We start from the raw sequence: 144,179 nt of genomic DNA, 5'->3' as shown, positions 1-144,179 counted from the left end.
CAGTTTTTCAGTACTTTGCTGCATGCTTCTTCTGTCACTACAGATGCTTATGACTCTTAATGTATGGCTTTAAATAACATCGATATTAGAGATGTGCTGATATTAAACTACATGCTTCTGATAACTACATCTTTCAGGTAAAGAGCTGCTAATTACTTTAATAAAGTTTAGGTCACACACTCATAATTTGAATTAATTTATCTTCAACAAAATTGCTTATATTCAGTTTCTTTAATAATTTTTATAATTATAGAACTAGAAATCTCTAAGAACATTTACAAATTCAAAAATGATAAAACCTTGCTGAATGTTACTTCATCACAGGGAATTTGTGTGTGTATATCTATATTTGCATATGAAATTAAGAAATATACATGTTTGATAGGTTAGATGTAGATATTTTGTACTCCTCAGTATCTCATCAGTCACATGGTATGAACAAGTAGAAAAGCAATTTGCATTTGTGAAGGTAAACATTTATTGAGGCTATCATGAGAATCCAAATTTTCCAGTGATTTTTATGGCTTATGACCAAGATTGGTAAATGAGTAGGAAGGTAAAATAAATGAACAGGTAGGGCCTCCCTGGTGGTGCAAGGGGTTAAAACGCAACCTATGAAGCTGTCCACAGCCACTGCAGTATGAGTTCAATCCCCAGTCAGGGAGGAACCCACATGGCTCAGCAGACCTCTCCTGGCTTGCCTGCTGCTCCCCTCAGCAGTGTATTTCAGTCAATCTGCCTGTTCCCCACTTTGTCTCTGGTGAATCCTCTCACCCCCAACACTTCTGGCCTACACCCCAGTTCTTGTATGAATAAATAAATCTTTAAAAAAATAAATGAATGAACTGGCAAACATTTATGTAAATATATTAAGACACAGTCATACCCTAACACTATGAGAACCAAATATCTTTATTTCAATTTAAAAATTACAAGCTGGTTCTGCATCATAATACTAGACAAATGACACTTTAGCTAGCTTAACCTAACACAGTAGCAGAAAACTAGGTACTTAAAAAAATATGTGACATAAACTAGCTCTAGACACTTGAAATATAAAGATAGTGAGCATGATGTAAATGGATTCAAATATAACTATCCTTTCATGATACATTTCTGGCACTGTGCTAGGCATTATTATATAGGTAATTTCATTTAATCCCAACCTTATATCTCTTTTGCAATGCAGAAATAGTTATTTATTCCTTGCTTGTTAGTTTTCAATTATGTATGCCCCATCATAAGTGTTACCCTCACTAGAATAATTGATGCCAAAGTTATGTAAGTACAAGGCAAGTTTTAAGCATTTGATGGGTGCCTGAATTGGATAAATTTGTTTATTTAATTTTTTTTAATTGAGGTGACATTGGTTTACAACACTGTATCTGATTTAGAGGCACAGGATCACACCTAAATGCATGTCCTCACACCACATCTACAACCAAAGTACCCATAGTCCTCCATTACAGTCCATTCTGCCCCCCTCCCTCTTATGCTTTTCCCTTCCCTTTCTTTGAGCCTCAATTTCAGTCTGAAGTAGATGAACTTAAAATTCATCCAGCCCTGATATTCTATGTATTTATATACTGTTCTGATTTAGATCATGGAGCTAGGGTACAATACTATCAGGATAATAGGAATATGAGACAGGCACCATGTTCTGATGCTCATGGATAAGACATATCCATAGCAAACTGTCCAAAATGATTTGGAGCTGATTATGTGTATAGAATTGTTTGTCCTTCTTTGTCTATATAATAGTAAAATTGTCACCTGGTACATAAAACACAAGAAAGAATCACCTAGAAAGAACTCCCCCATTCCAATTTTTTAAGTAGTCAGCTTTATACTCTCACCTACAGGATGAGCAGAGGTTAGAACATTCTAATTCTATTTCTCTGTAGGACACCAAAGATAGAAGCAGTGTGCATTGAAATAGTCCTGTGACTAAGCCTAGCCTCACTGTTGCATGTTTCTAATTGCATGCACTTCAAGGTTTGGGTTTTTTTAGAAAGCTATTAAAAAGTGGGAAAGTAGGCCCTACAGTATGACTTAGAGTTTACTTTTCGAAAATTCGACAATTTGAGATTCATTAAAAACTCAAAAACCAAAAACTAAAGTTTAAAACCATAAAATCCTGTAACATGGAGTTTTTCTCCAGAATATTAACTGTAGCACACAAGATATAAATTAATGTGATATTGTACATAAAACTTGTAAAAATGTCAATTCTTTGTACATTAATTATTTGTATATCTGAACATATTACCATGAATATTGAAACACTAAATTCAATAGCTTCAGACTATTGTTCTTGAAACATGTAAGATAAGACCAAACTCAAATCTTCCAATAAATCTGGTTATTCCATTATTTAGTTTTCAATTGAGCCTGAATATCTCAGGTGAAAATAAGATGATTCATCTCTGTCAGTACTGATGTACATGTAGGTGGTTCCTTTATTATAATTTGTGAAATGCTTGCAAGATGTCTTGGTGAGGGATCTCACATGGAGAGAGATAATCAAGACACAAGATGGCAAAGGTCAGTTAAGTTGTGCAGTTTTGTGAAGTGAACAAGTACAATATGTTTTAAACAAACAAGGCAAATTGTTGGCCTATTCTAAGGCGAGGTGCTAGAGTACAGCATTTTAGTGCAAATTATTTGATATCTTAAAAGCTATTTCTTGTTATTTCTTTTCAGTCTAAAGTGACTGACAACACTTCTGAAATCACTTGTTTCCATTTGAGTGGCATTTCATTAAAAACTCCAAGCTAAGACTTCTCTTATTCTTTTATTAAGAATTGTAGCCCACATCAAAACTGTCTACAACCATGAGTTGTTTGTGCTTATGTCTTTACATTAACTACTTTTCGATTGTATTGAGAAAATCACTTTTATTTTTCAATTACTTATTGGATTCTGAAAGAAACAGTTGTCAGAAATAAGTTTAACAGTGGCGAATGGCTGCTTCAATAGGTGTAAAATCAATTTGTAGTTTTTACTTAAGAAGGGATTTGCCAAACTACACACTGTTCCTTTAGTTACTGATTTTGGGTAGCAACGGTACACCTAATTCCAAAGAGGAAATATTGTTTTTTTAAAAATCAAGATAATGTTCTTCATACCATGAAGTCAAACATATCATGAGATACATTGCCATTTTTCAGGAAACATTTTTTTCCACCAAACTTACTTCATTATATGTCCTAATTTTCTCAGCAAAATGATATGATCGTCTCTTCATTATTTAAGCCATTTAAGAATCAAAGTTCACAGTGGAGAGCCAACGGTCAAACTTATTTAGTGTTAAGATAGAGAAATCACAAAGACTGCGGTGAAAACAAAAGGATGCAAGCAGATGTCATGCTAAAATAAAGTTTTTAGGGGGAGCCCTGGTGGCCAGGGGTTAAGAAGCAGATCTCTCCTGTCTGCCGCTGCTCCCCTCAGCAGTGTATTTTAGTAGACCTGCCTGTTCTGCTCCCCACTCTGTCTCTGGTGAATCCTCTCCCCCTCCTCCCACTGCCCCACACCTCTGGCCTACACCCCAGTTCTTGTATGCATAAATAAATATATCTTTAAAAAATAATAATAATAAAATAAAGTTTTAATTGTAGCATTTTTACCTTTTGCATTCCCCTTGAGGTCAACTTCTGTATTTTAAAATCAAAGACTAAAATAACAAGCAAGAATAGTAGGTAGATGTGTTGTCTAATAGGGTTGTGTTGACACCAACCCCCCCCCTTTCGGGCAAAAAACCATTGTTAATTTGCAAATATTAAAATAAGGCCACATAAGGTATTTAGGTTTTTGCTTAAATAAATCAAACATTGCAATTAATTTGCCACGTGTAAGATTTTGATACAAGTAATAACTAGAGAAGTGTAGTGCTTGCAAATAGTCAGAAAATAATTTCAAATTTCCGAAGGCAAAGTATTAACGGCCTACATTTGCAAACAAAACTGTTGCGTTGAAGTGTAGCCAACTAGGCAAAAACAAATGGTTGTGGGGGAGACCCCATCAAGTGGATAAGTTATTTTGGGTCTACCTGAGGAGGAACAAAGATGAGAGAAGCCATTTAAGAGCAGTTCTGCTTTCTGCCTCTTTTGTTCTTGCCAGGGTGCCCATTTTTAAAGTATTCAAACAAAGAACCACAAACCGCCAGTCACACCATAATACCAGCTTGTGTTTACATTTTCAGCTCTCCGGATCGTGATCCTATTCAGTGCACACAGAGCGAGTGCTCGTGTACACGCGCCCGTCCGCCATCAGGAGGACTGAAACTGTAAACACAAGCTGGTATTTTGGTGCGATCACGCTAATATGGCGGTTTGTGAGGTCAAGGGGTGGAAGGTGAATTATGGATCCAGAATTTCCTTGCTTTTGTCAGTTTAAGTCAGGCTGCTTACGCAGTAGCTGCTTTTCAAACTCCAATAATTCAGCTATTTTAAAGAAATGAAGACCTACCTAAAATAATTAGAGGGACTACACTGGAGAATTATCTTCCCCAGAATGTAGTGGAAGCTCCATTCTTCAGAACCTTTAAAATTAGACCATGAAAGACATGTCAGAGTCTAGCTCAGAACATGGCCATGGGTTGGTCATGGCAAAAAGTGTTGGGTACAACAACCCAATGTCCCTGTAGGACTCCTCAACTCATAGGAAAACCGTTTAGGTGGCTTGTTTTACTATTAAAAGTCCATTTAACCAAGAAAATGGAAAAAAAATTATTTAATTGGTCAGAGTAGCCCTAAAAAGAAATAGACCTAGTTTGAGACATAACTCAGAATACTTTTATAGTTTGCTATTGAACAAAAATTCATTTTTACTATTTAATTACAGGCAAGTATAGCTCTTTTTTTTTTTTTTTTTTTTTTTTTTTTTTTTGTGGGACCCTCACGGGCGGCCAGGGAACGAATCGGCGCTGCAGAGGCAGTGGGCTCAACCACTGCGCCACCAGGGAAGGCCCAGACAAGTATATCTTTAACCAACATTGTGCTAGATGGGATCTTCGAGATGATGTGGATTTGAAGTGTGGATGAACTATCCTCATTATAAGAAATATTAGAAATGGTATCCCAGTTTATTTCAACAAGGACAAGAAAAAGGTCATTAGAAGCAGATATATTGGAGCTCTGTTCCTCCAGATCCTATCCACAGGATAGTTAACAAATAGATAAATTAGTTTTATTCTGTCATTTATTCCTCATACAGCTACAGGTAAGTACAATCCTTTTGTTCTGTTAATTCATTAAAAATGTTACCTTGGTCCTCCCTGGTGGACCAGGGGTTAAAGTCTCAGTGCTATCAAGCTATTGCCAGCCACTGTGGCTTGAGTTCCATCCTGAACCACGGAGCTACCAACATAGCACAGGTGACCTCTCCTGTATCACCCTCTGCTCCCGCCTGCAGTGTATTTCAGTAGATCCTCCTGTTCTGCTCCGCACTCTGTCTCTTGTGAATATCTCACACACATACACATACCTCCTCTACCCCCCACCTCTGGCTAGACCCCAGTCCTTATATGCCATAAATAAATAAAATAAATCTTTTTAAAAATTTAATCTTACTAGGGCCTCCCTTGGTGGCGCAGGTGGTTGAGCGCAGCGCTGTGAAGCTGTCCACAGCCCCTGCTGTGCCAGTTCGATACCAGCCGGCTGGCGAGGGACCCACATAGCATGGCAGACCTCTCCTGTTGTGTCTGCTGCTCACCTCAGCAGTGTATTTCGTCAGTCTGCCTGTTCTGTTCCCCGCTCTGTCTCTGGTGAATCCTCTCATCCTTCTGTGCCTGTACCCCTGTTCTTGTATAAATAAATAAATAAATCTTAAAAAAATTAATCTTAACTAAAACAAAGTTAGAAGGATAATTGTAGTTTCAGTAAATGAGATGCATTTATCTTGCTTTTAGCCCTATTGAGTAAAGGCTACATGAGAACTGTATACATTTCTAATAAAGTAATTAAAAATTTCCATTCCTGCTGACAACACAGACTTTCTTTCAATGTGTAGATTTGTGTGAAAAATACTCCTGAAGTTGATGTCAATTGTCAAAATGTGTACAGAACTAGAAATCAGTAGGAAAATTTATTTCATATCTGGTTATTTCCAGTTCATCAGACCTCGGTTTTAAACAATATCCAATGAAAGAAACTTTTAAACTAAAGGCTAACAGACCAATAATAAAATTTTATATTAATAATAAGAATTTAATCAATTAATTAACTTCCATTGTCCTGTGGAGAACAATTTCTATGGCAATACTGTGCTTTCTAGTAGTAAAATATTGAGGTAACCCTTTGGTCTATCATAATTTTAAACCTCTCTATAAGCATGGAATTACCAGACATCCATATGTTGAAATATGTGGATAGAGCCTTCTTCTCTTAGAAGCCACCTTTCATTATTAATACAGAGCAACCGACCACTTCTTCCCTTTCATGTACATGTGCATGTATGTACTAATATATATAATATACTTAAAGAATGAAGAAAATAATAAAGATGATTAAAAACAAACAAAAAATCACACTATTTATTGCTATATTTTCCTGCCGTAGGTTTTGGTCTGCCTCTTTCTCTCTTGGAATGCTTTAATAAAAAAAGTATGAAAGTTGCTTTATTTTCTACTTGTCTAGTTAAAAATTGTCCCATCTTTAAAAAATAGGTGACTATGAATTTGGGCGGAGTAGAAGGGGGTAACTATCATTATATTTTGTTAAATATTTTCAGCATATTGCTTTTTCATTAAAAAACAGCAGAAAGTTTTATGAAATGCTTACTTGGTTTGAGTTCTACTGATGTGATCATATGCTGTGGAGGTTAATGGGACAGGAGATGCCTAAATTATCTTTTTAATGGCCATATGTGAGAAGTCAGCTCAAAATTGACATTGAATGAGACAATCTTGGACCTCAATCATAAAAAAATTTTCCCCTTTCCAAAGAAGAACTCTGTTCAGACTGTTAGGCTTCAGAGAAAATAATGATAGCCATTCAGAGTTTTGAAATGTGCAGATTTTAGATAGCTATAATCTACATGAGAGCTTATATAGAGCAACTGATTTAAGCATTTGTAACATTTAAAAAATTTACAATCTACAGACACCAATTTCTCATTATATGTCAATAGTTTCTTTCCTTGTTCATTGTTTAAAATATTTCTTAAATGATAAATAGATAGGAACTAAAAATAATATTACAATGCAGCACCATACTGTACACCAGTATATGGAAAGTAGAGAATAGAATGACAAGAGGTAATTGATGTCTTTTGTAGTTTTTATGTTTGAATTACAGAGGCATGGAAAAGAGTCTCGGCAACAAATATCACATTAAAGGTAGGCAAATAAATAGGAAATAATATAGTCATAGCATAACACACATTAATAAATATTAATATCAGGTGGAGCTAAAGCAATGAAGATATATTGAAAGAAAAATGTTAACCCAGCCAGATATTATTCAATGTAAGACAATCATGGCATCTATCTACATATTCAAAAGAACTATTCTATCTTTAACCTTTGTTAGAAGTGATCAGCTGCATCTCCCCATAAGTTTAGTAAAAGGAACCAATTTTTCAGGTTCTCTGACAGTTTTAATACCATTTAAACAGATAGTATCTGCTGGGTGAAATAGAAAATTGTTATTTTGTCACTAAAAAAAGAGAGGGACATAATTTAATGAGACACTTTCTAGGTATACCTTTATTTATTCTCTTTTTTATTTTTGTAGCTTTATAATGACTGGGATGTATGAAGAGAGGAATGGCAAAAAAGAGGAATAATTTAAATATTTTACATATTTTAATACCTATTTATCAGGAGAAAGTTTCTCTATGTAAAAATACTTTTTAAAAAATCACAGTTTTATTTAACTGTTTAATTTTCAATATTGTTAAAATTAAAACAATAAAATTAAAAACAATAACCCATATATTAGAGTAAATCATGAAAGCTCTTAGCAGCACCTTAAAACACATAATTTTATCATCAATATACCTCCCTATCCCAGAAATAAGTAAGATTAAAAGTATGGTATCTATCATTTCAGAATACTTTCTTATGTATTTACATAATACACACTGTTATTTTTTTCAAACTCTCAACAGAACATCCTGAAGCTCTTTTCACTTATGTATACATAAACATCCTTCTTTAAAAAAGGCTGTGTAGTGTTTCAAAATACAGATGTACCTCAATATATTTAACTGTTGATGAACATTTGGGTTCTAGCGCATATTTTCTATTGAATACAATGTTGTAACCAGTAGCCTTGTATACCTATCTCTGTGGGATGTTTTCCCCAGGCTTTATAGGATAGGTTCCTCCCCCATCCCCAATGATCAACCACAAAGAATGAAAATGTCAACCAAACACTTTTAAACTGTTACTTTAAAAAAGCACAATGCTAGGTAGAAGTTCAAAGAGCCGAAGGGCCAGTTTTATTATTATTGTATTACATTGTCAGTTCACCCAACTGACAAATAAATGTTGCCTATTGCCATGCCTCAGGTGCTGTTCAGTGACAGGACAATATGTTACTAGGCAGAGTAAAATTATCCTTACCCTTAAGTTCATAGTTCTGATAGTAAATGCCTATGATACAACTTTTGTTTTACAAAAAAAGGAAATGAATGAATAAACTGCAAAATAATGCAAAATTAAATTGATTTTCAAATGGACAACTAATGCAGATATGTGTATACATTAGTGACTGTATGACCGCGAAAGCAAGGCTATCACTTTTGAGCACACTCTCCGGCAAATGGATGATTCTCTCTAGTTCCAGTACAAAGAAAAGTTTAAGGGATATTCCAAACTAACACTCTATTACAACCTATTAATTGTATAGGTAGATATCAGCGCTTCAATTACAGCCTATCAGTTATACAAGTATGAAGTTATCAAAAGTTGGGGTCCTCCCAGGTGGCGCAAGGGGTTAAGACGCAACCTACGAAGCTGTCCGCAGCCTCTGCAGCACAAGTTCAATCCGTGGCTGTCCAGAGAGCAACCCACATAGCACATCAGACCTCACCTGACTCGCCCGCTGCTCCCCTCAGCAGTATACTTTGGTCAATCTGCCATCTGCCTGTTCTGTTCCCCACTCTGTCTCTGCTGAATCTTCTCACCACCCCCCCACACCTCTGGCCTGTACCTCAGCTCTTGTATGCATAAATAAATAAATCTTTAAAAAAAAAGTTGAGGTGATACAATAAAAAATGTGGAAATGACTGAAGTCTCTCAAGCAGTGAAGGCCATTTAATGAATGAAGGTAAAGATAGATAAAGAAAAGTGAGAATATTTTTCAGAGCCACTGGCAGATGATTAAATAACAAAACCACTTCATTCTTGTTTTCTCCCCAAACACATTTCTTATGATTAGATCTAAATTAATTGATAGATCTTATATTTTTATATGTTATATTTTTCAAAAGTGCCATTTATTCTCTCTTTAAAAATTTTCATCTCATACACACACACACACACACACACACAGAAACAGTGTTTCATAAGATTGAATGCAAAGGATGTTTCAGCTCCCCCCAATTGCCCTTTTACTAAAAATTTCTTGGTTTCTGTACTATAGACCTCTTTTTAAATGCATCGAAAAGGCCCACTTTCAAAATTCAGTTTTCAGAATTAATAAAAAACATTTAAAATGATATTTTAGTTTCAAACTTGGGTTACTGGAGGACAACTTAAAATACATGGCATTAAAATTAATTCTCAAAGACCAAAAATACATCTAAAACCGGGCCTTCTTTGTGGCGCAGGGGATAAACTCTCAGTGCTATGAAGCTATCACCAGCCACTGTGGCATGAGTTTGATCCACAGCCAGGGAGATTCCCACATGGTGCAGTAGACCTCTCCTGTTTTACCCACTGCTCAGTGGTATTTCAGTAGATCCCCCTGTTCTGTTCCCTACTCTGTCTTTGGTGAATCCTCTCACCACCACACCACACCCCCCCCCCCCCCCGACTCTGGCCTACATCCCATTTCCTGTATGTATAAATAAATAAATAAAATCTTAAAAAATACATACAAAACCTTAAAGTTTTATGATATAATCAAGAATAAATAAGCATAGTTTGGGCAACATTTTATTTTATCCCTTTGAATAATATCCCAAAACGTATTTCTAGCACATGTATTTCTATTTCCTAAGAATAAAAAAAAGTAAATTAGATAACTGTGTTCTTTTGTTTCAAGTTCAAAACATACATAAATATCAAGTGTTGTTATGAAGAAAATACACAATGAATATTTGAGTTAATTTATCAGTGAATAATACAGACAGTCTTAGGTGCTAGGAAACTTATCTTGAGGTAAATTCATAGGCTCACAGTCTCAAAAGTGTTCATTGACCTGTCTCTGACCGTCAAATGACAATTTTAACCAGATTGGTAATTACCTATTCTTTTATTTATAAAATAGTATATTTTTCTTTCCAGGAATAGAAAATGTTAAATCCTTCTTGGTATTTATTTCTAGTGTTTAGTTGACCTGACAATCGATGCTTTCTTATAAAAGTCACATAAAACTGTCTGTTTTAATAACTTTTTTGTTTTTATTTAGACACAAGGGACGCCTGCTCAGCATCTCTTCTCTGAAAATAAATCTTATGATTGAATACTAATCAAGTCACACCTTAGCCTTTTAAAATGAAATAATGCCAATTCCCGTAGCTTTCTTCAAGAACCTAAATTAGTCCTCTAGCTATTTTTCTGTTCTTTTAACTTTCATCAGTTTCTCTACATCCTTTAAAAGGGTAACCCAAAACAGAAAGTAATTTTCAGACAAAAGAGTAATTAATATAGGATACAGAGGAAAAACTGTCCCTTGTTTATTTAAGATTATTTAGAAATTATTTTATTTTAGGAAAAAATGTTTATTTTCTCCCACATTGCTGACTATTTGTACTTTCTAGACAAACTTAAAAGTCTTTTTCTTCTTTTTCCTAGATACTCGTATCAACCCTATTGTATTGCTTGTGAACATAACATGTATTTGCATCTTTTGAATATCTTTTATACAACTTTGTTTTCAGAATACTAACCACATAATATCATTTGAAAATGTATGCAGTATAGTTTTGACTTTTTGTTTTTTTTAAAGATTTATTTATTTATGCATACTGAGCTGGGGTGCAGGACAGAGGTGCAGAAGGGGGGTTGGGGGTAGTGAGAGAATTTACCAGAGACAGAGTGGGGAGCAGAACAGTTCTTGTATGCCTACTGAAATACACTACTATGGGGAGCAGCGGGTGAGGCAGGAGAGGTCTGCTGCGCCATGTGGCTTACTTCCCTGGCCAGAGATTGAATGTGCTGCAGTGGCAGATAGCTTCATAGTGCTAGACTTAACCCCTTGACCACCAGGGAGGCCCTAGTTTTGACTTTTTGAAAAACAAAATCTTTATTATTATGCATCCCAAGAATAATCCCTCAACCCCTTCTTATAAGACCTTGAAAAACTTGCTCAATATTCTAAAAGTAGTATGACTGAGAAAATATTTTCAGCAATTATTAATGAGATGAATATATGCGACAAAGTCAAAAGTGTAATCATTCACCTGTGATAAAAAGCTAACAAGTAGTTAGAAGAATCCTGTAAAAGTCCCAGCTAACTGGACCTCCTTGGTGGTACAGAAGTTAATGTCTCAGTTCTATCAAGGTATCACAAGCCACTGCAGCATGAGTTCGATTCCCAGGCAGGGAGCAACCCACATGGTGCAGCAGACCTCTCCAGTCTCGTCCACTGCTCCCCTCAGCAGTGTATTTTCAGGAGATCTACCTGTTCCGCTCCCCATATTGTCTCTGATGAATCTTCTCACCACCTACAACTCTGGCCTGTGTCCCAGTTCTTGTATGCATAAAAAAATTCCTAGCTAACTGCCTTTCCACATATTAAAGTTATCTTGCAAAATTATAGTATACTTGTATATTATGAGAAAGCATATATATATATATATATATATATATAATTATTAGATGCCAGGCACAATGTATTTGATATTTATTATCTGTATCACTGAATTTTTATTATAATCATATTTGACAGTGAGAAACCCGAGACTTGAAAAGTATAATTAGCTCAGTGCAGATAGTATTAAAAGTTTCCCTTGTCTTCAAGTCTTTTATATACACTTTCCTTGTAAAGGTACTATATTTTCCTTCCCTGTTCACTTAGGTCTTGGCCATTTGATTTTCTCAGACTAATGGATTATGATTGGAAAAGAGAATGTGTTTAGCTGAGATTTAAGAAGTCAGATTTCCACCAGCCCTCTCGAACTCCTGCTGTTCAACATGACCTGTGTGTTGTTCTAGGGAGCTACTGTTTTCCAGTCCTGAAATAAAGAGGCCCATGGAACATCATAAACCTCACCTGGATTTTGGAGCAAAGTCCATTTGTGTCCCACAGAGCACTGCGGTGTCAGAGTTGATGAAACAATTCCTATGATAGAGGAATAAATGTTGGTATAAGCCATTGAGATTTGAGAGTATTTGTTACACTGCGCTATTGCAGCAAAACTTAATATTCTCACAAGTACAGATCACATTAATACAGCTAAATGAAACAGAAGATAAAATCTGGATCTAGATTACAATATATCTAAGAGTTTAGTGGAGATAATATGAATTGTTCAAAATGGTGGAAGAATATTAACTAATCATTTGGAAAAAAAATCAAGTCTCTAACTTATGTCTTTAAAAATGTCTAAATATGTTTAAAATATAAGGGTAAAATATGAACACATATAGTTAGGTATGACAAAGGATATTTTCTTATTAATCTTGTCCTAGAGAATATCTTTCAAAGAATGACACCAAGCATTAAGTACTTGTAACCTGCCATGCCCACTGCTCCCTTCAGCAGTGTACTTCGGTCCTTCTGCCTGTTCTGCTCCTTGCCTGGCTCTGGTGAGTTCTCTCACCCTCCCGCGCTTCTGACTGTACCCAGTGCTTGTATAAATAAATAAATCTTAAAAAAAAAAGAATTATGAAGATCCGTATTTATGGACATTAAGAAACAGCAATGATTATATATGAAAATAAAAAAGGAAGGCTACAACCCTCATGTGTAGTATGGTCTCATTTTATAAATACATGAAATATATGTGAATAGAATTAACTCTTAAAGAACAGGCAAAATAGTTTATTAATAGTTTTTCTGAAATTTAGGATTATAGCTGTCCTTCACATAAGAAAGTACTTTTTTCTATATGTGAATGCCTTTTACAATAGGAATATTACATATTTATATTCAGGAATAATAGCATTAAAACACTTTACTTTTCCAAAAGAAAAAAATATTAAAAATAGCAGTATCTTCCACTACAAATATGAAAAAAAAAAACTCTACGGGACTCAAAATAGGTTATATCTATTGTTTCTTCCTTGTCTAGGTTCTCATAAATTATTCATGGAAATCCTATCTATACTAATAATTATTTTTGTTCATTATTCCTTTGTATTTCTTTTCAGAAAATGACAGGTTTTATATTCTGCAGCATATTTTAGAATATGCCTCATAATTGCTATTTTCTTAAGCCATGTTTACATGATTCAAAAAATAATACATATAATAAATACAAATTTTACATTGAGTAAAATTAAAGTATTTCTGCATAAGCCAATAATTTGAGCCTAAACTTGAACTGACCAATTATTTTAAGATTATTTTTAAAGTTAAATTCATGAAAATAAAAAAAAAACAAGTTTCAATTATTTAAAGGAAAAACAACTAGAAAATAGCTTCCAATGAGACCATTAGTTTTATAAACAATAGCAGTTATGCAATATTTATTTATAATATTTTTTATCTCTGTATATCAATCCATAAATATAAAGTATACTTTACATATATTTACAAATGTATAAAATATAGAAATACAGAAACTACAGATCTTGTGTAGGGCCCAGTATGAAGAAAATCATAAAACTTTATTGAGGAGGGCATCCCTGGTGGCACAAGGGATTAAGTCTCAGCACTATGAAGCTGTCCGCAGCCACTGCAGCATGAAGTTCCATCCCCAGCCAGGGAAATGACCCTCATGGAGTGGCAGATCTCTCCTGTCTCAGCTGCTGCTCCCCTCAGCAGTGTATTTCAGTAGACCCACTTGTTCTGCTCCCCGCCCCATCTCTGGTGAATCTTTTCACATACCCCTCCCCTACCTCTGACCTAGACCCCAGTTCTTGCTTGCATAAATAAATAAATCCAAAAAAAATAATAATGCAGATTAATTCTTTTTTGAGAAAGTTAAATTTTTTTTTAAAGATTCATTCATTTATGCATACAAGAGCCGAGGAACAGGCCAGAGATGCAGGGGATGAGAGGACTCACCAGAGACAGAGTGGGGAACAGCACAGCCAGATCGACTGAAGTACACTGCTGAGGGGAGCAGCGGGCGAGACAGGAGAGGTCTGCTGTGCCATATGGGTTTCTCCCTGGCCAGCCGGGGATCGAACTTGTGCTGCAGAGGCTGCGGATTGCTTCATAGTGTGGTGCTTAACCCCTTGCGCCACCAGCGAGGCCCTGAAGATTAAATTTAAAGTAAGTATTCTTACATGGGAAAATGACAATATTATAATAATGTCCCAATTCATTTATAACTTTAATATAATTCTGTTGAGAATTTCAGTGAATTTAAAAATCCAAACTGCCTAAAACAGACTATATTTTAGTAGAAAGCAAAAGTTCCTCTTCCCTACAATATCTATTTCCACTCACCAAGGTAACAATTCTTAACAATTTTTTTGTTTAATCTTCTAGACATTTTGTATTATCTATAAAGTATATATTAACATATTAATGGGCATACATACACACTTCTGTGTTTTTTCCTGACTTTTTTTTAATTATAGGAGGGATATCATACATACTGTTCTACAAGTTGCTTTTTTCATTTAATATATCTTGGGCATTTTTCCATAGTAAAACATATGTTCTCCAATGAATTTTTAACTTAATAAAGCTAAACAATATTCTCAGAATTATATGAAAAATAAATGCATATATAAAAAATAAACATGTCAGACTGACAAAGAAAACTTTGAAAAATCTTCTAAAGACACACAATACCAGATGTAAGAATGTACAATTAAAATATTATAATAAAGGTGAAAGAATAGAGAAATTAGTGGAACAGAAATTAATTTTAGGAGTGAACCCTAGAATATAAAAGCTTCCAACTTGATTTTAAAGTCTTTTGAATTCAGTAGGAAAAAAGTATATTTATTCAATAAATATTCAGGGACACTTTTGCTTACCAGTTGGAAAAAATGTTAATTGAATTCTTTTTAATAGAACAGTCATGGGGGGGGTGGTTTATCATCTCACATGATGTTAATAAACTGCAAAGTGGTTAAAGCATTAAATGCATGAAATGAAAACAAAAAACAAAAGACAAATATAGGAGAAAACATAAGTGAGGATTTAATCTTTGTGAGGAATACATTCTAAATTTATAAGTAACAGGGCCTCCCTGGTGGCACAGGGGTTAAAGACAGCCGTTATCAAGCTATTGCCAGTCACTGCTACATGAGTTTGATTCCCAGGCTGGCCAGGGAGGTGACCCACATAGTGCAGCAGATCTCCCCTGCCTTGCCCACTGCTCCCCTCAGCAGTGTATTTCAGTACATCTGCCTGTTCTACTCCCCACTCTGTCTCTGGTGAATCATCTCACCCTCCCCCCACCTCTGGCCTGTACCCCATTCTTGTATGCATAAACAAATAAATAAATCTTTAAAAAATTAAAAAATAAATTTATAAGCAACAGTAGAAATTTTAATGAAAATATTTATTGATAATTTGAAGATGAAAAAGTTAATAAAATATAATATTAGGAGGCCTCCCTGGTGGTGCAAGCGGTTAAGTCTCAGCTCTAAGAAGCTATTGGCAGCCACTGCAGCATGAGTTCACATAAATAAATAAATAATTTAAAAAATATATATTAGTTTGGAAAAATACTTGTAAAATATATGGCATAGTATTTATTACTATGCTCACTATATAAAGAACTTTTGTAAGTAAAAAAATATCAATAGAAAATATGGATATCTATAGAAAATGCAAGCCAAAGAATATAAAAAACAAACATACAAAAATATTAAAAATTTCAAGTAACCAAAGTAACAAAAACTAAAAGAAAGTTTTTTTCAAACATGAAATAGAGACTATTAAAAACCTGATAGCATTTAGTTTTGGTGAAGACCTGGGTAAATGGAAGACTTTTATATACTTCCAGTTTTGAAGATACTTTGGTTTTAGGAATCAAAGCTTTAAAAATAAAGATTTATTTTATTTATTTATGCATACAAGAACTGGGGTCTAGGTCAGAGGTGTGGGGTTGGGGTGAGAGGATTCACCAGAGACAGTGGGGTGCAGAACAGGTGGTTCTACTGAAATACACTGCTAAGGAGAGCAGCAGGTGAGACAGGAGAGGTCTGCTGTGCCATGCAGGTTAGCTCCCTGGTTGGAGATGGAACTCGTGCTGCAGTGGCTGGTGATAGCTTAATAGCACTGAGACTTTAATCCCCCAGGCACCAGGGAGGCCCCAGGAATCAGAGCTTCTCTGATCTTGAAATAATCTCTGGAAATTTATCTGGAGGAAAAAATTATAGATATATGCAAATACTTTCTGCAGAGATGTTCATCATAGCATTATTTATATATTAGAAAATCAAATCACCCATATACAATGTTAGAGAACCTGTCAGTTAAACTACAGTGCACTATATAGTCATTCAAAAGAATTGTTAATATTTAATAACATGGGAAAATGCTTGTGATAGCAAGTGAAAAGTATAGGTCACAAATGAGTGAGGTCATGTATTCCAATTGTTTTTATACATGTTAATGGATATAACAATATATTGTAAGGATACACTTTAAAATATTAATAGCAGTTATCTCTGACTGGGTTATGGATGATTTTTATTTTATATTATTTCCATAGTTCCACAATACTTATTAGTTTTGTAATCAAGATGATTTTATAAAAATAAAGTACTATAAACAAATGTTTATGATGCAGCTACTGAAATTTGTTTTTACTCAAGTGGCTGTTTATTTTGCATTGTTTAGGCATAGCTCCATTTAAGTATTAAGGGGCTTTGCTGGAAAGTAAATCAAATAAATCATTAGAGTAAAATTATATACTGATTTTGGATGAACGGCAATTTTTTGTTAGAGAAAAAAGAAAAGAACAAAAATGTGATTTTATTTTTAAAATGAAACACATGACTATTATAATGAAGAGAATTCAATTAGCATTATATACCTGTAAGTAAAACTAAATGGCTATCCCCCAAATTACATTGTATAGTACAGCTTCATTACTTAATTAGCGGGAATACAAATAAGTTTAATTTTGTAAGTTAATACTCAGCAATAGATGATTTTTTAAATCAAAAATTTCTAAATATTTTCCCATATACTATTCCTAGGGAACAAATCACTATAAAATATGGCTAACAACTTTTAGGAAGTCTTCCTTTGTTCTTACTAGAAAATATTGATTTGGTGACAAACATAAGTACACATATATTGAAAATAATATTAATTCAACAAAACATTAAAGTGCAAATCAGCCTGTTAAACTACCCATTCTTGCTCATAGAGTCCTCTTTCATTTGCTACTTATAATAGTAAAATTCACTTTGATTAATATAAAACTTTTTTAAAAAAGATTTATTTATTTATGCAGATAGAACTGGGGTACAGGCCAAAGATGCGGGGGTGAGAGGATTCACCAGAGACAGTGGGGAGCAGAACTGGCAGAATGACTGAAGTGCACTGCTGAGGGGAGCAACAGGTGAGATAGGAGAGGTCTGCTGCCATGTGGGTCACTTCCTGGCAAGGGATCAAATTCGTGTTGCAGTGTCTGCAGATAGCTTCCTAGTGCTGCAACTTAATCCCTTAATCACCAGGGAGGCCCCCTGATTAATATAAAACTTTTTTAAAAGTCTCCCAAGTAGTAATGGCGTAAGATCTTTTAGGATTTGATTTTAGGTTATGACCAAGGTGCCAGGCAGGATGATACCAAAAAATAGCACAACAAGTAAACAGGAGGGGTAAATTCCAAGCACAGTCTGAATGAGAAGAGCAACTCCTTTTTCATATCCCAGACACCTTTTTAATACACAGATGCATTTTCCATGAAAAACCAGGTACTATTCCCAAAGGAGAAAACACTGCCCTCCAGTGGTCTTCCTTGGAGAAATGGGAAATTGTCTCAGGTACCATGATTGCAGCATTTACATAAAACATAGTGTCTCATTTCTGGCTGTATTTCTTAAACTGAAACCTACATCTACAACTGAACATAAGGACAAAATTTCCAAGTTATATAGATAGTTACTACAGCTAAAAAGAAATAGCTAGAAAGAATGATTATGGCTTTCTGACCCCAAAAGCTGACCATTTATTTAGCTGTCACAATTAGATTATGTTAGCCACCTATGGCCTCTCACTTTGCAGACAAGGAAGAGGAGATTTTATCACTATATTTCCCTTGTTGGCCAATTTTTTAGCTAAAAGACATTTAAAATTGTACAGCAGGCAGAACCCCAGGGGACTGAACAGTGTTCCAATATCCTTAAAGGCTTCCCATCACTTGAAAAACCAAATTCTTCCTCCTGTTTCTTATACTAACCAAAGTAGGCAAAAGCAATTTTAAAAAGTCTTTGTGTCTAGCATTGGAACTTTCTCATATTTCACACCATTATATAAATGTCACTCTAACCTATATGTATCACAAATGCTACGCTAAATTAGGGCCAAATTTGCAACCTAGTTTAACTGGGTTTCCTCTTTTTGCAAATGCAGTTTTTGTGTCTGCATTTAGCAATGCATACAAAACTGTCCCTGTAGCTAACTGCTTCGAATTGCTAAATTTGAGGATGGATGTGTAGACCGCCTGAGTCTTTATGCATGTGCCAAAGCAATCCTGTTTCTAGTCATTTAAAGACTTCCGAATCAAATGGACCTCAACAACACTGCTAAATTCTTGGACTACTTCATTGACTCTTTTGGATTTAGTAAAGGGAAAATGAAATTTTAAGAAGGGAGAGAGAGTTTTCTAACCTCCTCAAGCCTTTATTCTGCAGACACCAGGGTGGAAATCCTCATGTAATAAAGAGGATGGATTTTTGGGTACCATGTCCTAGGCACTTGTCTATTACTAAATATGGGCTTTAACTTGGCCTTATTTTCCTCATCAGTAAAAAAAAAAAGATAATGCTGGTCCCATAAGACAGTTATTACAATTGAATGAATTCATATATGTGAGTGTCTAGCACTGAGAAAAAAACCAAGAAGCTATATCATTATTCTGTCACCATCACTTCTTAAACTATAAAGCCAATAGCCAAGTAAATTTCTTGGAGGCATAAGTTTATAAAATATTATCCTTTGTCATCTTAAGTAAAGGCTCCTCATTCAGATTACTATTGACAAAGTGTCCTGAATTCTCCAGATAAATTTTTCAAAACAAATGCCCTGTGCTAAGATAAAATATTTTGATATCATATCGCTCAAATATTGCACCTTTACATATGAATCAAGTTTTTCTTCTGTCTCATTACCACAGAAAGTTGTATCTATTATATAGTCACCCATATTCACAAGGCACTTTAGAATTAAAAAAAGCAAACATAAACATTACAATTATTATGAGAGTCAAGGACACATTTGGGCATATAGTAGTGAATTACAGTTTCTGGCCTTGAGAGTATAGAGTTGCACAAACATACCTGTTCTGATTATTGGAAAATATACACTTGGAAAATGTACACTTCAGAAAAAAAAAATATTTCTTTATGAGATTAATGCACCTACCTTTCAGATGAAGTAAAGCCTACAAACAGGTTTTGATAAGACACATGGAAATGTTTCTCTTATCCCTGGCCTTGGTAATTAGTTTTTACTGGGCAACATAAACCACAGATCTTTTTACCACACCTTCCTCTCCTCCCTCTGTGTACTCCAGCAACATAAAACATACTTCTATCTGGATAAGTGGCTGAGTGTTGTCTTCATTGTCCATGACATCCCACCAGTCATGTCATTCAGATACTATGTATCATAAAACAAAAACCTTAGATAAGTCAAATAGTTCTTATAATGAAGACATGCCATTCAGGGTTTAAAAGGATATATTGAATTGAGAATACCACAATGACTTGAGAAAATGTTGAGATATACTTCCATCTAAAGATAGGATAAGTAAGTACAGCTAGATATTGAGGCAATAAAGTTTTGGTGTTAAACTGCAGTCTGTACTTAAACATTACCTAGGCATCAATAATGGCAAGAAAAAATGTTATAGCTAATCTAAATTAATCTCACAATTTGACAATTAAACATATGAATTTGTGACAAACATTCTGAATTTTAAAAAATGCATCATCTTTGTAACAGCACCAAAAATAATTGAAAGACAGAACACTTTTTCTGAGTATAATTATATTATTATAATTCTCTACCTTGACAGATGACAATTTTAGAAAACTCTAAATACGACTTCTAGTATATGCACTAAAATAAAATGTAACAGATAGACAACTCACCATAGTATAAGTAACACATTCAAATTTAGTAATTTATTTTCCAGGTGGAAACCAGGCTTCTTGGAAGATTTCAAACTATGCCAAATGGTCTGATTTTACCAGAGAGGTAGACACTAAAAGACTAAATTTACTCCTGTGCAATTTTTGTTAACTACACTTTACATGCAAATGTCTATACAACCATGTTAATGAAGTTATAGAGAAGGAAGGAAAGTTGGCATCCCCATTTTTCTGTTTTATTCAAAAGCAACTTTTCAATTGACTTGTTATACCATTTTAAACTACTTTTTACTTATTCACAAGAATATAGAAATGTCTAACAATTGAAGTTGGATCACAAGTTAGAAGAAATATCTTACTTAAGAATAAAATTTAGTTTGACAATTTTCCCCCATAACTTAGAATCTTCAGAACATACCATACTTCTATTGAAATCAGACAAAACAGTTCTGTTAATCATACATACTTAGAAAAGTTCAATCTAGTAACCAAGAGTTGGTTATTTAAAGGAAAGAATTTCTGTCTTTCCTATTAGGGTTCTGAAATTTTCTGCACCCTAGGTGGGAATGGATGATTAATTGTCAGTTGCAAAAAAGTTTTTTTTTTTTTCCGGAGAGATATAAACAAATATATTTAAATTATACATGGGTAAATTTCCTATTAAAAGCTTGGTATTCAAGCTTCAAAACCCATATTGACAATGAAAGTGTATGTGTGGTATTATTTCAACTGGAATCTTAATCATCTAAAACTTATCTTAGATTATAAAATAATTGTCCCTAAAGTATTAAAAAAAAAAAGGAGTGCTTTTACACTAAAGACACAGTTGATTTTCAATAAAACAGCAAGCAATAATGCCAGCAGTATAGGCGATAAAAGGAGAAAAAGGCAGAAATAATGGTTGCAACTCTGCATTTATGGTGCATGTTACAGCCAGGACTGATACAATCTCACCCCAAAACATCCAGGAAAATAAGGCAAAATAAAGCCTCTTTCACCCTCACACAGTGAAGGGAATCAGGATCCTGACCCAAATTTCAAACTCCTGGAACTTGGAAATATCTGTAAATCCCCCAACACCAAGGTTTCTGAAACTTGCCACATCCCAGAAATAGGCAGACTTCAGCCATGGATATATGACTATTAAGAATTCACAGATTATCTGAAACATTTGCTAATCACCCCACCCCCGTGCTAGAGGGAGAGAGAAAGGGAGCGGGAGAGGGAGACTCAAAGCATTGGGGAAAGCCTGCTGTGAAAATGCCAGGCCTTCTTGGGGCTTAGGTTGTCATCTGATCCCAGCCCCAACTACTGTAGGGCTGTAGCAGGGAAAACAGAACACTTGTGTGTGTGAGAACTGGGGTGGGCTGGGGGACCAGGATGTTAAGACTTTTAACAAATTCATATGATTTTTTTTCTTTAAACATTTGAAAGTGTTGTGTTTATACATGCTGGGCAACATAAACCACAAATCTTGCTGGATTTCTGCAAACTGCTGCGTGAAGCACACAAACGGCAGTCCTGTCAAGAGGAGGAAGAGACAGACAGAAATCAAGACAGAGACAGGCAGCACCCCCAGGACGTGAAGCTTGTTCCTACTGCAAGCTGTAGTGGAAGGAGATGATGACATCCAGAACAAAATGTCTTTTTCATGAGGATGCTAAAGCTCTTGCTTTGTGATCTCTGTTTATATAGAGGGATCACTGGGAAGGACTTAATTCCCCCTTTTCTGGAATCAAAAACACAATTTTTTAGTTATTTTTAAACTTCCTCCAGTAGAGTCCATTGTTGTGTTCCATTAAACAGACAAAACTCAGCAAGACAACAAAGGCTTGATCTGCAGGAGAGGAGGTAATAAAGAGCAAGTCCTCTCCAGAGGGTAATTAATCCTTAGTCACTCATTCTAGAAGTCCCAGTTACAGTTAAGGTTAATGTTCAGGTAGCTTCTTTCTATTTTCTTTAAAATTTTTTTAAACATTTTTTTTTTTTTTTGCAGAATGTTATACTATTAATTGCCAATTTGCATATGTGTGCAGCTGCTGTTTTGGCTCTGAACTCAATCCGATAAGCTTGCTGGAGGTATCACAGAGCACTTGGCAGCTTTCCTATTTGAAAAGAAAGCCTCTCCCCACTACAGAACAGCTGATCGTCTATCAGCGATAGACCCTGATGGCGTGAATTACAATTACACTACTTTTCACACTAAATCTGGGTGATAGCTACTTGGAAAGAAGTTTCATCATTTTTTACCACAAACTGGAAAAAGAATTACATGGTCATGCTGTGCTTTTAAAGGCAGTTTGGTTCACTTTTGTCTATTTAACACCTAATTCCAAGAAGTCCATAGGCATCCAGAGATCTGAATGGCGCGTAATGAATTCACTGTTTAGATTGAAGATTTTTAAAATCTACCTCAAATTACATTTATTAACAAGGCGACCAGGAAGTGTTAAAGTTGTTAGACGCTTCATTTATTAAATAATTTGTGGGTATTTTCAGTTGTCATATCTAGAGTCATGGGGTTTGCTTATTTTTTTTAATTAGCAATCCAAAACAATGCTACTGCAATTTAACAATTCATCACATAATCTTGGGCTCTTCAGTTCAGCTGTTAATGTTAGATAATTCAGATTGTTATTTTGATCTGTTTATAAATGATTTAGGTTGCATTGTGCAGAGAGGAGAATGCAGCAGCTGAGGCAGAAGAGGTTTCTCATCTTCCTTGCATTGCTCAGGAGAGCCGAGGGGCCTTCCAAAAAATGCATTTGGGAAGTTTAGTGCCTGGCTAGAGGAAGCAAGTGATGGGGGCAGGGGACACTAATAAAAACTTGATTTATCATTTACTTCAAGTCGTTATTAATTTTTTTTTTGTTAGTCGTGGAAAAATGAAGAAGGTGCTCCTCGATAGAATGCATTTTTTTTTTTTTTTTAAAGAATCCTACATCTCTCTCATAATCTGGGACTTTAGAAAGTACAAGAATCGACCAATACCAGAAAATGTAAGAGTCCCTTAAACATCTCTCTTTCCTTTCTCTCCCCTCAGGTCTCCTCCCCTCCCATCCTGACATTTAAATCCTCCTTTTTTTTTTTTTTTAAGAACAAGAGCAAGAGTTAAACCCACCTCATGCAGCAGAAGTGGAGCACACTCATCCTGACGTAGTTAACCTAAGAGAAAAATAGATTTTGTTTTCCATTTTTAGTCTCTAGCTTTATTAGATTTCTCACTCTCACAGATTATCCGAAGACTACCCATTGATTGATCGCCCGTAGAGCTGCATTTGGTGTAAAGAAAAAACTCACAGCTTTATTGGCTCCCAGGAGACAAAACAAACAGAACAAGATATTCATATTAATGCAAACAATGCAACAAATGAGGGGAAGAATCGCCCGGCTGAAGAGGGCTGAAGAGAGGCGGGGAGCGGAGCCGAGTGGCCCGGGGCCGGCAAAGGCCTGGGCACCTCGGCTTCCCGGCCTCGCCGACCCCGGGCGGCCGGAGCTGTCTGTCCCTCGCGCCGCCCGCTGGTCAGGGGCCCCGGGCCCGGGCTCCGGGTCTCCGGGCCTCGCGGGCTGCAGCGGGGCAGTAGGCCGGACAGGCCGCCACCGCGCCCGGAGGAGGCCTCCAGTCCAGGGAGAGGCCCGCTCCCTGTGGGAAGGGCCTGAGACGCGGCCTCAGCCCATCTTAGTGCCGGACCAGAGGGACCTAAGAACGCTCCTAGCGTTCTCCTAACGTTCTCCTAACCGCCGGTTCGGGTGTCTCAGTCTCCCTTTGCCGCAGGGTCAGAGGTGGGAGCCAAGAATTCCCAGCGCGCCGCCCAACCCACCTGAGTCAGCCTGGAAGGAGCCGAGAGAAAGACGTCGAGGCACTCAGTGGAGAGCAGAAAGCGATGTGATAAGCATTCTTAAGCGTTTAAAAGCTCACATTCTCGTTGAGGACACTATATAAACACACACTTAAACGCAACACAAAACACTGTATAATCACAAGCGAAGGGAGTGGTATGTACAGCAAATGCAGGGCATTTTAGAGGCACCAAGACTTTACCTGTGGAATGAAAGAAAGAAATTCGAGGCACAAAAAAAGGGATATTTGTTCCACACTTAATCACACCCTCCCCAAAGCTCCACAAATAGAAAAAAACTAGGGGAAAATCTATTTAGTAGAAATTGATTTCACATCTTTGCAGTCAATGACATATTAAAAAAAGGGTTGCCAAATATTGCAAAGGACATACTCATACTCTTTGTTGCTTATCTGAAATTCAATTCTAACTGGTTGGTTTGTATTTTTATTTACTAAATCTGGCAAGCCTCACTTAAAAATACTTAAAGAACCATAGAAGAAGAAAGGCTCATTCTCTGATGTGTATTAATCCGGATTTGGGGGATACTTTTAATGGGGCTTTGTCTTGGAAAGGAAAATGTGTTAGTTCCACAGAATACTTTTCAAAGAGGAATGTAGGGTGGAGAGGGAAGAAACGACTGAAGCAACTTGGTATTGTCCTTCTTCTTAAGGAGGAAGTGTCAATGTCAATTGTTAAGTAGGCAGTGGATTACACCTGCTTTCCCTAAGCTTGTCTCCTCCTATCAATAGAAGCTACCAGAGCATGTGTGGAAGTAGAATCTCAGGTACAAACATACCCCCATTTTCAGAGTTGTCTATTTTTTTCTAAACTCTCACTCTAGATCTACACTTCTCATTGGTATGTGGTTCATTTCAAAAGATACAAAGTTGAGATTTGAAAACTTTAAAGGTGGAAGAGCAGAGCAAAGTCTGTTTTGAAATTTATCAAGTATTTTAACTTACAAACACATCACACCCAGGCCATGCAGATTCTGAAAGAAAAGACTTTCAATACGCCCATGATAAAATCTCAGAAGAAATTAAACAAAACAGTGGGTCTTTGCATATTGGAGTGTGTGTGTGTGTGTGTGCATGTGTGCATGCATGTGTGTGTGTGTGTGCATGTTTGAGAAAGCTGCTTAACTGAGGAAGCCTGCTGCTTGCATTTCTTCCTGGTTCCTGGTTAGAGAGCTTTTTCAAGGAAGCTTTATCACCCTTACTAATACTTTGGATTCCCAGTGAGCCAGCAGTCCTTTCAAGCCAATTGCTTGAAGTTGTATGAATACACCCACACAGGATGCCCCTTTATCACTGGCGATTAGTGCTATTTAATAACTGCAAATGGAGAAACTATTTGTCTAATGAGAGCTGTTTTCAGAGTTGATTCACCAACACTCAGGGGAAGATAATATTATGTAGAGACCTCCTCCCGAGCCACAGGCCATCTCAACTTAAAGGCCAACTCTTAACCCAGATGAAGTTTTTGGTTAAGAGAACATTTTAGTTGCAGTTTAATAATTTCAGAAAATGCATAGGCACACTTTCAGATCATACTGGTTTACTATTTTTTTTTCCTTTTCTGTACAAACTAACTTTTGGTTTAGAATATGGACTATTAAAAAGTTAGCATGTGGGGCCTCCCTGGTGGTGCAATGGGTTAAATCTCAGCACTCTGAAGCTATAGGCAGCCACTGCAGCATGAGTTCGATCCCTGGCCAGGGAGCTAAGCCACAAGGCACAGCAGATCTCTCTTGCCTTGCCCTGCCTGCTGCTCCCCTCAGCAGTTTCAGTCAATCTGCCCATTCTGTCTCTGGTGAATCCTCTCACACACACACCCCCACACCTCTGGCCTACACCCTGACTCTTGTACACATAAATAAATAAAATAAATCTTTTTTTTTTAAAAAAAAGTTAACATTGTGGTTTGAGTGTTATGTTTTAGAGGCACAAATTCTATTTATTTTTTCTTCCTTAGTCTATGTTTTAAGCTACAAAAATACATTCTGGTACTTGCTGTTTCTCCCATGGGAGCAGCCTTGAGAAGTGCTCAACACTTAGTATGCTAAGGTGCTTTTTCCTCTGAGCAGAAATGTTAAGAGTGGTGAGAAATTGACAATCCCCAAATAATAAACCCCATTCCATATCAGGTAATGTCAGGCTCCCTACTGTCTCCATACTTTAACATAGTTTCTGTGTAAAAAAAAAAAAAAAAAAAACACACTTCTGGTATAATAATTTAGGCATCCTATGAAGTCAAGTACATAGCCAGTGAAAAGTATATCTTTTCTGAGTTGAGAGATTATTAAGGAAAAATAGTCTATTGAAAGGCAGGAGTTTGAGTTTAATTCTAGCTTTTTGAGTGTGTTTGAAGGACTCATTCATTTGGATAGTGTTTTGGGGGGCTTTTTTTTGTTCATACACACAAAAAGTTGGATTAGGTAATCTTTAAGATTTTACTATCTAAAATAATTATTCCTTCAATTAAATAAGAAATTAACCAATCTTTTATATACTGCATGACATTTTATAAATTTATTCACTATACAGCCCTAAACAATGGACATGTAGGCATGCTCAAGTTACCCAGGCATTCCAGATTCCAATGGGGATATTCAAATGAGGAAAACAGTTCAAAATCATGGGGGTGCAAATACTCCGGAGAAGTCTGAGTGACTTAAAGCTACAAAACCCTGTAAAGACATGACAAAGGGGATAACACATTTGAGAACTTCACTCCTTTTTGGGGATAGAGAACTCAGAAGAGGACAGCAATAAAGTGAAAGCTAGTTATTTAGTAAATATTTGTGGCATCATAATTCTGAATATTCTAAGTGCTTGCTGCATTTTTACATGTATGAATTGTTGTAGTGGTTCTAGAAACAACCTGAGAAACTTGCTTCCTTCTATCCTATCAGTGTGATATGGTGATGTGCCTTTTAATTTGAGACCCTTTTTGAACTGTAGGCTCCAACAAGCTTTTGCTAAACAGACTTCATTCACATTCTGAATCTGGTTTTTGTCTCACACATATTAAATTTTACAAAACAGAAAGAAACAATAGAGCTTATTAGGAAAAACTTGTTTTGAATAGTAAATTAAGCATAATGGAAATAGGCACATGTTTTAGCACAGTTTCCCCCCTTTTTTACCAATTGAACATTTACATCTTTTTCAAAGTGCTGTGATTTTCCCCTTAAGTCTTAAGCTGGCACCACACACTTTCAATAAATGAGACTAACATCACTTGTTCTACTGAGAGAAATCACTGTAATACTGTGGATTCGAAATGCACAGCCTTCCAAAAATGAGTTTTAAGTGGGCACCCCTAAACTATATCAATAGAATTATTGTAGCATTCTGAGAATCGGAAGAAGTACCTAATTTCAAATACAGTATAACTCAACTGTCAGTTTCAACTTGTTTCAAATTATGCCCTGTTCTCAGAGAATGGAAGTCTGTACATTCAGCTGTCCACCTGACTAGAGGGTTTGTTATTGAGAGATATGCCCCAGGTGGAGGCATCTCCAAAGCCAATATCTTTTCTTTATAACTGGTGTCAAATTGATGTATATATTAAAAAATCTTGGAAAATAATCTCAAAAAGGAAGTAACAGTCCAATGAGCCATATGTTCAGGGAACCTAATAGGTTTCCATTGGGACCAAATTTCACTTCACCTTTTTGTCCTTATGTGCAAATAAAAACTTATCTGTAAATACAATTAAAACAATGATGCAAATTTGGGAAGTCTATAGACTGAGAAGAAATTACACTAAATGACCAAGATGTTGGAAGGTAAAGGACTTGGTTATGTATTAGGAATACAAAACACAACATGGAATTGGACTAAATCTATCTGTTGGTTCATAGCTTTAGACACTTTGCTTCCACAGAATTGGTCAGTGAAGACTGATGAACAATTAATAAATTGCTTAATTTTGATGCTGATGGGGCATCTGAATCTTCGTTTACATTAATAAATGTAACATTCCCCCCCCCCCTTAGGTTGTTATTTTAACAAATTCAGAAGCCAGGGAATTTTCCAAATGCCAAATAATACTGAAACACTAAAAAGTCTGTATTGCAGCAGGGGCAGAGAAGCCTGCTTAGTGGTTTTCTAAAGATCGGAAATAAAAAAAGCTTAAGTATTTATGTACACACGAGTCTTCATCCTCTTAAGAATTCTCAATTTTAAAACGTATAAATATTCTGTATTATTTGAGTAGGTCTTAACAAGTTTATGTTCAGCTATTGTATTGGTATGCCTGGGCATATTCTAAATGGAAAAATGACTCACTCTGTGTGTTTGTGTAGTTTTTCAGTTGACCCTATAAATGATGATGATAAAAATGCCAAAATCTACTCAGCATTTTTATTTTATGGTTGTATACTTTTATCATGAAACATTACAGAAAAAGTTAAAGAGAATAATGAGACCCTTGTGTATATATGACAGCTTTATCAAATCTTCACATTTTAAAGGGATTTTTTAAAGTAACAATTGTATGTTGTAAAGTTAGGCGATGTTAAAGGTCAGCAGAAAAAAAAAAACATACTGCATGGATTATTTTTCAGCTGCTTTCTTTTTCCACTTATGACTGGGGAAAAGAAAGTTTTATTATGTTAATTGAGACACCTGGTTAGTTAAATAGCACAGAACACGTTAGAAGGAACTGCATGCTTATTCAGTCCAAATTCCTATTTGTTATTCTTTGGAGCTGTGTTCTGTTTAAACTACTTAGGCCATAAGGATGTCAATGGTTCAATGTTTTAAGTCTCTAAGTAAATGTAAATCTGCAATAGTAAAATATGGGAATAAAAGTGTGTTCTAAGCCAAAGCCTTAAACTCAACGATCAGCTTTTAAACTCAAAAAGTAGGAGAATTGCACCAAAAACCTCAGGTCCGGGGTCTGCCTCAACAGGTAGAGATAGGAAACCTTTTTTACCGGATTCTCGGGTTCGGGAATATTCTCCGTCCATGGGCAGCGAAGGCCCTTTGATTCTGACCAGCTCCTCTCAGGCTAGAGAGCCGAGCAGAGCCAAGGTGGGTGGGGGGACAGGGAGCAAAGCCGCCAGAAATTCCCCAGAGCCCCGCTCTCCTACTCCCTTCCCCTGACCGCTGAGTGTCCTCAGAAGAGGGTGGGGAGCTTTCTTACAGGTTTTCTGTACCCCAAACAGTCTGCCGGGGTATCTCTGAGAGTCCCGAAGGCCCGTTAATCTAGTTTAGGGTCAAGAGGTCAAGCTTTGGAAGCGCAACTAACACTAAGTCCCTTTAATTGTCTTCCTCTCGGTGCTTATTAAATCGTGAAGTTCTGGTTCGGGCCTAGTGGGGAGCAGCGCAGGCCGGGGGTGGGGGGCGGGTAAGGGGCCGACAGCGGGGACTCTGCTCGAGGCTGCCCTAGTCCGCCCGGGCGCTACTGCGCGCGGGGTCGGGCCCCTGGATCCCGTCGTGGGGGACTCCTTTGCCTTTCTCACCCCGACTGCTCCCCACCCTTGGCTCTCCCTGGTGCGCCCTGAATTCGCTCGGATTCCCACTCGCTGCCCAGTGGGCTCAAGTCATCACAAAGCCAACAGACGCGAAGTTCAGGCTCCCGGGCGTCGGAGACGCGGCCACGAGAACGCGGGCCCTGGCCGCGCGCCCCGAGCTGCGCCCCGCGAGTGGGCGCCCCGCGCGGGCCGGCCCCGAGCGCCCTGGCGCCAGGTAGCGTCGCCCGCCGCGCGGGTGCGGCGGGGCCCCCCGAGGGCGCTCGCGGGGGGCTGCTCCGGGCCGCCAGAACCTCGAGGGACGCGGTGCCGGTCGCTGGGTTACACTTGCCAGCGGCGGGGAGGACGCGCGGGAAAGCGAGGGATGAGGATGCGGGTGGCGGCGGCGGGTCCGCTGGAAAGGAGGGAGCGCCGCGGGCGGGAGGAGGGAGCGCGGAGGAGGGAGGCCGGGAGGAAGGAGGGAGCGCGGCAGGCAGGCGGAGGGAGGGCTGATTAGCATGCAGCAGCGCTCGCGCGCCCGGCTCCATTGTTTTAACACCTCCCCTCTCCTCCGCGCCAATCTGTCACCGTTCAGCAGGCGAACGCTGCTGCCTCAAATGCTGCTCTTCTCAAATGAGACGGATAATTAGTTGCCCCGCACGAATGCCGCACTCTTCTCACCCCTGATTGCTATCACCTTCTTGCTCCTGGCAGTTTTGACACCTCGTAATCAGCCTGCTGCTTTTCTCTTTTCTTCCCGACTTCTGCTTCCCTCCCCCTCCTTCCTTCCTGGTTTATTTATTTATTTATTATTATTATTATTTTAAATGCAATCCTGGTTCCTATTTGGACGAGGCCTGCGCCGCGTGAACCTTCCGCGTATACATGTGTGCATATAGATGCACACGGAAAGCGGGGTGCCTGTGCGTGAGCCGGAGGCGGGCTTGCAGTTTTGCGGGAAACACTCGCTTGCACGCGGAGAATTCTCTGCTCCTGAAGATATTTTGGGCAAGGGAGGAGTTGGGGAGAGGGACGGGAGGGGAGAGTTGGGGAGACCTCAATTAATGCTTTAAAGATCTCTTAGAAATTAACAAACTGGGGAGTCTCGGAATCTGCTGTCAGAAGCGTGTTTTCCCCTCTCCTCTAACAAGCACTGACAGTCTAATTACTGTAGCTATAAGCAGCTGTCGAGGCAGCAGCCCGGGAGAGAAGGCGCCACGGGCTGAGCGCACCCGGCCGGCCCCAGCGCCAGCGCCCGCCCAAACCCGCCCGGCTCCCGGGAGGACCGCGAGAAGGGCGAGGCCCTGCACCCCGGAGCCCCGCGCGCGGAAGGCGGGCCGGCGAGCCCGCGGACACGCTCGTCGTTTCGTATTTATGAAGTCTTTACCTTAAAGGTTAAAAGATGTGCAGAAAAAAGGAGGGGACTTTGGGGAGTGGGAAGAACATCTCCTGAGCTTCCAGCCACCCCTATCCTACCTCCTCGAGCTCTCCCTTCCCCCGTGTTGGTAAAATAACCACGCAACCCGGGGCTGAGGGGGCGGGGTGAGCCAGGCTGGAGTGTAAGAAAGCAGATGTCCCCGCTGGCAGCAGCCTCAGCCTCCGGGGAAAGCTGCATTGAGGGGGGGGGCCCTCCCGAGGACATTCACCTCCCACTTCTCAGGCATCCCGCTCACAACTGCCTCGCCTCGGCGGGGGTGGTTTTTTCAGACTCAGCGTTTCGCGTGTGCAGCTTTTTTACCTGGGAGCTGTTCTTACCCGGCCACGCTTAGCAGATGCCAAGACGCAGCCCCAGCACGACTCTGTAATAACAGACCGAGGGAGAGACCTGGCGAGTGCCCACTCCACCTTTCGAGCTGCAGCCACCACCACCACCTCTGCAGTGTGGGAGCGGGGCTTGTTCTCCAGGCTGCTTCCCCTGTGGCCCAACAGGGCTGTGATGCCTCCAAAGTTGCAGCTTCGAGTAGCACTGGAACCCAAAAGAAAACAAGAGTTCCTCACTCTTACTATAAGTGGTCGAGGTGGGAAAAGGGTGCATTGCAGAAGAGAGGTCAGCTATACACTTTGAGTCATTTTCTGGGCTATGATTTCCTTTGGCTGTCAGCGAGCTAGTAGATCTATCTCAACCATGGGAGAGGGACTCTTCCTCCACTGGAAGACAGCGAAAAAGAACCCCCTTTCAGAAGATAGGTACAGTGGTGTATTCTGACTGGTACATGCTGGGAAGTTTTTATTTTTAATGTTGTGTATGTGTGGGTGGGGAGGAGAGAGGGGAGGCTGGGTGGGTGGGAGGTGGGGGGGAGGGAAGAGACTTGGATAATTGTCTAGGCATTTCCATTCAGCCCCAGTGGCAATGAAAGAAAGATGTACATGCCTCAGAACCCTTCACAGTGAATGCCTAATAATCACTATGTCACCTTGGTGAGGAAGATGTCAATATGATGTGCTTGGCACCTTGAGAAGTTGAGGCACTGCTCTCATTCTTCCACAAGTTGAGGCTCTCCGCTGTGGCACAGGGACCTGCTCAAATTTCCCATGCTAAACCTTCTAGCTTTTAACAACACTTTCTTCAAAGAAGGCTTAAATGTCTGAGAGCTGCAAATCACTGTTTACTTCATAAAATAAAAGCCGTGCCTTGTTTTTTAAAAATCGGGGGAAAGAGAAACCTAAAAGGTAAGAATCATAGGGAAAAAAAAAGGAAAGGAAAGCCTTCTGAATTTGTTATCTTGTCTCTTAAGTGTCTTCAGGGGTCATCAATAAAGCTGCTTGCTAACAACAAATATCTCAAACAAGAATGTGAACATTATAACAATAAATATGGATAGCTTTTAATAGGGTTTTAGATTTACCCCCAATAAATGCAAACATATTTCTTTAGCAAGTTTAGTTTGAAAAATAATTTTAAAATTCGAAGTGATGCAATGGTTGTAATGAAATATTACCAGATCTGGTATTACCTTTGTTATCAAAGAAAACATGAATTTTATCAACTTCCCCCAAATATGATTTCCTTTATTTTTACTCAGGAACATAGAACACATTAATGATCACAACAGATAATTCTTTTAATATCTAAGTCATTTCATCATGTAGCTATACACATAGTAAAAATTAAAACCATTTTTATTACTAAAAAGCAATCTAAAGTGTTTAAATGATTCTACCAGTGATTTTATCACTGGGCAACAATTATTTTAGGTTTGGTATATACTTATGTTGTCTGCTATTCTCTATTATACATTTATTCAAAGAGAATATCACCTAGAGCATAAATAATCAAAAATTTTAAATGAATACAAATGAACAATCCCTATAAACTTTTGACATCAAGAAATTCAATAGCTCTAACTAGAAATCCAAGTATTAAACTTAGACATTTGAAACAAAGTATGGTTACGCAAGTCTGCAAGTCACTTTTTAATTTTGATTTAAGGTAAACACTGTAAACATGAATACAATGAAATAGTTTTGAACAAAATGACCTTTTAAGAGATAATAAAAAAGTTACAATGTAAGTTTAGAAAAAAAATTCAAACAGCTGTGACTGGATTTTTCAATAAAGGATCCTGAAATAAGTTTGCAATCATTTGTATTCCATACATAAAATCATCACACAGTTTCATGTCTGTTTTCAAATGTATTTTAAGTTTCTCCATTAAAATGTGAATTAAGGTGCCTGAGGAAATCCCCCCTGGATGTAATGGATGGTGGGAAAACTGCTTGACAGAATTCACATACTCGAGGTATATGCAGTTCTGAGTCTGTGCCATTTAGTACCGGTAAGTCACTGTCTTGATTAGGAAAGGGCTTCCAAAGGGGCTGCAGAAAACAAAACAAAAACATCTTCTGTTATTTGTATTTCTCAACTTGCACTGGACACCAAATTGAAAAATTGTGAATGAATTATATGCATATATGTGAAATTCCCTAATATGAAAGCAAATTACCCTTTTACAGAGTTATCATGAGGACATGATGTTATCTGTTTCATAAAGGGAACACTAAACTTTAAAAAGCCCTTAAAATACACATGCATATACTTTCTCTTCGCATATTTAAAAATCTTTCAGCTTTAACATCAGAAAATTTTAGTATCCCAACATTCCATAATTTTGGAACGCTATTAAATTTAGGGGCAACACTTAATAACTGAGACTTTAAAAACTACATTCTATTTTTTCCATTTTATAAGAGAAAACTTAAGTCATAAGGACTTTATTAATACATAGCAGACTAGACACGATGTTTCTGAATGCATTTTAATAGAGAATAAATTTCACCACTATTTATAAGCAAATACACAATGAATAAATCATATAGGAATAAGTGTTTTCATTTTTAAAGTTTTTTTCTTTTAAAGTACTAAAATTTTATTGATCAGAGTTTTTTGTTTTTGTTTTCAATCTCAATTACTTAAATTAGCCATTCAAAAGACTAACACTGGATGCATTCTTTTGACTTATTTTGCTCCTGGAATAAGTGCATGTTTTGGCCTTCTTTACTCTTTCTGAAGCTGAATAAAGTAAAACCTGTCAGTGGTTGCCCAATTAAAGAATTATGGAAAAATTATAATTCAAAAGAATTACCCCCATTATAAACAGTCTAAGTAGCATTTATATACCCTCAAACAACTTTATTTTAAAGAAAACATCCAGAAGGGCAAGAAAAAGCATTTAGTTCAATAGTAGGTGCTCAATAAATGTTGACTGGAATATCTTATTTTCCTGATATTATTTTTTACATTTGCTTTTTTATCTTGACACAGATAAGTAGCTATTTCTGTACTCAGGAATATCTACTCCCCAAAATCAAAGGAGACCTTTTGCATTCCTATTACTAATATGTTTTTAAAGTAACAGCCTAGTCTAACACCTGATACAATATTAGTTTTCATTTCCTTAATTTCTTTTATTTTAGTTAAGCAATCATTTACATAAATAGCATATTACTAATCGAAGTATTTGGGTTTCACAACATCACTGTCTTCTTATAAATAATTTACTGGGCAGCTGTGTAGTTGGTGTAAATATACAAAGTCTGTCTAGGTACTAAGATATAGTCAAATATCAGTGCACAAAGATATTAACTGACTCAATTTCTTCTGGAATGAGTAACAATTTTATCATAAAAATAGTAATATTTAAAAGACATTGAAATCTGAGGTTTCATGATAAAGCAGGAATACTTGTTAATATATAAGCAAAAATCTTAAATGACTTAAATTTTACTTCTTGCAGTTTAAACAAAAAGTACATTTGATTAATATGTAACACTCTAATGGGATATAAATAAATAAAATATTACTATATTCAAGATAATTCTTATTAAGATCTACAGCATCTATAGATTCTATTGGAGGCAATTTAGTTTCTAAACTTGGTGAGGCAATCGTCTGCTAATTTATGTTCAATGTCCGTATTTGTTCTTCTCTATTAGTATTCAGATTTGATCTCTTCATTGAATTCACTTGGGACCCCATCACTGACTCAGCAAAAATAAGAGGAAGAGAAAATCACAAAGAACAAAATTACACAGATATGTTTTAGACTTTTTTATGATAGTTGAATGTATAAAAAAAGTATTAACTAGCAATGCTTAATATAAACTAAAAATTTTAAATAACAAAAATTTAATTTCCTTGTTTTTATCAACTCAAGAATTTTATATTTATACCAGCTTTATTAATACAAATAAAACTGCAAAAGGTTTTTAAGAACCGATTTTAAGAAAAATTCTTTCAATGCTAAACTGTAACATAGTCTTCAAAACAAACTAATTTCTTTGCTTTTTCTGCCAAAATATCAATTATCTAACCTTATGCCCCATGTCTTGTGACAGCTCAACACCAATTCTCCTGCATTTTTTAAGCTGAATACTTTTCCATCAAGTTGTAATCACATACCAGCTGTTTCCCTTGCTGTAGCAAGGGAAAGCAAATGCACAATGCAGGGTGCCATCTACTGAAACATGAATGCACAGACTAACTAGTAAAAGAACAAGCAAGAAATATAATGGAGAAAAAAGTAACAAGCATTAGAACTGATGTACTTCACAGCTCCACAGGACTTCTACTTGCAATAAATGAAATTGTTTAATTTGTTTCATTTAGTGGTAACTATATCACAGACTATGATGTGAAATAAGGTACAATGTGAACATAACTGAGTTTATAATTAAAGCTTTTTGTCAGAGAAGCCTAGTTTTCCCTACTACTAAAACATACCACAGCTTGACTACTGTTTCCTTTGTATGCTGATTTATAACTCTGTAACTTATAAGAGTACTTATAAAATCATAGGGTATTCATCAACTTGTTCAGTTTTTTTTAAGTAAATTAAATTTCTCAAGGCAAAGAGAATCAAACAAATGTTTGCAAGTTATATAGACAAGAACATCAATCTGTATTTTCACACACTTCTGTTTACTTTAGCAATTATATATTTTTCATTTGCCTTCAGGCATTAAATTTTTTTTTTTAAACTAAGAGTTCTTTGATAGAACTTGTATAAAGAAGAGGGTAGGAGCGGATTGGGGGACTCCAAGTTAGTCTGTGAGATTTAGAAACATTAGTGTATTTGATTAAAAATATACATATGCAGAAACTATTCAAAAATACATTGATATATATTTAATGCACATTAGAAACCAAAACTAAAACCTACAGATCTATATGCACTCTGTAACAAAGAATGTAATAGAAGTATTCATTCAAAGACAATTCACTTATTGTGATAAACAGGCATATACAATGCAATTATTTACTTGGGGAAAATCATGCATTCTCATAAATGTAAGTATAATATACATAATATTTAACACAAATTTAATTAAAAATGTTATTGTTTAATATAATGAAATTTAATGATGACTCCTTTGACAATTCTGATGCTGAATAAAAAAGCTTTGAAAAAGGGACTAAGAAAGTGACACACAACAGATATGAATAAGGTACCATAAATTTTAAAATGTATTATAAATTTTAAGGTACTTATATATAATAGAGCTTTATCATATCATCTTTTATAATTTCATGTTATTTATTAGAGGACCTGAATTTCTCACTGAAAGCCTAAACTTTGGCTGGTCATTAGTTTAGAAAGGATGTTCAATTACCTAAAAGAGATGCATATCTATGCATGTATGGCAAAATGTGTGCTCACACATATTTGTTAATGCAAACCAGTTACCTGCTGTGGTCCTCGGATAGCTTTTCCTGGGGAATCAAGTGAAGGAAAAGGTACACCAGACGGGTCCTGAAGTGGGTATGTATTTATATATAACGCATTATGGTCTCCAGGTGGCAAACACGCAGCTCTATCCAGAGTTGTCCCAATACAAGCGTTTACAAGATTTGAAGGTTTTGCTTTGTTAGCTGTTTTAAGGTTTTGTATCGCTGAAGCTATGGGGTCAATTCCCTGAATATCAAATAAAGTTTCTGCTGTTTTAACAAAGTTTGCTGGGTTGTCTCTGAGTTCCATATTAAATTTATCCTGGCACATTGCCTCGGATGTAGCAGGAACAAGAACATTGGGTCTTTCTGAAGTGCTATGTAAGAAAGTAGAGTCACTGTCCATAGGTGGGAACTTGACATTGAATTTAGAAAGTGATTCGAAAGAAGTATCTTCTTCATCTCGGCCCAGTCCTCTTGGTGTGACAGATGTGATACATGGTGCACCTCTATTTATATCATCTTTAGTCTGAGGCTTAAACAGTGCTTCTTGTTTATCTGTTTTATCTGTACACTGTATAGGCACAGAACACTGTGTTTCTGCAGGGAAAGGAACATAAAAGGAAAGCAGTCACATTCCAATCATTCTTAAAAATCTTAATGTTGAATCAGCTTTGGTTTTTATAGCAACTTAAGACAATGAGGACTTTTTTACTTTAGTTACCAGCTTATGCAGAAATATTAGCAGTCTCCTGTGGGTGAATTGGTATGTAGCTTATTAGTCTCAATTTAACTACTTTGTCTTCTCCTATGCCTTTTTCTGTACGCTTTGCATCTTGTTCACAGTTACACTGTTTTACACTTAAAAAAACATTTGCTCGTAGTGTATACATTTAAACATTTTGTCAGTAATGGAAGCTGCAACTGTGAGCTTGCTTAGACAAATAAGTTGTTAGGGGAAAATCCTTACTAGACATATATACATTATACAGGTTAAGAATCTGTATGAATTACACCATTTATTCCCTCCAATATCACTGTATGATAATGTATATCACCAATCAAATTAGCTTTTTCCCATTCTCAATAGTCCATGTGAGGAAATGATGGTGGTAGGGGTTAGGGAGCAAGAAGACAGAGGCAAAAAAAAAGGATGAATTTTTGAAATTCATGTTCAGGAAACTGCATGTGAATGTATGATTTTCTCATCATGTATATGTATATATACATTTATACAAATAAATAAATAAATGAAAAGCCTTTGTAGAAAATGGTTAGCTGTCAGGGTCTTTGTAGCTCATTTTATCTAGAAGTCATTTATGCACCAAATTCAGCTCTCCACAAATAGGCAAAAACTAGAAAATGAGTATACAGAGCTTCTGATGAATCTAAAGTGCAGCCACAGAGTCAGTAGATACAAGATTTTTGCTCTTATTCTCATTTTAAATTTATTCTAAGGAGCCCAATGATGTTTCCCTAATGTATAGCTGGTTAGAGCAGCAAATGTAAACGTATGGTAAAGGCAGGTATTGACATAAAACAAAACAAAACAAAACTGAAAGCATGAGAGCAGATAAAAATAAAAAAAAATTCAGATATAAGAACTCAAAAAGCACTACAGTCTAATGTAGGGTCAACAAAGGCGACATTTCTCAATGCAAAAAATCTCAAAACAGGCCTCCCTGGTGGCACAAGGGTTTAAGAGCAACCTATGAAGCTATCTGCAGCCACTACAGCACAAGTTTGATCCCCGGCCAGGGAGGGGAGCTACCCACAGGGCGCAGCAGACCTCTCCTGACTCGCCCGCTTCTCCCCTCAGCAGTGTATTTCAGTACATCTGCCTGTTCTGTTCCCCACTCTGTCTCTGGTGAATCCTCTCACCCTCCACACCTCTGGCCTGTACCCCAGTTCTTATACACATAAATAAATAAATCTTCTAAAAAACCCCAAATCAATGATCAAAGCACTACTTGCCTTGATGCTGTGACATTAGAGCAAGCTAAATTATGAGCCACAATGTCACCTCAAGGAGGTTTGAAGATTGAAGGTTGGTAATGTTGTATTTTTGATAAATGAAAAATTATAACACCTTTCCATCTTTTGTCACAGCACTTTCCAACACAAGGTATTTTTCTTTTTGGATATAATTATAGTACAATACAACCAATTTCTTTGTTCCACCATTTTCTATACCTACTGCCTCATTTTAGCATTATCATCTTCTTTTACTGGATTATTACAACAGCCTTTGAACTATTTCTTTGCCAATAAATTTATCTCATAACCAATGCATTCTCTACACCATTCTTCCTTCTCCATGCCCCGAACTTTTCTAAAATACATATCTGGTCATGTTACCTTCCTAATAAAAACTTTCATGGCTCTTGAAGGCTCTCAGTCCTCAGAAAAGTCATGTAAAACTGTTCATGATTGGTCACTGGTCACCTCTCCAAGCTGTCATCTTTCACACCTGCTTCACATTCTTGACTCCAGCTATAATGAAATTCGTAGAGTTCTCCAAAATAGCCATGCTTTCTTGTCTTTAGGTCTTTGCACACATGTTGTGCAGACTGCTACAAGTGTCCCCATGACTACTCTTTGCATAACTCTTATTTATTCATTGTATCTTGGTTTAGACATTGGTTTCTTGGGATGGCTCTCTCTGGCTCTTCAAGACTGATTTAAGCATGACTCTTGGGTGCCGTAAGGACTCCCATTAAATGATGTTTCTTGAGGTCCTAAACTACGTTTTGTTTCGCAGTGATTTCCACTACCTTGTCCAGCACCTGGCACATAGTATGCTCTCAATAATTGCACTCTGAATGAATCTATCTTCTCTTCTCCACAGGGCCTAGTTTAACAATCTACATTTACCAGATAATCTGGCTGTGACTAGGAGTGATACAGTAACTTAGAACAAGTTTCACTGTTTAGAAGGATTTCTTTGTACTCTGAGCTTCTAAAATTCATTCATCCATAAGTAGTCATTTTTTCTGGTAGCTTAAGAGTGGCAGGAAATTCTAGGAAACTAATTTTCTTTGTAGTTTATATTTGTTAACTGCAAGTTAGAAAAATCAACTATTGAGGTAACTAAATTCCTAACTGAGAAGAAGGAAACCCTTATGAAAATGATCTTCACAGAACAGGGGAATATTGAAGAATTTGCTTCTGCTAACTGCAATTATTAGTAGTATTTGTATGTGCCACACATTTTTATAATCATTGTATGTGCATGAATTCATTTAATATTAAAAAAAAAATCCCACGGTAAGTACTGTTATCCATTCCCACCCTATAAAAGAAGATACTGAGACATAGAGAAGGCTAATTCCAAGGCTACACAGCTAATGAATGTGTGGTAGATATGGGACTGGTATCCAGCAGCTTAACTCTAGAGCCTGTGCTTTGAAACCTTATGTAAATTAAATACGCTGGTTTCTATAGAGAGGAGAGTCCTCAACATGACAGAAATGTGTTCTGAATTTCTTTTCCAATAGCTAACCTAGTCATTGTATAAACATCATGGAATCAAACAGCTGTAATAAAGCAGATTTTTTTTTTTCAGTATAGATAGCTGGCATACCGCTTAGCCATATTAAAATAATCTTTTGAATTATTCTGCTCAAGCAATGGGAATTACTATTTATCAAAGGAAAAAAAAAGGTTTAAACCTAAGACTACTAGAAAACCAAGGTTAGGAAATGAAAATTCAAATGAGGTACATGAAAACAGTTGCCATCCTAATACTATATTGAGAAACATGATCAGGTGAGCAAGTTGCTTTTCTATTTTGTCTATTTCAAGGACACTTATTTTTGCAAGGAAAATGAGAAAGATTTTTAGATTTCTAAATTTTAAGGACAAGATGCCCATTTAGACCACTTCTCAATTAAATTACCTTGTATAGTAATAAAAGAGATTCGATGGTTTGTAACATTTAGTTATATATCTTTTCTCCTGCTCTCCAATGAAATAGGAGTTTCTTTTATGAACCAAATAGCAATTTTTATGAAGTCACATTTGCTCAAACATACATTTGTATCTTTATCCCTACTTTTGCCTTATTTTGATGAGAAAAAAAAGAAATTAAAAGGAAATGTACAATTCCACCAATTTAATTTTTATGAATTATATCTGTTTATGTAAAAGTAAAAATTAAATTCTAACAAAAAATAACCTAGGTACAATAATGTCAAATATATTGCTTCAAGATGTATCATGTAAATTACATTTGAAAGAGTCCCTCTATATTTTAATTCAATGTAGCACTCATCCTTTAAAATCCTGGGTAGGCACCTTTCCTCAAAATATTTCTTTTTCTTTCTTTCACCTTTTGATCCAACACTGCCAGAACATAATATTTGATGTTTTAATTTCTGTTTGAACCCAGCAAAACAACACTGGAGTCTATAGCACAACAAATCTGAAACATTTCAAGAATAATGTTGTATCTATTCTTTGTAACATATAAAGCATAAGAATGTTAGGAGGAGGCAGTTTTAGTGAGAAGAAATTGAAGTTAAAAACACTCTGTGTTCTAGCTGACAGACACATACTCAGATTTAGACCTGTGCAATTTAAAAATGGTCAAAGTATTAAGCCATTGATAATGGGATAGGTTCTCTGTGTAACAATGAATATTATCACCATTACAATGTTTTGATAAGATGCTGATGTTCAAAGAAGCATGTTTATGAATTCTAGGTACTACATTTTGTAGCTAGTGTATTTTAAATAAAAATAATTCTTTACTTAAGAATTTACCTTTAGTCTTTAGAAAAGATGCATCGCTCATGAAATATAAAAATTAAGGTAGAAAATCAGTTATTTTTGGAGAGGTAGGCAAAAGGGAGGGGAAATAAATTATGTCTAACCACAAAGCTTGTTTTGCTTCTCTAATATTATACCGTGTACTTTTCCTGAAAATAAAATGGTAATAGTAAGCAAAAAGTGAATCTGCAGTATTTAAAATTAAGTCATTTTAAAAGAGTGTAGATATAAGAGCTGTAAGAAATGGAAAGTGATCTTTAATTAAAGGGGTCATAGTCAGTCAGCACTGCTGCAACATCTTTCAGAGTGAAAACTGTAAATCCCATCTCTTGGGAATTGTAAGTAGAATATCTCAAATCACAAGGGTAAAGGAGAATTTATTATTATAAACGATCAGTTTACCTTCCTTTTGTTTACAGAAGTACTTGGTAGCCAGATTCAATCCATGGTATTTTGCTATTCATATAATCAAACTACTGAAGCAAATACCAGGAAGCCAGTCTAGAGTTTGAAGGAAGGGTAGAGCTTTTAAAAAACATACTGCAACACATGTGTAAAACAGATGTTCCTCTTAAGTTATATTTTATACTAAATTTGTACTTTGTGCCTCCAACAGAATTAGTCTCCTGAAATTTCAAATGTTTATTTCTTCAACCAAATTACATGAATATCTCCATGGTGTTTAATTAACTTTCAGGCAAGAAGTTAAAAACAAACCTGATGTTAAAATTTTATTTAGCTCATATATGATCATACAACTTCAAGATCACTTACTAACATATGAATTAATATTTAATAAGACCCCCATATAGTAAATGAAAACATTGAGAGATATATCCTATATTTATTTTGTGTTTTTTCCAAGGTAGAACTTCTCATTGAGATGCTCAGTAATTATGTCATTCTACTCAATTCATATAGCACCACAGAATAAAGAGAAAGGGAGAGTCAATAATTAAGTAGTGTGGTATATTACAACCCTTAAATAGCACTGACTCATTAAGTGGTATGAGGCACAAGTTGCAGATTCTTAGTACTTAATAAGCATTTAAAAATAATTTCACAATAAAAAAATAAATCCATTTCCACCAATAAAATTAACACTACTGTAATTAAATCAAATCTTACCAGTTGCAGTAGCTGGTACATTAAGTTTGTTTAAGTGATCTTTCTGAGCTTTTGCTAGCATGCATATTCTATGAAATTCTTCTTTCAGATCCCAGAAAGTCTTTTCTATACATCCCCTAAAAAAAAAATCAGTATTTTAAAATAAAAAAATGTACTTCAAATATTTTTAAAAACCATAATGAAACTTATATAGCACCCTTTTAAGTACTACAAAATAATTATTGGAAGGTTAAAGCTAAAACAAATTATCTTGAATTCCTACACAATGTCTTCAAACACAACTCTAATGTTTGGAGAGTCAGGTACAAAATAAGTGATAAATGACAAGTCCTGATACATAAATGTAGTACAGACCAGCTTATGTACTTATCACACTTATGCTGGCTGTCTCTTTCTAAAGCATATTAGAAATTCCAATGCATTGATTTTGTTTTCTATAAAGATCTGAAATAAAAAAAAATTAAATATCACTCACTTTGATAGGTACACATTAAGATTCATCCACACATATCAATGTGGTCACAATACTTGGTATATTTCAGTTTTAGAGAATTCAGGGTTTAGAGTCATCTCAGCTATTAAACTGTATGACTTATTTAGGTCATTTTATTTATTTATTTATTTTTATTTAGGTCATTTTAATATGGAGGAATCTAGAACTGGGTCTCTTCTAATTCTAAAAGGCTGCTTTTCGTTACAGCTGTTAAGATTTAAAAATAAGTAAATATATGTCAATATTTAAGATTTTCAGAGTTGGCAAAAAAGGATGCAGAACTACCTTTCATGGAATAAAGGAATGCCAAGACTCCTTGATGAAGTTTCTTTCCTAGGAGAAGAAACCTCTTGTCTTCTGACCTTAAAAGATACAAAATGATTACCATTTTAAATTGCTTCTAAACTCAAATGAGAATGGGTTAACAGAAAACATATGGAAAATTAATTTATCTTTTTTATTGAAAAATAAATTTAGATAGCTCACAAATGCATAGAATATACTACAGATTTTTTTTTTTCTTTACATGAGATCAGGGAAAGAGAAAAATAAAGGCAGAAAAGCAGGACAAAGACTTGAAGTATTTCTGGTAACTTTTTCAACTATTTTCAGTACTGATAATTCAAGGAATTTCCTCATTTTTAACAAGTGCTCAAAACTGCTACTCTGGTCACTAAGTACCTGGTATGACCAGGGGAAAAAATGGTATTTACTTTTTTTCCATAATTGGCTTATACATTTCAATAAATGTCTTCGTATTTTGTTATAGAGTCTTTGCTAAGAAATACAGCTTTATTAGAGGAAGAAAGAAAGAAAACCATGTTATAGTTCCTTAGCATTTACAAGCATTTTAAAGATAGTGTTAATTATGTATTTAAGCTACTTCAACACAAGTTCTTGCCTTTCACTCCCACCTTGTGGCTTACACTGGTATTGCATGTATTTTGACATTTAAAAGTGAACATTCAAGAACATGTTGCCAGTTGTATTTAGATTTTTAAAAAAATCTTTCACCATACCTAGAGTACTTTAAAGCTTCAAGTCAATAAATTCAAAACTAGAAGAAGTTCTAATATTATACAATCACTAATTATAATCTGACCAAAACTACACAGGTCTTAATTTAAGTTCAAATTCAAACCAGTGGACATTTCAATTTAGTGACTTTAGATTTTATTCAATTCTTCAGTTCATTGTAGCTATTATTAAAATGGGCAATTTCCCCTCATTGCTTCATATCATGTGAGTACATTTCTGTTTAATGTTGCTTTTCAAAAGCAATTTCAATTTCCTAGGAGTCTTATTTGTTCTTTAATAAAAAAACTTGATTTGTTTTTCTTAAAATTAGTATCTTCCCCAATTTATTTTAGTTTATTGCTCTGATTCACCAGTTTTCTCGAAATACCAGTGTTTGCTTAACATTTCTAAAATAGGGTATTACCTAACAGTAATTAGTAAAATAAAATCTTGGCAACATAAGCCATTTGTGATTTTATATATTATGTTGTCAGATTGAGGTAAAATAAAAATCATTTACTGTTGAATGCTTTTTATCAGACAAACATTTAGGTCAGGGCTTCTGGATTGAAACTGCTTTATTGAGCTTTATAAAGCAGTCACATCAGAAGACATTTTCACATTCACAGTTTGTTTTTAAAAGTGGTAGACAGGTTTTTCTTTAGTGTTATGTGTAATTAGAACACTCAATGATTTTAGTATGGACTAAGAAAAAGGCAACATTTTAAAGCTAGTCAGCCATACAGGATGCTGTATAAAAACAAACTTTTAAAAGATTATATTAAATCTTTAACAAAATCAGAGAGTAGTAAAGAATAGAAATACTTGACAATTTAATGTTAAATCATAATACAAAGATTACATCAAATGGAATGATTAACCTTTCAAAATGTCCTACTGGAAATTCTCAACATTAAAAAAAAAATATTTTATTAGATGCTAAAATCAACCAAAATGAAGTACCTTTTAATTTAAGCCTAAAAATGAAGGTAGTTCCAGGAGGTAGTAAAGAAGAGAATACCCGTTTTCTCATTTAATTTTGACAAAATCGAGGAGGGATAGGTTCTAAAGCTAAAGAAACTGTAAAAATTAGTAAGTAGATGAGAAGAAAAAGTGAAGGAAAAGGTGGGAAAAGAATTATAAACTTCTGTTTGGCTTAGCAAATAATTTGTGTCAAGTCTGTGATGTTTACATTTGCTAACTGGTGTAGATGAATTTATCCAGAGAAGATTCCTTGTGTGTATTGGTAGGGAAAAAAGGAAGGGCATAATTACTGAAAAATTTCTATTATTTTTATTATTGTTATAAGTAAAGTTTTAAGGGGCCTCCCTGGTGGTCTAAGGATTAAGTCTCAGTGCTATCACCATGACTGCCACTACAGGTTGAGTTCCAGCCCCTGCCAAGGAGCTTACCAACATAAGGTGAAATGTATTTCAGAAAATCTGCCTGCTCTGCTCCCTATTCTGTCTCTGGTGAATCCTCTCACCAGAGGATTCCCGTCCCTGCACCTATGTCCTACACCCCAGCTCTTCTACACAAATATAAATAAAATCTAAAAAAAGAAAGGTATTAATGACTGTATTAAAGAAAGTTGTGCACTATCATTCATATTACGTAAATCTGTTGATATATTTCAAGTGTAAAATGTAGATCCCCAGCAACCCAAGAAGAAATTTTTCAAAATAGGAACCATTCATCATGTTAGTTGCAAAAAAAATAAATAAATAAAAGTGACATAAATAGGGTTCATTTAAAAAGAATGCAGCATGTTAATGCTATTTCCATAGTATCTGAGAACCTTCTGAAAAGGATCACGTATTAGTCGAAGGATTTAGGATTAATTATTAGTCAATGGCAACTCCAAGATATCCCCTAGAAACTCAGACTTTCTTTTCTTTCTTTCTTATTTTTTTTTTAAAGATTTACTTATTTATACAAGCACTGGGGTACAGGCCAGAGGGACGGGAGGGTGAGAGAATCCACCGGAGACAGAGCAGGGAGCAGAACAGGCAGAAGGACTGAAGTGCACTGCTGAGGGGAGCAGCGGGTGCGACAGGAGAGGTCTGCTGCACCATGTGGGCACCTCCCTGGCCAGCCAGGAATTGAACTGGTGCCGCAGAGCTGCGACAGCTTCACAGCGCTGCACTGTGCCCAACCCACTGCATCACCAGGGAGGCCCCAGACTTTCTTTTCAATGTCAACTTGTTTTAGATATTAATAAACTTCACTGAGTTTGTTGAGTATCCTAGAGAATAAGTAAACATCAGAAGAGAAAACTTGTAGTTTTCTTTTTCATTCTCAAATATTATTTCAGTGAATCCTGTGCTTCAGGAAGCTGAAGTTATTGTAACTTCAAGTAAGAAAGGAAGAGAAGTTTGATCATTTTAGACTTTAAACATTAAATCATTCAACAAATGCATTTGAGATATTAAAACTTAAAATACTTAACTTTATATACTGTTTCAAGTACTAGTTTAGAAATACTGAACTTGTGGAATGAAGTGAGTCTTAACAAATTGTATTTTTCATTACACTTCCAGTATGATGCTGGATAAGTTATTCAATTAAATAATTAAGATAAATCCATTTGAAACAAAAGATTCAAGAAGAGGGCGCAGCGGTTGAGCACTGCGTTGCAAAGCTGCCCACAGCCTCTGCAGCACAGGTTCGATCCCTGGCTGCTCCCCGGCTACCGGAGGCAGGTCCCATGTGGCGCGCAGATCTCTCCTGCCGCCCACTGCTCCCCTCAGCAGTGTACCTCAGTTTTTCTGCCTGCTCTGCTCCCTGCTCTGGCTCTGGTGAATTCTCTCACCCTCCCGCGCTTCTGACTGTACCTAGTGCTTGTATAAATCAATCAATCAATCAATCAATCAATCAATCAATCAATCTTTAAAAAAATTTAAAAAAATAAAAAGATTCTAAGAAGATTCCTTAACTCTTCTCTTATGTGAATTAGGAGCACTTGCTTTATTTATTTATTTATTTTTTGATAGAGGCATGTTTTATTTATTTATTTGTTTGTTTGTTTGTTTTGTTTATACAAGCACTGGGTACAGTCAGAAGTGCGGGAGGGTGAGAATTCACCAGAGCCAGAGCGGGGAGCAGAGCAGGCAGAAGGACCGAAGTACACTGCTGAGGGGAGCAGCGGGCGGCAGGAGAGGTCTGAGCAGCATGTGGGACCCTCCTCTGGTGGCTGGGGAGCAGCCGGGGATCAAACCGGCACCAGAGGCCGCAGGCAGCTTCGCAACCCAGTGCTCAACTGCCGCGCCACCTGGGAGGCCCAGGAGCACTTTGCTTTAGTGTAAATCAATTCAAGCTTCTCATAAATGGGTATTACATAAAAAATATGTTTAAAGGCTAGTTGAATATGTAATGATAACTATGCAGGAGGAAAGAAAGTCATTAGTCCAAAACCAGGTTTGTTGTTTTTATGGTGTAGTTCAGGATACGTTAGATATCAACATTTCAAAGAGGGAAATGGACACATTCCCTAACACCTGTCTTTTTTTTAATATTTGGTACTAAAAATTAAAGTGTTTTATTCTCTAAATAACTTTTAAGAATACAGAAGTGATTATAGACAAGATATGGATTCAACCTAAGTGTCCATTGATGGATGTAGAAAATGTGATACACACACACACACACACGTTTGGTTATTGTGTATATATAAATGTATTAATATTTTAAGGCTGAATATATTAGTTTTAAGAAGAAAACCCTGTCATCTGAAACAACATAAATGAACCTGAGAATATTATGCTAAGTGAAATAAGCCAAGCACAGGGCCTCTCTGGTGGCGCAAGGGGTTAAGCACCGCACTATGAAGCAATCTGCAGCCACTGCAGCACGAGTTCGATCCCCGCCAGCTAGGAAGCAATCCACATGATCCAGCAGACCTCTCTTGACTCGCCCGCTGCTCCTCTCAGCAGTGTATTTCAGGCTGTCTCTGCCTCTTCTGTTCCCTGCTCTGTCTCTAGTGAATCCTCTCACTCCCCGCATCTCTAGCCTGTACCCCAGCTCTTTCATGCATAAATAAATAAATCTTTAAAAAAAAGAAAGAAAGAAGCCAAGCACAGAAAGACAAATACTGTATGATTTGACTTACATGTGGAATCTAAAAAAGTTGAGCTCATAAGAGCAGAAAGTAGAATGTTGGTTGCCACCTTTTGGGGAGGTGGGTAAAATGGAGAGATATTAAAGAGTTGATATTTCAATTATGGAGATCTAATGTACAGCATGTTGACTATAGTTAATACTATTACACTGAATACTTGAAATTTGCCGAGTAAATCCTTTATATTTTCACTACAATATGTGCAATGGCTTAATCAGAAGTAATTAGCTTGACTGTTGATAATTATTCCATAATGCATACATATCTCAAAACATCATATTATACATCATATATAAACATCATATATATATATATATAAATTATCCTTTCATAAAGCTGGGGGGTGGGCAGCAGAAATGCAATGAAAAATTTTATTTCAGAATGTTGTTTCTTAAAAATTTCAAGCAGCTAAATCCTGCAAAATTAAATTATGGGACCTTTATTATTTCTTTTATTAAAGATTTATTTCTTTATGCATACAAGAGCTGGGGTACAGGCCAGAAGTGCAGGGGGTGAGAGGATTCACCAAAGACAGAGTGGGGAACAGAACAGGCAGATTGACTGAAATACACTGCTGAGGGGAGCAGTGGAAGAGACAGGAGAGGTCTGCTGAGCCATGTGCATCACCTCCCTGGCTGGGGACTGAACTGTGCTGCAGTGGCTGCAGATAGCTTCATAGTGCTGCGACTTAACCCCTTGTGCCACATTGATGCAATGTGTATGTATTCTAACATATGGAAGGAATCCAAGCTTTAAAAGGCTAATAATGAATAAAGGTTGTAAGTTTTCAACAATATCTGAACAATAGTAGAAGAACTACCACTTTATTCCAGTGTTCATGTCAAAGATTTCCTTAAAATTTGAGTTGATAACCTTGTATGCAAAAGAAATATTTACTTTCAGGTAGCTCAGGTAACTGAGGGTAGCCAATATTTGATTTTGTTTCTAGATGAGGTTTAACAGAATTATTCTTTTAAAATGGAAAAGAGAACTATGCTGTAAATTAAAAAAAATGTAAATCAAGAAATAAGCTGATTAAGAAGGGATTGATCAGTAAAAAATATAAAGTGATATAGTTATTAGTATTAGCTTGATAAATTTATGCAGAAAAAAGAAAAATGAGCATTGGGAAAAACTGAAACCAAGGATTCACTTATTACTTAGATTTTGAAGCAGAAGGAAATGCTAAAGGAAAAATGGAAGTTGAGTAATTTCCTAGTTAGTTTCAGACTTACTGAGATAAAGATGTTAGATTAAGTTAAGTACTGAATTTGGTAGAATTAGGGAGAAAGGGAAAAATTATAGGAATAGGAAAAAATTACAGAGATTTGATTAAAAATAAATATAAATGCATAGTAAAAGTTAGGGGACAAAAAGTAAATTAAAAAATACAAGGAATTTTTATTTACAAGAATGTGTGGCCATTCGAAGTCTATGGCTCTTTCATCTTCATTAATATTTCTGAAAATCTTGCAAAGCAAGAAGAACACAAATCCTAGGAGCCATGTCTGTTCTGCATGATGCAGTGCGCTATGCAAACCCACTGCCAGTGTGGGAACAATTCCAGGGCAAAATGGGAACCATCCCAGAGTTCTGAAGGAAGTGGCAAGAAAATAAACAAAATAAAAATAAAATTAAATAACCCATTACTTCCAAGTTCTTTAGAGGATTCCTGTATAATGTAAATCCAAAAAAAATCTATCAATTCCATATAATAAATCATTCTTTAAAAGAAAAAAATTAAATCTTTTGTAAGTACTGTCACCATAATTACTCTAATTTAAATTCTATGAAGTTAATTTGAAGCAAAGTGAGATTAATAGCTTCCTGTTATCTGTCTTTTGAATCTTTCATTTTGCATATATTTTTCTTTTATATATATATATATATTTTTTTTTTTATACAAGAGCTGGGGTACAGGTCAGATGTGCGGGAGGGTGCAAGGATTCACCAGAGACAGAGCAGGGAACAAAAGAGGCAGACTGAAGAAATACACTGCTGAGGGGAGCAGTGGGCGAGACAGGAGAGGTCTGCTTGCCATGTGGGTTGCTCCGAGGCAGGCAGGGATCTAACTGGCACTGCTGAGTATGCGGACAGCTTCACAGCGCTGCGCTCAACCGCCTGTGCCACCAGGGAGGCCCTCTTATTTTCTTAATAGAAATAACTAATTATGGGAATCCCTTTTTATGCAACATGAGTAATTTAAACGACCAATTCAAAATTAATGTTACCCATACTCCCCTCACCCTTTCTTCAAACATATAAGTACCTTAAAAATAAAGCCAGCCTCCCTGGCGGCATAGTGATTAAGTCTCAGTGCTATAACTGCTATGCCTCGAGTTTGATATCCGTCCAGAGAGCTAACCCACATATGGCGCAGCAGCCCTCTTTTCTCTAGTCCACTTCACCTGTCAGCAGTGTATTTCAGTAGACCTGCCTGATCTGCTCCCCACTCTATGGTGAATCCTCTCAAGCACCACACCTCTGGCCTGCATCCCAGTTCTTCTACACATAAATAATCTTAAAAAAAAAAAAAAAAGTGATTTGGAAAAATCCTTTCCATTAACCACATTTTATATTACACTATTACCATGAACAAAATGTCCTCATGGAAATAGCTATCATGTAAGCAATCTGCATATATTCAATAATTTAATCCACATTATCTTGTGAACTGAGCCCTTTAATTTGACTTTAAAGTTATAGCAAATAACGTTTTGGTGAAGTTAAATCATTTGCCTATAATCCAGCAGGTGGAGTAGCTATGACTGGAACCCAAGCTTCTCCACCCCAGGCTCTTATATTATAGCACAGGGGACTGGCTGGTAGAGAAGCTAAGTAGTAGAATTATTCAGTATGGTGAGGTAGATAAAGAACAGTAACATTTATACATTGCACTAAAGCAAACTAATTTTAAGATTCAAAAACCTGTCTGTCATACAACAAATACATTTCTCACTGAGAAGTAGTTATGAGCCAAGTTTTGATGTTTAAATATTGCTGGGAAAAAATCTTTGGTATGGTCTTTTTTTGTGTGTGTTAAAAAATCTCCAAGTGAATAATTTAGACTTGCACCATGAACATTATGAATATTAAGTTGTGAAGACATGTTATGTGGTACAGAGAGGTAATGATTTTCTTGTTTCTGCAGGTAATTAATTTGGTTATATGCAGACTCTGAACTATCACACATTTGAAGCCAGATAGAATTTAGTTTAATCCTCTCATTTTCTGATGCAAACTATTCAGTTTGCTTCACAAATCTACGTGCTAAGGTGGTAACCAGAGGTTTGAGCTGAGTTAAACACAAAAATTAGGGTTCTTCTTCTCTGACATGTTCCTCTTTGGGGTTTTTTCCTTTAGTCTTTGACGACCATGGTTATCCTGGACTCATTCTCTTTCCTGGTTCTTTCAGCCAGAATGATTGTGGGCTTTGTAATGGAGTTTCAGCCACAGAAACTGTGGCCACCCTCAAGGGCAAAACCACTGAAAACTGAGTTTACTCTGAGAAACTTACTTGCTTCATAATTGATTCTTCTCCAAAATACGCAAAACTGTTTCCAAAGTCCTCACATAATTGGTTTTTTTGTGTGATGTCCAGAATTATTACTATTATTTGTAGAACACGGTTTTGTTAGCTGTCCATTGTTCAGTAACAGAAGCTGAACTCCCAAACTCAGTTTTTGTTCTTTTTTTAAAAAACTTTCCATTCTTTTAAGATTTCACCATGATTTTCCAGAGATGTCTTAAATATCAATTCAATGGCTCTTTCTAAAGCTTGTGTTCTGCTTAATGGTTATTGGAGAGACAATATTTCACACTACAGATCAACATCTCCTCCTTGAAACTTTTTCTAGCTACAAGCATCTGTTATTTAGATTTTCTTCTTGAAGTTTAGGTATTTTCACTGTTCTCTCTTCGTCCTTGACCACAAATGTGGGCATTCTGGAAGGGTCAGATGCAGACACATTATTCTCCCCTAGTTATCTTTCTTGTCATTCATGCACATTTCAGGCCTACTGATAATCATTTCCTGAAGTCTCTCTGTTTAGGCCCACTCTCTCCATAGCCACTCAATTCTTTCAATACAATTTTCACTTGCTGTCTACTGTAGACCTCCAAGTTTAAAACATAACATAATAACCTTTTCTTCAAATCTGGATGACACTTCCAATCTTCATTTTTCTTTTTAAATATAAGACCATTCTTTTCAGCATTAAAAAAAAATCTTTGGGCAAGGTAAACCTTAAGGAAACTGAGATTAGGCTTTTGTGGAATAGCAAAATTCAAACCATAACTGGGGATCTGACAAAGGGATACCAACTTTTAATTCTGCCAAGAAGGACTTGGAGAAAACAACTAATTACCAATATTTATTATCTTCTCCATGTCAAAAAGGAATGAACATTTATCTAAAAAGCAGGAAGAGTTTTTAGATTGAGCTTTTAAAAAAAGTCATCACTGTCCTTAGACATGATGAGAAGAGCTAAGGAGAATGGGAATTTTGAGGCATGTTCCTCGATTTCCATCAGTATGGAAAAAGGAGGGAGGAAATACTGTTTAATAAGCAGCAGCAAGAAGGAAAGCAACTTATGACCACTTGGTTATGCAGTAGGAATACTTTTCAGATGATACTTTTTTTTTTTTTTTAAAGAATACCAGCTCCTTCAGGTTGACTTGGGTTTATCTTTTTCTTTTTTTTTTTTTTTTTAAATTTATTTATTTATACAAGCACTGGATACAGTCAGAAGTGCGGGAGGGTGAGAGAATTCACCAGAGCCAGAGCGGGAAGCAGAACAGGCAGACTGACGAAGTACACTGCTGAGGGGAGCAGTGGGTGCGGCAGGAGAGGTCTGCGCACCATGTGGGACCCTCGCCAGCGGCCAGGGATTGAACTGGTGCTGCAAAGGCTGCGGGTAGCTTCGCAGCCCAATGGGACGGCCTCAGATGATACTTTTTAAGGGACAATGATAAGTCAATAACCCCGGCAGCATTATCTGGATGAAATGTTGACAGAAATATGCTGTCTTTAAAGTTAAACAATGAAGAGCTATTAGAGATTAAAATAACAGTGGGTAAAACAGACATATGTGGACTTACTTAGAAGAAAACTGAGTTAGAACACAAAAATCATACCACTACTGATAAACACAGTGAAAGAGGTAAGACAAAAATTACCTATCTCATTATTACGTGATTTTCCAATAGGAACATCAGGAGATAAAAAACAGGTTAAAGACTTGCAGAGTACCTGATAACTACTTTCTAATAGTGTTATTAGGATTCTAGTATCTATCAATCCATTTATCTACCTGCCTGCCTGCCCACCCATCCACCTACCTATTAGAGCAAAATATAAAGTAAATAGAAAGATGACTAATAGCCAGAGGAAAAAATCTTACAGGGAAAAAGTTAGCTTTTATAATATAACAAGACTGCATAAGTAGCAGAGTTCAGAGTGTAATACATTAGGTGCAAATGAAAATCTCCCTCATCAAATTCTAGCTATATCTTAGAGGGAACTACAAACCCATTGAGTTATTAAAATACAGTAATGGGAAAAGTGCTAGCTAGAGATTATGTGGTTAAATGAAGCTAAGTGGTTTTCTCACGGTTGAATTCAGATCTATAATTCATTTGTGTGTCTTTAAAAATGACCACAAAGTGTACATAGTATGTGGTGTTTCACAGGTCTCGGGTTCTGTGGAATACCTCAAGAAATGTATCAGGCTTTATACTTGTCTTTTAATGAACTAGAGTAAAAAAATTAGTGTTTGTGCTAGATTTAATACAGTAGATATAGATAAGCAACCAGGAATAATTTATAGGTATCATGATCTAAAGTATAAAAATATAAACCAATTAATTATCCAATAATTGTGAAAAAGACTGGCAGGCAAACATTATGATTTTTGTGCATAAATAAGGGTTCCTGAGGAGATGCCACAGTATTCTTAAATCATGACATTTTTTCCAGTAAGATGGAAAGTAAATAACTTACTGAGAAAAATGTAACATGATTTTTCTAATAGGAAATTATAATTTGGTAAAACCACTGGTTCTCAAAATATGATCTAGGGTCCTTGGGAGTTTTGAGAGCCTTTTAAGGGATCCACTATAGGGAAAGAAATCATATGGATCCTGAGTGTCCTGCAAGCTTTTGCTATGCGAGACAAGAATATAAAGCTCTGATTTTTACCTTGGGACATTTCTCAGAGTTGTGTTTGCAGAGGGCAAATTTGAAGGATAAGATAATGTTTTCCCTCTTGGACAATGAAAAGCTGTTTATTGCCTGCTATAACATGATCGGTTTTCCCATTTCAATGTTACTCTTCTTTAATACTATCCATGATATGTAGGAATCCATTTGGATCTACTATGTTGGCCATTTCATCTACCTCCAATGCAAATATAATGCTTTTGCAGCTTCTGTGCTATGAATAATAAAGATAGTTTTCTCCAACCCAGGAGTTTGGTGTCTTCTTCCAACATCTATGAAACATTGGATTATAGGTAGTGTAAAATCAAATCCTATACCCTGAGCTCCATGGGGTCAACTATTGTCACAATACTAATAGATGTTATCTGCCAATTTTATTGCGTTGGCAATTATACTATTTACTGTCAGTAATACTGATGATGCAAAGCAACGGTGAGTAAAACTGCTGGTACCTGAGTATGACCCAGGCAATGTTACCAGACTGTAGTCACTATATTCTTCAATGCCACACATTCAGTGAAAAAAAAAAATTAAATAAATAAAAGTTAGTTTTACCTAAGAAGATACTTGATGAGGCAATAAAAATGATAAATTTTACTGAATTTTTTCTACTGAATTTTGATCCCAAGGAAACATCTTTTTAGTATTCTGTGCTACAAAATGGGGAACATATTAAAAAGATTTCTGTTTCATGCTGAGGTACAATGGTTGTTCGGGAGAAAAACAGAAAGGTAGAAGAAAAGTTCACTGGCACATGGTTTTAGTTTTCCTACTGCAGTTAACATTTAAAGAAACAATTACTTAAATGAGTTTTAGTGCAGTATCAAAAAAGAATATCCACAGTTTCCTTCCCAAATATATCTGTGTGAGGCTGGATTGTCTGAATATAATTCAATCAAAAAACAAAAACAAACAAACAAAAAAACTATTAACATCACAATAGATTGAATGCAAAAGCATTTTATAACAGAAAAATATCTTCAAAACAGATTTGGAAAACTTTTAGGATGGCAGATTATACTAATTCTGCTTTCTGAGCTCTGGAGAAGAATAGAAAACAGGAAAGTGGCAAATAAGGGAGAAAGGTCACACTAGATATATTTAAATTTGCTTAGAAGTCAGAGAAAGAATTAAAAAGTCACATGTCGCTTCTCATGTTCTCTCCTCAAAAATTATTTCCAGAATTACAGCAAAGCAAAATCCCTAAAATGACGTCCTAAATTAAAAAAGAGATCCAAACCAGGAGAGGGTTGGGATGAAATAATAATTCAGATATGGTGATAAAATTTCTTGCAATAGAAATTTCAAAATGTAAATATTAATTTGCTATGGATATTAATATCTTCTTAGAGTCTGTTATCTTTATTATGGCACTCTGGAAAACTTTAATGAATGAACTGGTTGGCTATAGTTATTTTTCCTCTAAATTATTACTCTACCAGATAGTCTATAAGCAAAGATTAGTCTCCAAAGATGAGTAACATATAAGTGTTATATATAAAAGAAAGTCTATTTGATTCAATTTCTAAAATAAAACCAGAGGAAATGGAACATTTGCTTTGACCAAGAAGGTAAGGTGAAAACCTTAGTTTTCTCCAATCTTCTGTAAGTCCCAGCCTAACTTGACATTTGTCATTGTATCATAGGCACTTGAACTAAATGTTGAATTCTTGTTCAAGCCTACCTTCAGCTCACTGGGGATTTTTATTTTTAAATTAAGGTCTGTATGTTTTATTTGTACTATAAATTTATAATTATGATTCATTTTGTCACATAAATAGGACTTTATATTGTCTTATTATGCTTGCTAATTGCCTTGGGTATTTAAATCTTTTTTTCTCCAACCAGATTATTGTTCCTTAAAGGGGATGGATTTACATTTTTTTTTTTGTTTGCATTCCTGTCAATGACTAGAACGAGTGGGCAAATACGAGTTCAATAAATACTTCTTGACTAAGTGACTGACAAGTGTATATTTAGACATCAGCTTTCCTTCAAACATGTCAGAGCTTCTATATTTACTTGCAATTGCCAGGTATAGCACATCTTATTTCCTTAATGTTATTAGCACTGATGGCAGCTCCACAGCTACACCACTGTTTTACTATTCTAAATCTACAAAAATCTTTCCTGCTTCTCAAAGATCTGCTAATCTAATCACAATGATACCTACGTTAGGAATGTGCCAACTAACTTCCATCTTTCGGTACCAACATTCTTTATATTTTAAAAATTTTGCTTAAAACATGTAACTCAGATGAAAAGCCATGAAAAGAATGAGTTAGGAATATATATACAGAAAATCGGAAGTGAAGGATAAAATTATCTCTGGACACATGAACACATGATCTCTACTTAAACAATTAAAAGTGCAAATAAACACATTTACTTCATATTGTGGACCCTAGAATCTGAAATAACTTTGCAACATTCAATAATGTCTGATTTGGTTATTAAATCAATTAAGCCAGAGGAAGGTACAATATATCTTTGTTCTTCCAGTTGCTTACAGTATCAGGTACATAGCAGTTGACAATTACTAAATGAATGAAGAAAATTTACCAACATCACCAAATTCTTATATGTTTTATAATATTGCTCTTTACATTTTTTCTTGAATCTAAACATTCTAAACTATTGTATAATTTCCACTAAACTAAAAGTGGGATTAAAGATAAGGGCAAATAATTTTTGTCAAAATCTAAGATACTCTAAACACTCTAAAGATACTCTAAAATACTCTAAGATACTCTAAATACTAAGGTAGTATTTAGTTTGGCGGTTGAAAATGCATCCTAGAAGTAAACATCTCCTATTTCCAAGATCATAAAAATGACTATTATAATGCTACTTTTTAAAAAAGTGATTTAAACAATATCTACTGATGGTTATATAGAACACATTTGTTATTTTAATAACTGGTATCATGACATGTATTACTACATTTGATAAAGGTGTCCTATAAATGAGATGAATAATCTTTGCCAAGAATATGTACATTTTTGTTATTTCATTTCCTGTATACAAATATTTTCAATTTTAAAAATTGGTTATAAGAAAAAGAATTAGCAGTAACATACAATAACTCCTTGGTTCTTTTAGTACTGCTCAGCTTTCTTCTGAGATTAATGATGACAGGATTCAGGAAACTGAATTCATTATTAAATTCTACCATGTTCTTTTAATGATCATTAATATTTACCTTCCCAAACCCTAATCTTTGGTACCCTCTTTGGTCTACCACAATCTACAATGCTTGTGATGCTTTTAAAATATGGCTACAAAATCTTTGGTGGTTTTCCTTTCAAGTGAAGGAATTTTCTTCTTACCTCTGGAGTAAAAGTAACTCGTTTCTAAGCTAGTTAATCTAAAGAGGAAGTAAGTTTAGGTCACAGAAAGCACTGACTTCCTCCTTGCTCTCCTGTGGATCTCTCTTATTTTCTTAGGTATCAGGATGTGAAGAGAGGTCCTTGCAGAGAAGTCTCAAGCAAATAGTCATGTGAATGAGTCAGCTTAGAAGTAGATCTTTCAACAACAGTCAAGTCTTTATAAAACTGAAGCCCTTGTTCATACCCTGACTATAATAACATGAGATTCTGAACCAGAACCACTGAACCACTTTTATCTTGCATTTCTAATGCACAGAAACTGAGATAATAAATATTTTTTGTTTTAAGCAGTCAAGTTTTGAGGCAAATATGGGATAATTTGCATGTTTTTTATGTACAAGTAGCATTAACAGAGCCTGAATTATAAATTTCACATTTTTCAAATAAAATTTTCTAAAAGAGCCTCCTTTTCAACATACCCTTCTTTCTTCCAGTTTGTCCAAAAGTTGTCATATACCATAATGTCCAAGGATCTTTCCAATTTCAAATATCCTAACCAAATTCTAAACAAAATAATCTAAAGAAAATAAATCCTCAAATTAACCACCAAACAGGAGAAGGAAAGAACTGTGGGTGATTAATAGTACCATCCTTCTGTTACTACTGGTTCAAAGCATCTTTATCAACTTACTAATTTATTACAGAGACCAAATGGGAATGTAATATCTAGAAATCAGTTTTTGAGACTAGTGAGTATACTGATAATAGAAAAATAAAAATCTTAGCCATTGCTGCATACTGCCTTCTAAATCTTGTTTGTGGATATACACTCTTATAAAATTGCTACCAACCAAAACTCTAAAATACCCCAATCATTCAAAGTTCATAATTAAGGAAAGGATTTCACTTGTATTCCTTACATGTGAATTTATTTATAGCACAATAAATACAGAGAAATATATGCCATTGGGAAAGTTTAATTTCAATCACATGACTGGCCAATGTTTTTCTAAATTAGGCCTTTTTTTTTTTACAATGAATATACAACTAACTCTAAAATATTCAATAAATCTAATTTATCCATTTCTTTACAATATACTTCTTCTCTGTAATTCCTTGTGATTTTAGTGCTCATTAGCACTTTGTTTCTAGATATTATAAAGGAAAATAAGAAAGCTCAAATACAGATTTTATTTTTATTAAACGGTTACAGAACAAGAGGTGTGAGTACTTAAGCTCTTCATAGTATTAAATATGTGGCTATCACATAAACAATTACTCTATTAAATAAAAATAATTAAGAGAACTCACTGAATTTAGTTTTATTTCTTATTTGGTGCTTTACATTTTTTGTTCTTATTATATGTTCAAAAAGTTTCAATAGTTGCATCATCATTATCAAATAGTTAGAAATAAAACTGTGACAAGATTTCTGCTACTTACACTGAATTTCAGCCAAGTATCCAGATAAGTATTTTAAAGATCAAAGACTTTGTCTTATAAAACGTAAGAAATGCAGGCCTCCCTGATAGTACAGGGGTTAAAGGCAGCAAAATCAAGCTATCACCAGCCACCGCAGCACAAGTTTGATCCCGGCTGGCCAGGGAGCAACCCACATGGCTCTGCAGACCTCTCCTGTCTTGTCCGCTGCTCCCCTCAGCAGTATATTTCAGTAGAAGCGCCTGTTCTGCTTCTCACTCTCTCTGGTGAATCCTCTCACCCCCTGCATCTCTAGCTTACACCCAGTTCTTGTATACATAAATAAATCTTTAAAAAAAAAAAGGTAACAAATGCTACTTTTAAAAAGAATTTTATTGATAGTTTGCTTTTTTTATTTTTATTTTATTTTATTTTTTATTTATTTATACAAGCACTGGGTACAGTCAGAAGCGCGGGAGGGTGAGAGAATTCAACAGAGCCAGAGCGGGGAGCAGAGCAGGCAGAAGGACCGAAGTACACTGCTGAAGGGAGCAGCAGGCGGCAGGAGAGGTCTGCGCGCCATGTGGGACCCTCCTCTGGTGGCCGGGGAGCAGCCGGGGATCGAACCAGCGCTGCAGAGGCTGCGGGCAGCTTCACAACCCAGCGCTCAACCGCTGCGCCATCGGGGAGGCCCGATAGTTTGCTTTAAATACTTACTGACTGGAAAATAAACTCTAAAACTTTCATAAACAATGACAAATTACCCAAATTTAAAATAAATTATTAACATATCTTAGAGCCTTTCACATTATTCCTTTTGTTCTAAGCAAGATTTATATTTTCCATATTTTGAGTTGGATATATCCAATTATGTTCAAAGAAATATTACAGCTAAAATAAGTATACAACTTTTGGTTAAAAGTTTAGAAGTCTTTGAAAGAGGAAAATGGACTACAAACATTGTTTACTTAAAGGCTAAGTTTGTAAGTCAGCATTTTATGGAGTAGTTTAATGATTTTAAAATGTACCATAATAGACCCAATCATAAAATTTACACTCCAAAAGTACGAATCATTGTTTCTAAATTTCTTCTTTTGCAATATAAACCTAAACATATTCCAAGGCTACAACCTCTTGTTTTTAATCAATATTTTTTGGTTAAAAACTTTTAAAAATTATTTTGAACAAAAAATATGAATTATGAGATACGACAGATAATTTTCTCATTCTAAAATTATTCTTTTAGCAAAGTATCAAAATTGGATTTCTCAGATTTGATGTTAAATAATAAGTAAAGAGAGTCTTCGTTATAAGATCAGTAACTGAAAAGCCCTGATAAATGAAGCTAAAACCTACCTTATTTAAAACTAATGAATAAATAGAGTAGTCTTGACTTAATTGGTGTTGTGGATGTTAAGACTACTCAATGGTCATAGCTTATTTTATTGAAAACATGTTTCAGCCCATGAAAACTCAACTCATTAAAAAATTCCTTTCTAAACTCATAAAATTTCAAGATTTAGAAAAATACAGAGAATAAAATATGTGTCTATGTTATCTACTACCTTAATTTAACAAGTGTTAACATTTTGGCATATTTGCTTCAGATACTTTCTTAAAAGAAAAAAGTTAACAGCTATACTGAAAATCCTATTTGGTTCCTTACCAAAATGATAGTCTCTTCTCTCCCCAACTGTAGAGGAGATGATTTTTTAAAAAGGATATGCAACTTGTTCATGATTGTATACTTTTATTACATATTTGTGTTTTTATAAACCTGCCATGTTTAAATATTTACATTTTAACAATTCGTAATTTTCATTTTTAATCAAAATAGCCTTTGAAATCTATGCATATTAAGATAGACATAAATTTTTAATTTAATTTTTCTGAAGTGTTTAATTATAAAGATGTACTATTCTGCTAATGATAGATTTTTAGTTCATTTCTAACCAACCTAGCATTAATACCCTAGCATATGTCTTCCTGCAGATATGGAATATTCCTTTCCACATTGCCTCAAGGAAGGCTCTTGCTGAACTTGGTAGTGTTGATTTAATTTTTCAAATTAAGCACAAGCAATTAAAGAAAAAAATAGAATGCCATTTTCTAACATTCTGTTCTATGCTTTACTATATAACTTAGTTTAATTTTTATTTCTTTGTTAAGCATCTTGTGATACAGAAAAAAGAACAGTAGAGGATATGCAACATAAACTCTTATTTTGCTTGGAAATAGTACTTCTATTTAGGAACATGTAAGTTATTTGCTTTGTATATATAGAATTTCTGTTTAAAATAACAGTGGTGGATCCACCTCAAGAAAATAAGGAAGATGTATTGTGTATCAGCATTTGAATGTTGTGTTTTACTAAAGTAATGTCAAGGCTGAAAAGAATTTTGTCTACTTTCTCTCACAATTTGTGCTAGAATACTAATTCAGAAGTCTGTTGGACCTATTTCTAATGTTTTATGGAAAAAAAACTAATAGTGTACTACCTGAGATTCTTTTTCTCTTGGTACTCCTGATTTCACTTTATCATTTGGCTGATTAAGAGTGAAATTATTCTTCCTTGCTTCACTGTCTTCAAATAGGGGGACACAGCCATAACTGTTATCTGTAAGACAAAAACCTCCTGGACATAAGTAGGAAGCCCATGTTTTGGTACTACCTGGAGAAGTAAACAGAATACAAATAAATCCTAATTTTAAAGAGTGAGCATTTTAAACTATGAGTTAAAAATCTTTAGATAAAAGTTACTTTGACAATATAGATTTACCCATTTAGGTTTTTTTTTCAATCGCAATACACAAAACTCCTATTTTCCCAGAATCAGTTGTTTGTAGAAACTAAAGGCATGCTTTTGCAGTCTACCATCAGCATAAGTAATTAAACTTCATGTAAATTGTATTTTAGGCATGCATTTGTTTAATTACTTGTATAATGATTTCATGCTTATTGTAGGAAAATCACAAAATGCAGACATGGCAAAAATAATGAAAAATTAAAGAGAAGGTATTTATCCCATTAAATTATTCATGTTACTATTTTGGCTCATATTTTATCAGAGCTTTTCTCTTCCTATACATATAAATTCATACAAGAATCATCTTTTTGGGGGCCTCCTTGGTAGCGCAAGGGGTTAAGCACGACCTATGAAGCTGTCCGCAGCCATAACAGCACAAGTTTGATCCCTGACCAGAGAGCTACCTACATGGTGAAGCAGACCTCTCCTGACTCGCCTGTTGTTCCCCTCAGCAGCCTATTTCAGTAGATCTGCCTGTTCTGTTTCCCACTCTGTCTCTGGTGAATCCTTTCAGCCCCTGCACCTCTGGCCTACACCCCAGTTCTTATATACATAAATAAATCTTAAAACAAAAAAAGAATCATCTTTTTAAACACAAACATTCATTTTTGTATCCTGCTTTGCTCACTTTGCTATATGCTACAAGGTGCCTTGGTGGTGGGTATGGCATGGTAAAATATATCTAAAGAAGCTAACGTAGTCTTCTGAATCATACAGTGTTATAAACCAATGTTATCTCAATAAACAAATAAAATAAAAATAAACAAAGAAAACAATTTATTACTTTTCTTGGCTACATAGCTGTTCATTTTATGGTAACTATAATTTAATTATGAGACATTTCTTTAGTTTTTTATTATTAGCAATAATACTGTGATGAGCATCCTTGCATACACATATTTTTTTTTTTTAAAGATTTATTTATTCATTTATACAAGCACTGGGTACAGTCAGAAGTGCGGGAGGGTGAGAGAATTCACCAGAGCCAAAGCGGGGAACAGAACAGGCAGAGTGATGAAATACACTGCTGAGGGGAGCAGCGGGTGGTAGGAGAGGTCTGTGTGCCATGTGGGACTCTAGCCTGGTGGCTGGGGATCGAACCGGCGCTGCAGAGCTTCGCAGCCCAGCGCTCAACTGCTGTGCCACCAGGGGAGGCCCGCATACACATATTTTTGAGTACTTGATTAAGTATTTTTTTAATGATGTATTCTCATGAATTGATTTTTGGTTTAAAAGATAGAGATTTTAAAAAAGCTTTTGCTATTCTTCAGCAAATTGTATTCTAAGAAGTTTTATCAACTTAGTGCTCCACCATATGGTATATGTGAATGTCCATCTTCCCATATCCTGCAAGGGTTTATTTCCTTAGGGGGCCTCCGTGGTGGCGAAGGGGTTAAAGTCTCAGCACTATCAAACTATCACCAGCCACTGTGGCATGAGTTCAGTCCTGGTCAGGGAGCTAACCCACACAGTGTAACAGATTTCTTCTGTCTCACCCGCTGCTCCTCTCAGCAGTTTATTTCAGTAGATTTGACTGTTCTGTTCTCCGCTCTGTCCTCTCACCCCCTGCACCTCTAGCCTAGACCCCAGTTCTTGTATGCATAAATAAATTAAAAAAAAAGTTTATTTCTTTAAAAAAGAGCTTATTTCTGTAAATAAACACAACATGTAATTGCACCACAATTATTAAAATATCCTATTAAGAAACAATGGAGAAATAAAATAGAAAAACATGACTTGCAGCACCTTTCTTTTCTCCAAGAAGTTCAAGAAATATATAAAAAAATACATAAAAGATTAACATGTACATACCTCGACTGGAATTCACAAGAAGTAACTGTGATTTTAGCTTGTCAATAATAGTTTGTTGAAGTGACAGCTGTTCCTGTTGCTCACGTATTTTCTGCTCATAGTTCTCAGTCTGTTGACATAAAAACTAGTTAGTCTGTTATTTACTGACAGACATATACATACATTTACTGTCCATTAATAATTTTATATATATATGTGAACTGCCCAAAGTGCCATTTCCCATATAGTAAGCATTTTTTATAAACTAAAATCTTGCTCCAGTAATTATAATCTTTATAGACGTCAGTGATTTAAACCAGTTAAAACTGTAAAATTTAAAGAAATTTCACTTAAGACTTCAATGTGTGATTTTTTTTGGTATTCCAGTTAGCATAAAAATTCTGATTTATAATTTATGATTAGTGATAACTAAAAAAAGCACAAATGGAAAAATACATTACATTAATTCTATAAAAATACACATTAAATTGAAAAAAGTTAAGATTTCAATTCTTTTAAATAAACATACTTCCCATTTGCTTTTAGAGTACAAAAACACAAAGGAAGATTTTGTAACTAAGACACTATGAAAATCGAATTGTCTAGTAAAAATTATAAAATTCTATTGATCAGAAACTTGTTTTCTAAGATTAAGTTTTATGTCAAGAGAATACCATGGCTAATCTTTATTGACTATCATAAATACCCACATAAATTTATAATCATAAATTTCCCTTATATTTCTAATCCATTCACCTTGCTCTTTTATAGCAATGTGTATGAGAATTAAGCAATGCCAGAAGACAGGAGTTTGCAGTAGAGAATATAAATGTTGCAAAACTTCAAGCAAATTTGCACTACGATTATGTAATCAATACAAATGTTAAAAAATATATCACAAAAAATAGAAACCAACCCCAAAACACACCAGAATTCTTTACCAATTTCTATCACTGGAGAAACAAATATATAAATGACTACCGTATGTATATAAATCACTACATTTTAAATTCCCTGAAATATGAAATGGGGTCCTAATAATTTTGGGATATCCTTCAATGGACACTATATATTTCATTTTGAATTGATTCTTCACCCCCATACCCCTTGGACTGATTCTTAATCAAATTTTCAAAATTAGTGACGGTCTATTATTTTCAGCGGCCAATAAGCCTAAAGTTCTTTATAAATTACACAGCTGTTATAGATTACCAAAATAAAGCAGCTTAAGAAATAAAGCAAAGTGCCAGATTTCCCCAAATGAGAGGTGAAATTTTACAAGTAATATACTTCAAACATGAATAATGAACAGAACTGGTATGTAACCCAAGTGGTGTGTAGTTTTTGCATGTTGCCCTGAGGTACTTTTATAATTTCATACTCCTACAAGTAACTTACACATAAGAGGTATTTAGTACATGCTTACTGACCAAAAAAAAAAAAAGAAATAAGTAATTGAAGTAAAAAAAAAAGTTCCAAGTAAATTTTATTATTATTACGAGGAGATTGAGTCTTGTGAGTCTGTCTGGACCATATACCCTATGAGCTTAAGAACTGAAACTTAGGGCCTCCCGGTGGTGCAGCAGTTGAGCGCTGGGTTGCGAAGCTGCCCGCAGCCTCTGCAGCGCCGGTTTGATCCCTGGCTGTGACCCGGCCACTGGAGGAAGGTCCCACATGGCGCATAGACCTCTCCTGCCACGCCCGCTGCTCCCCTCAGCAGTGTGTTTCGTCAGTCTGCCTGTTCTGCTCCCCGCTCTGTTGAATTCTCTCACCCTCCCGCGCTTCTGACTGTACCCAGTGCTTGTATAAATAAATAAATAAATCTTTAAATAAAAAAGAACTGAAACTTAGATACCGAAGTCTAGTCTAGGTGGGGCTTCCTAGGGCAAGATTTCTTATTCCTATTAAATTTATATCCATGTACCTAGAAAGAATGTTAGGCTGACTGAAAGAATGGTTCACAGGTCTACAGCAAATTATGGATACCTGAAATTCACCTGGGTTCCACAGAACCACCAGGGTTGAGCAATCAGTAAACATATTTCTGTTATTATCATCTTTATCTGTTTCTATGTATTTAGAACTTTCTGCAAAGAACTTAAAGCTTTTCATAAATATCAACCACTAATGACCTATTTCACTATGTTTTGTGATATTCTCCTACCCAGATACTAAGCAGTACAAAAACTTAACAAGTTAAATAGGTTCAGAACAAATATCTGAGTTATTTAAACCTCAGTGCATCCTCCTGCTACTATTTTTTCCCAATTTAATGGAAAACCAAATGACCTATGTTTTCTTTTGGAACCAACTCAGTCTCTATCAGGTAATTTTTATCTTCTAGTCTCTGTCTTAAAAACATACTTCGGCACATTTGTTCAAGTGATCAAACAGAGTACAGTCTGTATATAGCAAATTACAATACATGAATAATGCTGGAAATGTACTCATTAACAGGGAAAAAATCAATAGTCCAATAACTATTTCAAGTTGAAGTTTTGAACTATTCTTAAACTGCTTAATAAAAATTTTTATAAGCTCAATCAAATTCTGTAACAATTTAAAAACTGACATTCTGGAAGTATAGCAAGGGAAATAGAATAAGAATGGTCCATGTACTTTTACTGCTCTTTCCACATATTTACATTATAATAATTATAGTATTATAGTCTAATTGTCTTCATGTCTGATTTCTCTCTAAACTACGACCTTCTCAAGAGGAGACTATTTTCTCCTAATATCTCCAGAGTATAGCAGAATACCTGGCACATGTTCAGATGCTTTGTAAATATTAGCTGGATAAAATCAACTAATTAGGTTGTTAAAGAACTATCATAGATATAGATGTCTTCAGAAGTGACCTTAAGTAATGAATGAAAGGCGATGCTTATATTTCTATACCAGGGAATTTAAAAGAGTAGAGACTTGGGTCAATAAATGAGTAAGGCAAAAGAAAATTAAATATGAGAAAACAGAAGATTAGCAGTGCCTCAAGATTTTTTTTTTTAAATGAGGCTTATACCATAAGGGAAAAAAAGGTACTAATATGAGAAAAGATAATATACATTTAGAAAATAGTATAAAATTTGACCACAAGGTTATGAGAGGGAAAATCCAGAAGAGGGTATTATATCAAGTTGGGAAACCAAGAGAATTCAGATTACTTGTTAAGGGTTGAACTAACTGAAACAGAAATTTTTCTTTTTATTTAATGTTTTTTGTTCACTGAACAGAACTGAATAAACTTATAACCTGGTAAGTTCTTTTAAAAGGTCAGGTAATTGATGCACTGTCACAGTATTTTTTTTTTTAAACATAATTACAAAGCAAGTACTTTCCATCACTATCAAAGACCCCACAAAACAGAAAAATCACTAACATCACTAACAACCACATTGAAAATGTACAACAGCAATGTCTTGTCAACACTTCTGTACAGAGCACAGACATGACAGCTAAAACAGACAGAAGAGAAGATGCTTTTGACAGCCAGTGTGTGTGAATGATTCTTTGAGTCAGATGGCAGCAACAAGTTACCAACTAGGAGATCTGCATGACAACTAACCATCCATCTGTATCAAACACCATCTGGCCAAGATGACTCTGGCTTCTGTGTATCTGACACTCCTTCCAATTCTGAAGACTAGCAAAACAAGTGGTCTACCAGCATCTAAAGAGGTAAACAGGTACTTAGGTACCTATTTATTTTTTCTTTGTGTTCAAAAGCAAAGCTTAAAACATTGTTGATCAAATATAATATACATCTTAAATTTATTAAATATGTTTGCACAGACATACTCATGGCTATCATAAATAGAGCAAAAAGCTAATCTTAAGAACCGTCCCTTTATCCATGTACAATTTCTATCCATCTTCATAATCAACGTAGCATTTTCTCTATAATTTTGGACACACAGCTGCAAGTTTTCCCAAGTTTCACAAATATTAAAATAGATTTCTATAAATTGACTTTTCCCCTATTGCTGACAATGAAAATTCTCATTTTTCATGCTTTCCAAAGCATTTATTTACTTAAGCAAATAAGTGTCCTTAAGTCATTTATAATACTCTGTAACACTCTAAATAGGTCAACATTATCTCATCTTCAGGAACTAAATTCAATATACTGAAATACCATTGTTTCCCCTAAATATAAAAAGAATAGGAATGTAATATAAATGGGATAAAAAATAAAAAGGAAAGCATTTCAATTTAAAAATCTCTCAAACTGTTCCAAGATTAACAAAGAGATGAAAGCTTTATTGAAAAAATTGCTTGGTTACCACAAATGTTCTCAATAGGGAGTTCCACAGTTCATGAAGGAAGATAATTAAATATCAGTTATTCCAATACATAGCACTTTAGACTCGAATTGTCTTATCTTAAAACTCTGGAAAACTAAACATCAACTTTAATTTTAAGTCAAATGTACATGAAATTGTATAGAATTAACAACTCAGATATCCTGGTTTACATAACTCATTCTTCAACCATCCTCTGTTATACATTCTTATTAACTAAGTTATAAGTCCTGTGCTTCCTTACCCTCCAGATACCCAGACTTATCTCAGAGAGGTGCAATTTGACAGATCAGATTATCAATGTGATTAATAATAGGCAACAGTGCTGCCACCAATTTCTCAACATGCCATGTGATAAACTATAACAAACTATTTTTATTTTACAAATTTATGTTTTGGTCCTGATTAGTTTCTTTGAGTCTTGGTTTCTTTTTGAAATGAAAATAATAATTTGAAAAACTTGAAAGACTGAAGATGATAGCCTCCGGCCTCCTGGTGGCCAAGAGGTTTAAGTCTTGGCACTACCACCTCGATGGCCTGGGTACGATCCCTGGACAGGGTGCTAACCCACATGACACAGCAGACCTCTCTTGTCTCACTTGCTTCTCACCTTAACAGGTATTTTGGTAGATCTGCCTGTTCTGCTCCCCATTCTGTCTCTGGTGAATCCTCTCATCTGCCTATACCTCTGACCTGTACCCCAGTTCTTCTATGCAAAAATAAATAAAATCTTTTTTTTTTAAAAAAAGATGATAGTATATATAAAATATCTGGCATATAAGCTAGTTCTTTTCCTTGCACAACAAGCAAAGTATATATATAATGTCTATGTAGCACATAGGTGCATACATCCATTAAGTGTACATCTGATTACCACTGGACAAGGCAACCAGACTTACCACACAACCATCCCATGCATTAAGCCAGTTTTCTCTGTCTTTCTTCTACTTCTTTGCAACCTAAGACTCAGAAGTTGGTTGAGAAATCAGTGTGGCATCTCCATTGAGTGAAAAACATTCTGTCAAACAAACAAAACCCCTGGCTGTTCAGTTTACAAAGAGACAAAATAGACTAAGAAATAACTGAAGAGTGGCTAGTAGTTTTTAAACAATTACAAAAGTAGCACACTTGTTGGAAAAAGGCAAAAATAAGGGCATCTGATATCACCACCACCACCATCAAACTTCAGATGTGTACAAAGCAAAAAGTGACAGTTCCAGTCTTTGCCTTCTACTCCCCCTCAGGGATAGTAAGTACTATAATATCTTTTCAGGGCTTCTGTGTTCACATGTATATGTTTCTTATTTAAAAAAAAATAAACTGATGTGCAATCAAATTTTCTACAACATATTATCATCACTTGATCATTTCATTGAATACTTTCTGTACACCAAAATCTGAAGGCTTTATTTTCTTTATTACATTTAACTCTAAATGTGTATCTGAGGTTATTTCTCTCAGTTCTACTCAGTTGGTAGTAGAGCTGTGATTTGAACCAAGGTTTGCCTGACCACAAAGCTCAAGTCCCCAAATAACCGCTAAGGACATATCAAGTGTATCTATCTAGGTTTACTATGGTTTTCTATTTGCTACTCTCCCTTTACACAATATCACTTCTAATGGCTGGTTATATGCCAGACTCTCAAATTTCTCCTTTAAATGCAGACCACGTCTCTAAGATGACCTATTTGGCCAAGTGCTACTGGGAGAGCACTTCAAATTTTACTTATTTATTTTTATTTATTTATTTTTTAAAGATTCATTTATTTATGAATACAAGAACTGGGGTACAGGCCAGAGGTGTGGGGGGTGAGAGGATTCACCAGAGACAGAGTGGGGAACAGAACAGGCAGACTGACCGAAGTACAATACTGAGGGGAGCAGCGGGCGAGTCAGGAGATGTCTGTGGAGCCATGTGGGTGGGTTGCTCCCTGGACGGCCGGGGGATCGAACTCATGCTGCAGAGGCTGCAGACAGCCCCATAGGTTGTGTCCTAACTCCTTGCGCCACCAGGGAGGCCCCCAAATTTTACTTATAGCTATCTCTTCCCTCCAACTTCCATTCTCCTGAAAAATATATTCCTTCTTGGATCATGCTCAGCGAAACAAGCCAGAAAGAAAAAGAAAAATACCGGATGGTCTCACTCATAGCAGGAATCTAGAAAACTTAAATAAGGGACCAGGAAAATGAATAACTATAAGAAAGTGAAAATCAAAATCAACAAAAAACTATGAACCAGAGACACTTTTTGGGGGGTGGGGGATGGGAGGGGAGGGATTGGGGTCAGAATGGGGGGGGGTTGCAATTGTATGGGGAATATAAAAATAAAATCTATTATTTAAAAAAATAAATAAATAAAAATAAAAAGAAACAGAAAAAAATATATATATATATTCCTTCTTTCAGTATATGGCAGTACTATCTGTCCAAAAGGCTATCACCATCTTGACATCCAATTATTCTAATGTCAATCCATTATCAAGTATCAATTTTAATCTTAAATAGGCCTCAAATTTCTCTGCATTTTCATGTCTTATGTAGCCAATCACAATTCAAGCATTCCCAACCTTATTCAATCACTGCAATAGTTTAACTGCTCTCCCTAAATCTATCACTCAATCTATTCTCTACACTACAGCTGTGTTCTTTGCAAAATGCAAATCTAATCATAACACTCCTTTCCATCTACCTCTCCCCTCCAGAAAACTGAAGAACCAAAATCCCCAGTATGACCTCAAAGACCCTATATGGTCTTGCTCTAACTCTTCTCATTGTACTGATTCTCTTATTTTTTCAGTTCTTCTAGGCTAACAAGTCTTCGTAACACAGATCCTGTACCTGGAAAGCCCTCAACTCTGCCTTTTTAAAAATCACTTTGCTAAGATTGTCTTCTCTGCCTTCCTGTATTAGGTTAAACGCCCAATAGACATTCTAATAGCTTTCTTCCTGATATTTATCAGAGTTCAAAACTTTGTTTGACTAGTTTCTGCTTTATAGACAGTGCCACCCAGTCCATGAAAAACATGTATGGTTTTCATGGTAAGCCTATTCTCACAGCAAGCCTATTCTCATAGCAGTTCTTGATACAATATACTGAGTAAATATTCAAAATATTTTTAAAGTAATAGCAAACATTCCTAATACTGTACTTTCCTTGAATATACATACTAGCAGGCTGTCTAGAAGTTTTGGCAGGACATATTTCTGGAAATAAAAATCCTAAACAAAGGATATAAACATTTCAAAATCTGATAGGTGAAAATTTATAGTAAGTTACTATATAAGTCTACAGACAATGCATATAATAAGGCTTAGATCAGAAATAGCCAGAAGCACCTTTATTTCTTAAATTAGTAACTTCAGTAGGAAAAAAAGACAAGAGTGAGCTGCCCTAGTCCTAAGGACACTTTACAGAGATTATGGTTTGGGGGAATGAAGAAAGAAAAAAAAAAAGGGTGGTAAACAATAATGAAGCCATTTACATCTTGAATAAAAGTAAAGGCATTTAAAAAAATAAAGTAGTACTTAAAGGCATTTTATGCCTTCGTGCAATTCTTTAAAACCTATATTATAAGCTTTAAGAGGTAACATAAGCCTTGAGGCTAAGAGTTTACATTTCAGATGGGTGAAGATTAGCTCTAGAATATGAAAGTACAACCCTTATAGCTTTATATTTATTGTCAGAAAAATGTTAAAATCTGTAATTTATGAGAAAAAGATAGCAGTCAAATTTAGTCTTGTTTGAGGCCTTCACCAGAGACTCATTGGTTAGTTAATAAGGCTCTTAGCAAATAAGATAGTTTTAGTATTCTATATCCTTCACCACCTTTCTAATAAATAACAAAAAAAGGACATTTAAAGATGAACTGAAATAAGAATTAAATTACTTCCTTTCTATATAAGACATTGCTTCTTTTTTCTCTTTTAATCAAGTCTGGGCAAGAATTGACAAATAATAGTTGTCTTCTCAACAATAAAATTTCTATTTTGTGATGATACAATGAAGAATTTTGGGATCAGCAGGAAGAAGTATAGAAAGTTTTCTGTAACTTAATCATTTATGAATATGCTAATCTTTTAAATGAGAATCAGTTTAAAGATTTTCAAATATTTTTACTCTTTTATTACTTCTTGTTCCCTTGTGGAGGTGGTCAAATAAGTAAAAAAAATGTACTTAAGTCTTTATTAAATATATTTGGTTTCTCGCACAGAACCGTGGCAGAAACAGACTGATAAGCAACTTGGTATGAGTAATAAAATAGATTAAATATTTAATCCTACAAAATAGAATCTTGTGATATTTGAAAATCTACAGGGAACTTCAGCCTAGTTAACCAAAATATGTGGCATCTGCTTCAAAATATTGCCCCATGTACATTCTTACTCTCTCTTTTAGTAATACAAACTTTTAGCTGGGCACATGATCATCCAGCTATAGCATTCCCTATATGATCATGTGTATACAAATGTGCTGTACAAATTCTAGACTATAGCACTAAAAGGAAGTTGTGTGTTCTTCCTGCCTCTCCCTCTCTTCTCAACTACCAAGAAAATGGTGACAAGTATAGTCAGTGTGATTCTAGAGAGGGACACCTTATGTTAAGGATTGTGAAGCTGTCTACTAACTAGCCCTAGTCTACTCATCTCTGGTCTGTTACATAAAAAAAAAATAAACAAACTTCTATGTTATTTAAGCACATTATTTCTTCATCTCTTGTGACAACAGCTTATTCTGTACAATAACTAATTCAGGGGCAAAACCAAGTCTACCACTACCCTATATAATAATCTCTCTTCTTATTTTGTAAGCATATTAAAAGTTGTCTACGTCAGGGGATACTGTGATAAAAATCTTTCTCTATTTCAGAACAGTCAGAAGACTTCTAAGTGTGGGTATACATGAATGATTACACAAGGCAAGAAATAGAATAAGCAATATTACATTGTAAACACTAAGTTACGTTCTATGTATTTTTTCTCTTTGAATCCCTACCAGGTATTATGTTCCTGGCATATTATAAATTGTTTCTAGGATGAATGAAAGAACTATTAATAGCAAGTTTTATACTCTACTTCCTTAGGTAAGAGCATCCTCACTAAGTACGGATTCATCCAAGAAAAGAGGAGACTGTATCAGGTTATTCAAAGGAATGGGGAAAAAGTTGAAAAACCTGAAATGGGCTGTGAATCAGCTAAGTAAGTATAATGTATATCGATGTTGGAAACGGGTAAACCTACTTTCAGTACAGATATTGTCACTTACGTTGAAAAATTAACCATTTATGAGACTCAGTTTCTTAATTTAATTATGGGGTTTAACTACAACTATTCTGTAGGGCCAGGAGGATTTACATGTAAAGTATGTGACATTTGTAAAATACACTTATTCATTAAATGTTAACTTTGTTTTATGAAATAATATGAATTTAAGAACTGAAGGAGGAAAAAGAAAGCAAATGGTTTCTATCTGGCATTTTAGTATGGCCTAGAATAAAGGCTATACTGGGAGGAAAAGCAGTATAAAGATTCTAAGGCAATTCTAAATAATTTAATGGCACGGTGGCAAGTGCCAAGGTATAGCAATGAAAAATTTGGTGTATAGCTAAAAGGGAAAAACACTGCCTAAGGAACAGGGAAAATAAATATACTTGATGATCAACAGTAGTCACTGGGGTTATTCTTTGAAATTTAAATGAGTAATTTAGGAGAAATACAAAATAGCATTATTCCACATAGCAGCTTATAAAACGCATTACACTTTTGAAATGTTACAGGTGAGAAAAAATAGTGGATATATAAGTTCAGGTTTAGATATACAGTTTAGCCTGACTTCCAAAATGGCAATGAACTAAAGCTCAGTGAGCAGGTCTGGGGTAGGAAGATGAATTTAGAAGTCACTCTCACAGTTATCTGAAGCCACAGGAAAAGATAAGATAGACTATACAGGGTTATAAAGAAAGAAACAAAGGATTTGCAAACCTCTGATATTTAGTAGCCCGAAGAAGAGAATAAAACTACAAAGGACACTGAGGAAGTGGGGTCTATGAGGGGAAAAGAAAAATCAGATGTAGTGTCTGGAATGTAAAAAATTAAGTGTTTTAAGGAAGAGAGAGTACAAGAGATAGGTTAACAATTACATAGATTGAAGTAACTATATGTATGAATCTATCTTTACTACTTATTAGCTTTGCGACTGTGGGCAAGTTAATTTTGCAGTTCATTTCCTCATTTGAAAAATGAAAATAGCATTTCCTCATAGACTTCCATTAAATTATATGACTATAAAGCACTTTGGCAAATATAAGCCTCAATAAATCTGTGGTGATGATGGTGAAGACGAAGCCATTTAAAAAATTTAGATCCTTTTTAGATTAGCATGTTTCCATTTTTTGAAAAAATATGAAAGATATATATCATATTACTAACAAACATTACCCTTAGGAAATGAGGAGGATCATCACTACATACTATCTTTAATTATTTGCATTTTTTCCCAAAAAACATGTGCTGCTTTTGTAATTTTGGCCAAAAACACTTAAAAAAAATCACTTACCTGTCTTCTTTGTCTCCCTTATTAATTTGGGGATACTTGGATGTCTTTGCTTGACAGAATGTTCTTAATGGATATAGCACACTGACTTCTCAAAGAGGAGCTTCTGAGTCTTAAATTGCAGTGAACTAGAAGAAACACTGTGAGAAGAACTGGCTTGGAGTATGGACAGTTAAGTGGTAGAAGAATGGTGAGTTTGTAAAAAGTGATAATGACAGATGAACAATAAAATATAGCTAGTAAGAGAATCTAGCTACACCAATTCTCTTTTTTTGGTAACAGAATTTTTTAAAGTTTGGTAAAATACATGACATAAAATTTGTCATTTTACTTACTTTTAAGCGTGCAGTTGTAGCAGTAAGTACACACACAGTTATGCTACTATCATCACCATCCATTTCCAGAACTTTTTCATATACCCCAAATGAAATTCTATACTTACTAAATACTAACTCATCATTTTCTTTTCCCCAGCCTCTAGCAGCTACCCTGTAACTTTCTGTCCCTAAGAATCTGACTATGCTAGGTACATCTTGTAAGTAGAATTTAACAGTATCTACTTTTGTGACTGGTTTGTTTAACTTAGCAAAATGTCAAGATTCATTCCTGTTGTACTATGAATCAGAATTTCCTTCTTTTTAAGGCTGAATAATACTCCTTTGTGTATATAATCAAAATTTTGTTCATTCATACATCCATCTAATGGGCATTTGGGCTGCTTCTACTTTTTGGCTATTGTAAAGAAGGCTGCAATGAACATGGGAGTACAAATATCTCTGAGTCCCTACTTACACTTTATTGGAGTAAATACCCAGAAAAGGAATTGTTGAATCTTAAAAATCTATGTTGGGCCTTCCTGGTGGCTTAGGGGTTAATTCTCAGCGTTATCACCACTAAAGCCTGAGTTCTCTGGCCAGTGAGCTGACACACGGCACAGCAGCACCCCGCTGCTCCCCTTAGCAGTGTATTTCAGTAGATCCACCTGTTCTGCTCCCCACTCTGTCTCGGGCAAATCCTCTCACACCCCCCTCACACCTCTGGCCTACACCCCAGTTCTTCTATGCCAAAAAAAAAAAAAAAATCTATGTTTAATTTTCTTTTGAGGAGACACCATAAACTTTCCATAATGTCTTCGCCACACTGCAATACCATAAACAATGGGTGACTTCTAATTTCTTCACATCCCTGCCAATATTTTTCATTCTGATTTTTAAACATTTTAATTTTTTGTAATAGCCACTCCAATGAGGGGGAAGTGGTAGTATCTGATTGTGATTTTAATTTGCATTTCTCTAATGACTAATGTGGTTATTGATCATTTGTATACCTTTTGAGAATGTCTATTCAAGTCCTTTGCATATTTTTTAAAATCAGGGTTTTTGTTTTCATTATTGTTGTTAATCTGTAGGAGTTCTTTAAAAATTCTGAATATCAGTCTCTTATCAATATATGATCTGCAAGTATTTCCCCTCAATCCTTGGTTTGCCATTTCATTCCATAGACAGCACCCTTTGTTTAATTTTTTAAATTAAATTTGGTACTATGTGTATATAACTTTGGGGTTACATTACTCTTCCTCCATATGTACACATGCTTCAGTCACCCTCCACCAAACCTCTTATGCCAATGTTGTATCCCCTTCTTTTCTCTACTCCCATCTCCCCAGGCCCCTGTTCTGTCTGGTAATCATATGATTTTCACTAAATCTAAGGTTTGTTTTTGCTGTACTTTGCAGTCTATGTTATTTTTTATATTCCACAGTTAAGTGGAACCATCTAATATCTGTCTTTCACTTTTGACTATTTCACTTAGAAATAATCACCTCAATCCATTAATTTTGTCCCAAAAGGCACTATCTTCACCTTTTTTTAAAAAAAGATTTATTTATTTATTTATTTATACAAGCACTGGGTACAGTCAGAAGCGTGGGAGGGTGACAGAATTCACCAGAGTCAGAGCAGGGAGCAGAGCAGGCAGAAGGACCGAAGTACACTGCTGAGGGGAGCAGCAGGCGGCAGGAGAGGTCTGTGCGCCATGTGGGACCCTCCTCCGGTGGCCGGGGAGCAGCCGGGGATCGAACCAGTGCTGCAGAGGCTGTGGGCAGCTTCGCAACCCAGCGCTCAACCGCTGTGCCACCGGGGAGGCCCCACTATCTTCACCTTTTTAAAAATAGATGAGTAGCATGCCATTGAGTATGCATTACACAATTTCTTTACCCAGTTACCTGTTAATGGGTATTTAGCTTGGTACACTGGCAACTACACAGTGAAATAAATGTTTTCATATCAGAATTTTTGTTTTCTGGGTAAGTAGCAGAGGTACTGCTGGGATTGCCATTTTTACTTTTTTAAGGTCTCACCATACCATTTGCTAGAGGTGACACCAAATTGCATTTCCACCAACAGTGGATGAGTATTACTTTTTCTCTATATCCTCACCAACATTTGTTGCTTCCATTCTTTTTTGATATAGGCCTTTTTCAAGGGGTGAGGTGATAACCTATTATGGTTTTGATTTGCATTTCCCTTATAATAAGTGATGCTGAATGTGTTTCATGTGCCTGTAGGTCATTTGAATATCTCCATTAGAAAAGTGTCTATGTAGGTCATTTCCCCATTTTATGATTAGGATGTCTGATTTGTTGTTGCTGTGCTGTATAAGTACTTTGTATATTTGGGAAATTAACTCTTTGTCAGATATGTAATATATAAGTGTCTTTTCTGAGTCTTAGGCTGCATTTTTGTTTTTGTAATGGTTTATTTTGAGGTACAAAAACTATTTAGTCTGATGCAGTTCTACTTGTTTATTTTTTGCTTTTGTTTCCCTTATTGTTGTGGTTACATCCCCAAATACATCTTTGCAGGACAATACATGTTCTGTATTGTATCCCCCATGTTTTAAGTATTTAATGGTTTAAGTTCTTATATACAAATCTTTAATACATTTTGAATTAACTTATGTGTATGAAATTAAATGTGGAGCTTGTTTCTTTTCTTTCTTTTGCTATCTATGTTGGTCAACACCATTTATTAAAGAGGCTTTCCCTTTTCCATCGTATGGTCACAGCTCCCTTATCAAAGTATCCGTATATGTGTGTGTGTGTTTATCTCTGGCCTTTCTATTCTATTCCATTGGTCTGTGTTTCTGTTTTTGTATCAATACCATACTGTTTTCATTACTGCTATTATATAGTATAAACTGAAGTCAGGAATGTGATACCTACATTTTTCTTCTTTTCTCTTAGAATTACTTTAACTATTTGGGGCCTTTTCTGGTTCCATACAAATTTTGTGTTTGTTCTATTTCCTTGAAAAAAGACATTGGTATTTTGATTGTAATTGTCTTGAATCCATAAATTACCTTAATATCATTTTAATGATGTTTATTCATGGAAGAAAAAATATAGTATCTACTATAAAGGTATTTTATGCCTTTATGCAACTTTTACAAACATATTTTATAAAATTGGTAATGTAAGCCTTGAGACTTAGAGTTTACATCTCAGAAGGGTCAAGATTAGTTCTAAATTAAATCTGACAGCACAATATTTATAGCTTTATATTTATTGGTGTGGAACATATTTCTATTCCTCTGTGTCTTCTTTTATTTCCTTTTACAGAGTCTTTAGGATCCTCCTTGGTAGCCTAGGGGTTAAGTCTCAGTGCTGTCCCCGCTAAGGCCTGAATTTAAGTCCCTGCAGGGAGCTAACCCACATATGGTGCCGCAGACCTCTCCAGTCTCGTCTGCTGCTCCCCTTGGCAGTGTATTTTAGTAAATCCACCCGTTCTGCTCCCGAATCTGTCACTCATGAATCCTCTCACCACCACCACCCCCACCCCCGTCACATCTCTGGCCTATACCCCAGTTCTTCTATGCAAACAACAACAGCCTTTAGTTTTTAATGTATAAGTGCCTTACCTCCGTTGTTAAGTTTACTTCCAGATATTTCATTGTTACGGTGTAATACAACTTTTATTATTTCCTTCCTTCCAATGACTTTTGGATTGATTTATTCTAATTCCTTCAGTTGTAAAGTTAAAGTGTTTGAAATTTTTCTATTTGTGGGTCTGTATTGCTATGAACTTCTCTCATCATATTACTTTTAGAGCAACCCCAAAGGATTTAGTAATTTGTCTCACTATGAAAGCCAGTCTTTACATACTTTTTGATTTCTTCTTTGACCCAGGAATTGTTTAGAAACATTCTGCTTAGTCTCCACATATTTTGGTTTAATCTAGGATTCTTCCTGTAACCATAACTTTTAGCTTTATACCACTGTGATCTAAGATGATGCTTAATATAATTTCTGTTTTCATATATTTTCTGAGAAATATTTTATGTACCAACATATGATCTATTCCGAGAATGTTCCATATATGCTGAAGAAGAAAGTAGATTCATTTCTTTTGGGATGGAAGGCTCTGAAAATGTTAAGTCCATCTGGCCTACTGAAACCATAAAATATATAGAAGGAAATATAGGCAAAACACTACATTACATGCACCTCAAAGACATCTTTACAGACACATCACTCAAAGCAGTGATAGTGTAAGCAAAGATAAACAGCTGGAACTACATCAAATTAAAGAGCTTCTGCACAGCAAAAGAGACAATAACCAAAACAAAGAGAAACCCCACCGACTGGGAGAAAATTTTTGCACACAACACTAATGATAAAGGACTGATCACAAAAATCTACAAAGAGCTGATGAGACTCAACAAAAACAAAGAAAATAATCCAATCAAAAATGGGCAGAAGAGCTCAAAGGAAACTTCTCCAAAGAGGAAATACAAATGGCCAACAGGCATATGAAAAAATGTTCAACATCACTTGTAATCAGGGAAATGCAAGTCAAAACTACCACGAGATACCATCTTACACCAGTGAGAATGGCACATATTAAAAAAACTAGCAACAACTAATGTTGGCAAGGTTGTGGAGAAAAAGGAACTCTCCTGCACTGTTGGTGGGAGTGCAAACTGGTCCAATCACTATGGAGAGCTGTGCGGAGATTCCTCAACCTACTGAAGATAGAGCTTCCATATGATCCAGCAATTCCACTCCTACGTATTTACCCAAATGACACAGAAACATTAATTCCAAAGGGCACCTGCACTCCTATGTTTATAGCAGCCCAATGTACAACAGCTAAGCTATGGAAACAACTCAAATGCCCAAAAATAGATGACTGGATCAAGAAGATGTGGTACATAATATACACAATGGAGTATTACTCAGCAATCAAAAAAGATAAACACATGCAGTTTGCAGCAACAAGGATGAAGATAGAAGGGATCATGCTTAGTGAAATAAGTCAGAAAAGAAAAAGAAAAATACCGGATGGTCTCACTCATAGCAGGAATTTAGAAAACCTAAATAAAGGACCAGGAAAAAGACTAATTAATACAAAGTGAAAATCAAAATCAACAAGCAGCTATAAACCAGAGACACACTAGAGGTAGGGGGTGGGGGGCGGGGAGAGGAAGGATTAGAGTCAAAATAAGGGGGAGGGGAGTGCAATTGTATGGGGAATATAACCAAAATGAAAATGCATGCATTGTGCAAAAATGAAAAATTATGTAAGAATTATATAGAATAAAATATTAAAAAAAAAAGTCCATCTGGTCTAATATTTCATTTAAGGCCTTTATTTCCTTGTTAGGTTTTCTGTGTGGAATGCCCATCCATTAGTGTCAGCAGTGTGTTAAAGGCTCTGACAATAACTGTATTTTTGTTAATATGCTGTTCTAGATCTGTTAATAGTTCTTTTATATAACTAGGTGTCCCTGTGTTAGGTGCATAAATATTGATGGTAGCTGCATCTTCCTCATGAATTGTTCCCTTGATAATTAGGTAGTTTCCATCTCTGTCTTTTTTGGCTGGAAGTCTAATTTATCAGATATGAGAATAGTAGTTCTTGCATTTCTGAGTTACTGGCTGAAGGCACCTTGTGCCAATCTTTCACTTTAAGTTAACTTTTGTCTTTTGGTTTTAAATGTGTTCTGCAAACAAAGTACAGATGACTGAAACTTTTTAACCCAATCTATCACCTGTGCCTTTTTAATTCATGAATTCATACCATTCACATTTAGATAATATGAGGCTTATTTACTGTCATTCTGGTTTTTTAGATTGTTTTGTCTTTCTGTTGTTTCTTTTTCCATTTGTTTCTTCTTTCTGCTCTTTCATTTAAATAGCTTTCCCTAGCCATTCATTCATTTTCTTAACTGTCTTAAAAAACTCCTTTATAAGCTGGTGTCAACTCAATGAATTTGAACTATACAGAGTCTCTCCTTTTCTTTCCTCCCTTTAGTGTTCTGTCACATTCTTGATCATGTTGCTGATTTTAATTTCATATTGTCATTTTACTCAGGGTTTTGAGTTTTCTTTTCTTATAGTAGAACTACTTTCAACATTTCTTGTAGGGCAGTTCTGGTAATGATAAACTCCATTAATGTCTGTCTGTCTGGGAAGGCCTTTATTTCACCTTCATATTTGAATAGTAATTTCTGCAAAAGATTCTTCTTGGCGGGCAGTTCTTGTCCTTTAGAATTGTGAACATTTCATTCCACTTTCTTCTTGCCTGGTGGGTGACTGGAGCAGAACCCACAGTAATTTGGATGTCTTAGTGCCTTACCTTCTTTTTCTGATAGTCAGTAAAACTTTATATCTTTGACTTTTGATAACTTAACAATGATGTGCCTTGGTATAGGTCATTTTTAATTTAGAGATTTTGGTGTTCTTTTTTGTTTCCTGGATATCCATGCTTATTTCACTCTAGTTTGAGAAATTCTCAGCTATTATATATTTGATTTGAGTTTCCTTTCTCTCTCTCTTCACCTTCTGCTATACCTATTGTCCTTATGTTTCTTTTTCTAATTGAGTCTGATATTTCTCAGTTTCCTTGTTTTTCATCAATCTTGTTTCTCTCCCTTTCCAACATGGGGTACAGGCCAGAGATGCAGGGGGTGAGAGGATTCACTAGAGACAGAGTGGGGAACAGAACAGGCAGACTGAATGAAATACACTGCTGAAGGGAGCAGCGGACGAGTCAGGAGAGGTCTGCTGCGCCATGTGAGTTGCTCCCTGGCTGGCTGGTGATCGACTGGTGCTGCAGAGACTATGGATTGCTTCATAGTATGGTGCTTAACCCCTTGCGCCACCAGGGAAGCCCCATTTGAGTCTTTTATTTCTAAAATTCTCTATTCTGCCATTTAATTCTACTTAAAATTTTTTTCCCACATTTGCCTTCATTTTATTCAGTCTTTTTTTGTGGTCTTCTCTTTTTGATTTTCCATCTCTTTTTGTTTTTCCATCTTGTTTTCAAATGTTATTTGCTTCCTAGCCATGCATATTATCTTACTTGCTTTCTTTCTCTCCCCTCCCCCTTTTTTTTTGAGGGGGGAATTCCTCCTTTAAAAAATCTTTTCAATTGTTATTGAAGTACCATCACTTTACATCCTCACTAGTGTTTTGACAGTGTAGGATTCGCCTCCCCCTCAAAGGTGTAGTCACTGTTGCCCTCCCTATACCAAAGCACCCCTAGTCCTCTCCTCCAATTCAAAGTGTTCTTCCCCAATCCCCAGCCCTCTGCTTTCACCCTTCTCCCTCTCTCCCCCACCTCCAAAGGCAAAGGTCAATGTTCAGTTTTCAGGGCTTGGTTCTGAAGTTTGACTTTGAACCACTGTTTGGTTTTTCTATATTTATTCCATATGTAAGTAACAGCTGGTATATACCTTTCTCCTGTCTTATTTTACTTAGTTTAGGCCTGACCAGTTTTATCCATGTTGCTGTAAATGGCATGATTTTATCTTTTTTAATTCCTGGTAGTATTCCACTGCGTATACATATCACATCTTCTTGATCTACTCTTTCATTTTTGGGCATTTAGGTTTTTCCCATATCTTAGCTGTTGTAAATAGTGCTGCTATAAACATGGGTGTCCAGTCTTCCTTTTGAATTAAGAGTTTTTGTATTTTTTTGATAGATACTTAAGAGTGGGATTACTCGCTTGTATGGCTGATCCATTTTTCATCTTGAGAAACCTCCACACAGCTTTCCATAAGGGCTGGACCAGTTTACATTCCCACCAACAGCTTAAGAAGGTTATTTTTTTCTCCATACACTTGCTAGCACTTATTGTTTTTAAGTCTTTTTAATATGGGCCATTTCCATTGGTGTAAGGTGGTATCTCATCGTGGCTTTGATGATGAACATTTTTTCATCATCATGTGCCTATTGGTCATCTCTATGTCTTTTTTGGAAAAGTGCCTATTTAGCTTCTCTGCCCATTTTTTTTTAAAAATTGGGTTATCTGTTTTCTTTATTTGCTTTCTTACTGTTGGGGCACTGCAGGTTTAATTTTGTTCATCCTCTTCTTTATATACCTTGGCAGGAGGTGGGGGCAGAAGGGTCTTAAATACTTGGTCTCAGTCTTATTGAGAAGGGTCCAATTACCCTAGAAAGCCTCTTAATCTTAGCCCAACTGTCATGCACGATAGTGGGATTTATGAACTAATCATCCCTGACTAAGTTAGGTGAATCTCCTCTAGCTCATACATTATCCTGCACAGATCTCTATTGTAGAACTCTGCATACTATGGTAACAACTATTGCAACTTTATGTTCTTTACATATTGGTTTCTCAAAGGCATATGTTTTATTTCAGCATTCTCAGAACCTCATCAAGGGCCCAGTATATAAAAGACACTTAATAACATTTCTTAAATAAGTCAAGATATTTTGAGTTTAATGTATAAAATTTATAGTATACACTTTTCTTCTGAGTGTACGAAAAACTTAAAAAAAAATTCCCTTTCTCTCTTTAGGGATAATAGCTGATATAAACAAAGGCTTCTACTATAGATATCAGGTTAAATTACAAGTCTTCCTTTGCTTACCACTGGTTGGTGTTGGAAGAGGAGGAGGAGAGAAATTCCTGTCTCTGCTTTAATCTAAAAATATTTCACAGCTACTCTTCCCTAATTTTTGTTTTCTCATTTTCTTAGAACAAGTATAGGATTGTCAATGTTTCTTAATGAACTTAATGAGAAAATAAGAATAAAAGCTGGAGTGTTTTTGTTTTGTTTTCACAAAGTGATTATGTCTTAAACCTGAACTAGAAAGGAAAAGAAATCCAAATTCTACAACTTTATTTCAGTAATTTTAGCAAGCTCCCTGTCACTATCCGGCTTCTGTTTCTCCTAGGCACTCCTAGGAGAATGAAGACCTATAGTTCATAAATCTACCTATATAACAGCTAGTTTTATAGTAAATGCATAAATGAGAAAGAAGTAAGAGAGTTGTGTAGTTCCTATATTTACGGAATAACTATGAGCTGCATGGCTAGTGCATTTCTTAGAACAGTAAAAATTTCACAGGCTGATAAAAAGGTTTTTTAATTGGGGTGATCCAGCACAAGACTCTCCCTTACTTTCAGCTGCATAGACAGATACAATATAACATAACAGGTCCAGAAAGACTCACTTGCAAGATGGACCCTTAAATGGCACTGAAAACATTTCCTAAATAATAAGGTTGTCACTGCTTGCCAGCCTACTTAGATTGTACCATGAGATTGAAGATGAATACCTACTTTCTTTCCAAGCATCTGGAATTTTGGTTGAGAGAGGATGGCTATGTTACCAGCCCTTAGTGAAAACTCTGAATTCTTGAGTCTCAAATGCAGTTCCCTGTGAAGAAGCACTGCACATGTGTGAAGGAATTTTGAAGGTGGTGTGCTCTCACAGGAGAGTAGAATGCAAACATAGGAAGGCTGAACATGGATTCTTCTATATGTCACCTGATGTCTTTTTTCCATTAATGATCTGACCATGTCACTGCTATAACTACAGTATGAATGTATGTGAAGCTCTGTGAATCATTTCAGAGAATCATTTCAGAAAATGTATGGGTGTTACTGGAGACTCTAACGTTATCAAACAAACAAAAAAACCACTACGATCACTTTACAGAGTATGCTAATGTAACTGTGCTTTATTCTGATAATATAGAATAAATATAGAATTTGAATAAATTTAGCATTATGAGAAGGTCATTATTCTTTTGGACCAGTCACAGACATGTGCCTGGGAGCTGCTAAGCTAAGTAATTTTTGCCTGGATCTACCTTTCCTCCAATTTACTTTCTTTTGAAACTGAAAATACTAACAGAAATTTTATGTGTGCAGAAGTGATTTTAAAAATCTGAAGCTTTTAATAAAGCCATTAACGATTTCACTGAAATGCTCTATTTTAAACTTATAAAGAATGGAAGAGTTTAGTAAAATTAGTAACAAATCTGTAGTCTACCAGTCAAATAACAATACAAAAAAACCAAAAAATCAAAACTAGCAGAGACAGTGATCCTTCCTTTAGTCTGTCATTTGCTTAAAAATTATTTATGTAAGGTAATATTCTTTACCTTTTTCTCAACACAATCACCTTAAGAACCCATTTACTTTTTCCACAAGTCACAATGTTTCTTAAAAGACAACAAATAAAAATCTCAAATCTCATCCATTAATATAGCCCTGTGTTTCAATAATTACAATTTTTCAAGTCAGTTTTAAAAAATGTATTATTCAGTTGTAATAGACTCTCCATTCACCAGGATAAAAAATTCAAAATTAAGACCACATACCTTTAGCTGTAGTTCTTTTACTGCAGAATCTCTATCCATGCATGCCTGACGAAAGGCTTCATAAGCTTTATTCAGTTGCTCGCCAATATTTTTATCCATTCCTTCCTGTCCTGTAGCATCACTATAAAGGATGGAATAAATGACAGGTCTGGAAAATAATCAGAACAATTTGAGTAGTTAGTAAGTTTATAAATCTCATTTAAAAAATGCATCTTAATTATTAAAATGCATCAGTTCTACACAATTTACCACAAATATTGTAGAACCAAGGACTTGCACATAAAGGTTTTTGAAGGCATAAAAATCTAATCTAATATCCTGATCAGAAACATGAAGCCTTATCTTTTAAAATTACATCTTCAATAATGTTCAAGGAGCAGTACTAGTCAATAAAGATGCTATTTTGAAAACAGTAAGTGTAAATGCAACTTAAAACTGCAAAAATATAAAAGGCCATTTGTCATTAATACTGTATTACAGAAGTGCACAACAGGACTAGTAATGTGGGAAGGGATTTCTTTCTATTAAACGGACAGTTACTCCCACTTACAAGGTGAATTCTTGCTACACTGAAATTAGAGCAAAATTAAATAGATAATAAATGTTTGTGGATGGAGTTCACACTGTTGTTATCACAGAGCAATTAAAATGTGTGAAAATGCTCTTATTTTAGCACAAAATCTAGGGAGAGCTGCTGTTGGATTGTACATTAAAAAAGAAAAATCATATCCCTTCAGTCCTAGGCCCCCACCCCATTAGTCTTTCAACCTCCCTGCTGTTTCCGAACTACAGGTAATTTATTCAGCATAGATAACTTGGTTTTATCATCTCAGTTCGTATAATATCTCTAACCATACTCTGGTTCTAAACAGAGGGTCATCTAAAGGCTGATTCTCCCTGTCCAGCTGTAAAAACTATAATACAGATAAAGTTCTTTAATTGTTCACAGGGTATTTTAGGGGATATCAAATTATTCCATCTCTCTGTGACTGACAATCCTTCATAATTTCAGTCTCCAATCTTTTATAACATCTTTCATTTTGTCTTCAGGTCCATAATGCTTTAAAAAATTAGTATTTTTAATTAAGATAAATATAACAAAATTTACCACTTCAAAGTATACACTTGACTGGTTTTCAGTTATGTTCCATGTTGTACAACCATCACCATTGTCTAATCCCAGAACATTTTTATTACCATAAAAAAGAAGTCCTTTTCCTATTAGCATTTAGTGTTAATTCCCCCCTTTTCCTCAACCCTCAAGCAACCACTAATCTGTTTTCTGACTCTGTGTATTTTATTTGTTTACTTGGGACATTTCATATACGACCTTTGTAACTACTTTTTTTCATGCAGCATAAAATTTCAGAGGCTCATCTGTGTGGTGGCATGTAATAGTACTTCATTGTTTTTTGTGTCTGAATAATATTCCATTGTATAGATTTTGTTTTTCCATTGCTGAGTTAGTGGACACTTTTTGGGTATTTTGAATAAAGTTATGAAGAACAGTTGTATACACATAATTATGTAAACACATTCTTTTGATTCTTTTGTAAATATACTGTAAAGCAGAACTTCTGAGTTAGGTGATAATTCCCTTTAACTTTTGGATAAACCACACAAAATGTTTTCTCAGAAGCTGCACCACTTTGTATTTGCAGTAGCAATGTACAGGGGTTCCAATTTCTTGACATCTTCATTAACTCACCATCCATTTAAAAATTACAGCCATCTTAGTGGGTGTGAAGTGGCACCTCACCACAGTTTTGATTTGTATTTTCCTAATGACTAATGATGTTAAACTTCTTTCTAGTGCTTATTGGTCATTTGTACATATTCTTTGGAAAAATGTTTATTCAAATTCTTTGCCAAAAAGATCAATAGCTGGCACTACATCAAATTAAAGAGCTTCTGCACAGCAAAAAAGACAATAACAAAAACAAAGAGAAACCCCACCGACTGGAAGAACATTTTTGCACACAACACTAATGATAAAGGACTGATCACAAAAATCTACAAAGAGCTAATGAGACTCAACAAAAACAAAGAAAATAATCCAGTCAAAAAATGGGCAGAAGAGCTAAAAAGAAATTTCTCTGAAGAGGAAATGCAAATGGCCAACAGGCATATGAAAAAATGTTCAACATCACTTGTAATCAGGGAAATGTAAATCAAAACTACCATGAGATACCATCTTACACCAGTGAGAATGGCACATATTAGAAAAACTAGCAACAACAAATGTTGGCGAGGTTGTGGAGAAAAAGGAACTCTCCTGCACTGTCGGTGGGAGTGCAAACTGGTCCAACCACTATGGAGAGTTGTGTGGAGATTTCTTGACCTACTAAACATAGAGCTTCCATATGATCCAGCAATTCCACTCCTAGGTATTTACCCAAAGGACACAGAAACATCAATTCCAAAGAGCACCTGCACCCCTATGTTTATAGTAGCACTATTTACAATAGCTAAGCTTTGGAAACAGCCCAGATGCCCAAAATAGATGACTGGATCAAGAAGATGTGGTACATATGCACCATGGAATATTACTCAGCATTCAAAAAAGATAAACACATGCAATTTGCAGCAACATGGATGGAGCTGGAAGGGATCATGCTCAGCGTAATAAGCCAGAAACAAAAAGAAAAATGGTCTCACTCATAGCAGGAATCTAGAAAACTTAAATAAGGGACCAGGAAAAAGAATAACTATAAGAAAGAAAATATCAAAATCAACAAACAACCATGAACAAGAGACACTCTTTGGGGGGTGGGGGGCGGGGAAAGGAGAGAATGGGGTAAAAATAAGGGGGTTGTAATTGTATGGGGAATATAAAAATAAAATTTAAATTAAAAAAAATTCTTTGCCTACCTTTTAATTGGGTGATTTGTCTTTCAACTATTTAAGAGTTCTTTATATATTCTAGAAACAAGACCTCTACTAGACTTGCAAATAATTCTTCCATTCTGTAGACTTTTTATTTAATAATGTCCTTTGACCCAGCTTTTAATTTTGATGAAATCCAATTTATCTATTTTTTTTCTTTTATTGCTTGGGCTTTTGGTGTCACACCTAAGAAAGCATCACCTAATCCAATGTTATGCAAGTTTCATTCACGTTTTCTTTTAAGAATTTTATAGTTTTGTTTTTTTTTTTAAAATCTTTTGAGCTGTGCTAAGGAGCTTTGACTCACACTGTTAAGGAATCGGTGAAGATCAGCTCTCTAGGGCCTCCCCGGTGGCGCAGCAGTTGAGCGCTGGATTGCGAAGCTGCCGGCGGCCTCTGCAGCGCCGGTTCGATCCCCGGCTGCTCCCCGGCCACCAGAGGAGGGTCCCACATGGCGCGCAGACCTCCCCTGCCGCCCGCTGCTCCCTTCAGCAGTGTACTTCGGTCCCTCTGCCTGCTCTGCTCCCCGCTCTGGCTCTAGTGAATTCTCTCACCCTCCCGCGCTTCTGACTATACCCAGTGCATGTATAAACAAAAACAAACAAACAAATAAATAAATAAATAAAACATGCCTCTATTAAAAAAAAAAAAAAAAAAAAGATCAGCTCTCTAATGTCAGTCTGCATCAGCATTACCCAGAGAGCTTCTTAAAAAAGAGATGCCGGGGCGCATCCTGGTGGTTGTGATTTAGTTGTTCAGAGTGGGGCCTAAGAGTTTTCATTTCTAACATGGTCTTAGGCAGTACTGATGCTACCATCTGGGGACCACATTCTCAGACCCATTGGTACAGAGAGTGGATTAAAAGAGGTGAGAAAACTGGAGATGGGGAGACCAGTTGGGTGGCAATGGTCTACCTGTGCTGAGAAACCGTCACTTAGAGTGGATAGATTAGTTGCTTGAAGTCCCTGTCTCTTCACTCTTATTCCACTGTCCCTGGTATGTGTGTCCTGACCCAACAAACACATTTTATTTAAAAAGTCTTTTTGTAACCATCCTTTACATTAATAATTTTTTATTTAATTTTTTTCTTTTAAAATTAGAAAATTTAATTATTAAAATTTAGTCTTGATTCATATTGAGTTAATCTGATATGGTTTGAGGTAGAGGTCCAGATCCCTACTTTCACATTGGCTATTCAGCTGTCCTGGTCCCATCTGTTGAAAATCAGCTCACCATAAATCACAATGTTCTTTTAAATACCTAAGTAACATTTCAATACCCTCAACCAAAGCCTTCCATTTAAAGATAATGCTCATTCATTTTCCAGGTTTAAAGACAATTTCAGATTTCTTATTATGAGGATTACAATGTCATTACTTTCTGAAGAAATGAGAGAATGAAAATTTACATATTTTACTTAGGAAGTTTGCTTCTGCCTCTGATGGATGAAAAGATGAAATGCTGTTAGGATAATTAACATTGTAAGAACCTCTGATATGCCACAGACACTAAAGAAACACAGACACTAAGGAAACATAAGTAGTCAGCATTAACATGATGTAAGGGTTAGCTGATAATTCCCATTAACTTCTGGAGTACTTTAGGCACTGCATCATTTAAAGAAGGAGTTAAAGAAGGAGTTTGTAAGTCATTTACAAAAAATGAACATGAGATTAAAATCAAGTATATAAGCAGGGAAGGAAAAACAAAGATCAGTAGCCATAGGGATTCTCATACCGTAATTTGCTAATGTAGAAATTGTATGTTTAAGAGTTAAGTGCCTAAGTTATGTATCACTGTTCATGAGAAAATCATACCTGTATTTTAAAATGAATTAGACCCATCTAATTCTCTATTTTGTTCTATCACTGACTGACCCTATGACTTTATAGTTCAAGGCCACTAAATCTTTTAGAACCTACATTACTATGTGTCCAAAGCAAAAAAAGATATTTGGACTCAACTTCTAAGAAACTTCTTTGTTCTAAAGTTCTTGAGTCTGTGAGTCTAAAAATGTAATGTCTGTTCTATCAAGAAGGGGCAATCTTGTTTTTAAAAATACAAATGCAGTACTAAAAATAGCTGCATCATATGTAAATGAATCATGTGGTGCCTTCACTTCAGGTCTTTGAATTAGATCACACAAATGTCACCAAGAGGAATTTCCAAGTGAATTCCACGTGGAAGCATCCTAGTTCCTGAAATAAGAATGTACGCTGAGGACATATGATTCGGGTCAATAAAACAGAATGATACATTTAATCCTATCTCACAACAAAGAAGAGAAATGGGTGATAGATCCGTGACACCTATCAGAGAAAAAGGAAAATAGTCTCTGGGACCCAACTAATTAAATTGGACAGATTTCAAATATTAACACCCTGTACTTTAAAGATGCTTGTTGCTCCATTTTTTGAGCATTTGTTAAGTGTAAAATTAATTTCACAATTTAAGAAGCAGTCATATTTCAATTACATTTTGGTATGCCTTCTGCAAAATTTGCCAGGCTCCAGGGAAGTATTTTTATTTGTAGCAAATATGCTTAAATCCAAATCCCACTTTTTGGTTGGCTGCCTTTTGTTACCCATTCTCATCCCCTAAACTCAGGAGGTCCAAATTAGAGCAATCTCTGAAACACTCTTCTAGTTACAGTTTCACTTTTTTAAAGGTGAAACTTTTAAGGCAGTGACCCCCAGAAAGCAGCGGAGAAAGTAGAGTGCAAAGCACTCTCCAAGTCTGGATACCTCATATCCAGCCACCTTCAGCCCTTGGCAGTAACTGTCCACACATTCTTTCTGCCAGAAGAAGGGCAGTAAGTTCCTGTCCCAAGGTGGGGTTCAGGCATGTGTTGGTTGTATTGCCCACTCAGGAGGAAGTGCCCAGAAAAATCACTGGGGAGAGCCAGCTTCCTCTTTCATTGATCCTATGTTTCAATAATGAAACTATTATAGGGTAGGAGGGGCTGGCAGCCTGCTCAAGGGATAATTTTATCTTCCCTTGGTTAAGCTTCCCAGTTCAAACAAAGGTTTGCCAACTGTTAGGGTCAAACTTTGATTTTAATATAATATACCCCATTAATGTCCAATTCAGTTAGAAAAAAATAAGTGTTTGTTAGCTTAATAATGCATAAGGCACTCTGGTTTGCGGCAAGGGACTGCAGAGACAGTACTACTCCTACCTTAGGAGTTGTGTTCCTTTTACACTTTTTCCACCAATTCTTCATTTTCCATTATTTATATATCAATTTGACTGATAAGGTTCAGAGATCTTAAACAATTTGCCTACAGTTACAAAGCTGTAGGTATATGACCTGGGACAAAATCTTTGAAATTCCTAAATCAAGGTACTGTTCATTAATATCAAGAATTAAGTAATCTCCCAGGGTGCCATGGTGGATATGTTCATTAAAATAAAAACATTTTCCGAATGCCAACTATGATCAATGCCTGTGATAGGCACCACTGATGCAGTGAGAACGAAAGAGACACAAAAACGATTCTCAGAAGGCACGATTAGCTATAACTTAATGCATATATAAAAATAGATATTCAAAAACTATAGTTTCTAGAGTGCACTCACTACATAAACTATATGCTGCAGATTCAGTAATGGACACATTATAGTAGGCTTCTAGTGTCATTCTAAGAAATTTAGACTTTAACTTGCTGGCACTGATAATGGGGGATTTTCATGCAGGAAATGGACATATTTTAGAAAGGTAAACTTGATGCTAACATGGAAATACAAATTGATGAGGAAGATAAAATCAGGGGTATACTACTGCTGTATTCTGGATAAAAGATGAAGGCTTGAAGACAAGGGCAAGGAAGTGAAAGATGAATGAATTTAAAAAACATTTTAAAGGCAGAAGCAACAGAACTCCTGGACTAAATGGATGTGGCACAACAAACAAGAAAGCAACATTCATATTGTTGCAGTTCTTAATCAGCTGGTCTGGGATGATCCTGCACTTTAATAAGCAAAGTAATCCAGGTAATTTCGTTAAAGATGATTCACCAGTCAAATTTTTCAAAATAAGAGGCAGACATTGATGATAAGCAGGCACAGAAAGAAGGATATTGAATTCAATTTTAGACAAAAGTGTTAGAAGAAACATTATTCACAATAGGCAGGAAAAATAAACTGAGTGATCATGAAATCTAGAGAAAGAAATTAAGGCTAAGTAAACTTTCTTTCCAACTTCAATTTCTGAAGTCCTGCTTTGTCTTTTATACTGGTACATCCACAGAGAGTAAACTGGGACAAAATATTTTCATCAAAAAAAAAAAAAAAAAGGGTGGGGGCTAAAAAAATGTATTATTGTAAAGAAAATAATGGAGAAGTAAACAATACTCCTTGTAAACCACCTGTGCCACAAGATGCCTACTCTTTTTTCTCCCAAATAAAAGCCAAAAAAGACTTTCTGGATGTTGGAAGGAAAGCTAGAAATGCATAAAATATTAAGGAGTTTTAGTAGAATTTTTTCTCTTTTCTGAAAAGAGACTATTAGCCAAACAGGTAGGAATGTTATCTAATGTTCTGCTCTGTTAAACCTTACATACTGTTAAAGAAGAGGGAAAAATAACTCTCTGGTAAAGTGTTTGAATGTGGGATTTTTCTTAAGTCCCTCTAATCTGCTCTATCAAATTTATGAAAATAAAATAGTATTATCAATGATCTTTCACAAGAGTATGACAGTTTATACCTATCTTCTGGTCTTAAAAGGTAAGTTTGAAAAAAATTACTTTCAGTAATCTTAAAAAGGCCCCCCAGAAGAGGAGATGTTGACATGAGATGTCAAAGGCTACACAAGATTCATAAAGGGCAAAGTTGTTTTTGAAAAGAAATAGTTAAAATCTCATGAGTTAACAGATTTACTGTCCCTCCAAGCCTCTCTGAGTCATTTATTGTACAGGATCAAAACCATTATTAAAGAGGAGAAGCTCATCCTATGAAAAGAGTGAAACTTCAGGAGAGAGAGGACCTTTTCACAAAAAGACCTGCTTTCTCTTTAAATTGCAGTTTAAACAGCTGAGCAGTCATTTAGCCTTGAAAATATTACCAATGATAATTGAGAACCGGCAAATGCCTATATAATTATATAGCTATACACTCTGCTTTTAACCACTGGCACAGGATTCTACAGCTCTTCATATCTCTGCTTTTAATTTCCCTGAAGATACGTAGAGGCTGTTGAGCAAATATTTGCAAGTCACAGCTTGTTTTATTAGAAGAACTCCAATGAGAAAATAAATAAGGTTTCAAAGATTTCCAGATACCCATTTCCAGTCATTCCCAAGATGTTTAGGGTGTGACTTGAAATGTGTAATACGATAACAGTTTAAAACCAGATACAATATATTTATACCATATAACATGCTTTCTCACTCCAACTGTTGAATTTTCCAAAGACATGACCTCAAAATCCTTAGGTAGCTTGACAAACCAACCTCTCAAACTACCATCTGTGCCAAAATTATTCAAGTTTCCACTCTTTTCAGGGGAACACCAGCTTTTCTTCAAATGTGAATATTTCAGACTTGGTAAATCCTAATACTTGTGCCATCCTACTATGGGAAAGCAAGTTTATTAAAAATTTTAATTTGATGTTGTACTTCCTTTTGTATCTGAAAAAAATATAAAAATACTTCAAAATAAATATTCCATACTTAACTTTTAACTGAGACTATATATCGTATAAGATGTATTTAATTTTCTATTAAACAATTTGTAGATTAGAGAATCTAAATTAAAAAGCCCAGTCAAACAAAAATAAAATCAGAGTTGGTGTGCAGAACACATGTTCTGTCTCTGGTTGGTTCTGCACACCAATGCAACTTTTGATGGGTAAGAGTGAAAAAGTCATTTAACTTTTCTGAGAACTCAGTTCCCTCATCAGCCCCAGTTTAGAATGGGGTAGAACATGTTTTAGGACAGGGATTAGAATCAAGCAGGGGGATATAAAACAAAAATAGATCAACAAACCCTAACTAAGAGTTGCAGGATATGGGCCTCCCTGGTGGTGCACCAGATTGAGTGCAGCATTGTGAAGCTGTCTGCAGCCTCTGCAGTGCGGGTTTGATTCCCGGCCGGCCAGGGAGATACCTACATGGCACAGCAGACCTTTCCTGTCGCGCCCTCTCCTGTCGCGCCCACTGCTTCCCTCAGCAGTGTTTTCAGTTGTTCTGCTCCGCGCTCTGTCTCTGGTAAATTCTCTCGCCCTCCCGCGCCTCTAGCCTGTACCCCAGTTCTTGCATGTATGTATGCATGCATGTATGCATGTATGTAAGCATGCAAGTATGTATGTATGTATGTATAAATAAATAAATAAATCTTAAAAAAAATAAGAGTTGCTGGATAATTTTGTGGAGCTAGAAATATAAGACAAATTTAGAATCACTGTTCTATGGGGTCAAGTTATAACTGGGAAAGCACTATACTCTGTAAAACACAATACAAACATGCACCAAAGTAGGCAAACAGTCTTTCACAGTGTCCTTTTTTCCTTCATAATAACTCCTTTTTGAACTGTTCAGGGAGAAACATACAGAATTTGGAATAAAAAATAGCAGAGCTAAGGCAGAAGACATTTTAAAAAGAAGGTATTCGGTAGATGGGCCAGAGCAATAGAACTCTGTGATCTTTGTTTCATGAAATTTCCACAACTCATCAGTCTGTATGACAAACATTTTCTCTATTAATGGAAGAGATTCCCTTAATAGCATCTGAGCTCAAATTTATGTTGACAGAGAAATATGTGTATGACCACAGCTCTTTCCTCACCAAGCAGCAATGTCCCTTTTAACTTTAAGTTCTCCCATCAATACTTTATAATCATCTCAATTCTTCTCAAATTCTCAATGTTATACTTGAGAAAGGACGCAGATTCCAAAGGGGCAGTAATGGACCAGGATGATCTCTGTCTTCTGATGGTATGGGAAGCATGTCCAAATAAAGGCGGTGGTCCTCTATTTCCTCATAGGAAACACTGGGGACAAGAGTTGGGAATGACACCTGTTGAGATAATACTATTTGCCAGGTCCTAAATTACCTCATTTTAATCTCCCCTCTGCAGGAGTATGTATTTTCTACTTTTCCCCATTAAGGAAACTGAGCTTCTAAAAGGTTGATGAAGGTCAGCTGAAGAATCAGAAAATGGATGACCCAGATAAATCCAGATCTCTCTAGTTCTTTTCACCCTAATTTAATTTTCATTTTTAAGTCAAAGTTATATGTATCTATATTTTTTATAAGTCAAAAAGCTTTACAAGGTTTAAGAAAAACAGCAGTCCCTTGCTCCCCCTCCCCCTCCCCATTTCCTGCTTCACCTTGGCAACAATTTTCTACTCTTTTGGTTGATTCTCTTTGGTATTTATCTCTGTATCTCTAAAAAATACATTAAGATTTCCATTACTAATTTTTCAATTTGTCTTCCCACTATACAAAATAAGGATTCATTTCTATACCCCTCCCCCGTTATGTCATCCCCATTTTCCCAATATAGTTATATCCTATTTTTGCTTACATTAGCACTGAGTTTTTACCTTACAGCTATGTAATGCTATTCACTGCTGAGCTGTATAACATGGCTGAATTTCCTTTCCTGAAAAATTTTTTGTTTGCTTTATTTCTTATTATCACTAATACAACTCCTCAATCCTTTTAGACATTTCAATTATTCTACCAATTTCACCTTTTTTACGAAGAATCTCTCCTTGAGCTTACTGACTCATTCCAGTCCAGACTTGCTGATCTCTATGCCTAGAAGAAAGTTTTCAACTTAGGATCTTCCTTCATGGAAGATTTAAGGAGTGGATTTGAGGATTCCCTTTGGATTTGATGATTCCCTTTGCTCATCTTTCCTCTAGTTGAATCCTTCATTTTTAGTATCACAAATCTTCATCTTTCTTGTTTTATTCCCTTAGTTGGTAAAGTAAAGCCTTCAGTAGTTTCCTGAGAAAGAGTGTTTGGGAAGCAAATTTTCTGAGACTTTGCATAACTGAAAATGTCTTCTCTACCCTCAGATTTAACTAATAGTTTGCCAGATTAAGAATTCTGGATTGGAAGTAATAATTCCTCAGAATTTTGAAAGCTTTGCTATGTTGTCTTCTAGCTTCCGCTCATTTTTGTTGAGGTCTAGTTCCATTTTATGTGCCAATCTTATATTTAATCCATTATTTCCCTTTAGAAACTATTGTTTTTCTTCTTTGTCCCAATATTCCGACATTTCTGAAATTTTAGGACTTTATCTACAGATGTGGATTAGTTAATACCACTTGCGATAACCAACTGGTAGGCCCTCTTAATCTGGAAATTTATGCCTCAGTTCCTGAACATTTTTCTTGAATTTTTTTTTCAAATTCCTTCTTCCTATACTTACTTCTAGATTCCTACTATCTGGATATTGACTTTCCTAAGTAGTATTCCAATTTTTCCCACTTCTTTCTCCATTTCAAAAAAACTTCTTATTTAATAGATAAAATAGTTTAAGCCTGTGATCTTTGGCAACCTGTATTATGCCGCCAACCAATGACAGTCAAATGATAGCTAACCAATCCTGAACAATTAATCAAACACTATTTCACTACCAAGTACACAGTTCAACGAGAGCAGTTCAACTTTGATTCATTACATATATTTGAGTCTGAATAAAATCAAGATCTTAAAGGTAGATTCCCTTTACCTCTACCCCAGAATAATTTATAGCTTTTTAATAAGGTCTACTTTTGTGTGGTGGTAGAGACAAGCGTGGGTGATGTGAGATGGGAAAGGCTTTCTGCTGGGTTTCCCCCACTGTCGAGACTATTCGACTTCTGGGTAAGTGTTCTATAAGGGTTCACACTTGTGGTGAGAGGCCAATTTAACTCTAAAGCAGTTTAAAGATGGGGGAAGGAAATCACTTTGAAACTGCTGCTTCTTCCACTCTGTCCTAGAAAAAAATTGACTAGCTAACCCCTTGGGTTATAAATAATAAGACAAGTTCATATTCTATTTCAGAAAGTTGCCACTTAAACAAATGAAGTGGTGAATGAGTGAATGAGAAAAATATACTGTCTTTTCTGTATTTTATCTGTATGTCTGCCTTCTTACCCACATAAAGTAACAAGTACAAAAAGTAGAAAATAAGCCCACAATATATGACATACACAAAAATGAAAGGATATCCTCTTAGATGGTTAAATAAATCTTTAAAGACAATCAATGTGTTTTCCTTACTCGAAGACAGAAAGTGGGAAAAAACTGTCACTTATGAATTAATGATCATTTTTCATTTTCAAGAGTTCCATAACATAAGCAGGTTACATTTCTATTCTCACTTTCCAGGTTGTAAGCTTCCTTATGGATATACCCACAGCTCACAGTATTACACTGTTACTGTACTCTAAATAGAGACCTGAAAAAAACAGAAACTTAAATATACCTCAGTTTGCAGTCTCAAAATTTGAATTTTATATTTTTTTCCATAAACTGGCTGGCTAAATGCAACCAGACCAGGTTCTCCATTCTTCTGAATGTTAGAACTTGGTGAAACTTTTGGCTTTCTCTCCTAAGAGTTGAAACAATTTCAGTCAAAGACCACACCCATGGGTCTTAGCTTTGCCTCACTTCCTTTTTTCTCCAGTAGTACTTGTTTCTCTCACACTATCAAATTTTATGGGCTGAAGTATACAACTAAAGAGTGTAACAACAAAAGGGAAACTGGGCATATGATGTTCACTGTAAACTTTAACACAAACATGGCACTGCTCAATTAGCTTACTCAGTCTTTAAGGAGTTATCTTTTTTTTTTTAAAGGTTTATTTATTTATGCATACAAGAACTGGGGTACAGGCCAGAGGTGCCAGGGGTGGGGGGGAGGTGAGAGGATTCACCAGAGACAGAGTGGGGAGCAGAACAGGCAGATCTATTGAAATACACTGCTGAGGGGAGCAACGGGGGAGTCAGGTGAGGTCTGCTGCACCATGTGGGCAGCTCCCTGGCCGGCCAGGGATAGAACTTGTGCTGCAGTGGCTGAGGATAGCTTCATAGGTTGTGTCTTAACTCCTGTGCTACAGGGAGGCCCTAAGGAGTTATCTTCAAGGAGTATACTCTCCATTGACTAGGGGCCAGGCCATGTGAGAACCTGGAGATGGTCGAGAGGTTACAGTTTAAAAATGTCTATTTAACATTAAAAATCTGTTTTTATAAATCATGTAAAGTAGGGCTCTGCGGGATACTTTTGGTTGGAGGAACACAAGAGAAAGTTTATACACAGTATGAAGAGGCACAGCAGAAAACTGGGAAGAAGGAGCGCTTATAATGTACAGTATGAGATTTTATGTCTATCAAAAGGTTGAGAAACATTCAAGAAAAAGGTATTTCGTGTTTAGAGAACACAAATATATGAGGCATGAAATAACATTAGAGTTAAATATCACCTAATAAATGGCCATGAATACTAAAATCATGTAACTATCTCACAATAACAGTTCATTTTCTTCAAGAAATTTTAAATAATATATTCTCTTGAAAGGATCTAAGTCTCTAACTTCTGTCCTTAGAGAAAGTTACTTTCCACAGCAAAATTACCTGTTTGTTCTGCTGTTCAAGAGAATAATTACCATACCTCATGTTACTACAAATATTTTAACTAATTAACCATTAAACTGGAACTCACATTATTTTTCTTAGACCATTCAATCTTCAATAATTCTTTATTGCAATGACTTGAAATTACTTTGTTTTCAAAGTAGACAATGCATTTTCAATACTGTTCCATTTTTGCAAAGTGTTGGTGAAAAATCAAAGTTAATGTAGATTATTGATGCTCAAACTGTTTACTCTCAAAATCATAGGAAATACATACCTGAAGGTAAAAAAATAAACTCAGGTTACTATGCAGGAATTTTCCCTGTGAGATAAACAATAACTAGTATTTGCCTTCTAAGCTCTATCTCTTAAAAAAAAAAAAAAAGTCCCTTAAAAATGTTTTTCTTGAACAACCCAAATGCCCAAAAATAGATGATTGGATCAAGAAGATGTGGTACATATACACAGTGGAATATTACTCAGCAATCAAAAAAAGATAAACACATGTAGTTTGCAGCAACATGGATAGAGTTAGAAGGGATCATGCTCAGCGAAATAAGTCAGAAAGAAAAAGAGAAATACCGGATGGTCTCACTTATAGCAGGAATTTAGAAAACCTAAACAAGGGACCAGGAAAAAGACTAACTAATACAAAATAAAAATCAAAATCAACAAGCAACTATAAACCAGAGACACACTACGGGGGGAGGGGAGGAAAAAGGAAGGATTAGGGTCAAAATAAGGGGGGGGGTGCAACTATATGGGGAATATAACCAAAATGAAAATGCATACATTGTGCAAAGATGAAAAATGATATAAGAATTATATAAATTATTAAAAAAATGTTTTTCTTTGTTGCATAACAATGTGAATACATTCAACACTACTGAACTGTAAATGTGAAAATAGTCTAGGTGGGAAATTGCATGTTACCTGTATTTTAACAAAATTTAGAAAATGCTTTTATAGATTAGGGATTGAAAAACTAAGACACCTTTATTACATAGTTCCTGAAGGTTTGTGTTCAGTTGCAAAAGATCTGGTATCACTACCAACTTCAATCCTCAACTTTTTTTGAGAACTGTCATATATTACACCTCATTCAAAATACTTTGTACACCTATTAACCAGCCACTCACAAGGCAATTCATTTCATATTCGGTTATTCTTCTTGAAGATGGTTCAGAGTCTTGGTCCTGGACTATAGTGAACATATAGTCTAGAAAACAGCCTCCTATTTCCTTCTACCCATGACTGAAAGCACTGGCAATAATAGGGGGAATGACAGTGATAGCATTAACCTAAGGAAATAGAAACTAATACTAAGCTTGACATAATTTAATACAAAAAGTTGAAATTAAACAATAATACTCATGTTTATAAGATGTTAGAAAACAAGAAAGGATAAACAGTAACAGCTAATCAGCTAATGATTCACGTGAGAATTGTTAGAATAGTAAAGTTTTACTAATACATCAATAGACTATTTTTACTGACCACTTACTTTTCAGTAATGCGTTTGGTTATGCCCCAAATCATGTCAAAATTAGTTTCTTCTAGATTAATAGACTATAAATTAAAATACTCAAATATTGATGCATTCACAAAATGTCTGCACCCTTCTGTAAATAGCACTTAAGAGGGTCTTGAAGTATCCTTAAGAGCTCATAGAGAGGGCCTCCCTGGTGGCTCAAGGGGTTAAGACACAACCTATGAAGCTGTCCGCAGGCACTGCAGCACGAGTTCGATCCCCGGCCAGGGAGCTGCCCATGCCCACATGGCGTTACAGACCTCTCCTAGCTCACCCGCTGCTCCCCTCAGCAGTGTACTTTGGTCAATCTGCCTGTTCTGTTCCCCACTCCATCTCTGGTGAGTCCTATGCCCCCTCCCTCCCCGTACCACTGGCCTGTACCCGGGCTCCTGTATGCATAAATAAATAAATCTTAAAAAAAAAAAAAAAGAGTTCATAAATTACATTACCTGCCTAAGGTCATATTCCTGAAAGTGATCAGTGTTTGAAACAATAACTTAAAAAAGTTAATGGCTCTACCAAAGATTACATAACACATTTTCCACTCAAACTACTGAGGTAATAGATGGGCTTTGGTTAGATGGTTTGTTTTCCTTAGAAACCAGCCCTGCTCTTTGTGTGCACACACACTACACACATGACCAGACTGCGTTAATAATTTTTATTTAATATTAAATAAGTACAAGCATGCCAAGCTTGTGCATATTTTCCCTCACTCATTTTGAAATCCCCATATGGGATTTGGCCACAGTTGAATGTCAGCTCGGTTATTACCTCTGAAGTAAGAAATTTCCCAGCAAAATTAGGAAGTTAACTGCAACAAAGTGAAACATGCTTTCAGCATTTGAATTTCACTCTTGGTTTTTTTCAGGGCATAGAACTTGCCCATAGAAGCAAAACTTTTTCTCTACTATATATAATGTAATTTCTTCTATAATATAACTGGAGTAGAAGGAAGAATAGGAGACATAATTATTAGCAGCCTCTGCCTAATACAGCATTTATCCTGATCATGACAAAAAAGGAGTTGTGGGTGGGGTTAAAAGGGTATACAACAGCTTTGTTTTGGATACTATTTTATTACTGCTGTGTCAGACCCTAAATCCAAATAAAAGTTTTCGTTTATCTTCTTGTTTAAAGGTTTGGACCTTTTTTCCCCCTTACCAAGATGAAATTATTTCAGCTCTCAAAGAACAGAGAGCTCTCATGGTATTTAAAAAACTTCACGGTGGAAAAGAAGAAACTCTTCTCAGTTTTCTTTAGGAAACCAGATAAACTTAATATGAAAGTCTGGCAAAGCTAATTACGGAAAAAAGATGACTCTAGTTGAACCTAATTACTGCTTTTAGGTAAAAATGTTACAAAAAGGTATGCTTAAATATTACATTATGACCAAATATAGGGCTGGTTCACAAACTGGAAATCTAAAATAATTCACCATATTAATGGGTCATCATAGATGCCGTATGTCAAAAATTGACAGCTTTTTACACTAGTAACTGCTCGCTAGTCAGTTCACAGTGGGGCAAGGACTCTACCTAACACCTGGGTTCCCATTGGGAGCGGGCTTCTTTTTGCAAACTTTTCTACCTCGGGCCTCCCATCTTTTCCGTGCGGTAACCCTCGGGAAGTTACCCAACTTGTCATTGACAAGGCGGTGATGACAACACAGCAAAGCAAAGAACGAAATTGTGCAACAACTTTGGGGAAATCTACAGAAACTATCGATTAAGCAGCTTTCCAAAGAGCAAGCACGACAGCTGCAGCGGTCGCACGGTACCCCCGCTCCGGAAGGGAGTCTGGGACACGCAGGACCCTGTCCACTGCTCTTGCGCAGGCCCTGCCTCCCGGGCTTCCTGGCTAAGCAGTCAAGTGACCGAGAGCGAAGGCGCGCGGGATCCCTCCCCGGAGCGTCGCGGCGAGAGCCGTCGCAGCCGCGCTGACGCTGCTGGCCTGGAAAGCCCCTCCCGGAAGCGCTGCGACCCGGGGCGCACACCGGGTGGCGTCTCCGCACCGCCCTGTCCACTCCCAGAGCCTGTCAGGGTCTGGGCGCCCCGGCTGCCCGCCCCGCGGCGCCCGGACTGCCAGCGCGTCCCTCTCGCTCTCACCCCACCCCCCTACCCCCACTTTCTCCATCTCCGCGCACAACGAGGTTCGGACACACCAACTCGCTCACGAAGTTTCTTACTCACAGTCCAGGGATTCCGCATCGGTATCTCGCGCCGCACGTCGGCGGCGCCCAGCTCAGAGACTCCAACCGGAAATTATTTTCCGTTCCAGTTCAGAGGGCAGCGCCTGCGCGCGAGCGTGAACCCTTCATCCTCCCTCCCACCCCGCCAGGCCCGCTGGGGCCCTTCGCCCCCAGGCCCCGCCCACCAAAGCCCCGCCCCGCCCCGCCCCGCCCCGCCCAGCGGGCAAAACGCGCCGCGGAGAGGCATCCAAAGTCAAGTTTAAAGGTCACCTGTGGGTCTTGGTTAGAGTTTTGCCAAACAATAAATAACAGGGTCTAACATCACCCTCTATGTGAATTAGCATGCACAAGAATCACACGAGGGACTTGATAACGATGTAGATTTATCAGTCACCTCTAGAGACTGCTAGGGTTCAGAAACAGGGGTGAGGGTGAGCTCAGGAACCTGCCTTCAACCAACCTCCTAGGAATGTGGTTTAAGGTGATTAAGGTGTACACACTGAGAAGCATTTCTCTCTCTCTCTCTCTCTCTCTCTCTCTCGTTAGTTTTTTCCACACATGCATAACCTCTTCCTTTATCAACATCCCCCACCCACCAAAGTGATATATTTGTTAAAGTTGATGAACTGCATGATGTATCATTCTCATCCAAAGTCTATAGTTTCCATTAATGTTCACTCTTAGTGGTGTACATTCTATGATTTTGGATAGATAATGACATGCATCTGTCGTTATAGAATTGTACAGCCTCACACTGCCCTAAAAATCAGTTTGTGCTCTTCCTAATCATCCCTTACTCCCCCAACTCCAGCAACCATTGTTGTTTTTGTTTGTTTGTTTTGGTTTCTATGACTTTTCTTTTTCCAGAAGGTCATACAGTTAGCTCATACAGTGTTGAGCCTGTTCAGATTGGCTTTCTTTACTTTGTTATATGCATTTGAGTTTCTTCCATGTCTTTGCAAGGGTAGATTGTTTCTTTTTAGGGTTGAATAATGTTCTATTATTTGGATGTATCAAAGTTTATGTATCCTTTCACCGATTGAAAGACATCTTGGTTGCTTCCAAGTTTTGGCAGTTACAAATAAAGTTGGTATAAATAGTAGTGTGCAGGCTTTGGTATGGACATAAGTTTTCAATTCCTTTGGGTAAATACCAAGAGTGTGAACGTTATTGTAGATTGTATAGTAAGATTATGCTTAGCTTTGTAAGACGCTGCCAAGCTGTCTTCCGATGTGACTATACCGATTTGCATTCCCATGAGCACTGAATGAGAGTTCCTGTTACTTCACATCCTCATCAGTATTTGGTATTGTCAGTGATCCAGATTTTGGCCATTTTAATAGGTGCATAGTGGTATCTCATTAATTTGCATTTCCCTAGTGACGTGTGATGTGGGCCTTCTTTTCATATGGTTATTTGCCACCTGTCTATCTTCTTTGGTGAGGTAGCTGTTAAGGTCTTTGGTCCATTTAAATTTGGGTTGTTTGTATTCTTATGGTTGAATGTTGAAGATCTTTTTATTTTTTAGATAATGGATCTCTTATTAGATGTATCTTTTGCAAACATTTTCTCCCAGTGTGACTTGTTTTTTGTTCTCTTGACAATCTTTCACAGAGCAGAAAATTTTAATTTTAAGGAAGTTAAAGTTCACAAGCACTGCTTTTGACCAAATTGAAGGAGTTACTTTGCAGATTTCTAATTGAAATAGAAGTTAATAATTACTCAGAATTTAAAACTGAAATAAGTAAATGATGAAACTTTGAATAAGGAAAAAATTAAACATAGATATTTCATAAATATATATTTTTTCTCTTTCCACATACATAATGTAATCATGAAGAAAAGTGATTACTCGTTCCCAGTGTGTGAAACATACATGAATGCTGGGTGGATGGAAGAGTTTTATGCTAATGCACTGTTAAACATTTTTTCTCTTTCTATAATGATGACAATTTTTTAGAATTGGCATCCGTTATGTTTTATTAAGATTAAGAACTGAGTTGGCACATTTATTTAAGGAATAATCCTTTAGAAGAGTGACATAATTTCACTTTAATTTTCCTTTACTCGTATTTTTATATACCTCAGATTAGTAAGCAGTACTATGGGGTAGAGTGGGAAGAAAATGAGAACCTCAAACCAATTAAAAATATTTTAAGGCATATTTTCAAAACGGCTTAATACTTTCTACTGAGACTTCTGAATATAAGTAGGGTGACAAGAAAAGCTGCCAGTATAAACACTTACTACAACTTGGAATGTCAGGTATGCATCAATGATCTCAGTGAAATCTTAGATGTGAAATAACACTATTAATAGAATCTGGTTGACTTCTGATTTAGGATGACATCTGGACTAGTTGTTTGTGTTTCAGTTTCTCTAAGTGCCTAATGAAAAATCAGAAAAACATGAGAATTCACAGTTACTTCAAAATGTAAGATTTTGACCAGGCTCAGCATGTATGACTTAGCAGGTCATACTTTGGCTAGAACACCCAGCTGATAGAAGTACTCATTTGTCACACCATGCTCTCTTGTGTTCTAGTCTTCCCCAGAGGGGTGCCCTTTTTTCTAAGCCACAAAAAGATACCAAAAGAATAGCTTTAACACTATTGACAAGCATTCAAGTGACATCATTTGATAAGATTTTCAAACATTTTTTCTCTTTCTATAAGGGTTGTCCGAGCATTGTCATCGCTATGGTCTGAGTTCAGTCCCCAGCTAGGGAGCTAACCCACATGGCACAGCAGATCTCTCCTGTCTCGCCACTGCTCCCCTCAGCAGTGTATTTCAGTAAATCTGCATGTTCTGCTCCCCACTCTATCTCTGATGAATCCTCTCACCCCCCTGCACCTCTGGCCTAGACCCCAGTTCTCTGTAAAAAAAAAATTCAATTTTTAATAGCATCCAATAGAAAAAAATACCTAGGAATAAATTTAAACAAAGAGGCAAAAGACGTGCATGCTGAAAACTACAAAATTTCACTGGGAATTTAAATACAACATAAATAAATGAAAAAAATGAAAAATGAAAATACATTCTGGTCATGGATGAGGAAATTAAGTATTGTTAAGATGGAAATACTCCCCAAATCCACAGAATGAATGCAATCTTTATCAAGATTCCAGTTGTTTTTTTTTTTTTTTTGGAAATGGAAATGGTGACCTTCAAATTCACATGGCATTGCAAATGGCCTTGAATATTTCAAGAATATTGAAAAAGAAAAACAGAGTTATAGGTCTCATACTTCCCAATTTTGAAATTTACTATAAAGTTAAAAGTAATCAAAACAGTGTAGTATTAGCATAATAGACATACAGACCACAGGAATAAGAGTTCACAAGTAAAACCTAATTACATCCATGGCTATATGATTTTGTGACAAGGGTGTCACAACCATTCAAAAGGGGAAAAATGTCTTTTCAATGTAAGATGCTGGGAAAACTAATAGTTACAATTAAAGAATGAAGTTGGACTCCTACCTCACATCACATACCAAAATTAACTCCATGTTGATCAATAAACTAAACTATATAAACTTAAACTATAATCTTAGAAATGGAAAATAGAGGTAAATCAACATTACCTTGAATTAGATATGATACCAAAATCATGAATAAGAGAAGAAAAAATAAACTGGACTTCATAAAATTAAAAAAAAAAAAAACCTTGTGCATTGAAAGACATTGTCAAAATTATTATCAAATAACAATCTACAGAATGGGAGAAGATACTGCATTTCACATATTTGATAAGAATCTAGTATCTAAATTATAAAAAACTCATAATTCAAAAAAAGAACAATTAAAAAAATAGATAAATGACTTGAAACATTTCTCAAAGGAGAATATACAAATGGTCCACAAGTACATGAAAGATGTGTGACATCATTAATCATTAGGGAAATGCAAATCAAAACCACAATTGGGGTGCCACTTTATACCCATTAGAAAATCCGTAAGACCAAAAAAACAGATTTTAAAACAAGTTTTGGTGAGACTATGAAGAATTTGGAACTCTTATACATTGTTAGTGAAAATAAAACGGTTCATTCACTGCAGGAAACAAGTTGTTGACTCTTTTAAAAGCTAACATTGAATTACCTTATGACTCCACAATTCCACTGCTAGGTATATATACCCAAAAGAATTGAAGGTAGGTACTCAAACAATTACATGCAAATATATGTTCTTAGCAGCACTTTTACAGTACGCAAAAAGTGAGAACAGCCCAACTATCCTATCATCTACAGATGAGTGGATAAAGAAATTGCAGTATACACACAACAGACCCAGCCATAAAAGGAATAAAGTACTCATATGTGCTATAACATGGGTGAATCTTGACAACATGCCAAATGAAAGAAATCAGACAGAAAAAGGACATATTTAATGATTTCACTTGCAAAATATTTAGTATAAGAACCTTTATAGAAACAGAAATTAGATTGTGTTTTGCTAGGGGTTCAGGGAAGAAGGATAGTGCAGAACAACAACTTAATGGATACAGGGTTTCCTTTTGGTGTGAGAAAGATGTTTTGGAATTAGAGGTGATGGCTGTACAACATTGTAAAGGTACTAAAATGCCACTGAGGGGCCTCCTTGGTGGCACAAGGGGTTAAAACAAAGCACTATGAAGTTATCTGCAGCCACTGCAGAACAAGTTCCATCCCCAGCCAGGATGGTGACCTACATGGCGCAGCAGACCTCTCCTGACTCAACGGCTGCTCCCCTCAGCAGTATGTTTCAGTCAGTCTGCCTGTTCTGTTCCTCACTCTGTCTCTGGTGAATCCTCTCACCCACCACAACTCTGGCCTGTACCCCAGTTCCTCTATACAAAATAAATAAATCTTTAAAAAAATAAATAAAATGCCACTGAATTGTTCTCTTTATAATGTTTTATTTTATGTGAACTTTACCTAAATTTTCTAAATATGGAAAAAAATCAGTAAATCTGATAAACTATGGACTGAGTTAGTAAAAGTATGTTAGTATTGTTTCTTTAATTGTAACAAATGAACCACACTAATGTAAGATGGTCATAATAGGGGAAACTGTGTGGAAGGGAGATGGGGGGGGGGGTATAAGAGACCTCTTGCAGTGTTTGCTCAATTTTTTCTCTAAATCTAAATCTATACTAAAACATAAAGTCCATTAACTAAAACAAACTTTATTGCCCTAAATAACTCTTGGATCAAAGAGGAAGTAAAACTGCTTCCAAAAATGATAGAATAATGATAATGTGAAAGTGACATATCAAAAGTTGCAATATGTCAGTACTCAGAGAAAATTCCTAACCTTAAATACTTTTGCTACAAAACAAGAAAGAATAAAAATAAATGAAACAAGATTTCAAATAAAAAACTTTAAAAAGTAAAGTAAAATAGTTTCAAAAGAAGCAGTAAAAATATTAGTAAAAATAAGGCCAAAAAGTAATTATTTAGGGCCTTCCCGGTGTCACAGCGGTTAAAGATAGTGCTATCAAGCTATCACCAGCCACTGCAACATGAGTTCCACCCCACCAGGGAGGTGACCCACATGGCTCAGCAGACCCTCCTGTTTCACCCGCTGCTCCCCTCAGCAGGGCATTTCAGTAGACCCACCTGCTCCCCACTCTGTCTCTGGTGAATCCTCTCATCCCCCAAAACCTCTGGCCTACACCTCAGCTCTTGTATGCACAAATAAATAAATCTTAAAAAAAAAAGAGTAACTAAAAAAAAAAGAGTTAACCAGAAAAATGATACATCCAACAGATTAGCTGTTTGACATATCCAATGGGGAAAAAAAGAGAGAAAACATAAATGGAGAAAAATTAGTAGTGAAAATGGGTTATCCACATAGTTATGGAGATGATTTTAAAAAGTGCAACAGAATACCATGTATGCTTAAATGGAAAATTTGATTAAAAGGATAGTTTATAAACAAAAAACCTAAACTGTGTGAAAAATAGTATAAAACTGGAATAACACAATAACAATCAATAACATTGGAACGCTTTTAAAGTATTACTTCCAGAAGTGGTGCCAAGGACAGTGTTATTATTTTGCTCCTTAAAAATTTCAAGGAGCCAATAACTCCCATTAAACCTTTTAGAACATGAAAATTTTGGTATTTCAGAAAATACACACAGATTAATTTCATTAGTGAATATGAATGCAAGAATGCTCAGTAAATTAGATATTCCTTTTTTAAGAATATGGTTTCTTAATAGAAATGGTATAAGATTAGTAATCAATTTGGACACACAATTTGCATCCCACTGTTGGTTGAAATGGAATTTTGGTCTGTAATTATTATTATCTTAATAGGGAGAAAGTTTTTTGCACAGAGGGTGGGAAAACTGCTTTGTTTGAATATCTGGTTGTTCTACCTGGATGGGGTTCCTTGGAGATGCCATGATGTTTTCATTCTTCTCTGTTAATGTGAGTTGTGAACTGAATTGTGAAGCCAAAATAATAGAGGAGAGGTGTGTAAGCATGTTAATTGAAGAGGAAATGTATAAGTTTGTTTTGGTTCATTTTGATCAGCCAATTTATTGTCCTAAACATAGTAAGAACAAAATAAAATTTATTTAACTATGACTTTAACTTCACTATACTTATGCATAATTTCTGATATCATGGAATTCAAAAAATGCAGTCTCTGCATTGAGTAACAGCAGAGCACTATGTAGTTTAAAGAAGAAAAGTCATACAGTTGTCTCTAATGATACCAAAGAGACGTTGAATATAGCTTAACTTGAAGTCTTGATACACCTTTGGTAAACTAGGGTCAGAAGGATATTTGGTTTTTATGGTAAATGGATTTATCTCGAGCTAACAACCAAAGACATTCTTAATGTTAACCACTGGGGAATTTCCCACTGAAAGCAAGACAAGTCAGGGTTGACTGCTATCTCTTCTGTTGTTAAACACTATTCTAGAAGTTTGGCTATTGCGGTGAAAGATAAAAAGCGAAGGCAAATCATTATTTTTTTCCTTTCCATACATCACATGTGAATTACCTAAAATTATTTAGAACAAATAAAAGTTCAATACAATGACTGGACACAAAATAAAATTATGATCTCAAGGATATTCCTAAATGCTAGTAGTAATTAATTAGAGAATAACCCAGTCCTATCTACCACACACACATACACACACACACACACACACACGAAGAAAAAATAAAATGTATTGAAATATATTTTATAATGAACAAAGAAGCTATTTGGTTTAAGGCCTTATTACATGCAATGTTTGCATACAGAAAAGTCCTCTACTGTAAGGATAATCATTTTCCTCAAATTTGTGCATAAGTTTATAAAATTCCAACCAGAACTTTTTTGAAGACATTCAAGAGATTTTTTTTATTTTAAATCTTCCAGTTAGCTATCTCTTTCACAGCCATGAGTGTTTAAGAGAAGTAACTGGATGTTGCTTTAAGGCTTTAGTTGGTGACAGCAGGAACCTCAATCAGGGTGAACCCCAGTAAACAGCCCTAGGTCCCCCCCTCAATGGAGGCCAACTAATGGCCCCTAATGTACAGATGCCTGTGCACGGGTGGAAGCACACCCTGGAGGGAGTGAGGAGGTGGGTACTCAAGTGCAAACAAAAGAAATCTAGCTTCTAAGAACGACTTGGCTGCTCTGTGATCTTGGTCAAGTCATTTTCTTTCTGCCTCTGTCATCTTGTTCTTTGGATAAGATCTCAAAATACTGTTTCAATATTGCAAAAAAACAGGGCAATGGTAACAGAGAGCCATGGAAAAAGAAGTGATAGGAATTTATATTTAACTCATGGCTCTACCACTTTCTAGCAACAGTATCCTGGGGCCCTTTTCCTCCATTCAATAAAAGGTAGCTATCAATATGTCAGTAGTGACACTTAGCTTCTTGAAATTTAATGTTTTTGAACTACCGACTTTTCCTCAGATTATTATTAAGAAAATACTTAAGAAAGCATATGGAATCTTTAATAATCATCCTTGATTGTCAAAATAAAGGCAAATTGGTAATAGAATAAGACTAAATCACTGTAATTACATAAGCATTAATGTTGAAAGATAGGTAATGCAAACTGTCTTTAAAGCCAATAAGTTACTGTAAAGAATTATTCATTAACATGTATTTTGTAGGAGGTAGGAAATACTAAACTTAAGTTAATGTTTGATTAGACCCTGAGGCAGGCCAGAATTTATCTTTAAAAATTTAACCAAAAAATTATGAACATTTACAGTATTATTTTACTTTTCAATGTAATATGCTATCTATAACTTAGGACAAATACAAATCTTGTAAGTCTTACATTATGTCCTGAAAATTACTCATAGAAAACAGCCTATATTCCAGATGTAAACATAAAAACATTTTGAGCAGGATATGAATTCTACTCTAAAAATTGGGAAGAAAATAAAAAGATCACAGTATTTTAAATTTTCTTTGCGTCTTGGCTAGAGAGGCCATTTTTTCAAGGCCAAATTATTACTATGACAATGAGTAAAAAGGCATTATTGAATCATGTCGTAAATTACTCACTTAGTGGAAGAAAGATAAGAATTAATGTGCAACACTTCAGTCTAAGGCAGCCAACTCACCTTGCTAAGTTGAGACTCAGTAGGGACTACAAAAGTTTTGATTACCTCTTTTCCTGGTTACACGCCTTCCTTCACAGACTATTCCTCTTAAAAATGTAGGCAGTCTGGAAGCTTTATTTACAGGTTCTGGCAATGTTGCCCAAACAGTGCTGAGCTCTTCTCCCTTATGTTGAACTGGGAACTTCCACTGAGAAATCCCCTGACTTGAAGACTTCCTTATTTGTAGCTATCAACAGCCAATCGTGGCATGACATTGAAATTTAGCAAAGACTACCAGAAAATGTCCTGTAAACCACCCATGACTTTAGCTCTGACTTCCTTTTGAAGCAAAGATACTTTACTTGAATGGTTAGGACCTTTTGACAAAAATCCAGAAACTGCAAGTGCAAGAATATTTTTGGCTTAGCCATATTTTCATGTAAGGAAATTTAAAAATAAGTCTATCTGAGAAATAGTTGTTTTGCCTTTAAGAAGTCACTTTTTGACCTAAGCAGTGTATTTATAAGTAGCAGGAAAAGAACATTTTGAATATAGTTGTCTTTGCTTTATGGCCTACAGAGGTTACTTGGGTGAAGCCCTGTATTAATAACAAAATTTAAGCCAGATTCTAGAGCCTGACCTCAGGTACTTAGAAGAGAGGGGGAATGAAGCAAGTGAGCACTTGAAAGAGTTGTTCTGTTTTGAGAATTAAGGTTTGCTGTTCATGTGTATGTACTCTAGCATGTATGCACTCTAGCACACTGGGAACTGCTTTACAAGTGCATGAATTCCAGTACTTAGAGCAAAATACTAAGTTTTACATGCAAATGGAAGGCAACATATGCATCACAGATATTTTTCTTTGTTATAAAATTTTAGAGCTGGAAATGTCCTTAGATACCATCTGTTCTATTTCCTTTTTACTACAAATGAGGAAACAGGAGAGGGTAAATGCTCAAAGTCACGAAAGAAAGTTAAGGGAGCACTCAGATGAAAATCTTAGTCTTTTGAATTTGAGTGCATTTTTCTTTTCTTTTTTTTAACTGCACTCTCAACATATCAAGTTATTGGAACAAGAAAGGACTGTGAACTACTGAGCAGTTTTCTTGCTCAGCTTCTGAATTTTGCAAATGAGAAGTCTGAAATTTTAACCCAAGCTTCCCCAGTGAACAAAAGGATTAGAATCTAGAACTTGTGATGCTCAGTTTAGTTTCTTTTCCACTCTCACAGCACTGCCCTGTCTTAAATTAGGCATTAAGTAAGCCTGATATTGCCACTCATGGTGAAATTACTCTACAGAAAGGGGGGGAAAATGAAAGGATGTAAAATGATTAATGTGCTTATGATGAAAAACATTTCATTTACTCATATGTCCTTTAATGAAGTATTTCCTTCAGCACCCTGTGTTTTATAACTGTCTTACTGATACCAAACATTAAACTTTCTTGTGTGCAATGGAAAGGTAAATACAGCAAAAGAAAAAGTGAGATACCCACTGATGGGAGGAAAACTTACTTCTTAAGAATTTACAGTTGTGGGCCTCCCCTGGTGGCACAGCGGTTGAGCGCTGGGCTGCGAAGCTGCCCGCAGCCTCTGCAGCGCCGGTTCAACGATCCCTGGGCACCAGCGAGGGTCCCACATGGCGCACAGACCTCTCCTGCCGCCCGCTGCTCCCCTCAGCAGTGTACTTCGGTCCTTCTGCCTGCTCTGCTCCCTGCTCTGGCTCTGGTGAATTCTCTCACCCTCTGGCGCTTCTGACTGTACCCAGTGCTTGTATAAATAAATAAATAAATCTTAAAAAAAAATAAAATTTACAGTTGTAAAGGAGCAGGATTTTGAAAACAGAGCTTTTTAAAAAAAAGCAATGCTCTTTTAAACTGGGTGATGCTTCCTTTGCTCTCCCCATTCTGTGGCCTTTCCCTCTTTTATTTGCTTGGGCTTGTGAGTTTGGCTGTCACCCAAGTTCTAGCAGAACTGGCTAGGCTGGTGAGGAACTGCTTAAGTAAGGGTCCTGAGGCCAGGACAGAGAAGCTATAGTCAAATGGCTTTTTGAAGAAATTCTGTTTGAGTGCACAGAATTTAAAACCTATGCTACCTACCAGTTTTGGCTTTAGGCAAAACACATGAGGCAGATGGAAGTTTCTATCTTTGTTGTCTCCAGTGCTTCCTTTTCCTATACCCTCCCCTCCCCTCCTTTTTTTCCTTTCAGAGTCATAAACCCTGTGACCAGGACAAATAGAAGCACAGATTTCTGCAGGGGAGGAAGGAGCAAGCTGGCACCAAACCAGAATTTGTAAGGGTGAGGATACAAGGGCAAGAGCAGGAGAGGGTTGGGGGAGGGTGCTCCCAGCCCCAGGCAAAAGTCAGGTTCCTGTTTAGGTAGAAGTGAAAGACCCAGGGGCTGCTATTCAAAGAATGAAGACATCCCCACCTCAGGGCATCAAGCTTCTCAGCACTGGTCTGGGGGATTGGCCTACCCAAGAAGGACTCCAGGAAATCACAATTCTTTGGGGATAGTGGAGGGTAAGGAAGCCAGTGTTCTTTATTGTTGGCTGAGATTTACAGAGAGATTCGTACTTCTGTTATAGAGCAACCCCGATATTAAACGGGTTCCTGGCTGTGGGTCCTCACCCGCGCTTTAAAGGGACTTATGAATACTCTACTACAGACACACGCAAAAGGGTTAATAAAAGGTTTATTTACAAGAGAAAAAGAAATGAGGAAAATGTACAACTCAGGGAGAAGATAGGGAAATAAAGTCTTTAATGCGTCCTACCCGATCCGACGACCTGGAAATCCAAAGTCACTCTCAGAGCTGACCCGACGCCCCGAGCTGGCTGAGAGCCCAAAAATGGAGAGAGACCCCAAAGCCCACGTGTCTGCCTTTTGTATCCACCTGGCTGCTTAACCCCACCCTCAGGTCCCAGCCACCTTCCCTTATGGTGGTGATGGGATTTGGAGTTCCCAGTGTCTTTGGCTTTGACCTGGGGTGGGGGTGGAGTCCACAAAGCCTATATGGAAATTTGCTTTGGGACATCCTTTTCCCCCTAACACTTCCAGAGCAGATCCAGGGGCCTGTACCTTTGGCCAAGAAGCTAGTGAGGCAGCTAGGCTGCATGTAGGGTGAGTGAGAAATTTGGTTCATATTGTTACAGAGCAGCCCAATATAAAACGGGTTGCCTGGCTGTGGGTCAAAGCCTGTATGGAATTAGCTTTAGGACATCCTTTCCCCCTAACAATATGATCATGTGGGCACCCACAGAATGAATCCATATTCTAGGGATGGTACTTGTGGGAGCAGCTTGCTGGTGAACTGATATGCCTGGATTTTATTGTCCCAAGGCCACAGCATAGCCGGGGCCTACAGAGATGATGGATCCTCTTTTCAATACCATCCCAATCTCTATAAACTGTTCTGGGAAGTGGGGAGGAGCTTGTATTATTTATTTGCAACTTAATATAAATTTAAGACAAACTATAGCTTCTCCAGTGAGGACACTTATAATTTATGTCTTAGAGAGTTAAGAATTAAAGATGTCCTCATTTAATAGAATTTCCATCTACAGTGAATGAGGAAAGGGAATTTAGTAGAAGTAGGGGGGATAGAGGGGAAGGGAAAAGTCCTTACTCCTTACAATTCTGCTTAACCTGTAATATATATAATGACTGGTCTTATATTTAGTAAGGCATGTAGTTAGCATGCTTTCTCATTTTTTTAAAGATTTATTTATTTATACATACAAGAACTGGGGTACAGCCCAGAGGTGTGGGGGTGGGGTGAGCAGATTCACCAAGATAGAACAGGCAGACTGACTGAAATACACTGCTGAGGGGCGCAGCGGGCGAGTCAAGAGGGATCTGCTGCACCATGTGGGTAGCTCCCTGGCCGGGGAGCAAACTCATGCTTCAGTGGCTGCAGATAGCTTCATAAGCTGTGTCTTAACCCCTCGCTCCACGAGGGAGGCACCCTCCACTTTTTTGGGTACACATTTATTTTCTAATTTATGTTAGGCTCTGTTCTGGATATAGGGCTATTAAAAGTTTTTTTCTTGGGGCCTCCCTGGTGGCACAGGCGGTTGGGTGCAGCGCTGTGAAGCTGTGCCGGTTCGATCTGCAGTGCCGGTTCGATCCCCCCCCAACCTTGGAGCAACCCACATGGTGAGCAGACCTCTCCTATCTCACTGGCTGCTCCTCTCAGCAGTGTATTTTGTCAGTCTGCTTGTTCCGCTCCCCACTCTGTCTCTGGTGAATCCTCTCACCCTCCTGCACCTCTGGCCTGTACCCCGGTTCTTGTATAAATAAAATAAATATTAAAAAAAAAGTTTTTTTCTTGCCCTTGAGGAGTTAATGATCTTAGGGAAAATACATATAGAAAAACAGATTTTCCTCGGCCTATTGCCAAAGATGAGAGGAGAGATATGAATGACATGCTGTGTGGGCAGAGGCAGGTCTCAGAGCTGGAACAATTTATCAAGTGATGCCTTGACATGCAAGGGTTAAACAAGCAAAAGAACCAATGATTAAGAATTTATTTTATACCTTTTCTCATATTCTCTATTAACTCACTCTGTATCTTTTAAGCTAAATTTATGGCTTTTTTCTCATTTCCATAGATTTATAACTAAAATTGAAAAGGAAACTTAATTGGGTTTTTAACATTGTGTTACAGGGCAGGGAGAGGGGCAGCCCAAACCCCGGAAACCTGCCTATTCTAAATGGGTTCTGCCATCCGCCGCATCAACACAAAACATATGAGACTTTACTGGGAAGGAACTTTAATACAATTAGGAAACAATACAGGAAAGGCAAAGAATCTAATTTCTTTTTTTTTTTTTTTTTAAATAGAGGCATGTTTTATTTATTTATTTGTTTGTTTTGTTTACACATGCACTGGGTACAGTCAGAAGCATGGGAGGGTGAGAGAATTCACCAGAGCCAGAGCGGGGAGCAGAGCAGGCAGAAGGACTGAAGCACACTGCTGAGGGGAGCAGCGGGCGGCAGGAGAGGTCTGTGCGCCATGTGGGACCCTCCTCAGGTGGCCGGGGAGCAGCCGGGGATCGAACCAGCGCCGCAGAGGCTGCGGGCAGCTTCGCAACCCAGCGCTCAACCGCTGCGCCACTGGGGAGGCCCAAGAATCTAATTTCTAAATCAAGCACCCAAAGTTACCTGTCCCCTCATGGGTAAAAGTCCATCCAAATGGGATTGGCCCAGAGCAAGGCCCCAAAGCCTGCCACAAGTCTAAAGCATCTTCCAGTGGGGACCCACAGAAAAGGGTCAGAAACCACCAGACAAGCCTGGAAGGAAAAGAACAAAATCAAAATCAAGATAAAAGCTGCCATTGTCACCTCTCCACGGGTCTCACCCACATCTGTGTCACCCAGTCCACGACCAAAAGACAAGCGCAGTTTCTTCACGTTTCTCTAGGCTCCATGTGCCTCCTCCAGGTCTCCTGGCTCCATCCTGCTTCTTTCCTTCCTCAGTCTCCTGGGCAGTCTCTTCTCTCCCTGCTCAGCTCCACCCTCCCTTGGGTTGGGCAGGGAACCTAGAACCTCCCCCTTTCCTGGGGACCACCCTGTTACAATTGTAGAGGACTGTTTGTAGTCTTAATAGACACTATTTTAATTTTCTGGATAACTATGCTTAAGCATCAAATCTGTGAGGCACACAGGTTGAGAAGTATCTTAGGTCTATTATTTTTAAGAACAGGAATGAAAGTAAGACCTTGTCTTCCCAGCATTACATTCTTATATAATGGCTATATATATTTGGCTGTGAAAGAAAGAGGACACCTAGTGATTTTTTGATGAAAAGAAGGTTGATAGAACTAAAATCCAAAAACATCTTGACAAAATCAAATTATGTTGATGCTAAAGTGACATTTAACAACAGTGATTATAAAGTATCTAGTTAGTACTCCTAACATCATGTACTGTCCTCTAACAATCCACTATACTACAAACAAACAAACAAATAGACAAACAAAAACCCAGAAAAAATGCATTAGCCCAGAAAGGGCATGATAAGATGTAATTTAGTAGTAGTCAAACAAAAAATGACTTGAGTTTTATTTGCACTAGTAATAGGAGGATGCCAAAAGAATCCAAAATGAACAAGCCCTTAGAAATCCCTTTAGAATGAGTGACACTCTGGTGCTGCTTTTAAACCCGTCTCTGTGGGTTCCATGCAGGCAACTAGTAATCACTTATTTATACTACATGTGTACGATTACAGGAAGAGGATGTTTTGCTTAGAAAAAATGAGATGGAAATGAGAATACACAAATATCAATTAAATTCTTCAATGTAGGCTCAGGGTAGACCTCAGACCAATGAGTAGGAACTACAAGGAAAAATAATCAGGATTCTCTAAAGAAAGCTCCACATTCCAATAGTAAGAAGTTGACAGTGGTCATCCTGGAAGGTAATGAGTTCCTTGTTTTTGAGAAAAATAAGGCATAAGATGTTAAATATTAAGGCCTCCCGTGTGGCGCAGCGGTTGAGCGCTGGGTTGCGAAGCTGCCCGCAGCCTCTGCAGCGCCAGTTCAAGGATCCCCGGCTGCTCCCCGGCCACCAGAGGAGGGTCCCACATGGCGCGCAGCCCTCTCCTGCCGCCCGCTGCTCCCCTCAGCAGTGTACTTTGGTCCTTCTGCCTGCTCTGCTCCCCTCTCTGGCTCTGGTGAATTCTCTCACCCTCCCGCACTTCTGACTGTACCCAGTGCTTGTATGTATAAATAAATAAATAAAATCTTAAAAAAAAGTTAAATATTAAATATTGAAAGGATATTAAAATCATAGATGAGATAATAAAGCTAATGCTTCTATAGCATTTACTATGGTTTTTATACAATTCTAAGTATCATTTAGATGTGTCACTTACATGTGTCACATATATCACTTCTAGTATCACTTCATTTAATCCCTTGCAAGTACCTTATAGAAATCCTTGCCTGAGACGTTCCCATTTATACAAAAAATGAGGCTGAGAGAAGTTAACTAACTTGACCATCACACAGATATTAAGTGGTATCTGTCTCTAAAGTCCATGCTCTTAACAACTTTATGATACTACAATATCATAAATAGGGATGTCCATAACAGTGCATTTTACCAGTACAGATTTGTTCACTGATAACATGAAATTTTAGAGAGAAAGTGAAAAGAAATTCAGATCTTTCCCTACTACTTTTATTCCTTCTTTTGCCCAATTTTAAAAAGCATCCAACCTGATGAGAAGTTAATGAGCTCAGAACATACCACCTCCAATCTCTGCATCCAGTCTCAACATCTACCAGATGGGCTCAAGATAGGCAAATAAGAGTGGTATAATTGGAGAAAGAAAAAGAGCGGGAGAGGGAAAGGAGGGTGATTGCAGAAGCAAGGCCCTTATTAAGAAGTGGAGAAACAAATGAGAGTTACTGCCTTTTCTCAAATGCCAGTTCAGGAAAACAGCACAGCTTTGGAGCAGATTCAAAGCCATTAGTTATGAAAGATAATTTTGTAAAAGAAACATTTTGTTTCTGCAGGTTTACTTATTCCTCACATTTTTTCCCTTTTTAATCTGTTACGTAGAGCTTAGTAAGTCTCATCAAAATATCCATGATACTTTCTACAGGGTACAAGGTGAAGAATTTAAGTCTCCATAAAAAGTTTTTTGTAGGGCCTCCCTGGTGGCGCAGCAGTTGAGTGCTGGGTTGCGAAGCTGCCCGAAGCCTCCGTGGCGACTGTTCAATCCCCAGTTGCTCCCCAGCCACTGGAGGAGGGTCCCACATGGCGCGCAGACCTCTCCTGCTGCCTGCTGCTCCCCTCAGCAGTGTACTTTGGTCCTTCTGCCTGCTCTGCTCCCTGCTCTGGCTCTGGTGAGTTCTCTCACCCTCTCGCGCTTCTGACTGTACCCAGTGCTTGTATAAATAAATAAATAAATAAATCTTTAAATAAAATAAAATGAATAATGACATAAAAATATATAAAAAAGTTCTTTGTAAGTTGACAGAATTTCATCAGGGAATAAAGGCATTTCACCATTAAAAGGTCTATTTCAGGTATTATATGTTCTACTTTTCGTTTTAGTGGCCAAGGTAGGTAGCAATACATATAGCTTATTGTCAAATAGCCCTTTTATCTTGATCGATGTACTGACTGGGATTTCTCCGAAGATTAATGATAACCACCAACCAAAAGAATCAGTCTCACAGGCATTTTCTTCCCAAACTAAGAAACCCAGAAAAGTGCTTTACATATTAGAATAGAGAAAATAGAAATTACTTAACTCCCTCACAGAAGTCCAGAATTTATAAATGGTAGAGGACATTGCATTATCTGAAACATATTATCTTTTGGATTTATAAATTCATGAAACAGAAATTGCTGGGAGATACTTAAGGTCATCAATAATTTTGTATACAAGCAAACACAAAATAGTAATTTAGTCCTGATACAGTTTCTAATATTAGGAGAATTAATAATTCATATTTGCAATTCTCTATAAATGAGAAAAAAACCATGTTAACCCATCTAATACCTTTAATATGCAAGGGTTTAAGTCACAGCAGTATGAAGCTATCCGCATGGCACAGCAGACCTTTCCTATCTCGCCTGCTGCTCCCCTCAGCAATGTATTTCAATCAATCCACTTGTTCTGTTTCCCACACTGTCTCTGGTGAATCCTTTCACCTCCCCCCTCCGCTGCACCTCTGGCCTGTACCCCAGTTCTTGTATGCATAAATAAATAAATATTTTTTAAAAAAAACCTCTAAGAAATATGACAGTGAGAGAGAAATTAAAGATCAGGAGAGAAAAGAGGGAGATAGAAAGGATAACCCATGAACTGAGTTTTTCTTTGGCTTTAATAAAATAAGTCAGACTTTCAAAGAGATCTGACCTTTGAAATCTGTTTAGCTTGAATCCAGGGGGATGTAGGGTGTATTAGCTAGCTGAAGCTCACAGAGAGATTTCAAGTTCCCCTTTGTGTTATTTATTCTTTGGTTTACCAGTTAAGTACCCTTTTAATTTGATCATTTTTGGAGGGATGCCAGAACCATGAAGAAAGAGTCAATAACCATGGCTTGTAAGTAAAATCATAAGCTATTGTTTAAGGGGGAAGATTGACTAGCCTAACAGTATAGGAGTAATTGTGTGTGTGTGTGTGTTTGTGTATACATGCTAGTCTTCAGATAACCTCTTTGAATTCTTTCACTTCAGAGAGGAAGAAACTGAGACTAAAGACATTGATTTTCTCAATATTAAGGACCTTATTGATGGTGGTGAAAGATTTCCATTAGTGTTGAAGTTTCTAGCTCTAAAGTACTCTATTGTTTTTGACTAATTTGAGGATGCTGTGAAGATATGGAAGCTGGGTGGGTGTGGTTGGAGGACTTTGTCTATTGGTGTAAGGTCTGTTTGCTTTATTTTATCCCTTTGTCACTAGGTTTAAGGTTTGAATAGGAAAAAAAAGCCTTTCTAGAAATAACTCTTTACCATGTCATTCATTTATTCACTAGTTTGTCATTTATCAGTTACTCTACGCTGATCACATCTGAGCACAGGGTATTATAGAAACAAGTTTTATAGCATGTTCTGTAGCACATTAGAGGAATTAAAAATTACCTTTTTGGTGAGAGTCAGTATAGCAGAAGGGTTAGTCACACAGATGCTGGAGAATTGTTCCATAGATAACAAATCCTAACTTCACTCTTGAATAGCTTATTGACTAAATCTTATACTATTTTGAGGGTTGAATGAATAAGTATATGTAAAGTATTTGAAACACTTAGCAAATGGCGAGACTATGTAAGAGATTTTGTATTGCTGTTGTTTGTTCGTTGTTACATTTTTATTTATGGTCTCTGTAAAATCATAATATCAATCTATGCAAGTATTGCAGGAAAAATAGAGAGGGAAATAAAATTATTTAAGATAGATTTAATTATTAAGATTAAATTTTATAAGTTTTTTTTGTTTCTCTTTGCAATATTATTACCTTTTCCTTTTCCCTCTTATATATGCTTATTAGGACAATGACTCCCCATCTTATCTACTGGTAAGCTAGGCTTGCCTTAAACCAGTCAACACATTACATTTCCCTGGGCTTTACTACTGACTAGGGGTGAGAATGAAATTCAAATCAGTCTAATCTGGGTGAATCCCAGGCCTTTTGTTGGGAATATAGTGTTCAACTTCCCACTGAGATTAAATAATGAAGCACAACCTTCATTCTGAATGGCAGTCCTTAAATCATTCAACTCTAAGATAAGCCACCACTATGGGGGAGGGCAAAAAAGAGATGCAGAGAATGGGTTTTAATAGCATTGTTGAGCCACCAAATGAGCCAACTTTGAAACTCTTTTCATTTTGTCATTCCTATGATGCAATCTCCAAAATCCCCTTATGTTAAGTTAGAGTAGTATTTTGTTATCAGCAACTGAAGTCTTCTTAGTATAATACTCAATATACTAAAAAAGGAGTCATGAGTAACATCAAAAACCACAAAAAAAATGCTTCCATGGCAAGCACAGTCTTGGTTCTGATCTTTACAATAATCCTGTGAGGCAGATGTTATAATTTCTGAGTATAGGACTCTAAATACCATGTGCAAAATATCATGACTACAGATGCTTATGTTTCCTATATGGCCTGCTTGTGGTCTATTTTGTTTTAATATTTTTGCAGAGAATAAATGTATAAAACTAAATTAATCAGGGTCCCTTTTCCCTATTTCCCCAGATAATTTCTTAAGCTGAAAACAGAAGATATTCAGTAGAGCACAACACTTAAACTCAACAGCTGATTAAAGACCTTGTGTATTTGGGTTTGAAATTTGAATTTGGTTGCCTGTTTTGTTTTATTTTTGTTTGCAAGGTTAATATGAGAATCTATTTCTCCAGCATTTGAATGCTTACTGCTTTTTAAAAGCATCTTGTTTATTGTAATCAAAATATTAGACTTAATTGTAATAGTTTACTCTAGTTCTTTGCATACAGTGGGTGTTTAAATAATTGCTTGGAAGACATTTTTTTTTAAAGATTTATTTTATTTATACTAGAGCTGGGATACAGGCCAGAGACATGGGAAGGTGAGAGGATTCACCAGAGACAGAGCAGGGAACAGAACAGGCAGACTGACTGAAATACACTGCTGAGAGGAGCAGCGGGGGAGACAGGAAAGGTCTGCTGCACCATGTAAGTCAGCTCCCTGGTCTGCAGGAATCAAACCAGCACTGCAGAGGCTGCAGAATGCTTCATAGCGCTATGCGTTCAACCTGCTGCGTCCCTGGGACACAACTTAAGTAATAGCATAATAAGGACTGAAGTAAGCATGGTATAAGCAGAAAGAAAGTTAAATTCTTTTCTTAGCACCATCTTTCATTTGAAACTTTCATCTGGAAAAATTTGAAATGTTTCCTGACCCTTGATGAAATCTAGGTACGTCCCAAAAGATCTCCAGTTTCTTGCTGTTTTTATGCACAGTCTTATTTCAAATTTTAAAAAGCTGTTCATCTAAATGAAAACTCTTTACCAGGTTGGACCTCACATAGACTCAGAAACTGCAGTGAAGAGAAGGCATGGAGAACCTCTTCATTCTTTTCCTGTGTGATTCTTAAACTCTAGATCCCTACCCGACTACGTTACATGTTGTCTTCTAGACACAGGTGTGAGGTTGTAAGATTGGAGGAGCAGTATGGTCCAGAAGATGTAGTATTGACTGGCTACAGTGGTAATCTGACTGGGAGGCCTCTGTGTAGGACAGATGTCTAATTATCAATATTTGTGAAACACTGGTCCTGTTTCTGGTATGAACAACGCAATCTCAATCTGACTTATTATTGATTCTGAGCTCCTGCTACACATATTCTGTTTTGGGACCTTGATGTAGACCTGCTTATTTCCCATTGTGTCCATGTGGATCACCAGAAAACCTGTGTCATTCTTCTGTTCAACCATTTCTCTTTACTCTGTTTTCAAAGTGAGGTCCAGGTTGGCCTCTTGCCTTTAAACTTTTCTGAGTAAGAGTCTCTCTACCCAGGTGACTTTAGTTAGACTTTCTGAGATTTTTTTCTTGAAGTTCTCCCCTTCACCTGGCTTGATGGATTATATGTGTATAAATAATCTGTGTTGTGACAGGAGATGGATGAAAAAATTGCACTGTGGTCTCATTACACTTTCAGACAACTCTCTCACTATGATCTTGTTAGGAATTCATCACCTGTCTCCTTTTATTTTTTGGGTTGATCTGGATCAACTTTTTGGGTGATCCCTGAGCAAATTTATAGATAATGAGCAAATTTATAGATAAATAAATAATAATTTAATAAAACAGTTCATAGAACTGTTTTCTGCTCTGGGGTTTCAGATAAAATCAGATGCATAGGAACAAATCTACTTCTGCTGAATACATCAGTGATTTTTACTATTGAGATAAACACAAGGCTTAGGATTGGGCTATGTCTATAAACAGGACAAGATAGCTTAATTTATAGATTTGATTTCTCAGATTTACTGCCTCAACATTATGGTTGGACTTGTTTGGTAAGTAGAATTAGACTCAGTGACTATCATCATTCTTTCTGGGTGGTTCCCATAGACAGGCAAATGGATGAACTGAGTAAATGGGAGTTTACTTTGTGGGTTAGAGCCAATAGAAGAGATTTATAAGAGCTTTGTTTAAGGTTTATTTGGTCTTTTTCCCCAGAAAACTTGAAGCAAGAGGCTTCGCTTTAGTATCCCTCTACTTCTAGTCTTTTCTATCCCTGGTTCTTAAATAATAACCTAATTCTAAGTTACCCTATTCCTAATTTTGGCACGATCACCAGACTCAAGCAGCCTGTGTTCCTGTGCTATTTCTGCTTTACTCCTAATTTCAATCATCATATTTCCAATTCTGAATTTACAATCTGGGCCTGATTCCTCTTCCTCCCTTTCTTAAGATGGGGCGTCCATGGCTTTGGATTAGCTTGACTCTGATTCATCCCGTTGCCATGACTCAGCTGGAAGGATCCTGCCCCTGTTTGCACAGATTTCCTATTTGTAAAGATTTCTAAAGTTAATATATCTCTAATTCCAAAAGTCTTTTCTTTGACTTAGTCTTTACTGTTGAAGCCAGTTTTAAAACATGGGAGAAGACACAGTTTTATCTTCTCTTCAAAGCCAACACAGTGTCTTAAAAGTGATGGCAGAAATAAATCCTGACAGACTCAGAAATTTGTTCCTTTTCTAGGTACTTATACTGTGTGGGATGCTCATAAATGGGCTCAGAAATGCAACCCACACAGTGTAAAAACAGTCTGTGGCAACTTGATGGAAACCAAAGATTCACATTCTGGAATAACTGAAAAAAGAAAAATTTCCTTGGGTTCATAGTCTAACATTTCCTCAATAAATAGAAAAGAGAATTGCCATAACTTGGACATCATAGGACCAGCATGTAGAAGAAGGAAACTGAGGTGTAACTAATGACTATAGAAATTGACTGAACAAGGACAACTGGGTGTTTAGTGCACAAAGCACAAAGGTACAATATGCATAGGACTGCTTCAGGAAGATACTGATTTTTCAAGCCTGGTTCAAAACTAGCCCATTCATTTTCTGGGCAAAGACTCTAGCCCTTGATGTTATATAGAAAACAACAATAGTTCCAGTTACCTAGACTTGAGTACCCAAAGGAGTGTGTATGGATTGTTTTTATATGATAAAGTTTTTATCAGCCACTTGAAATGAGAAGGATGATGTAGTGTAGTGATTTTTTTTTTGTCTAACACTGAATTTATTTATTTGAAAAAATGCTTTTTATTCTAAGATTAGTTCCCTCCTACTTTATTTTTTGGTATCAATATGTGCTTTTAAAAAAATAAAATGACAGTGTTTCTGCATAGTAGTTAATTATTTTTATATCTTTACTTTGCAAATTAGAGATTAACATCCTTATATAGGTTCCCAAAATGTTTTTGAAAATATTACTAGCTGATGACATCCAAACATTTTGAAAGTTCTGATTTAAGTCACATGAGATATGCCAATTGACAATGAAACCTAATCAGGAAGAGACATATTCTTTGGATGGTGACAAATATAGTGTGAGACAATGTGGCATCAATTCCAGACATAAATCTCTCAGTCTGCAGCAGGAGCTGAGCCTATCATAAACATTACCTATGGGTTTTTTATCAATGTTACTTCTGAGCTCCATTTGAAACTGTTGCTGTTTTGTTACTACTAATAAGTAGTAAAGCAGGGAGACAAAAACCCAGGATTTCATGAAATATATTGATAAAGCACAAATTGTAATTACATAGTTAGAGATAAAATGAATATTTAATGTTATCTTAAGTGAGTACTTAAACATGCTAGTTCATTATCACTGTCAGGTTGGTGTCACAAAGAAAGAGATGCTATTGAATTGTCTGATTAGGTTGATTCTAAATCAATTCCCTTCAAGAGATGTCCCTACTTGGAACTGATTGTTTCCTCCTCTGAGCAATTTTCACATCCATTTCAGGGATGCCAATTTAGAATATTGTGTAGGTCATTGTGTCTGGAAGGATTCTAAAGCAGAATATGGGGGCCTCCCTGGTGGCACAAGGTGTTAAGCACCGCACTATGAAGCAACCCACAGCCTTTGCAGCACAAGTTCAATCCCTGACCAGGAAGAAACCCACATGGAGAGGCAGACCTCTCCTGTCTTGCCCGCTGCTTCCCTCAGCAGTATATTTTGTCAGTCTGCCTGTTCTGTTCCCCACTCTGTCTCTGGTAAATCCTCTCACCCTCCCGCATCTCTGGCCTGTACCCTAGCTCTTGTATGCATAAATAAATAATCTGTAAAAAAAAATAAAGCAGAATATGGGCTCAGAGAGAAAGAATGTTATGAATGGTGACTGATACCTGCCAAGGGCTGCAGATGGAATCTCATGGGAAATGCTCATAGTTGCCATCTCAGGTGAAGGCCCTCCTCTGATACTTCATCTAAGCCACTTCATATCATAATTATCGGTTTATTTACACAGAAAACTCTTCCTTTTCACCAGTATGTTTCCTGTGAACTGAATATAAAAGTACAATCATAAAATGGATTGTATTTTTCCATATGAGCCATCCTTTAATTGTGGAATTCATTTCCACTCAAAAGCTTAACATGAAATATACCAGAAATGACAAACAAAGAATGTTTCATGAAACAAAACTGAATTATGATTGACCTGGAATATGGAAGTGAAAAAGACTATCTGTGGCCCTGCTAGCTACATAGGGTTGACAGGTTAGCAACATCAGTATTATTAGATGGCTGGAAATTCAAAATTTCAGAACTTACCTCTTTTGTTTTTAGATTTATTTATTTATTTATTTATTTATTTATTTATTTATTTATTTATTTATTTATTTATACAAGAACTGGGGTACAGTCCAGGTGTGTGGGAGGGTGAGAGGATTCACCAGAGACAGAGTGGGGAACAGAACAGGCATAGTGAAGAAACACACTGCTGAGGGGAGCAGCAGGCGAGACGGGAGAGGTCTGCTGCACCATGTGGGACCCTCCCGGGCAGGCTGGGATCAAATCAGAGCTGCAGAGGCTGCTTGCGGATAGCTTCACAGTGCTGCACTCAACCTCCTGCGCCACCACGGGAGGCCCAGAGCTTACCTCTTGGATTTCTCAAATATGTTAACTGAAAATAATGTCTCAACTATCATTAGAGAAAAAGAGTTTATTAGATAATCAAAGTGAGGATTCAAACCTGGGAAGTAGTCCAACAGATTTTTTCTCTGAGCTGTTCCAACAAATACAAGTTAGAATTTAGTTTCCATAGGTAGGAGCATTGAATCATTGACATTAAGAATGTTTGTATAAATAAATAAATAAATAAATAAATCTTTAAAAAAAGAATGTAATTATTCTTGATAGGAGGGGTTTCTTTTTTTAAAATTTATTTGTTTATTCATATAAGCACTGGGTACAGTCAGAAGTACGGGGGGGTGAGAGAATTCATCAGAGTCAGAGCAGGGAGCAGAGCAGGCAGAAGGACTGAAGTACACTGCTGAGGGGAGCGGTGGGCAGCAGGAGAGGTCTGTGCACCATGTGGGCAGCTCCCTGGCTGCCTGGGGATTGAACTCGTGCTGCAGAGGCTGCGGGCAGCTTCGCAACCAAGTGCTCAACTGCTGCACCACCGGGGAGGCCCTAATAGGAGGGGTTTCTAACCTAAAGGTCTGCAGATGCTTGAGGAAGGTAATGATAGGGTTTAATCAGTTCCTTAATTTCTAAAGAATGCACTGCAGAGACATAAAGGCAAGTACCCATTTTTTTTATAATAAATTTTATTTTTATATTCCCCATACAATTGCAACCCCCCCATTCTGACCCCAATCCCTCCCCTCCCGCCCCCCACCCCCCAAAAAGTGTCTCTGGTTCATAGTTTTTTGTTGATTTTGATTTTCACTTTCTTATAGTTATTCATTTTCCTGGTCCCTTATTTAAGTTTTCTAGATTCCTGCTATGAGTGAGACCATCCGGTATTTTTCTTTTTCTTTTTGGCTTATTTCACTGAGCATGATCCCTTCCAGTGCCATCCATGTTGCTGCAAATTGCATGTGTTTATCTTTTTTGAATGCTGAGTAATATTCCATGGTATATATGTACCACATCTTCTTGATCCAGTCATCTATTTTTGGGCATTTGGGCTGTTTCCAAAGCTTAGCTATTGTAAACAGTGCTGCTATAAACATAGGGGTGCAGGTGCTCTTTGGAATTGATGTTTCTGTGTCCTTTGGGTAAATACCTAGGAGTGGAATTGCTGGATCATATGGAAGCTCTATGTTTAGTAGGTCAAGAAATCTCCACACAGCTCATCTCCACACAGCTCTCCATAGTGGTTGGACCAGTTTAAGGCAAGTACCCATTGTTTAAATCTCCCCCCCCCCCCCCCTGGGACCCTCGCCAGCTGGGGAATGAACCTGCGCTGCAGAGGCTATGGGCAGCGGCAGCGCTCAATCACTGTGCCACCAGGGGGGGCCCCATTGTTTATCAAACTCCTAGATCCTTTGTGGGGGTTGAAAAGGCTGACCTTTACTTGCTTACTGGGTAGCAGAATTTGCATAGCTGATTCACAGATTTCAACTCTATGCAGATGGCTTAGCTCTCTTGCCTTCACTCTCTTGACCAGGGTTGGGGTTCCAAGAGAATTTTACAATATTTTTACAACCGGAATTTGAGTTTTAACAAGATCGTTAGGTACTTATTATGTCTTTTGTTTGCTCTGTAGAAGAAACCAAGACCCGGGGGACTGGTGAACAAAACTAAGTTTATGACCACAAGATGGTGGCATTCTCAGAACAGGATCAGGAGAGGAGCTGAGTGGCTGGGACATAGGACATGGCCAAATGTTCCAGAGAGTTAAAAGGAGCAGCTACATCATAGGTAACACTGAAGGAGGAAGCTAGGAAATGGATATAGGCAGTCAGTAAGGAAGAGGGTGCCCCAAGACCCAAAACCCAAGTTCATTTATCAGCCTGATTGAGAAGCAACTACAGGCCTGATTCAATTAAATATGGAATGTTCAGGACACCAACATTATAGCACAATAGAATGGACCAAAGCTGGTTTCACAAAAGTAGGCTGGGGAACAGTGGGAAAACTCACTGGGACTTGGTAACCTGGAAGACCCCAGTGGGCCCAGTCAATCAGCAAGAGACACAAAACAGAGCTACCCAATGGCCAACCCACCTTCCTTGTGCACTGTACCTGTGTAAACACCAGCTTCTTGTCACCTCACTAAGCTCCCCACGCTGGACCCCTCTCCACTCAGAGAGATTACCTGTCCTTCCTAGCTACCCATCAATAAATCTTTTGCTTTTCTGTAACTTGGGTCTCCATATTGAATTCTTTCCTTGCTGAAGACAAGAACCAGCATCCTCGGACTCCTGGCTTGTCCCCTAAAAACTCCTAGTCAACTCTGCCAGGCTGTGCCAGAAAGTCATTCAAACTCACAGGGTTACTTCCTGGAACGAGATGATGTGGCCTGTCTCTGATCCCAACCAGTGTCTTGGCTCGGACACTGGGGTGCAGAGTTCTGGGGTATAAGCAAAAGGGGGGAAAAGTCATGTCACATCCACCCCACCCCCCTCAGGCTGCTCATTAAAATTTTCTAGGAAGCCTTAGAACCTGACAGTGCTTGCCCCTGGCCCCATCTGATTTAATTGGTCTGAGGTCTATTCCAAGTGTCACTATTTAAAAAAAAATTTCCCCAGTTGATTATTATGTACAAACAACTTTGCAAATCTATGACATTTCATTTCTTTAAAAAACCTTAAAATAAAAAGACCTAAAGGGGAAAAGTAATAACTATTTACAATCCATAAAAAGCAGCTCTACTCTAGGAGTAATATGTGCTATAAAAATTATTATGAAAGCTAGAGTAAATACTTAATTAGAAATACCTTTTTATTGTGTTTGAATCTAGAAGGATGAGGGGACCATGAATTTAAGGATTCCTATATATTTTTAAAACTGCAAATAACACATCATGTTATTTAATTTCATTTAAATTTCCTATCACAAACAGATATTTGGAAGTATAAATTGGGATTAAGAATGGAGAGGCCTGGCTCTGTGACCTCCTACTAGTGATTAACTGTTTTTGAAACTGATGACTGTGTGGGTGAAGGTGAAGAATGGGTGTTAATTAGATTGCCTTGAAGTGGAGCAGCTCCACAAAAGGCTAATCTTGGAAACATGGAGATTCTTTTTATTACCTTAACACCTATTTTGCAAATTCTTATGACAGAAAGGAGCAAGACGCTAACTTTTATTGGGTGCCTATTCTGTGCCATGCCAGACTTTCTCATTTCGTTTTCACAACCACCTTGTGAATAAGATATTTTTTCAGAGGCTCAGAGGCACTAAATCACTTGGTCATAGATAGTAAGTGGCAAATTCAGCATGTGTACTTAGGGATGTCTGATTCCAGGGCCTGTGGTCTTTATATAGCACACATGCATGGTTCCTTATAACCATAAGGATATCTTTTACTCACCACAGATAAATTCTTATTTCTTTACGAATCCACAACCAAGTTGCAGATGACACACATTTCAGATGGAGGGGCATGGCTGCGTCTTACATAATGAAAGTGGGCTGTGATCTAGCTCCCCTTACTTCCAATCATCACCTATCATTCTCATTCTAGGATTTTTTTTACTATTCACATCCTAGGATATGCTCTTTTTTTCCCTGCAGATAAGAGAGCCAATGTTGGCCTAACTTGCAGACCCTGTGTAAATCTTGTAACTGTGATTCTAGTATGGAAGTCGTTGGAAGTTTAGGTGGAGAGTTAGATTGACTCAGTTTGGAGACTTAGAGGACAATTCATTGAGTTGCCTGGTGTTTGAGCCTTGATTTAAATTAGACCCTGTGTATTTCTAAATTATTCATAGGACTGAATAGAACTCACTGTTCTCAAAGGATAATTCAGGGTTTGCTTCTTCCCTATTTGTCTTCAAGACTGCTTGAATAATTAAAACAGCTCAAGGGATAATTTTTTTAAATAGCAATTCCACAAAATGGACACTAAAATATTGAATAACTAAAAGAGAGCTGTGGTTTTTATTGGATTTGAACTAGAGAAAGTACTAAAATAATCTATTTTATTAAAAAAATACCAGTGATTAAATAATCGGTAACAGTTGTAAGAGAGGCTTAGCAATAGAAGCAGTCTTGTGGTGGTTGGGGACAGCTGAATGAGGACACAACTGTCATAAGTTGTGGTTTTGATAGGGGGTTAGAGAACAAAGGAAGGGCACAAACCTCACATAGGAATTTGCACATACACATCTGCACATGTACATAAGCTGTATGTATACTCTGTGACTAATGACCTGTTTTCTTTAAAGTAAAAGTCTTGCTTTAAGACTGAGGTTCTTGCCCTGATGATGCCCAAGTGAGTGCCAGACATTGGCAGCATACCAGATATACCAGGGTCAGGATAACCAGGAGGTTGATAACAAGTTCTGGTGGCAGAACATGATGACTACCATGAACATCAACTAGATTGGTCTGTTCTCATGGGCTGTTTGCTTATGACTAGTTGTTTTTGCTCAACTTATTGTAAAAAGGCCAGCTTGAGATGAAATGGCAGAATGATTTCTCTCTTCTCCCAGATAATGGCCAGTTTTATCCAAATATATACATACATTTGGTTGTAGTCATTATGTACATGCAATTTTGTGTACATGCAAAAATGTATTACAATTTTGTTTGTTTTCTCATAGATATTTTTATATTGCTTAATAGTTTTCATAATGATCATTAATAGCAACTGCAAAATGTACCATTGAGTGTATGTACCATACTTTAAATATTTCCTATTGTTGGATATTTAATCCTATTTAACCCCTTTATACTCTGCATTTTATTTTATTTTTAAAAGATATTGATTTATTTATGCATACAACAACTGGGGTGTAAGCCCGAGGTGTGGGAAGTGAGAGGATTCACCAGAGAGTGGGGAGCAGAACAGGCAGATCCACTGAAATACACTGTTGAGGGGAGCAGAGGGCGAGACAGGAGAGGTCTGTTGTGCCATGTGGGTTGTTCCCTGGCCATCTGGGATCAAACTTGTGCTGCAGTGGCTGGCAATAGCTTGATAGCACTGTCTTTAACCCCTTCACCACCAGGGAGGCCCTGGACTCTGCATTTTAATAAAGGTTATATGGCATAGAATATTTGTGTGTATTTATAATAATATATCTATATGCCTTACATAATTTGTCTTAAAAAATCATTATATTTCATTAGCTTTTTTTGGTCTCTTGCTTATTGTTCCCTTTCAGTGTATGGACTATGTGTCTACTTTGTATTCTACAATGTAGAAAAATGATATAAAAATTCTATTGGTGACTATTTTAAAGGAGTGATTTTCAAACTTTAGTGACTGTCAGAATCACCTGTGTTGCTTTTTAAAAAACGCATATTCCGGGTTCTATCCTCAGATAATCTGAGGAACTGAGTGCCCGGGGTGTGGATTCTCATATAGGGGGCTATAGAGTACCTGCTGAAAACTTTTTTTAGGGAAATTTAGGACATATTTTAGCATAATTGCTAGTAGAATTAATCATTGAATGTGGGAGTTTCTATATTTAAATTTAGGTAAACTTTTAAAGACAGCCTGTGTTGTCTAATGGTTCTTGTTTTTATAAGCATGAAGTCTAGTTTTGACTTCATGCCAAAACTCACTAGGTAGCCAAGAGGAAACTGAGATTGAAAGAATGAAGGGAGAACAGCTATCCCCAAGTTGGAAGATAGTCAGAAAGGCGGGCCTGCCAACTGTGTGGATAATGTGGGGTGTGGAGAAGATAGAAGGAGAGCTCCAGTGGGGATCAAAGGTCAGAACTCGTCAAGCTTCAAAGAGATGTGATAAAGACAACAAACCTATTTTATTTTTAAAAGAAATCTAAAAGCAATTTCAAGGACACATCTAGTCAGCTTTATAGCTTGATGGAAATAATGGCTTAGACTCATGCTTACCATTAAAAAATAATCAGTATCTCTACCTTATCAGAACAAAGTATTGGTAGGTTTATCACACTTCCTCCAAAGGCATCAGAGAATAAAAGTGTGATTAGAACCCAGTATTTTTTTTATATGATGTTCTTCTATTTTAGAGAGTCCATCATGAAACTCAAAGCATTTGTCAGACTGTTCTTTTTTCCTTTATTTCTCAAAATAAGCAGTGAGTGGGCAGATATCACTCCTATTTTATAATCACAGAAAGAAAAGGACTGAAAAGTGAAGTTCTTTGCTTATAGTCCCACACCAGCTAATTGATCTTTTTCACTGGATTTTGAAGGCAGAGGTCTTGGTTTGTTAGCCTTTATAAGTGCTATAGTAGACTTAGAATGGTTGAGAGACAATTTTCATGTATCTTTCACATTTCTATATGCCTAGGGAACAGAGACATGAAATATGATTTGCTCTGGAATGTCTTTTCAAGGGGGTGTATATATAGCAAATAGCCTTTGAAGACAGATAGTGTTTTCCCTTCAGAGCAAAAGGCAGGCATGCTTGCTGTCCATTATAAAAGATGCAATTTCCCTAAGTTCAAGGTTCTTTTCCTGAAATGCAACCTACTGCATTTGCAAGCATCCACCTGGGCCCATCTGCATTGTCTCCTTGAGACTAAAAGATAAGGAAAAATAGAGAAAAATATGCTAATCCTGCTGCTGTCTGTGCCATGAGTAAGAAAGGCCTTCATCTTTGACCCAAGAACCTCATGTCATTAGCCAACATCCATGAAACTGTGGCAAGCTAATGTGTTATTTAACCAGTAAGATAAAAATCTTACATCCTTCACAGTTCTTGACAAGCATCAAGACCCAAATAATGGACAGTAGGTCTTTAGACTATAAAATCATAGCAAAAGTCAGTACTGCTTTACAAATTATAGTTAAAGAGGAAATAGTAGTAGCCACTGGTTCTCTGGAAGAAAGAGACTCCTAAATAGATTGAACTGCTAACAAATATGGCTGATCTACTTTTTTTTTTTTTTCATAACAGTAGAATTTGAAATTACAAACTTGAGTTACTAAGAAATGTCATTGCTTTGTTTTCTGTAAGTTACTTAGCTGGTAGGGAATCCAATTTTTGTCATTATTGTGCTCCTTTTCCTGCCTACCAGAGGTTTGAATTTTGCCTAGAAAATGGAGGGCAGAGCTGGCATGATCTGGTATTCATTTAAGTCAGTGCAGTTCCCTTGAAATAGCTGACCGTCTGCTTCTGTGACTCCCGGCCATGGAGTTCATTCTCCGGCAATGGAGCTCTCTGTTGAAGCTCTATCCAGGGATGGAGGGCAGATTGATGGCTCCTCATTCTCCTTCCAAATGAGGAAAGTACACTCTCTGTCAGACCAACTCCTTTCTTATTGTCCTTACAATATAATACCTTCAAGGAACTCATACTATTTGGACAATAAAATCAGGGAGAAAGTATTTGGACTCTTGGAACAGGGCATGGCTCTTTTTCTGGGAAGAGGCTGAAGAGGGAAACATAATCTGAGAATGAGGCACCATTTAAAATTTCAAGAAATTATCCTGCCACACTGTGCTGATAAATCTTTTCATTATATTCTCCTTGCATGCTTTCCCCTAATACAAGTGGATGACCATTTTAATAGTGTTGCAAGGATCATATAAGAGTGTACATTCCAAGGCGTACCCTGGAGAGGGAGTGGGATTTTAGGAATGAGGTGGCACATGTAGAGAACAAACAAAATGAGTAGGAAACCTGTAGGGCTGGTAACTTAGGTTTCTAGTACTCCTTTGTTCTGTTCAACTAGGAGTCTTTCCTCCCTCTACTCAGCTCTCAAGGTAAAAACTAACCATCAAAATGCCATCCTAACCAACACTTTTACATTTGAAGACTATGTAAATGACAATAAAACTCTGGCAGTATGTGCAGATTCGCTTGCATACTAGATTCAGAAAGGAAAATATGGTCTGTCTTGACTCTCACTGCTGTCAAGTGTTTAAATTGTCCTTCCAGCATATATTTAAAACACATTGTCATTGCAATGTTACCAAACAGTGAGCGAGTCAATGTATCTGAGACCACACAATGATTGACACTTTATAAGTCAAACAGAGAGACATGGAACCTCAGATTGAGACTGCTGTTTCCAGCTCGAGGACTGCTGATACAGTTTCTGACAGTGTGGAGAGATGTGTAATGCTGGTTCACAACCACAAGCTGTGGAGTCAGAAGGTAGCCTCAACTCTTTGGTGGCTTGGCACACATTACTTCCTTAACCAGGAGAGAACCAAGGCCAAAGACAGGCATGTCGTGGACACATTTTCAGGCAGTTGTTCTTCGTTGTGTGAACAGTGAATGTCAGGGCAGGGGATTCTTTCACTTTGTTTGGACTTGGAAAAGATGCGCACATAGGGTCATGTGCTTGGGTAGGGCCACTTGTTAAGATTTCAGCAACATCAAAGGGGAGAGGTGGGCCTCCTGGGTCTCCTTGTCACACACAGGTGAGCAAGATCATTGTCCTCAATTCAAAGCATTCGCTAAGTTTCTCACAAATCATGAGAAGTATTCGATGGAGATTCAGCTTTTAAAAACGGAGTTTGCACCTGAAATGAAGTTTAACTAATCTCAGTTAGAATGAAGTTCTAGGTGAGTAGCTACCCCAACTACCTACCACCTCAGCTGAATTAGGGTGAAACATTTTTTCACCCTTTGTGAGCTATTGCAGAAGGCAGAAAATGCATTTTTCATCTTTGTTTTCTAAAAGTCTAGCTCAGTGCATGGTACAAAATACATGCTTGATAAATTTTGACAAATGAATGAAAGAATGAGTATTAACAATTAAATAACAGTGCACATTTTAGAAAAAGAGCCTTTCATGTTTCCTGGGTCTTGTTTTCTGAGGTTACTATTTCTATGCCAGTTTTTTTCAGCTCTAATGACTACATCTCATTTTATTTCATCTTTTATTTCTTTCTAATTAAGCTTACCATGGTTTGAAAACCCTGAGAAAATAGCAAGGTTATCCACTAAAGAGTGTTTCTTAACCTTCATTCCCTTAATAAGCATCTCTGGCAATGTTTCTGACTTCCCAAAAGAGTTGTTACATAGACTTTATACTATTTAGATGGAGAAAGAAGAGAACAACATGATCAATGAAATTAAAGCTTTTGCATAATTAGGGAAAAAACACCCTTTGCCTGGCACAACTTCAATCTTCTTTTTCACCAGCTGCTAAGTCATTTTCATATCCCTAGCTGCTTCCTCCAAGCGCAAACACACCTGTTCTCCCAGCTCAGTACCCATTTTATGCTGGCTCCTTGAAGGAGATGTGAGTGTTTTGACTTGCATCAGAGAGCTGAATAATTATGTCTTTATTCTGGGATGACAATAGTCCACTTTGGCAGAGGTAGGCAGCTAAGTAGAGGTCATCCTCAGAAATTTTCTCTTGAGAATGTGAGCAGGACAGTTCAATTAGTAAACCATGTTAGGTGTAACTACAAACTAGAATTTCTTTTCTCTGGTTAACTTGTCGGTCTATCAATCTCTGAGAGCTGCTCTAGGTGGCTGTACCTTGTGCAGCAGCTTGAACTCTGCATCTGCTGGCCATCCAGAAAAAACCCAGTCCTCTACTTCTATGTCTGATGCAGATGCAGTCACCAACAGATTGGGTGACTGGCAGCCAGGGTAGCACCTCTTGTTCTGGCACTTGGGAAAGGAACTAGAAAAAATGCATAAAGGCTGCACAGCTTATATATAAGTAGGAACAAAGCAAAAGCCAGTGTCAGAGGTGAAATTAAGGGAGGTGAAAGGTAGAGCAATCAGTGTGCTGATTGATCATTATATTTGGCAAAAGTAGAGGCCTGTCTCATTTGTGCTATTCCTATTGTACTCCCATTGGGCATGGATGAATGATTTGGAGTTTAAAAGTTTTTGTCCTAGGTACCCTTAACACTTCTTACCACAAAATATTCAAAAGTGATTGCCTCCCTTTTTTTTAAAAAAAGATTTATTTATTATGCATACAAGAACTGGGGTACAGGCCAGAGGTGTGGGGGGTGTGGTGAGAGGATTCACTAGAGACTGAGCGGGGAACAGAACAGGCAGATTGACCGAAGTACACTGCTGAGGGGAGCAGTGAGCGAGACAGGAGAGGTCTGCTGTGCCATGTGGGCAGCTCCCTGGCTGGCTGGGGATTGAACTCGTGCTGCAGAGGCTGCGGACAGCCTCACAGGCTGTGTCTTAACCTGTTGCACCACCAGGCAGGCCCTTGCCGCCCTTTTTATTGGGAATTGCTTATAGGTCCCCAACCCCATCTGCTTTGTAATGGTTTTCAAAATAATGGAGTCATTCTGAGGATTTCTTTCTATTGTTCCACTCTGTGTACCTCCCATCTGGTTAGAACACTACTCTCTTAATTAGTAAAATGCCATCCTGTCTGATTCTCTCTTGCCAGCAAGTCATTCAGTTCCCAAATCACTTCTTCACCTCCATCACATAGTTTAGTATTTTGCAACAGGAAAACTGTAACATAGCACATTCTTTTCCTAACAGGGAAAAGTGAAATCTGCTATAGCAATACTAATTAAGCAGAGTTTAACGTTAGCTTTAATTTAAAGCAGCCCTCCTGAGACTTCCTAGCATATACCCAGGGTGTCATAAAATATGAAGCCACACTCCCTCTCAATTAGCATCCATTTATTTGGGAACAACACCAGGCATCAATAAACAGGCACAACCTGTTCTTTTCTCTCATATTTTGCCCAGCAGCAGCCTGCTCTTTGGCTATTTGCCTCAGCAGCAGCAGCAGCCTTTAGGTGACTGGGTTAAATCAAATCTGGGCCAGATAAAGTATCTTGCTAGACATCTCTCTCCCTCTCAAATATTAGGTGTTTTTCAGTTTAAAGTTGAATCATGCCAGTGAAATAACTTGCAATTGGAGGAAGACTAAATCACACTTAAATTGAATTGGTTTCATCAGAGGTTATTTTAATCAGAAAGTAAGTTGGTGATGGAGGCCGCTGGGCTTGAGACTGTGATGATGCTAGGTCTATAAATCAGGCAGCTTTTAAAAACCTTTCTTATCCTAACTATCTCAACTCCATCTACCAGTTCTAACCCCTGCCTTTCTTCTTGTCTCTTGGTGGTCAGTGCCCCCATTTTTGGGTATTCCTGATCCCCTTCATTCACAGAATTTATATGACCAGTATATGTGTGATCAGTGTTAATTCTCTCTATTAGTTTAGTCAAAAGTGTTTGTGTTAAATCTCCCAGATTAGCATTTTTAGTACATGTAGGACTTTTAAATAGTATTCTTTTAATTTTTATTTCACAAACATCAAATACTAAATAAAGAATGCTTTAAAAGGAAGAAAAGTAACTCACAATTCATCCTCTTTTCTTGCATCAAATTCTGGCACATCAATAACTGCTTAATCCAACTGTGTCGTTTTCCCTGCTGGTAAAACCTCAGTGCATTTCTAAATGCACAAGAATAATACTTCTTAAATTATCTGGATAAGGTGATCTTTACAAACTCAGCCTGAACAAAGAATCCTTTTTTTTCTTATGTAGATCAGAGCTTGAATTTTAATAAATAATAAATAAAAGAGGTGGGAAGATGAAAAATAAATCCAAGAGAAACATCAATAATATCAAACATCTTCTAGGCCCCATCTGTTGCATAGTCCATTAGCTGAGAAATTGCACAGAGCCCTAATAATAGTACTTGGGATTTAAATAGCACCTTTCAAACAAAGAGCTTTGCCATTACTAATCTCATCTATCTTTACAGTCCTTTTAAGGCAACTGCCTGGGACAGGTATTATTATCTATATTTTACAAATAGAAACACCACAGCACACGGTGCAGTGATTTAAGCAAGGTCATGCTGTCAGCCAGGGCAGATCTAGGATGTGTACAAGAGCTATATACAACTTTGCAGCTGCTACACTGTTTAGATCCATGCAGACCCAGACCCAGATGTGATTTTACAACCTGAACAGCACTGTCCATTAACTAATTGTGGTCAAATATCAGATCCTCTGCTTAAGGGAAGGTGGTCCCACACATAATAATATATGTTCTTTGTAAATGCATAATAAATGTCCTTTGCCTGGGTGAAAACACTTAAAGCCTTTCTCTAGCACAATTTGTTTTTTTTTTGATAGAAATGCATGTTTATCACAGTTGAGTTCAGTTCTCTTCAGTGTGTGTATGTCCAGGTGTGGAACTTTTTAAAATGCTGGTTAAATCTGAATTCCTGTTCTTAAAACAAATTAAACAAAAAGCTGCAGTAAATCTGGTCAGAGATAAATATATAAGAAGCTCTGTCAGCCTTAGATGCACTCTCCTTGGGGTAGGTGTCATCTTTCACTAATGAAAAATATTTCTACTTGGAGGTCCTACTAGACTTGGCTGTGCGCCAGACCATGGTGCTTCACAAGAAAAACTATGGTGAGAACTGTACTTCCTTTAATATTTCAGAAACAGCTAATAGTTCAGAAAAAGAGCAAGTATCACATGGAAAATGTTCTCCAGATTTCTCAGTTTTTCTCATTTTTATAGTTTTGGATGTAACTATTTAATAGATTTAGTTAGTTCATTCAACCCACCGCAAATATTAATTAATTTCTATGACGTATCAGACCTTGAAGTAGGTGGCCCCAGAGCTTTTCATAGTGCTGAGACTTAACCCCCTGCACCACAACAGAGGCCACAGGAAAGACTTTGCAAAGAGAGTGATATTGAAGCTGAGCATAAAGTCACTGTTAATATATCTGTGTTATTTATGTATTCCTTACTCTCTGCTGGATCCCTATGCTGCAAAAGTAGAATAATATTTCACTACCGATTCCTTTGGAATAAAACTTGATTTATTCACACATACATACATTCTCATAGGCTAGTGGCTTTTTGAAATTCCGTTACATTCTTTTTTTTTTTTCTTTTTGAGATTTATTTATTTATTTATTTATTTATGCAAGCACTGGGTACAGTCAGAAGCGCGGGAGGGTGAGAGAATTCACCAGAGCCAGAGTGGGGAGCAGAACAGGCAGAGGACCGAAGTACACCGCTGAGGGGAGCAGTGGGCGGCAGGAGAGGTCTGCGCGCCATGTGGGACCATGGCCCCATGTGGGACCCTGGCCCGGCGGCCGGGGATGGAACGGGGATCAAACCTGTGCTGCAGAGGCTGCGGGCAGCTTCGCAACCCAGCGCTCAACCGCTGCGCCACCGGGGAGGCCCTCTGTTACATTCTTAACAGTTGTTGAGGAGTCTCAAAGAGGTATGGCTTATGAGGCTTATATTATTATTTACCATGCCAGCAACTGGAGAAATGTGAACACATTTATTCATTTATTTAAAAATAACAGGTGAAACATTTATTACTGTTAATCTAAGTAACATAACTATGTAATATAATATACATTTGTATATAAATGTAGCTATTTTTTAAAACAAAAAATGAGTGAGGAGAGTAGCATTGTTTTACATTTTTGCAAATTTCCTTTTTTTTTTTTGGCTTAATAGAAGACAGCTGGATTCCCATGTCTGCTTCTGCATTCAATCTGTTGTGAAATGTTTTTTTGGTTGAAGTGGGTATTAAAAAAAATGCAGCTTTACACAGCTATGTAGTTGCGAAGGGTGAACGTCATGTGCCCTCTGAGAACCCAATGTCAGTGGGTAGTTTTTAGCTCAGTACAGCAATACTACAATTCCAGATAAAGTGACAATTACTCATGGGAAATAGATATCTGGTAGTCTTAATCATTGGCACATTTATTACTTTCAAATGTTTTGCTTCTCTCCTAGTTATAGGCATATGCTGGATTAAATTCAGATAGCAATAAAGCTCAATTTTGACTCCAGCAGCTTATTCCTTTTTGAGCAATTTACAAAGTGACTTTTAAAGTCTCTGAGCATCGAAAATGAAGCAGGTGGTAAAAATTTACACACTAAGACTCATATTTTTACTTAATTTTCTACAACTGATTTTATTGCACTCTGGGGACCTCATTCCCACCACAAAAATGCATTGGTTATGCCAGCAACGCACACCTTCATCGCTGCACATTTACAATAGTCTCTTTTTGGTAATTACTCAGTTTTTCAGAGTGTTTTTCCCAGAGGTGAATTTAAAGGAAGTTAATGCTTCAGGATAATATTCCTTAGTATGTATAGACCACATTTTGCCCACCTATTTTTGGCCATTTATGTTACTTTTACTTCATGACTGTTGTGTACAAATATCTCTTTGAGATCCTGTTTTCAATTATTTTGGATGTACACCCAGAAGAAGGATTGCTGGATCAATGGTAGTTATAGTTTTAAATTTCTGAAGAAACTCCATACTATTTTATATAACATTCCAATCCCTCTAACAGTACACACCACTTTTTTTTTATTTTAGCAGCCATCCTAATGGCTGTGAGGTGATATCTCATATCTCATTGTGGTTTTTTTTTTTTTTTGTGGGACCCTCACCAGTGGCTGCGGGCAGCCTCGCAACCCAGTGCTCAACCGCTGTGCCACCAGGGGAGGCCCTCATTGTGGTTTTGATCTCTATTTCTCTATTGATTAGTGATACTGCATATATTTTCAGATGCATGTTGGCCATTTGCATATCTTTGGAGAAATGTCTATTCAAGTCCTGTGTCCATTTTCCTTCTCTTCTTTTTGCTGACATCTCCTCCTACCTTGTAGAAGAAAACTTCCTTTTTTGGGTTGGGGAATTCCCATACCTAATAATCTTGCCTGCCCTACACTATAGTTTTGTAAGTCTCTATTCCAGTCTTCTTTTGATAAATAAAGTTCAGTTTTACAAATAGAGGCTAAATTTTGCAAATCGAAATAACATGATTGATTACCTTTCCATTGACTTAAAAAGTAATGGATTCCCTAGTTTAAGATTCATTCTCCTGAAGCAATATGTGAATCCATTCAAGGTACCTTAATGGCCCTCATTTCCTTCCCTCCACTCTACCCCCACTTAACATGTACATTCCCTGCTGTGATTCTAGTTCAAGTCCTGATCATCTTTCATGTAACTCTTGCAATAATCTTCTATTTGGTTTTCCCATCTCTGGCCTTGATCTTTTGAAGCCATTCTGTTTCCCATTGCTGGGGTGTTGTTCACAAAACATAATTTTGACAGTTACTTACTGTTCTTTTCAATGGTTCTCCTTGCCTATAATAAAAAGTCTAAATTCCTTAGTGTAGTATATAAGTTTATATCTCTTCTGAGTTTTTTGATTACAGGTTTGTCTCTCCACTGAGTCTGAATATCTTTTCCCCCATTTTCATAGCATTGAATTGCTTCTCATTCTATAGTAAAATTCTTGAGGGCAGGAACCTATATTACTTGTCATTGAATTCTTATATCTCACATAACGTCTGACAAGATCAGCACTAAAATGTGTGTTGAATAAATGGAGGCAAATACCACTCCTAATAATTCATTTTATTATTCTGTGTTTTGTTACCTTAAGCTGAAATATATATGTCTATAATCGATTGTTCCTAAAATGGATATATATGTATATATGTGTATGCACTTTATGTGTAATTTTCATTAAGAAATATTTATTTAGGGATATTCACAACATTTTAAGGAAGTTCCACCCTTCTAAAAATCAACACTGAAAATGAATAAAATTTGGAGAGTAAAAAATATGAAACTATGCAGTTCATATCTATAAAAAATTTACAATCTGCTAACAACTTCATAGCAGGATTCCAATAAAATATCCTAAGTAGCAAAGAATTATGCAGGAAAAGGGACTCATTCCATATCTAATTTTATCCCCATACACTTTAATAGAGGGGCTATTGTTTTCACAGTTAATTTCTTCTTGTGTCAGACTAGTGATCCAGGGATTTAAGAGACATCCTTCCTCATTTTACCCTGATCCAATTTTGCATGATGAACCAAATAGGACAGTATCAAATAGGATATCATGTACTATGTTTTCAAAGTTATTTGTTTGCCAAATAGAATATCTGTTTGTATCCTCAGTTCCATCCTAAAATGGCTGACCATCAAAAACACTGTGGCTGAAACTTACAAAGTGTTCTAGCTTTAGTTCATATGTTATTTCCAAAAATGTTCTAGTGCCTTGATATTCCTCAGCCATTATTTACCTGGCAGGGAAATGTATCCCATCTCTCCTGGGTAGATGTAGAAGCACTGCTCAACCATCACCTTTGCCCTCAGTTTGAAAACTGACGTTTCTAGTTTTGGTAGTGAGGGAGAGATGTTTGCTGTATTTCCTTTCTTTATTACATTTCTTTCTGTTTCATCATATATTTTCTAGAATGACAAGCTTATGTTGGCTAAGTATTTTCCTTTCATAATTTAAAAATGTGAAGGTCCTCAGAACTTGAGCAAGGATTTAGATTTGGGGAATCTGGGCTCTGTGCAGGCTCTGATCCTAATTATGTGATTTGAGTAAGTCATTTGATAGAAGTCTCTGTTTCTTTATCATAAGGATTTATTTATTAACCTGACAACAGAAGTTTCAAAGAGATTATTTGTGAGTAAGTGCTTTAAAAGGTGTAAAGTGTAGCATAATCTTGACTTAGTATTATAATGATAATTTTTTTGACCTATAGCTATCAAAACTCTGTGGGCAATTATGTATATGAATCTTTGCTATATGATATGAACCAGCCATTTCACTGCATCCAGCCAAACAGCTGGTCAAATTCATTGTAATGTTATTTTGAATGAAGTGATTAATAGCTTTCGTTAGGAAAGTCCAAAATAGCCTGTAAATTCAACTTTGCTATTTAACAAAAAGCTTCCTGTTTGCCTGGTTAATGGCACCTGTATGACTCACTTCTGAGCCAGATGTTGTGCTTCATCATTTCATAACGTGTCATTTTTGTGCATCGACTTTCTTTTCATAGTTTCTGAAGCAAAATCTATTTCATTCCATCACAGGGATAATGTTGGTGACAGCTGCAACACCTGAATAGGTAGCTTTAGCCTTCACATGGACATAGAGATGGAAAATTTTCTCAGAATGGAGCCAGCAGGGAATGAAACATATGGCAGGAAGTAGGAGAAGTGAAGTCTAGTTTCTATAACAAATCCCTGCGAGTTTTGACAAGACTCTCTGATATATGTCAAACCACCCCAGGGCTGAGAGGCAGGTAACTCTTCTCTATCTAGTTTGAACACTAAAATTTGCCTGAGGAAAGAACTTTCTTGCATTGTTATCCAAAAAATCTGTTGGGAGGCAGTGAGTTCTTTGTTACTGGGTATAATTAAGAAATGGCTTATAACCCTATGTGCTCATCAGCTTCACCTGTTTAGATGCTCTGGACTCTCCA

At 36.6% G+C, this 144,179-nt stretch overlaps 1 protein-coding gene across 4 annotated transcripts; it reads right to left on the bottom strand.

Annotated features, from left to right (window-relative positions):
• Positions 1 to 33,511: 33,511 nt before the first annotated feature.
• On the bottom strand, positions 33,512 to 85,761 carry TANK (TRAF family member associated NFKB activator; the record flags this gene model as incomplete). Of its 4 annotated transcripts, none has more annotated exons than XM_084235402.1 (7): positions 85,621 to 85,761; positions 64,149 to 64,260; positions 62,029 to 62,147; positions 43,714 to 43,790; positions 42,936 to 43,051; positions 37,057 to 37,637; positions 33,512 to 33,688 (listed from the first exon to the last, which is right to left on the bottom strand). In XM_084235402.1, the coding sequence occupies exons 1-7, from the start codon at positions 85,717 to 85,719 to the stop codon at positions 33,512 to 33,514; spliced, it is 1,281 nt and encodes a 426-aa protein (XP_084091528.1). In that variant the 5' UTR covers positions 85,720 to 85,761. The 4 variants fall into 4 exon arrangements, with proteins under 4 accessions (XP_084091528.1, XP_084091529.1, XP_084091527.1 ...); XM_084235403.1 differs by having other exon boundaries at positions 64,149 to 64,257; XM_084235401.1 differs by having other exon boundaries at positions 62,029 to 62,162; positions 85,621 to 85,755.
• Between the last annotated feature and the right edge of the window lie 58,418 nt (positions 85,762 to 144,179).

The sequence above is a fragment of the Talpa europaea genome (genome assembly GCF_964194135.1).
Source record: "Talpa europaea genome assembly, chromosome: 1".
Lineage (NCBI taxonomy): Eukaryota > Metazoa > Chordata > Mammalia > Eulipotyphla > Talpidae > Talpa > Talpa europaea.
The sequence above is the reverse complement of the archived record's forward strand: the minus strand, read 5'-3'. Positions and strand labels throughout refer to the sequence as shown.